At 46.6% G+C, this 133,105-nt stretch overlaps 3 protein-coding genes across 3 annotated transcripts; 1 reads left to right on the forward strand and 2 right to left on the reverse strand.

Annotated features, from left to right (window-relative positions):
* Positions 1 to 5,280: 5,280 nt before the first annotated feature.
* On the reverse strand, positions 5,281 to 35,788 carry LOC126517988 (midnolin-like). The gene is made up of 5 exons (XM_050167831.3): positions 35,433 to 35,788; positions 15,085 to 15,172; positions 13,829 to 13,885; positions 12,251 to 12,421; positions 5,281 to 9,448 (listed from the first exon to the last, which is right to left on the reverse strand). The coding sequence occupies exons 1-5, from the start codon at positions 35,603 to 35,605 to the stop codon at positions 8,909 to 8,911; spliced, it is 1,029 nt and encodes a 342-aa protein (XP_050023788.1). The 5' UTR covers positions 35,606 to 35,788; the 3' UTR covers positions 5,281 to 8,908.
* Positions 35,789 to 44,483: 8,695 nt separating this feature from the next.
* On the reverse strand, positions 44,484 to 81,609 carry Spt-I (serine palmitoyltransferase subunit I). The gene is made up of 12 exons (XM_050167828.3): positions 80,937 to 81,609; positions 80,411 to 80,521; positions 75,847 to 75,941; positions 68,996 to 69,162; positions 66,396 to 66,528; positions 65,685 to 65,825; positions 64,052 to 64,238; positions 59,788 to 59,883; positions 57,907 to 58,003; positions 57,127 to 57,181; positions 56,218 to 56,332; positions 44,484 to 52,398 (listed from the first exon to the last, which is right to left on the reverse strand). The coding sequence occupies exons 1-12, from the start codon at positions 80,991 to 80,993 to the stop codon at positions 52,231 to 52,233; spliced, it is 1,422 nt and encodes a 473-aa protein (XP_050023785.1). The 5' UTR covers positions 80,994 to 81,609; the 3' UTR covers positions 44,484 to 52,230.
* Positions 81,610 to 82,106: 497 nt separating this feature from the next.
* LOC126517987 (NSFL1 cofactor p47-like) lies at positions 82,107 to 107,943 on the forward strand. The gene is made up of 9 exons (XM_050167830.3): positions 82,107 to 82,244; positions 86,020 to 86,159; positions 92,343 to 92,429; positions 93,426 to 93,506; positions 98,241 to 98,507; positions 102,364 to 102,504; positions 103,486 to 103,623; positions 104,291 to 104,350; positions 107,576 to 107,943. The coding sequence occupies exons 1-9, from the start codon at positions 82,134 to 82,136 to the stop codon at positions 107,706 to 107,708; spliced, it is 1,158 nt and encodes a 385-aa protein (XP_050023787.2). The 5' UTR covers positions 82,107 to 82,133; the 3' UTR covers positions 107,709 to 107,943.
* The last annotated feature ends 25,162 nt before the right edge of the window (positions 107,944 to 133,105 follow it).

Consider the following 133,105-nt stretch of genomic DNA (forward strand, 5'->3'; position numbering starts at 1 on the left):
TAATGGAATTCAACAACGAGCTTCTGTGCTAGAGGTCCTATGTTCGAATCCTGCCGTGGGACAATTTTATGTTTATTTCAATATTTATATCGCAGTACGTACTTTCTTGAAAATGAACGGTTTGCGAAGTCACGAGGCTGTTTTAAAGCCGGAAGGACGAATTCGAGGCAAACCTATACACTAAACCATCATTCCCGCTGAACCTGTGCTGGCTGAACTCTGTGTTTCCAGAAGGCTTGACCGGAAGTCTTTTTCGGAACTGTTTGCAGTCATAAAAAGGGTCTATAGAAGCCACTTCTATAGGCAAGCGTGCTTGTATGTTTTGTGCTTTCTGTCAACCTACAGCCAAGGTGAATGTATGCGCAGTAACGAAGTCCTCGAAGAAGCCGATGCGTTCAGAAAATAGTGGTTCACCACACCGCTTTTTCGATCTTTTCGAATAATCTAAAAACGTTGGTTTCAGCAGCGATGATGATTTAATGATATCCCTTCGAAACGGCCGGGGCTTCGAAACGCATGGGCGGCTGCCCGGCTGCCATTATGGCTCTCTGATTGGCTGTCGAGAGGCCACGTGTTTTGAAACTTGTGCCGGGAAGCGGAAGTTTCGCAGTACGCGTTTTTATGAAGGAGACGAGACGTGACGTGGCGCTGCCGACTTTTTCAAGTGATACTTTTTTCTGGCCCTTGGCAGCTATATCGCGATGTTAACGCTTCAGAAAAAAAAAGTGAACGGTAGCTAAAAGTGAATTTCGATAATATGTGGTGTTCAGAGATACAGCCACCATGTCAGCTTGTTGATTCGCTGAAGGAATATCACGTGAGGAGCGTCACCGGAAGGGCGGTGTCGTAAACCTCAGTTTGACGTTGCCTAACGTTGCGCTGCGCCGCCATTGCAGAGATTTTCCGCCCGAATTGGTGATGCGACGAGCCGCGCGAATTATGCTAATGAACGACCGTATGCAATGGCAGGTGAGAGGCATGTGTATCGCCGCATTTCCTCCGTCGTTTGGGGCCATGAAAATATTTTGTTCATAATTCAAGCTCACATCGTTTGCATCGCTCTCGGGTGGAGTTGTCATCTGTGCGGCATTTCACTGGCATAACGGCTGCACGGCTTCCATTGTTAGTGATGGGCCGCGTATGGCCACGTAATGACGTGTTGCTCGAAAAAAATGTGCTAGCTTTATTTTCATGTTGTTCGTTTATAATCTTCTGCCCCAGCATGCTTCAAACAGTAGGAATGTTCTCGCAAATGTACTCTTGTCTGTAGGCATGGTAGCAGGAATGATAACTGCCTCGGAAAGTATGACGTTGGTCATGAAGCATGTTATGCCGCGAAACGACATATCGTTTTCATAACATGCTTTAGTCTAGCGGTACAAGCAGAGGATGCTGTTTTCTCATTCAACGCGGTGTGTTCTGAGTTTATTTGTTCGCGAGAAACTTAGAAGCAACTGAAAACAGCGCTCGTTCCAGCTTTGGAGCGTTCGACCTGCGCACGACGCCGCTAGTTTGTTTTCCAACAATGTTCACACACCTAAATTACATTAATCTGGTTCAGTTCGTCTCAAAGTCACGCATTTATACTTATACAACTGACTTTGCCAAAAGAAAACCCTCGGTAAATTTTGGAAACCGGCTAGAAAAAACTCAACCTGGTCCCATCGGTTGTCATTGACTTCTCGTAGGTTTCACCGGGGTTTGAGAATTCCTACGGGCAGCGGGTGTCTGCTGCGTTCCCAAGCCCAGGCCCTCGCTCGAAGACTGCGTACTGCGAGCGCGAACAAGCGCGTCATCGGACCTGGACGACCTTATCAAATCTACCGGCTAACTAGCAAACCAAAGGTGCACCCCGGCTCACAAACGGAACTCTCATTCGTTTTACTCTCAAGACACACTGACCAGGTAACATTACAGTTTTTAGCCTCGTACTATCAGTGCAGACCATCAGTATTTAGCTTCTGAAATCCAGCAGACGTTACTGCGCATATTGTGGGATGCTATTTGTGATATACTGCAACGCGAGTCACAATGCATGCGGAGTTGCCCATAAAGGGGTCGAAAACAGTCAAGTATCGTACCTGTACCAGGATGGCAACGCCGCCGCGAACAAGTGCTTGCACCTATACATAGTATGCACGTACGTCATTCAACGATACTCAGCGGCTTCCGGTTTACGGCAGCGCCATGTTGGGGAACCTATAGGCATATTCCAGCCTACGCGCGCGCCTGTTGATAAGGTACCCCAAGATGGCAGAATGTAGCGGATGTGACGTCACGTGCATACTATAGGAGTGGCTCTTCCCTTTTTCAAACTCCGGCTCGCTTGAAGGGCTCTTCGTGCAAACGTGCGGGCAAGCTGTACGTTTGCACACACACAGCGCTATTATTTCCGCGGTTTCGTCGCTGAAACCTTTGAGACCAACCTAAATAAGGTGATCGGCAGCAAGTACCATTTCGGCTTCGACGAAACACCTCGATTCGACGCCACGAACGAGAGACGTGAGCGCAGCACCACGCGAAATAACCGCCGTGAACCGGGACCTCGAAGCCATATTTGTTTATTTGGACAGTGTTGCCAGCACAAGCAACTGATTCTAGAGTTGCGAATAGTTGCCTATGCCTGTAAACGTTTCATTTCTATGCCTGCAACGGATCCGGTTTTATAAATTTCTTCCCTGCTTTTCTTTACCTCGACTGCTGACTAGTTAAAACATTTCCATCTGCACAGTGGTAAGTGGCCGGATGCTATGAGCGTTTTCCTTTGAAACGAGGCAGTGGGTTGCGCCACCGAGCTCTTGTTCTTATTTCGCCTGATGTCCTGTATACCTATCTATTATTTTTTGATTGAAACACAATTCCCAGCATCAAGCTTTCTGAACCACTATTGCTGATCTCGCTTCGAAAAGAGCTTCCCAAGCTTTTTGTTATCACAAATTGTTTCTTTCCTGATTTCGTTTTTTCCTCTTTGGTAGTCAGGCTTTCTGTTCCATTGTCGCCACCCACGAGATTGTCTCAGCCTCTCCGACTTCGTGTTTGACGTTCTTTGTTGGCATCGCTTACTCGCTGCTTAGCTTCCTAGTTCTTTTCCCCCACTGTGAGTCAGTGTTTTTCCTGTACGATTTTTTTTAAGCGGAACTGTTTAAGCTTTTAGTTCCGCCGTGGAGCGTTACCAGAAAACTCAACCCAGCTGTGCGCCGCCTCGCGTTGCCTAGCAACCACCTGCGAGAGCACCGATCCACGTAACCTCCTCGCACCCCACCAACACCTCCTAGACTCTAGAGGGTGTTGACCCCACGCGCGTAAGGCAAAGTTCTCTAGAGGGTGTTGGTAAGGCGCAGTCGTGACGTCACAGACGAGTAAAAGCTCGGAACAGCCGGCACGCCGACACACCCCTCACCTGCTCTTCTCCGTGCGTATGTGCTGTTGCCATGGGAAGACTGAAGAAGCGGCTTACAAGGAAGAACGCCGTTCTGCCAAGCGAGAAGCAATGCATCGCCGCCGAGCTGATCCGGAACACCGCGCCGAAGCTGCGGCTGAGAAGAGGCGACGGCGAGTCGAGGTTCCCGAGTTTGTTCAGGCAACGCGTCGGTGCCTGAACGGTCAACGTCGCCGAGAAAACTTAGTAAAACTTAGCATAACCCCGCAAAACCTAGAAACCACTTAGCTACGCATACCATAACCTCGCAAAACCTAGAAGCGACTTAGCGAAGCCTACCAACAACTTGGCAAAACCTAGCACAACCTCGCAAAACCTACAGACAACTTACGCAAGCCACATAAAAGCTAGGTGATCACAAGCTCCGCTGTTGACTCCAGCCTTGCCCCGCTAGTCCAAGCTGCACGCACTTCTTTTTTTAAATTTCAGTTTTCCACAAGAATGGAGGAATGCCAAAGCAAAAAGTGGAAATTTTTTCACTTGACCGAGATTCCGGCACCCTGTACGGGCATACAGCAAGTAGACAAATTTCAGAGTCAAACAGAATTGATGTTCTGAACACCCTCGCAATATTGAATTGAATGCCTGAACACTCTCGCAACCCATTCACTTTCTTATTATATGATGGTATATAGTGTTCCTGTATATACACTAACGTTATATGGGGCTTAGTGCTATCTATGCGAGGAGGGGGACACTTCCGGTGGGGAAAAAAAAACTAAAGTGTAACACGTGTTAGCGACGCACATTTTCCTTTATTTTTGCAGCCTCGCGATTAAGGCAGTATTTTTAAACATTCTGCAACCCGGCACTAGTCTGTTGTGGTCTAGGCATTCGAAATATATGCCACGCGACGAGTGCTTTAAATCGAAAGCCCTATCAAGTGTGGACTTGTGTCTAGTACTGGCAAGTCAATTAAGCATACCGACGCACCTCCTCGGTTTCGCTGTGCGAACTAGCACTCCACGTTTGTGACCTTGGCATAATAATCCAGTCGATATTGAGGGTGTGTCATTAAAAAAATTAACTGTTCAAATGAGCAGAGATGAAACGAGACTGATCTTGTTTTGGGAAACTATGCCACTTGGCCGCACATCGAAATGGCTATCCACTTGTTGGCCCTACTCAGTCTGGCTGCCCTGCTCAATGTCATATACCCACGAAGGAGGAGAAGACAAAGGAGAGGAAAGACAGGGAGGTTAGCCAGTGTAAGTACCGGCTGGCTACCCTGTGCTGGGGAAAGGGGTAAAGGGAATAAAAGGAGAAAGAAGAAGAGGAAAAAAAATGGAAGAAAATTCACACAGTAACGCGAAACTACGCGCTACAACATTCAAAGGCAGTCGCACAATATACCCACGAGACAGATGCAAGGTTAATGTTTATAGTAACTAAACGTATCTCAAGTTGCTGAAATGCAAGCACTATCAATGACATAAACATTGAATCATAAACATTACAGACAGTGAACGCAATTAGTTTGACAACCAAAATACCACCAAAAATTACTTGTAGGGCAGAAATCCGAGGCATGTTTTCTGTTCAAATATTTCACTTTACTTCGGAAATGTATCTTTTATATGCAGCCGTAACAACTAAAATCGGGAGCAAGAGTACACGTTCGACAGAATGAGTTTCAACACCCCATGCTGCATATGGCATTAACTTTGAGTACCATTATTATAGGTATGTTTGTGTGCTACCGTGCAAATGGCATTCAATTGCAAGTCATCGAGCAGTAAACGCTGTTGTTTGCGCTCGTGTGGCGTGCGTACAAGTGATGTGCAATTTACTGAAAGGATAACAGAATGTTCGCAGTGTAAAATAAGACGCAACAAATGATGCATGTTGTTGACCAGGCATACGTTCATTTATTTGCTATCGGAAAACTCCCAAAATATGACAGGAAATCTGTGGAGTGACGCTTGTGTGCTTGCAGACTGCAACGGGGTGAAACAAGGGAACACAAAACAGAATACTGGTCGACCACTGCCAAGAAAGAACAACACAGGCTGTACATTCGTGGGCCATTGTGGAGTTTGCATGTGATCGTTGTTGATATTGCCAACTGCTGCAACATTCCAGTATCACCGGCATCCTACATGTGCTTAAGTGCCACACACATCACCACACAGGCGAAGGCCAACCACCTGGCCACGCTACTGTTAACATAGCGTTTGGACAGTGTTTGCAAGACCATTTATAGAGTGGGCTCAACTAGCCCCAAAAAAATAGAAACTACCTTTGAAAATTTTCGTGACTGCAACAAGCAGTTATGAGCTGCCGAACCGTCGGCCAGTGACAGGCTACCCGAAATAATCGAATGAAAATCCTGAAAAATGGCATCACTAGTAAGTCGAACCTCAACATAATGAACACTGATACACCAATAAATATAACGAGGCTAACTTGAAATGTTCCTTGCCAATGTCGGCATGTAACGAATACATGCTTATAACGAAAATTGGATATATAAAAGGCATTTTTGTCTTGCATGCCCCTTTGCTATAACATGGAACACTTTACAAGTCGCTCGCAACCCACAACTTTGTAGCACACAGTTTACACATTGGCCATATGTGGTGACCACTTTCAGTCACAATTACAAATGAATTTTGACTAGTGGGTACATTCATTGAGGCTTTCGAAATACGATGTATTGTGGTCTGCAACAAGCGTTCGGTTGTGCAAACTTGACACAAAACCACACTTCCTTTTTTTGCCAATGTGTGGATTAGTGCATGGCACTGCAGCTAAGCTCATAAACCAAAAAATACTGAGGTAGCAAGGATGACAAATGAAAACGTTCATGACCTTTCCGACAAAATATACACATGGCTCTGGAAGGTGCCAGCAGAGGCCAGAAATGGGATATCAGTGCACAAATACAGCTTAATTCTTTTTTTTTTATCAAGTTTGTAATACTCAAGAAAGCAGTGTAGTCGAAAAGTGGCAAAAAAAAAAAATACTTGGTTGTAATTGAACCCCGTCATAACAGACACTTCACTGTGCTCATCGCATCAATAGCATTTGTGTGTTTTACATGTCGCACAGGAAATAACACTTGGCTTTTTAAGAGTTAAAAGCATTCTGCATGGAGCAGCAAGCTCAAAATATTAATCGGAACAAAAAAAAAAGCTTTTTATTGACAGAGTATACTCTTATCTCTTGCCATTAAAATACCGCAAGTGGACTTTTCTTTTTGTGAAAATACTGCGAGGTGTGACAGTTAAATTGTGCCACAATATTAAGACCAATATATTATATTGTTACCTGGGTCGGCAATTTTCAGCAACCTCAGAGTTCACAGCAACTGCCGAGAAAAGTACAGCCGAACCCTGATATAACGAACACAAATATGACAAACTACCGGATATAACACGCTAAATCTAAAATTTGCACATTTTCCCCCAAGATATATAAGTATGTACGCCTATAACAAATATCAGTTATAACAAAGGTATTTTGATGTCGAGTGTGACTTAGCAAGATTCGGCTGTGCGATCCCTTGCTGCTAAATTATGAACAGAAAAAGAGTAAAAACACCGGAGTAACATCCATTAAGTACCACTCAGCCTAGCACAAGCCTGGAAACCGTAACTAGGACCACTGAAAGCCCTGTCAAATACGCTTCCCATGCTCTCGCAGAGTGTTACAGGGGTAGTCTGTAGTCGCTGCACACTTTTGTTGCAGGAATAGCTTGTTCAGCTACACACTGCAATTTGAGTTCAGGACAGCAACTTCCTTTATGCTTCCCACTGGAGGCACTTACATAATGTATGTAGCACATGAAGTCAGACCCAAAGCCCACAGTTCACTGGAAGCGACAGCGCAATCACCGAGCTATGACGGAGTTCAAGTTTGAAGAGATAGTGAACTTGGTAAAGTACCATGCAAGCTAATACTCTACAAGACTCTGCATTGCTTCTAGACAATCTCGTCTTCCTTTGATGCTAACCACAACTGGAAACTGACTGGATTTGCGGGTAGGTACGGTGCGGTTCTCGTAAGTGTGAAGGCAAGAAAAAATGAACAATGAAGCCATAACAGTATACTCAAGTGTACAATTCAAGAAAAAACAAAAACGTGTAAAGGGAGACAAGATTCTAATACTGAGACAAAAATAGAGCTCTCAAAGGGTCGTGATGCTTGCAAGCAGGTATCAACAAAGCCATCTGTTCCCTTGGAGCAGTAGTTTGTTCGCACGACACCACCGCAGCCTTGCAAACTTTGGTTCAACGTGCTTGCATCTCTAACGTGCTGTCTGTTGCACAACCAAAGCAGGAGGTTGCTTGCAGTCTTCCAAGGCACTGCCCTATAAAGATACCTGCCATCTCAGGAGTGCATACGGATAACCTGTAAAGTCATACCTGCAATAATGCTAGCCTACTAGCCAGTGCTACTGCACCTAATACTGTGCAAGTAACTGAACAGCTAAAACCCAATGAAAACTAAACAATAAGATTGATTAGCTTTAAGATGTGTGCCTCGCTTTTTTTTTTTCTAAAACCTATATATTGATACCATCAAAAGCTGCTAGCTTCAAGGCTGCATGTAACAAAACATTACCTTAAGAACACATTATGTCCATAAAACTCGCTGTGTAAGTGCCCTACACGTGAAGAGAAGTGATTGCAGCGGCCAACATTTACATGAACTTTCAAGTATCTTAAACACACTAGAAGGTGCAGCTCCTACTAACTCACAAGGGCCAGTGCAAACATGCCTTCTGCAAGCCACCTATTGTTCCATCTGTAGTCACCATAATGCACTTCCTCCACTAAAAGTACCGGCTTGTCGCATTTTGTAAAAAGCAAGTGCAACGATTCGTTGACACATTTTCAGACAACCAGTCACCTTGAGGAAGAAAGCGCCAAAATGTTGGCCTGCTTTGGTTGCAGAACAGACCACGCAAGCGAATGGCTGGCTCTCCCCACCCACTCTCCTCCTCGCATTTTTCCTTGCCCTGCTGCCAAAACATCATGGTTATCCTGCTTGGCTGCCTTTCCGGTTGCCAGTAGTGAGCTTCAAATTTTGCTTGAATGGTACTCGAATGAATGCCATCCAAAATGCTGCACCGCATGATCAACATGCCAGTCCGCAGCAGAACCACCTGATGGTAAACTCCAACTTTCAAAGCACACACACTGACACATCCAAGAGGCAACCACACATTTTAAAAGCAGGCATGTCATGATGATATTGCAACAGCTGCAAGCAATCATGCATTACAATAATGAACAGTGTACACGTCTATTCCTGCTGACGGGACATTTCTGGGACTGCCAAGGACAAAATGTGCTTCCCATGCGATCAAAATCGCTGCACGTAAATCACTTCATCACTTGCTCCAAAATGCCCACATCATCACTGTCCACCAGGTGAGGGTATTGGTGGGAGAGAATTTCGGTCAGGCTGGGCCGGTGTGGGAAGGAAGTTTCATCAAATCCTCACTGCAGCGAGGACACATCCTCACACCAGGACTGGTTCATCCGACGATGCTGCCGGTGGTGAGCTGGCGGGTGTCGGATAGGGTGATGCCCTCCGCCTGGCCTTCCGCCTCTCGCGAAGCGTCGCTCTGATTTGGTCCAACTTTCCCCTCAGCACCCGATGCTCTTCCTGATGTAGGCTTGTTGCATCTCTGAAGTGCGGTGATGTCGGAGGTGTTGCATCCCCACCCATCACTTCACTGCCGCTGCCCGAGGCAGAAGACGAGGAAGGGTGCTGGGCACCGCCAACAACCGAAGTGGTGCCATTATCGCTGGTAGCTGCAGAAGGAGCCGTGGGTGATTGTGTCGACGCAGCCGAGGCGCTCGTTGGAGTGAGAGGACCACGCCAGCCCTGGCTGGCGCCAAGCAGGTCGCGAAGAATGTGCAGAATAGTGGCAACATGGCGACGAGGCCTGCCCTCACCATCTTGGAGCTCGGGACCCAGGGTGCCTGAAAAGCTGCCAGAGTAGACGCCCTGACCCAAGTGGCGCAGCTGGTCGATGACAGCTCCACCTCCAGATGCCTGTTCACACAAAGTAGAAAAACCTTCAGTTATGGCCATCACTATGCTAGAGGATATATCTGTCCTAACCACTCTACCTATATTGTTAAACTTGATTGCACTGCATATTGTACAAAGGTGCATATAAAAATAGGCATAGGCATACGAATATAGTATGTAGCTGCTGACCAATACCCCCAAAAGTCTGAATATTGAGAGTCCACGCCCACGAGCGTAGAGTGGCAAGGCTGTTATTCACTCGTTTCGCGACTCCTCTGGTTCTACCCATTCTGTCTCCTCTCCCTACCACTCTATCTACATCCTCTGTGGACTGCTGCATGTTAACACAAGAGCAAGCATTGCAGTTTATGCAATGCTTTAGTGAGGGGTTACAGATAATTACAGCAGCCGAAAGAGTATTGAGACAATTCCCAGGAAATTCCAGAGGGCATTGTGGCAAAGCGATGGAACGTTCAAAATGAGCTACTCGTGTCATTATTCCTTTTTGCCATGCCCCTGCAATATATATATCTACATGCTACGTATATATAGAAAGGCTGGGGTTGGCATCTATAGAGGCTGCCTGACAATTATGAGCCACAAAATCTAGTGACAGCAGGCAACGAAGTTGCTTGTGAGGGTGTTAATGCACAAAACAGATGCTGGACCAACATGGCAGCAACCCATAAGTGTACACACCTACACGCTGCCACCACATGCATCCAGTATCAATTATCCAGTGTGTTAAATAACAGCACGGACACAAAAATACTTGTTGCTTGATGTGAGCGAACTGTAGGCTTGCTAGCTTGGCTTGGCTTGTCCAGCAGTTACTACAGTGAATAGGCCAGAGTACATAGTAGTGTGCCTTCATTACATGTCAAACGTAAGTCAAAAGCAGTGTGCCCCAATGCACTTTCATCTCCCCATTGCTTGCTGGGTGACATCTTTTTGAAGGGTCATTTGCTGCTTCAACCAGCTTAAGCTGCTACCGTGCCCAGCTTGCATCATCAACGTCAATCAGCCACCCTTATATCGCAGCCTCCCCTTGCCACATGGCAAGGAGAAAATTTGGGTAGAACTCATCTACGACGACTATCCAAGTACACGGTTAGCCGAAACGCGTCATGTACAAGGCATGCTGGGCTCCTCTCAAGCATCCCTGTCGACATGCTGTGCCTTCTGGCAGCGCTGCCGCGAAGTCTGCGCATACCTAGCGGCACGCACACAGTGACCCAAGTCAGCGTCAAAGAGGTTCATCGAAGAGCGGCACACACACACTGTAGCACATAGTCACGCAGACTGCTTACGTCCTTAGGCTTCACTACTTTCGGGACCAGCTCGCGGTTTTGGTGGGATAGCTAGATAGCCGGACATTAAACTGGTCTGACAATGCCAGGTATGCTATTCGCACGAAGCCGAAATTTTGCTTGCGACTGCCACTGAAAATCAAACCCGTGCCCCACTGTTAGGTAACAAACAAGCTAACCGGTGCACTATCGGGCAGGTTTGCAGGCATGGCAACACATGCAGGTCTTTGCCCACCACCCCGACAGAGTGGTGGCACATATGCATGCATCTTGAAGGCCACATCAGGCAATACTGTAGCACACGAAGATAACAATGCGCGCACTGCAAAGAAAAAATTGCCACGAGAAGTCACCAGTGGTGACCGCGAGAGTCTACTGACGTTACAATAAACTAGTTCAGAGCCGAAGAAATTGCCTAAGCCTGCGGAGTTCTTGCGATTCTTCATTATCTTTTTCAGCAGAACCCCCCCAGAAAGAAGAAGAGCTCCACTGGATCGCAAAAACCGAGAGAAATGGTGCCAGTGTGACCACTTAAATACAAGCAAACAAACACCACCGCATTGCTTCTCCGAAAACAACTTCGAATAGTCGGGTAAGTACATCCTCAACGCAAGCGGAATACTTATTCTATGGAATGAAAGTCAGTTTTGTCTTCTCGACAAGGACTAACAAACGTGCACACACACGAGTGCCGTGTTTTGTCCCCACTGCACTGTCTTTCGTTGCCCATGTGTTGCTTTGAGACTTTCAAAGCATTGATGCCACAACTTTGTGTCCATTTAAAAAAAAAGTTAGGTAGCCCCCAACTGCATAATTACGGCAAACAACCTCAGTTTCTCGAGAGTAGCACAAATAATTTATGCACCTTTTACATGAGCAGCTCAAAACACGCGCCAAGTGCAAGACTGCTTCGGACCTGAAAGGGGAGACTATTTAAGTCGCCAAAAGCGGAGGTGGCAATCACACGTCGCTAAATAAACGAGTCAAGAGCATGCCAGTCCATCAAGTGTGGCAGTTGAGGGCATACAATGACTGTCAAAAAGGTATTGCATTCGCCCTTCCAGGTATGCACTTATCGGTGGACTGGTTCTCCCATCATGTCTTGCCGAGTGCTGCATAGAATCTGCTTTTGGCAGCATGGCCAAGCATGTGAGCATACAGCAGAGGTCCCTAGCATGACGAGACTGCCACAAGTCAGGTTTCCGCGACATGAATGGTCCTTTGCACGTCCGACACTGTGCGACACCTGGCACGCTTTATGAACTGGGCATATTTAAAGCTAATGTAAGGAACTATTTGTTGTGCTCTCGAGAAACTGAGTGCTCAACAGGGTAATTACTGGGCCGATAGAGAAATAGAAACGAGAAAAATCTTCTGCTGGCGCTCTTCAATTTCCAAATTTACTGTATGCAGTGTGAATGCAACGACGAAAGAGTAACTCAGGCGCAGCAATTCGACCAGTCTGCCGTTTGCTGGCCACCCTTCCCGAGTTTCAACGAAATGGGGCACCCACCGCCTCAGGAGGGGGCCCTGTGGCGGCTGGAGGAGCGGGGCAGTTGGGCGAGGTGGGTGTGGCCGGTGGCGTCTCAACTGGTGGGCACAGCTGCAGCTGGACAAACATGACGTGGTCGCCCAGGCGCATTGTCAGATGCAAAGGGGCACGTCCACACAGGAAGTTCTCCACCTGCACCATGCAAGCAGGGAAAGCATTAACAACCGAAATGCGGCACCACCGTGTCACTGCTCCAATATCGCATGAGTCCTTGCATGCAGTCCACCTACTTCGGAAAGCTCTGCTCATTTTAGTACAGCCGATCCTGAATCTAACAAACAAATGAAATTAACCTTCGGTTATAAGAAAGTAAATTTTCAATGTTTCTTGCCAATATGGGGCGTGTAACAAATATATGCTCCAAACAAATACTAGTTAAAACGAAGGCATCTTTCGGCTTTGGATGTGACTTCCTTATAGTGGGATCCGAGTGTATGTTGTTTTGCAAGCTCCATATTTACTTTCACTTGTTTATTTACTTCATTTAACTTCAGGAAGCCTCAGAGGGATTAAAGAGGGGAGCAGGTACCACTTGTGTAATTACATATCAAGTACCTACAGAACTCATAAATGCAAAATTAAGTAGTTTCATAACTTAAAGGTACATTTACAATGCTCCTGCAAATGCAATGTGGACTACCCCATTGAGAAAATGTTAATTGTTTATGGTTACAATAACGGTGGCACGGTGGACAAGGAAAGCACAGTGGAGGTGCAAAACGGCACGCGAACTTCGGAGAGGGTGCTACCTGTGTTCCACACTAAAAAGGGGCCAGTAACCAGTGCCAAGACAAACTAACTGCACAAATGCTTCTACGAATCAGGTACATTCTTTTAAGCTGGAAAGTGGATTGAAGCAATCCCCAGTACTTTCGAGTGAGCGAGTGAAAACTTTATTCGAAATGACGGGCGACTTGGGCGGGGTGGGGACATAAGCACCCAAGCCTATGTGACGGCCTCGAGTCCTTGGACACGGGCGGCTTCCTCGGCGTGCCGGACGGCCCACAGTTGATCGGCAAGGTCGTGGCCGAGAAGGGCCGCCTCCCAACGCGCACCACGGTTCGAGACTGCCATGTCTACCCCGTTCGTCGGGGACTCCTGCTTGCTACCGGTGCATGCCCACAGCATGTGCTGCAGCGTCGCTCTGACTTCACACGCTTTACACTCGTCGGATGAACGAAGTTCGGGGTAGTAGCTCAATAAAAATTTTCAGCAGGATTCTTAATCCACTATCGACTATGTTAATAAGACTATAAGATAAACTTGTTTTTCTGGTGTGCATAGCTAAATGACATGAGTAACAGATTCAAGAGAAATAGTGCACTGCTCCTTTTGCTGATGGCGCTCATTGATAAGCTCGCCAGTATGTCTTTAAAAGTAGCAACAAATGGAGGTGCTTCTATAAAATGAGGGCCAGGCCCTCATTCGAAGTTATCGATGCCGATAAGCAATGGTGCAGTGTGACACTTTCGAAGGCTTTCATTGTCAAACTGCAAAGTAACTGCAGTTGTGCAGGTTGTTTAACTCCATGCAACCCACCTGTGCATCGGTCAATGATTCCAGGGCTTGCATGACACTCTGTTCAGGCTTGATGGCCTGTTGGGATAAGAACACGTACAGAGGAATTTAGCAAATAGTGGTACAATGTTACTAAAAAAAACTATGAAAGACTAACACTTCGTTACATGCAAACAATCTTCTGCGGCAGCAAAGGAAAGGCTGTGGGGGCAGAGCTCCTGCACATGTGTTAGTTACTATGTTAACTAGTCGAACAAGTTGGTAGCACTTCCTGTTTCAATTCTTGAGAGCAGACACCGAATCAGCATAGTTTGCTATTCACAATGGTTTTGCACTTGCAAAGACGTGAAAAAGTAAAAAAAAAATTCAAATTTAACACTGGCCGGTATACTTTATGTCTTATATTAAAGTGCTTTAGTATATATAAAAAGATGCTTATGTTTTCTGTTCTCCAGGTTAAACAAATCTGAATGAAACTGTGGTACTATATTCAAAAATGCAGTCATGCATGCACTTTGCCTCCATAGCTTTTGCCTTTATTTACCACAGGAAGTTGTCCGTGCAGGTATGAACCGAAGCTGCAAAGTGTTAACATCTCTCAAAGCTACTTTTGCTGGGCAATTTTTTTTTACATTTGTTGCAATAAGATCCAACATGAAAATACTGTATCTGTGAAAGTCTCCTGATGAACATCATTCAACATACCTGTTTAGGAACCCTCACCACAGCCCAGCGTTATCCCCTTTAGGTGCCAGTTAATTTGGTTCATTGAAAAATCAGTTTCACAACATATCTTGCCTCTTTAGAACCGTGAAAAGCGTAGAGCGGTAGCATGAATTAAGAATTTCCATCTCTTCAGTGGGTTTTGTCAAATTTACGCAATACGGACTCCCCGTGAGAACTCTACAGATATGCGAACATCAACTATTTCATGCGTACCATAATGGGAAAGCACCCATCCAGCCAATTAAAAAATATGCCTGATGTATAATATTGAGCCAGACGAAGCAAACCTGCTACATGACAATATACTGACACAGCGAGCAAACACCAAGCTATCTACTTTCCAACTTGTACTAAAACAGTTGACATAAATTTCATCTACAGCAGGTGCCAAGCGATAATTTGATTAACAGTTAGGCTGCAGAAAAATTGTAGAAAAACTGCAGTTAGACTGCAGAAAAAGTAAAACAGTGTACAAACGACAATTCAAAGATATGCCATCAACGAAGGAACACTCCGTATAATATATGAATGCCTCGTTGTGAACGTCTCACCTGTAGACCAGTTTCCACACTAGGCAGCAGTGTAAGCCGCTCTCCGTCGCGCACATTGTTGGAGTCCAGTGTTCCCTCTTTTAGTTGCCTGCGTAGTAGACAAGACAAAAAACAGCATGGTCAACCAACCAAAGTTAACCATGATAGAGCAATGATGTTCAACGCAAGAAATATTCCCCATTTTGGGAAGTTGAAGTGATTCTTGCATGGTTGAATTGTCCAAGCGCAGCAATCACTAAAAAAATGAATTCATCCTCTGCTAGTTACAGTCACAGAGGCGAGATGCAAGAGCACTCTTGTGGCCGCCCTTTGGGCACGCATCTGAGTTCAAGCAGCCTTGACTAAACCGCACCCTGTACTGTTTCGGGCCATTAAATACCTCTATAGTTATTTTCCTAGCTCTCATTATTCATTGCACTGAACGTCGCAGGGCAACATAGGAGATCCAGATCCAACTTGACCACCCGGGGTTCTTGTACGAACACCTGATGCTCTGCACAAGAGCATTTTTGAATTCCATGACAGAGGGTCAAACCGGTGACCTGGCCCTTGGGTAGCCCGATGCCACAGCCCCTCGGCCAACACAGTGGGCTCACGACAACCTCGGGTTTGATCACTCGGGTTCTTTAACGTGCACTTAAATCTAAGTACGCAAGTGCCCTTGCACTGCACCCCCACTGGAATGTGGTACCCACATCTGGGGATCATGCTCAACAGTACAATGCCACTGCTCCACACAACGATGGGTGCAATTTAGGTGTATCAAATTACGATTCCAGCTGCTTCACAGTTGGCACTGGGGTGGCTGCTGTACATTGCCACTCCACCGACACCATTGTAGACAGCCCCACCGGGGATGGAATCTCCCAACCTGAAATGCTGCACTAGCAGATGACGCGGGTGCTCACACTGTTTTCCGTGCTCCTGCTTGCCTTTTGGTGCTTGACAAGCTACAATTAAGAGCTGCAGGAGGGCTATCTAGTGGAAGCTCCTGCCACATGACAAACAAGGCCATACAGAAAGACAAGAGAAAATAAACTGGCCTGCTAAATTTAATGGCTCTCTCTCTCCTTTTTGTTTGTTTTTGTTCTGACCAGGCCATTGTTTCCTGCACACAACAGGTTTGCTACCTCGAATATGAAGACATAAAAATGGCTGCCACCGAAGAAATCCGGGAAAAGGCGTCAGCAGGGACTAGAGGCGGTCGTGGGTAGGACATCGCCGGTCCTTCCACCCGTCCTCCCACACGCGCCCTTTGCAGAAGCCCGCCCGCGGCCCCGCCGTCGTCGGGGCGGTAGCCCGTAGGCGTCACTACTGGATGTTTGCTTTTGCCCGGACGCGCTTATTTCAGCCGACCCGAGTTAATTCCTCGTACCCCCCCCCCCCCCTCCCACAAGGCTGTTCTCTGGATCGAGTCAGAAGTGAGCCCCTGCTAAGCAGCGCAATCGCTCCCTCCCACTCACCCCCCCCCCCCCCAAACGTCAACGAGGAGAGCCCTAACTCCGACATCTCTCGATAAACGTGCAAGGAAAAAAAGTTTGCAAACACCCACATCGTGTCCGCGTCCAGGTGAAGTAAATGGGAGAAGGTAGGGGGGGGAGGGGAACGCAGAAGTGCCGTACAGGAGAACGAACGCTCGGCGGACGAGTAAAGGAGGAGGGGGGGGGGGGAGGACGCGATCGGCGGCTGGGGGAACCCGGGCACGGACCTTGGGCCATCGATCCACCCCGGCGTGACGTCAACGCTGACGTCAATGGTCGAAGCGCGCCACGGCTAGCAGCAGAGGGTAGACGGGTCAGGGCCTCAGCGCCACCGGCTCGCACGAGGCGCAAAAAAGCGCGCGCTTTTTCTTTTTGTCCACTTCTAGCGCGGCCACCCACTTTCTCTCCCGCGCGTTTTCTTTTCTCCTTCGCGTGTCGCCCGTTGGCACTCTTTCCCGTCATCAGAAAAAATAAAGAGGGGGGGAGGGCCTTTGTCGCCGAACTTTTCGGCACGCGCTAAGGTCAGGTCGGCGCAGTGTCGACCCGACAAGTTCAAGCAGCGTCCACGAGTGCGTCGGCTGACGTCATTCCAAAAGGGCTCTCGAGAATACGTTCTAGCGCCCGCGCAATTAAAAATCAAACCATCAACCAGCGCCCACGCGCACATGCTGAAGAGCAAGTGTAAAAGAAAGAAGAAAAAAGCTTTCATGCAATCGGTTTTCCGTGGCAGATTGCTCCTCCGTTAGCAGTGCGCTGCCTGCATGTCAGATGAAACGCTTTGTTCACATGTTAGTTTGTTACATAGAGTGCTTGGGTCTTCGGAAATCATTCGTTATGCCGGTCACTTCGCTGTAAAGGTCATGCACCGCATAGATCAAAATAGAAGAGGCGCAGACTTATTCCTTCGTTATACGGGTAATTTCGTTGTAGAGGTGATCGACTGTATGTGTGCGCGCGAAACACGCGAAGGTTGCAGCTAGCGGTCCATAGGGTATACAAATTGTGCGGCGAAAACAACCGTATAGGCGGGCCTACATTACCCTCTGTCGCACCAAACCCGTGCACTGCAGCGAACGCTGGTGCTCGTGAGAGCCAAATCAGCGACGGGAGCCGACTGCACGTCCCAGAAAACGCAGGATATCGAGGCACATGGCAAATCCTTCCACGACGCTTCCTCCTTTCAGTCGGGGTCCCGCGACCAGAGGAGGGCAATGGGGAATCCTTTCATCTGGTTCTAGGGGCGTGCTAGTAGTTAACTCTGAGGCCGAATTAAATAAGGAACGTTTTTCGAATAGCTTCCGAATAATGAACAGCCACTTTTGCAATTGATACGAAACGATGTCCACATATCCTACAGTATGCATAGCGCCAGCAAGTTTGTTATTGCGTGGTACGCTATTAAGTGTGTAATAAAAGCACAAATTGAGCGTTAGGAAGAACTAAGCAGTTTCTTTGCATGCAGTGTAGTCAGAGGGCTACGTACCTGGCCCTCTGAGCGACGTAGCCTGCTCCACTACATATAAAGTCCTCATGTTTTGCGCGTATACTATATAAGCCTTCGGGGATGAAATTTATCGTACTATTGCTCCACTTTCTAATTTATTTGCGCGCGGTCGACGTTATGAAATATTCAAAGAATTCGAAAAGTATTCGTATTTACAAATGTTTGAAAGTTTCGAGTAATTACAACACCTCTACTGGTTCCCTTTCCACGCGCTGACGATCTCGTCTGCAAAAAAAAAAAGGTATCACCGATGATTACGATACTCCCTAATGCTAAATTTGAGAGCAGCTCTACAGGTGTTTTCATTTCGCTATATATTGGCTGGAGCGGATAATTTGTCTCGTGCGGCAGGTTCCAAAGGGAGCGAAGTGACGCCCCAAAGGCCCCCGAGGGTAAATAAATAAATAAATAAAACTGTGGCGCGTATGCCTTGCTAATCGGGGGATCACGAGAGGCAGCACTTGGCTGACACGTAGGTGCGATTCATAGCAGCAGCCGCAGACGGACCTCCGCTCACGCAGCGCTTTGTTTCCATACAGACGACGCGCGCTACTCTGCTCTGGCGCCATACCGTAGACATCGTCGCCGCACAGCCCGTCTTGCGCGGCACTACGCTTTCCTTATTCCTTTCGTTCCACCAACAACGAGAGCGGCCCTTCGTCGCGGGGAAGTCGTGCCAACAGTAGAGAGTTTTAGAATAGGGGCCCCAATATTTTGGGGCCCCAAAGAGCTTTGTGGGTGTTAGCGTTGGGGCACGCAGGAGTGAAGAGTTTTAGAATAGGGCTTTGCGTTTGCAGATAGCGTCTTGCGCTGACAGCGCCACTACGGCGTCTAAGAAAAACGATTAAAAATAATAAAATCAAATATACCATCTTAAGTTATGAATAGTAATTTTGACTTGCGTGTATTCGCGTTTAATTGCAATTTAGAGGTTATTCTTCAAGCAGCAAACAATTGGTTGTGCTTAGTTTGGAGCAACAAAACCAACTTTACGTGCCTTCACCAGCCAAGCTCAGCCGTGTTAGGCCTACGAGCCATAAAATCCACACTCGAATTCGGCATCAGCGGCGTCTAATGAATCAATCTTCATAACACACGCTAGTTGAGAGAAAGCGATAACTGCAGTCACTTCTCCTAGCTTGCGAACTTCACGCATTATCGCGAATCGAACCCAGTTTGGTGCTAGGTTAGAGCCGTCGCTTCGATGGGTGCCGCCATGTTTGTTGACGCAAAGCTTTTGGGAACGCTATTTGAGCTCCCGCTAAATCGGTGAAATAGCATTCCCAACGCAAAACCCAAACGCAGTTTGCGTCTCGCGCATGCGCAGTGGCTTCGACGCTATTTCTTTGGGGCCCCTATTCTAAAACTCTCTAGTGTCAGCGGCGACAACACCCAAGGGAGCGTCACATGGAGCCTTACACGTATACCCCTCGCCATCGCCCCCTGCAGGAGCCGTGATCCCCGTCACACACACACACTGGTACCGCATTTGAGAATGACGTGCAGTTTCTCCAGATATGCGTCCCTAAAGTGTGCAACAAAAGGCATTGGTATTGCAGTTATTTGTTTTAGCTTCAATGCATAAAAAGGTACCTTTCTTAATTGAGTGGAACCAAAGCGCATTTTTGCCGCAAATTTGACAACGCTCATCTCTAAACTGGTGCAAGTTTCAAAATTCGTTCCAATGTGAATGCGCCTAGTGAAATCACTGGCCTCAATTCGTAAATTGCAATTTCTGCGCTATTAAGTAATTAGTTAAAATGTTGGTGAACAAAACATTGATTATTCACTTATATTTAGATTCCTTGAGTAATTAGTGTGCAGTGCTGTTGAGGTGTCCTCATGTGAGAGACAGTTGCGGCACTGCACTCATCTCTTCCGTTTCCTTTTCTAAAATCACTTCACACACAGTAATTAGTGCCTACCACCTGAAGTAATCCTGATCAATGCGTACATTTCTGCTATACACGCCATAGAAGTTTTTTTTTTTTTAAGTTCTTTCAACGTAAAAGCACTTGCCGGCGAACATTGTTCTCTCCTACATGTTGAATTCCTGCAATGCCGTTACCGGACTGCCATTTCGCACGAGCTCACAGAAATCACCAAAAGCCTAATTCTGCAATGAGCTTTCTCTGTATCCATTCATCTCGCTCTTTGTCAATGACCGCAGTCAAACACGACATATAGCACACAATCATACGTTACGTTTCAAAACAGCATTCGGCGCCCATATATATGCCGTCACCATGGCTCGGATCAAGGCTGAATTCTTATTCAAGGTACGGTTATTGTTGTTAGTGTCAGTATTGCTGTTCGGTAACAATCCATCTTCCATGCCGTTAGGAAATGTTACAGCGGCGGACATGTTTCCCGGGTCACAAAATCGTTTCGAAGTACAGGAGTTGGCTTCATCAACGCTATCGTTAAACGAAACAAATAGCATCGCTGTCAATTTTGAAGCCTAGTCATAAAAACAATACAAAAGTTCATGGGAAAATGCGCCCTCACCGCGTGATAGGCAAGCAGTAATTTCCTGCCGCCGGATCGCACGGTGATTTTGGCGGAGAGAACAGCGGAGAGCGGAATGGCGTCACTAAAAGGTACCACCAGCCAAATAATGCCCCGAAAGGTCTGACAACCGTTTGCAGGGCCTATTTCTCAAGAACCGACGCGCAGGTAGGCACAATAAAATAATAACAAAAAAAAATGAAAGAAAAGCAGGGACCGCGTCTGAGGAGGTTGCCTTGGCTAGTCTAGCTGCCTGTCCTCACACTACCTTCTGTAGCATGGAAAAAGGAGAAGAAACAAAGACTAGTAGGTAGCGTCACGTGACTATTTCGTGAAGTCTCGTCATAAAGATATAAAGGGCTCATGGGAAATGTGCCCTTCACCACGTGATACGCCAGCGGTAATTTCTGGAGATTATGGGATATTTGCTGAGCGGGTGGCGAGGGTCGATAATGGGGAGGGCGCGTCACCAAGAGTTACCGCGAACCAAACAATGCCTCGAAAGATCCGGCAACCATGGAGGGCCTACTTCCCAAGAGTCAACGCGCAGATACAGGTCCCGGATAGAAAGAGCGGGCAAGGTCAGACGAGGTTCGCTAGCCGATGAAAGGTAAAGCTACGGAGGGAAACAGCGCAAGTAAGAGTGGCCCCGAAAAAAAAGAAAGTCCCACATTCTCATCCACTTTACTTCAAATGTGGGAAGAGAAAACAAAAACATGCGACATACAGCCGCAAAACAAGGCAAAATATCATACAGAGCGCTAAATTTGGCTCATTTACCGGCCGTTCTCTTCCGTGTTTGGCCAAATGCTCCAAGAAACCAAAAAACAAACGCTGTCAAACGCTGCCGGAATAATTCAGAAGCTCCGCCCCAGCAGCTTTTTCCCTCCACTACCCACAGAAAGTCGCCGGCGAGCACTGTTTTTTCTCTCCTCCATGTTGAAATTCCGGCCGAAGTTCCGCGGGAGCGAGAAGAGCGTCTCCAACATGGCCACCCACCCTCGACGCACCGCACACTCGTGGGTAAGTAGGGACTCTCGATTCGCCTCCGCCGCCCCCTCTGGCGCCTCTGGCCGAGAGACGGGACCTTGCACCGTCGTGAGAGAGAGAGAGAAAGAGAGAAGGCGGAGGGGGGAGGAGGAAGGAATCGATGCCGGCTACGAGTGGGCGGCCACGGGGGTGAGCATTGACGTCATGCAGCAGACACACGAAACACCGCCGCCCGCCCACACGCTGCCTGGCCTACACAGCAGCGTGGAGATAGAGCGGCCCGAAAAACGTGCCGAACAGAGAGCGCGCAAACAATCGCAACGCTGGCAGGATTCAACGGCGGCAGCCGTGGCAGCGCAGCGAACTAATGACGAACTTTAACCTCTCACGCTGGAGTGTTTCGTGTAACGAGCTACCAATTCCAGCCAATCCTGATACTGGACATTAGCTAAGGCGGTTTGGTCGACGGCAAAGATCATTTAAGAAAGAAAAGCTTTGCGAATTGGGCCCTCGATGTCTTTCGCCTCATATCAGAGAACACTGGCCCCCGTCACGCTTCTTCATCACTGAACTTGCATCCTCCTGAGACCCTTGATACACTAGGTGTGGGCACATTGCCTTCAATCCTAAAAAATTAACTAGAACGCGAGTACGTAACATATTGAAACGGCGAATATGCGATGTCGATGCACGCAGATACTTATGATAGTGGTTTGATCATACACTGTACATATTTGTGCCGCCAGTATTCGAGAAAAACGGGCATTAAACTTGATACAGGCCGTTGTGTCGTTACCACACGCGGCTAAAATCGACCACCGCGAAAGGAAAAAAAAAAAAACACGATGCAGCGTTAACAACGATGTTGCACCTTCAGCTTTGTGTACTTATGCAAAAAAGCGGTTTTTTTTTTCTTTTCCAAGTCGAACATGAGACTTACCTTCTTGTTCACGTACGCGGAGATGCCGCTTCTGTCACCTAAGTGACACTTCGACAAAAAAACAAAATCGATCGGTGTGTTCCACGTTCATTACGTACGAGTCAGCAACGGGAAACGACTTGAAAAGCGATTATAATTCTTTGTTTTCTTCGGGTCTCGCGAAGATATAGAAAAAAAAATTTTTTTTTTTTTTATTTTAGATCACCTGTGGCATGTAGCTGGATTAGTCAACAGGCGGACATTACTGACACGCTAAATCAGAATGTCCGATCTCCGAATTATGACAATCTTGCTAATTAGCTTTTAAGCTAATTGCCGACAAATTTGTAGCCGGTGAGTTCAAAAGGCATATCCACTCAAATTCTGAACATGACACCAGTTTCATATATGCGTCCTCAAAGCGTGCGGCAATATTATATATATATATATATATATATATATATCGGTGTTCCAGTCCTCTTTCAGCTTAAGTGCATAACAACGCTTTTCTGTTCACAAGGTGAGAGTGGAGCAACAGTGCATGCATTTCTGTACCGCAAGTTCGACAGTGCTTACATCAAAACTGCTGCTACAGTTTCGAAATTCCATCCTAGCGGATGTTCTTTGAGAACTCGGCGGCTTCGATTCGTAAATTCCAATTTGTGTGCGCCTTAAAGCAACCAGTCAAAAAGGTTGATTATCAAAATTTCCACAACTGGCTTATGCATTTTGATTTCCTGCGTAATATATTCGCCTCTTCGAGTAAATTCGGCTCAAATGAGTAGATCTGCACTATATGCCACAGGAAATTTTTAAAATTTGTAGCTAAATAAAAAAATACTGATGCAGATCCAAACGAGCATTTCGGACTCTTATGAAGAGGAGCTTTCGTGAAACGGTTGATCGAATAACGTGCACTACTACTGACTGTTCCTCTTCTGCAAAATCGGTTTCCAGCGCAGTGACCACGTGCCTGCCTGGCCAATCGGCATGACACCGAAACCATACCACGTGACACACGCGATGACCACTCAACCGAGGATTATATGCGCGCTGTCTCCGGGATCGACCCATTTTTCTCCATCGCGCATGCATCTCCGGCATCAGCCCCAGTCCACCACTATTGCACTACATCCAGGGCCGGCCGGACACACCTTTACGCTCGCAAGAAACCGAACGATAAGACGCGCCATACATTGGGGAATATAAAAAAAGGGCATCGAAAGATTCGTTTTAATAAAGGCGAAGCGCTCGTCCTGTGTCCTTCGTTTCTTTCTTTTGTGTGTGTGTGTGTGTTTCTGTCTTGTCGACACCTACCGCGCTAATTCAAAGAATGCAGCTGGCCCAGCTTTCCACCTCATACTGTAATAAAGGAACTATGCAACACTTATTTCCTCTATTTCTCTTTCCCCACCCATAGTGTAGGGTTGCAAACCGGGTGCTCGTCTGGTCAACCTCCCTGCCTTTCCTGTCCTCTCTCGCTCTCACTCTCTCTCTCTCTGGAACACTTAGGTAGCAAGACAGCGGCCGCGGCAATGATCAGCAAAGTACGGGAGCTGTTCGCCTACAGCGAAGCTTCGCTTTAAAGGAACGCCTGCACGGTAATACATTGACGTGGCGCTCAGGAATAAGTGCCACGTCGACCGATGGATAGATGTTATCGAGCGTCACCTTTGGGACTGGATGGCGACGGATGCCACCAAGCGTTTAAATTTTTTTTTTTTTACCTTTCTCACGCGATCCTTTAGCACCACAGAGTTTTCTGCAAGTGATTCGCACTTCTTGTAACACTGCAGCACATCTAGTAAAGGTTACACGGCTTGCTTGGCGCAGTGCAAGTTTAGTTTCCCTGCATGGTCGGCGCGGCTAAGCGATATGTTGAGACGTGGCGTCGCTCTGGCTTCAACCCTTCGGAACGGGCCTGCCCAAGTGCTGCAGCCCATAGCCGTGATAACAAAAATTAAGATAACTCTCACAAAAGCCGGGGTGAAAAAAAAATAGAAAAGAATGTCACTGTCGACTGCACTGCGCCGAGTTCAGGGACGTCGGCTCGCTAAAACGACGCTGCGCTACGTCGAGGATATTTTTGTGCGGCACGCCAAGCTTCCTTATAAAAAATTTCGTTGTCAGACAACACACACACACACACACACACACACACACACACACACACACACACACACACACACATTGAACGACTGTGGTGCTACGGTTTAAATTAGCTGGCAGTTAGGGCGAGTTGGAGCTGCACTTCGATTGCACATCGGCGCAGAATGGAGAAACAAAAGAGGGGGAAAAAGAACGTTGCTGCGCGTTCGGTCCCTTTTGTCCGCTCAGCTGATAAACAATCAAACACGTCAGCACTCTTCTAAGCCCTAGGTTGTTGTAGTTCCATAAGCATTCCATAAGGGTGGGGGCGGGCGGGAGGGAGATAAAATACAACTTCGCATCAGTCGGGCCAAACGCTTACGAAAGGTATACACTCGCTCTAGCTGTCCCCGTGTGCAATATACAGCTACTCCCAGACCGCATAATACCCCGAGGGCGAGTTTGAAATGCCGAAGAGTGGCCGCGATAGAAAGGAAGAGCGGCCCGTCGACAAGCGAGCAAGCTCGCCTGCTGCTGTAACCAAACGCCCCTCTCTCTCATTCTCTCTCTCTCCCCCCCTCCCCCGAATACCGGTCACTCCATCAGGAAGGACGCCATTCCAGCGTCACGAAATAAACGTCATCGCGCCGACCTTTCACCAAAAAAATCGCGCGCGCCCTTTCCGTCCCGGCCTCGCCCTCTCCCCTGGCCGCTCGTCTCGGGTCGTGCTGTGCTTGAATGCCGTAAACAAGACGGCGGCGCGACGTAACACACCGACCGCGCCTGTGCACCATGTGACGCAACTTGCGGGCAACGCGACCGCGCCGTGACGTCAGCAGCATCCGACCCCGCGCCTCACAGACAACCGCCTTCGGCTCTTCTAATTATGAGCGACTGTCAGTAAATGCGTCGAACGTACGTAATCTTGCTCCAAGGTGCTGCGTATTCCGGTGGAGCAAAGTGGAGGTGGTTGAATGATCGTGCGGGCAAATAAAGTGTCGGCGTTAACGCGTTACATTTCCTTTAACTTAGAAACGAATTAATTGTACTAGCTTTCCTAAAGTACTAGAGGTTCCAAGAAAGTTCTCTCGCTGAATCTGTATTATGGGTAAATATTCGGTGCATGTAAAAAATGGACTTTATATAATTATTTCTGGGCTCCTGCAACGAAAACCCACTGCCTAAAATTTCTGATCACGGAATAGCAAGGTAGCTTGCTTTACATACCATTAGGTTCTTTGTTGTTTTTTTTTGCAACACTAACGCGTTACCTTAATTTGTGAGCGACGTGTGCGGGGCGTTATCAACGGTATTACAGCATAAATGAATGCAAAATTACAGCGTAATTGCACCATAATTAGTGCACGCTCACTCATAACGCACTTTTATTTCTTTACCCAGTACACACTCAGCTCGCCGACGAAAGCACGACGGAAGAACGACCACCGGCCGCTTATACCGCAAATTTAAACGTGAAAAAAAAAATTGGCTGAAGGCTTAGCTTGGTTAAGCCTGGAAGATTGCGAAAGCACTACCCTTGGCTGCGCGTTGGTTCGGCTGGTGGTGTGGACATGGTTGCCCTTTGTTAAACTCATGGCTATACATCATCCGACATAGCGCAAGGCAGCGCGCCGACCACTGCGAGGAGCCGAGCTGTAGCCCCATTTATCCTCCTAGCGTGACGCCACACCAGCGAGCGCCCTCTCTCGGTAGCGCCGCAGCAGAGGCGCGCAAGGCTTCGCCTCCACCATCGATGCCGCGAGCTGGGGCCCCGTCTCTCGGTCTGGCGTGACGTCACACCAGCGAGCGCCCTCTCTCGGTAGCGCAGCAGCAGCGGCGCGCAAGGCATGGCGTGACGTCACATGGTCACGTGACGAGCAGCTGCGTAAGGAGGCGCTACGACCACCGATGGGCCGAAAGTGCGAGCAGTATCGCTTTCGCGAAAAAGAAACTCTCAGACGTCGCGCGTGCACATATAGCCATCGCGCGACGCGAAGCGCGAACAACCCGAAACATTCCGCTCGCCCCGAGCGACTGCGTGACACGTGTGAACCGCGGTGTGAACCAAGCCTTTCGGTCGTACACATTTCGCGCTACGGAGCGAGCGCGCACACCAACTCGGAGATGCACGTTTTCGGCGCGAATTCGCGGTATTTTTTTCATAACGAGTGGCTCACAAGCTTATACCGCGGCGAACTGGGACCGTGACGGCGAAAAAGTTTCTTTAGAGATGGATTTCGCCCAAATCGCTGTCCGCCTGGAACACGTATGTATTTACCTCGTCATGCAAGTGAGTGATTCGAGAGAGGACTTCTTCGTGAAGTACGAGAATCCTTCGTGGTAAAAGGACTTCTTGGGCAAGTTGGTGCTTAGATTTCCTAGGTATACTTTGTGGCGCAAAATACATTTCTGGAAAAGGGACAGAAGAAAGGGAGACAGTGAAGCGCCAAACTACCAACTGTTTAATGACAGCCTGAACAAACGTACAGAAGAAAATACAACTTCCGCTCATGCGCAGGGAGCCAAGGTGTGACAGAACAACGTGGTCACGATAACATACTTTGTATGAAGCACATTTCTGCGGAATATAATACGATAGATGTATCGCTGACACAATCAGACCCTTTCTTTCTAATATAAAACGCTTCCAACAACTCCCTTGCAGTTTGGTCCCTACTTCTGCCAAGAATCAATACTCGTTCAAAGCATGGTCTACAACGACAGGCTTTACAGTGCGCAGGAAGATGCGCGTTCTCACTCTTGCCAATGCTATTAGCGTGCTCCCTCAGTCTGTCATGGCGCTTCACTGTCTCCCTTTCTTCTGTCCCTTTTCCAGAAATGTATTTTGCGCCACAAAGTATACCTAGGAAACCTTCGTGGTAAAGCGCTTTGCTTGTACGTACCCGTGTCCAACGTTTCTATGCGCGCGATACAGATTTACCATGAATATATAATCGCCCACTGGCCCAGCTTTCACGAAGCTATATTGCGCTAAATCCTTGCCTGCCTTCAAAGTAAAAGGTGTCCACCTTAGAGAGTTGCGTGGAAGCACGATCAGCCTCTATAGATGACGAAGCCCCTTGTGTGGGTACGTACGTGCGTGCGTGCGTCAGTGTGAACGCTTGCCGGGTGACGCAAGTTTTCTTTTTTCTTTTTTTTTTTGCCAGCAGGAAATGACATCGCATGTATATACGATTTTGTAACCTCTTTTGCGTCTGTGCAGCACCTGTACCGTGTGACATTTTAAGCTGAATCTCTATGGTGACATGTCGTGCTTTGAAAAACATGTCGCTATGCAATTTCATAACGTGTCAACTTTCTTTTACCTTTGCGACGGTATGCTATGTGCGATATATTTTTCTTGCTAGTCACGTAAAAAAAGGACTAAACGCGGAACCATATTTCACTGCCAGCATTGCCTCGTTTGTTCGTGCCATTAAAGAAGAAGAAAGATCTTATTTTTGCGTACGGCAATTACTTGCCGCGACAAACACATGCAAGAAGAAGAAAATAAAGCAGCCCCGTGACGTATACAGTGGTTAGGATACTGAGTGAAAAGCAAAAGATCGTTCTATTATAGGCGACAATTCACTTTCTTTTTTAGCTCGGGTGTTCCTATATGAATACATGTAAAATGAAAATTCCTTTTTCTCGGCAACCACTCCACCAAATTTGACGAGGTTTGTTGCATTTAAAGGAAAAACTTAAAATCGAGTGACTGTTCCTCTCGAATTTTTTATTTGGGTAATCAATTATTAAAAATTCACAGATTGCAAACTTTCAAAAAACGATACCATCAAGTTTACAACTCTAACTCAGCAACGAAAGATGATAATTCTGTCAATTGCAGTACCTCTAAAGTGGACAAAATTGATAGGTTACACATGAATCTCAAAAAAATTTAGTATATGGAAATACAGCTTTTACTTGTAAACAACGTAACAAATTCACGTAACATATAAAATGACACATCGAATTTGTCCGCTTTCAATGATCTAATGGAGACCGTTTACAGAACCGCGATATCTGTCCTAGATGCAGAGCTATGAATTTGTAAACTTCGTGCTTCTATTTCTTTTTTTCAAGCTTTAGAATTTTTCAAAACCTTTCTAACAAAATTCAGGACCTGAATCGAAATTCCGCTTCCAACAGTCACTAGAATTTAACTAACTTTCAAGTGCAACAAATTTCATTAAATTCGGCCCAGGGGTTCTCAGAAAGACGTTTCTGGGCTTTGCATGTATTTGCATAGGCCGCGTCGGAGTTGCGCCGGAGCTAAAGCATTTCTTTCCTGCCTAAAGCAGGATCGCAAAACGAGTGAACAACGGCAGCTCCCATTCCTGTGCCCACAACTGCCGAGTAAAAGAAGGCTTAGAAGCGTCGTCACCGTTGCTCAAAGTCGCTCGAAAGAAATTTCCACATAACGGCTACCGAACCCGACCGCCGCCGACGCGCGATACGCCCGCCTCTCGAAACAGAACGCGGCGAAAAAAAAAAAAAAAAAAAAACGGGAGCTCGACGCGACGCTGGGTTTTCGGAAGCCACTGATGCGCCGCGAGAACCGGTGAAGGAGTGCGAGGGGGAAAAGGGTCGCCTCGCAATGCACCGCCCTCTCGCGTGCGCCGAACACTGAACGCGCCGAGCGGGCAGAAAGGTCAGCGGACCAAATAAGCGCGCGATCGCAGCACAAGCGGAAGCGGGGCCCCTATGAAAGAAAAGAAAAGAAGAGGCGAACCACGAGGCACTGGGGCTTTTAGCATTCGTTTTTTGTTTCGTTTCCCCTATTATACGCGGCGGGACGCGCTATTCTCCGAAAGGCCAGAGTGCAACGACGACGTTTCCTCCGCGCCTTCTCTCGCGTCGAGCGTGCGGCCTTCGCAAAATGCGGGATATCGAAATAAGAATGCTGCGCGGGAAAGGGGGGGCATGAAAGCAAACGATAAGCACTGCAGGCGGCCTTGCGCGCTCTGTTGCGCGACCTTTTTTTTTTCGGCGAACTACCCCTCCTTCCCGAGGTCGCGACCTGTTTAACGGTCGCCAACTGGGGAGAGAAAGGGAAGAAGCAACGGGAAAAGGAGGCGCGCGGGGAAACAGAAAAGGAATGCTGGGGGCACGGCTCGGGCAAATCACAGAGCATGGCCTCAGAGATCGGGCCCCGACGCGCTGCCAGATCCCAGAGCCCATGCACGAACTTCCCTACAAAAACATTACTGGGAAGTTTTGGAAACAGCGCCACCCAAGCGTATTTGCGTACTCAAAGCCACAAGCCTTGCTCGCGTTCTTTTGTAGAGGAGAAAGGGGGAGGGGCTGGTCTTACTCGGCTGTTTCTTTCATAGTGACATATGCTCATAGCGACATACGACTTCTACTTGGCCGACTATCGACTTTCAGCTCCCCCTTTCCATCCGGCATATTTAGTAATGACGAGACGGGTGAATTTCTTGCTCCACAAAGCCCGGTCACTTCAGATCCCTAGAAGCCCGTGCTCTATGCTGCATGCTTATAGGGGCACTAAAAAGCGAGACTATAATACCGCAGTCACACGCTCGCTTTGAATTACCGTTGAAATTGGATATAGCCGAAACCCGCTAGGCCCACTGGCTCCTTTTTGCGAGCTCGCACAAAGAAGCCAAACCGGCACGCACATAGAAATGGCATTTGGTTTCGATGGTCATTGAAAGCGAGCTTGAGACTGCGGTATAAAGCAGTTTGGACTGCCAACGTAACCTTACTGTCATTAACTAAGCGTGAAAAAAAATTATTACCACCGGAGAAACGAAGTTCGAATTTGGCCCTGCATGAGCTTGGAGCGGATGCCTCAGCGCCGGGACGTCAGTGTGACGTCACAAATTTCAAGAGTACGTTGTCGCCCTTACACCGCGGGACGGACAGGAGCAGACACACACAGCGCACCGTATCTGCACCCGTTTTGGAGCAGGAAAAAGTTTTCGAAGCTTGCTTAAAACAAATGACTGCGGACGGTGTCAAAATCAATGACGTCACACAGAGCTGAGACGAGTACTTCGAAGGCGGTGTCTTCGCCTGCCTGGTTTCTACGAAGTCTTCAGTCGCAGTAAGCGCTAGCCGTTTGTCTACTGTGCGCAATTGACTAATGCAGCTGAACTTAATGGTTCTATCTTTACTGGCCCTTTTAACTGATCCGTTTCTCGCTTCGCGATTACCGAACGTGACGGATTGCTTATTCTTGCTAGGCATTTCGCGCGCATTTGCGAGTTTCTCACTAAATAGTGCCGGTGTACGAGGCCGGGCCTTAGTGTTAGTACAAGCGAACTCTTTTCTTTTTTTTTTAATTTCGCTGTAGAGAAGTGTAAATAGTTTCCTTAATTCCTGACACTGTATCCTCTCTCCCTGTCCTTTTCATCCCCTATCGCCGTTCCCTCAATGCTGACTGTTGACTACCGTTTAGGCGTCGACGGAAGCAAATATTCATCTCACAAGTTGTTGGCAGCATTGTGGAATCTGTGCGACTCCTCAGCCAATAGGACGGCGGAATGCCCCTCTGCATGTGTTCATCCGCGCCGAGTCGTCTGCTCAACACCAGTTATTCGCGGTATATATGTGAAGTGCATGCGCAAAGGTCCTAACAAGTCAAGTGTCGCCGTAACGCATAATGTACAAAGCAAAAAAAAGAAAAGAAACTTAATCCCACTGATACTCAGACAGTTACGTCCGGAACTATATTCCACTGCGGAAGGATATTACCCATGCAGGCCTCGTACCTTCGGCAGCGCTGCAAACTAGTGGGATAAGGTATAGCGTTACAGTGCGGTCAGCAGTAAGTACATATATACAACGACCACTTACTGCTACTACTGCTATATAGCTCCTTGCTAGAAAAAGAAAGAATAACGGGAAACTAGCAATGGTAGGTTCTACAAAAATAAATAAGGGAAGGGAGTATGACGCATGGCAGCGAGCGCGGTCAGATTGGAGTGCATCGGCGCGACCTCTCGTAGTTCAGAAGAAGCGACGAACCGATAAGGCAGAGCACTCGATAAGCAAGCGACTACCGACTTGCAGGGCTGAACAAACTTGTTTTCGCGGGCCTTTTCTCTACGTTTCGGCTGCCCGAGCTTATCGTCACCAGACGCCCTGTTTGCACTAGGGTAAACGAGGAACATACGAATAAGGTTGAAAAAACATTCTGACATTCGGATCTGGAATAAACAAGCTTCATAAGCCAGGTTACCAGGAAACGGAGCAACTCCCACAAACCGGAAAGTAGAAAAAGAAACGGAAGGCAAATTGAACGATAAACGTAAAAATAAAAAAGAAGACGGGGGGAGGGGGGAATTAAAAGAAATAAGTAAAAAAGAAATTGACGTTAAACAACATCGAGTCGCCGCCCTCCAGCATTGAAATGAGGCTTGAATGTCACAGGGAAGGACGAGTTTCCTGTGAAACGTAATAGTTCGAGCTTGCAAAACAGACGTGGTTAAAAAGTTTGCTGTTTAACGTCTCAAATGTTCCATAGTGGGATACGAGGCAGATCGTAATGGGGACCCCGAATTAATTTCGATCGCCTGGAGTTCTTTAACGTTTACCCAAAGCACGGTACATTAAGGTTTCTTTGTTTTCCGGCCCCACAGGATTGCGGCGGCTGAATGTCACAGCCACCGCGACGGGTGAAATCATGCGTGACTGAACCTAAGCCAGAACAGGCATCGCAGCCACGCATTCACTGAACTTTCCGAGCGGCAAACTTCCACGGCACGACAGATGGGACCATTGCCACGAGCGACAGTGCAAGACAATTTCGTCGTCTGCTACCGCCGGCGAAAAAACAGACGGCGGCCGCCCACGCAGTCGGCCAGACGACACCGACACCAGCGCCGCCGTTTCCCCGGCCGCTGCCTAGCGACGCGCGTGCGTCAGCCCCGGGGTCTGAGCCCCGCGAAGGACGCCGTGGCCTCGTGACCCGCCATCCCACGGTTCCGATCAGCGGCGCCCTGCATCCGATGAACGAGAAACACAAAGAAATGGCGAGACGCAACACAGCGGCGAGAGCGCGACCCGCATCTTGCGAGGAGCACGGTTGGCTAGCTTTCTTTTTTTTTTCTCTCACAGGGTCACAAGTACGCGAACAGTGGCAATCCACTGGAATAAGCACGGCAGAAATGGGGCGTTTCGGCACTTTCACCCAGGCAATGAAAGATATAGGAAATCAAGAACACGCGGGAAAGGGGCACATATTGGACTATATTCTACAATACGTTCCTTGGCGTTAGGTCGCTACACTGTTGCTCAATTTATTCAAAGTTAACTGTAAACTTCCTTTGATTCCGTATGCGTATCGAAGGACACCGTGCAGTAGACGGTCATCGAAAGATTTCGACAACTTTTTGCTTCCTGAATGCACACCAAAATTAGATCGTCGCACATGGTTGCTTTGTTTCTTCGCGCTAAACGGAAAGTACGCAGGATGTAAACATCACAAGCAAGACTAGGCGAACAACTGTAGTTAAAGGCTACCGTCTATTAAGTATTAACCCCATGCAAGTGATTGATCAATTGTACGCGACAGCGACAAGCGATGTGGTGGAGATGGCTGTCGCGTTCGCTCGTCGCCTACAAGTCGTACCCCACGCAAGCGACGATTTCGAGCGACGTCTCCCCGGTGTTGCCGATATGACGTCAGCAAATACGCGTCGCAACTAGCGTTACGCGTGCTTTATTAATTTAAGTTGATGTATTTTACTGTAAAAAGCAGCATAAAATATTTATGCCGGTCTTGCAGTAGATCCTTGTTCTTGCACGTATAAAAATTCAAACGTTCGCTCGTTCCGTGCGACAATTGGTAGTATTTCAGGGACGTACATCCAGTTCCGGCTTCGCACTATTGGCTAGTCGATCATAGCACTCCCGGGCGACGAGCGACAAATTCTAGATTTCCAGAACCGAGCGACAATACCGAGCTATCTGTTCAAGCGACGGCCTGTTTCGTCGCTCGTCGCGCACAAAATCACTCTCATGGGGTTTAGCCTAACATCGGCAATCAGTGTTTACACGGCCATGGAATGTTTTCTGCCGATGAACATTGCGCAGTGACGCTACGTCTAGAAGGCGCCGCAATTTTGAAGCCGCCGTGCAGAGCCTCCGACAATATCGCTTGATGCGTTCACCGAGTTTGCCGGCTACAATAGGAGCAGAATGAAGTGCTTAAAGCAATGACGTCCGAAAATGCGGAACCAATCGAAAGCTCCTGGCGCGAACGTAAGAAAAAAAAAAGTCAAACAAGTAGATACACACAAAGTGCTAGCAGACGACACGGAAAGCCAAGCGATGTCGGCTTTGCGAAATCCATATTGCGAGCGCAGAAGCCACGGCACATTTACTTCACCTGGCCCGTATTCAAAGATCGCAAGGAGACATGTTCAAAGCACGTTCACTTCGAGCGAGTATTGCGTAAAAAGTGCAACTGGAGGGAACGAAAAGTGTGCACCGACAAGGCCAAGTTGCCGCAGGAGGGGAATGCGCACTTTGGCTTCGGCAGACCAACGCGAGCATATTTTTTTCTTTCTTTCCTGCAAGCGTGGGTGTCCCCGCGCTCTAGCACGAACCGCCACGGCCGGCAGGCAAGGAGCCGTGCACGCCGCTAAAACCGTGCAGCGCTGTGGAGCCTGGCGTCGCGCAACAGCTCACAGGCCGGCGAGAGCAACTTTGGCGGCCGTAGTTTGTGACGCTGCGCTGCACGCATGCACGTGCGTAAGCGGGGGAGGAGGACCCGTTCGAGGGGAGGCTGCCGCGAGCCACCCACCCACCCACCCACCCACAGAGCGGCGGCGCGTGAGATTTCTGGGAAGGCAAACCTCTGCCGAGGCCGTCGTGGGCGTTCGTTCGCACGAAGCCAGCGAACCAACCCCCGGCGGCGATACGCACGCTTCCGTTCTGTGCACCGACGTTGGCTCGATGAAAAGAGGCTCGCGCTGTGCTCACGCTGCAGCGCTTTCAAGAAGTTCACGAACGCCCACTCGGTGAAGCACTGCGGTGCAGCACGGAACTGAAAACCGGGGGAGTTGCGAACACGGGGCACGAGTCGGCGCGTCGGTGCGCCTGCGACGTGCTTGAGAAATGACACCGTCCACACCGTATTCGCGTGTGCGGGGAGCCTGTAGGATGCATTAGGAAAGGCGTACGCTACCAAAATACCTCGGCGGCTCGGTTCCCGATCGACGTCGCTCGCGCACGGCACTAAGCATTCCGTGCAGCGTTGCCTAGTCGAGGACCAAAGCTGATGAATTGGTCGAGAAAGCAAAAAAAAAAACCGCACCCGAGATTAGTTTCGGGACTCCCACTCCAACACGCACAGCAGAAGTCGGTGACGTTAGACAGGAAGCAATGATCGTCAAGGGCCACTGATACACCTCAATATCAGCTCGGCGCCGAAGTAGCGCAAACAAACGCCACAACGGTAGCACGCACCGAAGGCGAGCGCTAGGGAGAGCTCGCATGCCAGCGGACGCGCGTGCGTGGGCTCCCGTGCTATTCGGTGTCGCCGAGCTAGCTATTCGTTCACGCGTGGGCGCGAGCAACGGGGCGCCCTTTGTTGCAAGCGGCGCGGTTACGTGCGTCGTAGCAGTGCGTTCGAGCGAATATACAGCCTGGCTCCGTCACGAGGACCCCGTCAAATCGCGTTGCCCTTCGTCGAAAACGGCACGGTGGACCGGGGGACGAGTACACGTTCCCAACTCCACTTCCACACTTCAGGCTCTCAGCGACAGATCAACCCGAGCTCCCAAGCGCGACGCTACGCGCGTCGACGAACAATAAAAAGGGGGAATACGAGGGCGACCAGCACGAAACCACCGCGATCGCCGCGTTATCAGCAGCGACTGACCTGTTGCGGTGCAGCAGCACCATCCGGTCCTTGGCGAGCCGCAGTCGTGCCGAGAGCGTCTTCTTGAGCGCGGCGACGGTGCAGTGCGGCTGCAGCTGGAGCTGCATGCGACCCCCGGTCGTGGTGTGTACGCTGATCGTGATGCGGGGCTCGCCGCTCTCGGTCGACATCATGGCCGTCGTCGTGCTCACCGCCCGCTTGCTCGAAGAAGTGCCGGCGACGACGGGCTCCAGCGCGGCACCTGCTCTTCGGCCGCGCCTGCGTTGGCCCGATGCTGCCCACGCTCGAGTGTATTTTTTATCTGCTCATCGCTTCCGCCGAGCGCTTCCTCTGCCGCGTGGGTGCGCGCGCCTCAGAAAGGCGACCGTTGCGCGCCCTGGCGCCACTAGTCTCGAGAAGAGGCGTCCGGCGGAGGCGTTTCTCGGAGCCACAATCGCGCAACTAAAAGGCAAGCTCGCTTCCAAAGTTTGCACGCAAAATGCGCCACACACTGCAAATTTGCAGATCGTTGCGACACCTATGTTCAAGGTTAATAACTATTTATTGTTTAAATTGCACGTTTTAATGGTGAATATAAATTTATTTTTCATTGATAGATGACGCTTGCAGTATACACACCATAGTTTGTGCGCTCGTTTTGTGCCACAGTTCTGGGGTTTTTAGCGAAGTGAGTGATTCGCTACTTGCGCCTTTCCTTCATACCTTCCCGATGATGCCTGGCCAGCTTGGCACCGCTGACGACGACGCTGACGAAGTGCGCGGTTTGTGGACGCAATCCGGCCGGTCATTGATCTCGCGTTCAGTTATGTGCAGCTGGTGAGTCAGCTGCCAGCGTTTCGCGTGTCAAATCGCTCGCGACTGCGGGAAGCCCTGCTCAACGGAGAGGCTTTTGCGCCAAAGATCATGCGGGCTTTTCCAAACGGCCGGCATTCGCCCTTCAGTATCGGCCCACGGACGAAGTTTTCTCTTGTTCCCAGCTAATCGAGTGACCATATATGTAGTACACCGTAGCCTAACAAGGGATTACGCTGTAAGAAGAAATATTGCCATTCGAAGTGCGCCGTTGCAGTACGCCAAAGCCAACGCAACGCACAGCGAACATGCGTACAAGTTCTCTCAACTCTAACCCACCCAGCTTTAAAAAAAAAACGCTAAATGAAATGAAAAGAAGAAAGCCAAGCACACTTCATTTAAACTTGATTTATGATGTACCAATAACGTCTTGTTCACGAAATTTAACCGTTATTTAAGATGAGTTATGTAGCGTCGCGGAAGCAGCGCCTGGCGCCACGCGATGGTACAAATGATCACATAATAGGTTGCAATTTCCGATAAAGCTGATTAATGAGCTGGCTCATTGCGATTACAAGGCATGCTCTCTCTGTACTTGTGAATGAAGTTTGCATCTCAATTTGTCAGTAACATTTATATATTTAAAAATTCATCGTGGGCATGGTGCTGTGGACGTCCTCAGTACGTTCCAGAATAAAGTCTGGACGTTAGGATCTTTCCGGGACATCCACGGGATGTTTTGTGTTGTCTGAGTACCGAAAGACAGCAATTACAGCTATCACGCGCTGTTGCCTCCTCGGAAGCATGAACCTTGAAGTATCACAATGCAGTAAATTCCTTGGTGTGCGCGAATATCCGAATATGAATCGAATTTGCTATTCGATCTGAATTCACTATTCTAAATTTACGACTAGCGGACAACTTTCTGGGGCAATGAAGGGAAAGAAAAGGGGGCGGAGCTTCTGCACATGTGTTACTGCGCCAAATAGTCCGGCTGGTCCGGCAGCATTTGACAGCGCTTTTCTTTCCTCGGAAGAGACGCTCAATCGAATCTGCTTTCACGTGCGTTACTTTCGCGTTTGCCCATACGCGGAAGGCAAAAGCCACAAAATAAGTCAAGTCAGACGCTGTAGTATATTTTGTCGTATTTAGGTGTTGCAATTAAGCTGTTTTAGAGCGCAGCTCCTAGGTGCCCGTTGCTACAGCGAGTGTCGGCGTAACCGAGCAAACGATCATAGCGAAGGATGAAAGAGCGAACGCGGAGCGCAGCGGCGGATGAAAGACGGCGATAGCGAAGAGAGCGCGAGGAGGAGGCTGCAGCGGAACCATGAGGCGGAAAGCGGAGGAGGAGGGTATGGCGAAAGCGTGAGACGAAAAGCGTAGTGTCGCGCAAGACGCACTGTGGCGACGATGGCTACGAGATGGCGCCAGAGTCGTCTGCGAGGTCTGTCGGCGGCGGCTGCCGTACATCGCGGCCAAGCGTCACCCGCGCGCTGCCTCTCGCGATCTCTCGATAAGCGAGGCAGTCACGCCACACTTCGCTCCGTTGGCAGCGTGCCGCACGACACAGATTGTCCGGACCAGCCGATATATCGAGAAATAAAAACAATTAGAGCTGCGCTCAAATTTCGCATTAGGGAGTATCGTAATTGTCGGTGAATTTTTCGTTAACGCGGATCAAATTGTGGTACTTTTTTTTCGTAAGCGCTCTCACTTGCGCGCACTTTAGCGCCGTAGCTTTCCCTTAGTTGCCACAGAAAGCTGTGCGCGGGTTCATATGTAAAAAAATGTTTACACAATTTGGGGCGTATCTTGTCCCCAAACAATAATCGTGCCATCTGTCTCGTTTCGTTTCCTTTCTTGAACACTGTGCGCTCGCAACAGCTTTCACTGAAGAATGCCATATCACGCTGATAACGGGCGTGTCGTTCGCGGCCTGGAAGATACCGGGCGCGCAGTGTTAAAAGGCCCCTCACCAGGCCACATAGCACATTTTGGTTATACGCTGGAAGTTGTTGCGTGCCCTCTATAGGGAGTGTTCCACCTCGGGAATTTTCCAAATTGGTTCATTAATAGCCGAAATCGAAATATTTCAGTGCCGCGTACTCATGATTTCAGGAGGCGAGCGCCACCGCCAAGAGAGACACTCTCTCCACTTGCCCCGTCTAGCCTCTGCAAGCGAAATTCCTTCCCTGCGTTCTCCCATACCGAAGCTCAAGGATCACGTGACGCATACGTCACGGGCCTCTCCGTTTTTTTCCTCACTTTTTTGCTGCGAGGCGCACTTCCGCTGACGGTGTCGCACGCGAGCTGTTGCGTTTGTCTCGTTTCGCGCAGCGCGCGATTTTGTGCGATGTGCACGAGAACACCTGACCAGCGGTATAAGTCAGTGCTACACGAACACTGAGGCAGACGCAAGCGGATCACAGAGCATGATCGCACGCTGGTACGCGTTAGCAAATGACATGGTTTCGTTGTCTGTGAGCGCGACTGCACGACGTGAGAACAAGCAGACGAAAGAAGCACATGTATCTTGCTACGTACGAAGTAAAACAAGAAAAACACGCAGGTGTGTTTTTTATTATTTCTCTAAACTTCAATTCGTCTATTGAAGCAACAGATTACACAAATAACAGATGTTGCCTTGAACAATTCTCGAAATCACGTGCCACTATGAGCGACGTCACAGCACTGCCATGTAGCATGTAGGCGCACTTGTGCGATATGCGTCGACTACCGGGCTATGAACGCAGCGCAGAGGCCGCGATAAGGGCAAACGGCGTTCGGTTTGAAATTTCAGCTCTTTCTGCGGCGTGTAGCGATGTAATACTTAGCAGACACGATCGTTAGCGCGCAGTGTATGTATGGCGCTTTTCAGCTCAAAATGGCCAGAGCTGGTGAGGGGCCCTTTAAACAAAGGAACGGCACGTAACATGACTGATTATTGTGAAGGGACAAAGCAGGCCCCAGATGGTGCAAACCCTCCTATAGAGTGTAAAAGACAACAACACCTATTGTTTGGATCGGATCAACGGCAAACTGCATAGCAACGCCATCTGCAGGCAGCATCTGGGATCATGCCTGCCGATAATAAAGGGCACCCATTGGCTGTCTCGATCCCAGATGCCGCCTGTAGATGGGGTTGCGATGCAGTTTGCTGTTGCTCCGGCTCCCGCTGCGTGGACTGCGTGGAGTATACCACTTTTGTCGGCGCCTGTACATATCTCGGAGCCGATACCTGCAGATGGAGAAGTCAGCTAGCAACAGATTGCTGTTGGATTATACAAGTGGGCACTGTTCCGAGCGAATATGGTGCAGAAGAGCCGCGCAGTTGTTGCGCGGAGGCACCTGTACTTGAGCGAAGGCACGGGGCTCATAACGTCTGCTCGATAATCTCCAGCCATTCGACAAGAATGCCTCTTTCCCACGAATTTCTTGTCTCGATTTCGGCTAAGGGTTCATATACAGTTGAAACTCGATTTAACGAAGACCACGCTCGAATTATTTCGTTAAATCGGGAAATTCGGAAAATCGAGTGAGGGACTTTTCGGTCCTTCGAAATCTAGAATTGTAACGTCGCGACACGCAAAAGGTACCGCGGTATTGTATTTGCCGCTAAAACCCACGCCTGCGCACCGCGAGGGTGGCCCAACTACCGCCGCGCCTAGCGCCATCTGGTACGCAAAGAACGCTAGCGACTGCTGAGTACGTTGTTCCGTGCATTTGCGCGGCTTGCAGCCTCGTCAAAATAAAGCTAGGGCCGTGACTAGGGTGGCTAGATGTCTTAACGCGATAGCGTTAGAGCGCACGGTCGAAGAAAGACCCGTCTGCGTCAAAAACGGAAAGAAATCGCAGCCGTTTTTACTCATTTATTTCTGGAAAAGCTTCCTTAAAGCGGGTTTAATATAAGCTAGTTTCGTTAATTCGGGTTGATGACAGCATTAAATCTTATGGGCACTTGTCGGGAAATGAGAATTTCTTCGTTAGATCGGGAACTTCGTAAAATTTAGTTTCGTTAGATCGAGTTTTAATTGTATTTGGCCATGACCACCATGTTTGTCTCCATTTAAAGCAATATGTGCTGCGCTGCAGCTGCTAGCATTAGTTATATCCTTCAATGAACACACCCACATCTAGTTTCCTTGTTTCGTGACTGTTTCATTTTATTGCGATGTCAATTACATGGACACTCCAGGCGAATTGCCGCCGCCGACGTCGGCGCGAGATCGCAGCCACGCGCCATATGCTGTAGGGGAGAGCGAAAGCGGGCTAGAGGAGCCGAGAAGGTTGGTGGCTTGATGCGGCGGTGTCTTCTCGCGTGAGCAGGAAGAGGGGAGGGGGGAGAGAGGTCAGGTAAAATCCCTTAAACTTCGTAAAGTAGCGACACTCCTCCTCCACCTTCCCTCCTCGACCGTGGCGCCGCCTACACTGCTCGAGCGTAGCAACTGCGCCAACATGCGCTCCTCGCCACTTCGTAGACGCTTCTCGAGCAAAAATGGCGCTGGTGCACGGCACGAGGGCCCACGTGATGCTATTAGGCCAATAGCCACGCGGCGTCGGCCTCGACCAGAGCGCGCGAGGAGGAGGCGGCATTCTTCAAAGCGTGGCACTACTTTACGAAGCTTGAGGGGCTTTAAGGTTAGACCTTTTCTCTACCGGCCGCGACAGCACATGGCGTAACATATGGCGCGGCCGCGGCTACCCTCTCTTGGAGGTAAGGTACGGTGGGTGCAAACGTTATGCGAGACCCGAGAAGCCTCGGGCGTCGTATGCGCTGTGTTCTTGCGCCCCTAGTTCGCGTTTTTTCCTTATCTCGTTCATCATCACGCCAGCGTTCTGACAGCGAGTGTCCGCGGTCATCGAGTGAGATGTGTTCATGGTTGCCAGCGCGTGCGTGCACAAAAACGAATAACGGCGCAAGACACGGGACATAAGGAGACGGACGCTTCGTCAGCGCTTTGTCCGTCTTCTTGTGGCCTAGCTGTGCCTTGCGCCGTTACTCGTTTTTATGCAACAGGCATCAAACGGCCCAAGTTCGCAGTTTACACCATCGTTCATTCAGTTAGTAAGCGAATGTTTACAGCAGTTTATACGGCCGATAAACTTATACTAAGAAGAAACGGGTCGGGCAAGGAGACTCAATCTGTCAAATACTATTCACTGCATGCTTAGAAGTAGCATTCAAGCTATTAGATTGGGAAGGCTTAGGAGTGAGGATCAACGGCGAATCTCTCAGCAAATTTCGGTTAGCAGATGACATTGTCATGTAAGCAAAGCACTGGGGATGAATAACAACAAATGACTGAAGAACTTAACAGAGAAAGTGTAAGAGCAGGATTCAAGATTAATACGCAAAAGGCAAAGGTAATGATCAATAGCCTGACAAGGGAACAAGAATTTACGATAGCCAGCCAGCCGGCCTTACCCACAAGGGAGCCCGACCATGAGAAGGAAATATACAGAAGAATAAAGATGGATTGGAGTACATACAGCAGGCATTACCGAAACCTGACTGGGAGCTTACCCCTAGCTGTCATTGAAGTGTACAAAACAGTGCATTCTACCGCTGCTAACATGTGGGCGGAAACTTTGCAGTTAACAAAAAAGCTTGAGAATAAGGACCGTGCAGAGAGCGAAGAAATATTAGGCGTAATGTTAACAAACGGGAAGAGAGCGGTGTGAATTGGGGAGCAAATGCGAATAGCCAATATTATAGTTGATATTAGGGGAAACTGGAGCTGGGCATGCCACGAAATGCGTAGGATAGATAACTGGTGGATCATTAGTCACAGAATTGTTGCCAAGGGAAGTACAGTCAACAACAAAAGATGAAATTGGGATGATGAAATTAGAAAATTTGCAGGCGCAAGATGCAATCAGCTAGCACATGACAGGAGATCACAAGGAGTGCTTCGTCCTGCAGTGGACATCAAAATAGGCCGACGATTATGATGATGGTACAACTCTGTGCAATGTCTAGGGCAGCGGAGTCACCGCCTGGCGGGGGCTTCGGAAACCTGCTTAGTCTGGATTACTCTTTAGTCATCTGGGTATCTTGTGAAGACCTGGTTCCGTGGTTATTGCGATTTCATAATAGCTTGTCTACCCTTTTTAATGTGTCAGCATTAGAACGGTCATGCGAACGAAAACCTGTCTGTCGGCTTGTGTACGGCAAAAGAGGGGAGAGGAAGCCAACGCAATTGGAAGGGGGGAGCCTCACCTGAGAGGCGGCGCACCCAGTGCACTGTAATGGCCTCGCATAGTTGGGGCTCGGCCATCAGCAGATGCACTTCGCTCCTGGGCAAGTCCGGACACGTGTCTTGTCGTGTGTTCCATTAATCGCATTCTTCTAGGGGGCAAAACTAATGCTGACACATTAGTGTTGCATGGATCATATCGACTGCCCTCATTTTTGAAGATGAACGGTAGCATCGGGCCTGGCACCGCTGTCTCGGCACTAAATTCAGTGTTTTCCTGTGTATAGTATGCTCTGCGTAGTTGGTAGCATGATTCATTGACCAAAAACATTTCAATTTTGTTGCCTACTAGAACTTTAAGCACATCGCAAAAGGTGTTCTCAAGAAATTAAATGGTCGCTGTGGTGCGTTACAGAGGTCCTCCGCAACGGCATTGCGGCAAGATTCGGCAATCTAGCATTAATGGTAAAGGTATTAGATACAAGCAGCATTAAATGATAGGGCACGAGTTAAGCCAGACGCTCTCACAAAACACAAAGAACACGTGAACCGAAGTGCCAGGTTGCAGGCACATATGAAATGTCGTGCTTCTTTCGCTTACACTATAACATATCCTTTCACTACAACAAGAGGCTTTGCACTCCAGAATATTGGCAAAACTCACAGTCAAATGCCGCCGTCTACATTCCAACGCATACGGCCAACCACCCATGTGCAGGTATTCGGCAGCTATAAAATGTCTGGAACATCTATCATAAGCGCAGACAAGAATAGTCGTCAATGCAAGCGAAGGTACAAGGCCATGTGCTGCAGTGCTGGCCTGCACAGGGAGATTTAACTAGATTATTTCCATCATACACATCATGAAGGACTCAACTTGGTCCCTGTACGTTAGTTCTGCGTCTACCCTTCAGAAACAATCAGTGCAAGTTAGTGATCCATCTATGAACACTCCTTTTTTTTTTTTTTTTTTTTTTTACAGCAAAGCTGTATATCTCTGCCCCCAATGCATTTGTTGTGTCGGTGGGGGACAAAAATAACCTCTTTCTTGGGCCAATTCCGGAGGTAGTGCTATCGTAGGCTAAAATTGAAGCGAAAACTGTGAATATCCTTTCGAATCACACGTACAGCGCATACCACATAGGTCGCTTCGATAAAGAGAGGCATAAAACACGTCCCATGTCAACATGATGGATTATAAGGCGGTCGTTAACAATGGGAAGCACAGAATGATTGATAACGACATCCGCTTGTAACAGGGGGCATGGCATCAATGCCCATATAAAATATACATTAAAGTGAAGGTTTGTGACAGCGCAGTTTGTAAGACAGGATGCGACTTCACTACATTACATATACATAAAGAGGGCCCGCCTAGCAACGCATTGCATTTGTGTTGTGACAATGCTATGGGAAGGCCACGTACAGTCAGGACTCCTGAAGAGCAGCGTGCATACAAAGAGTGGCGAAGAGAACAGAGACAACAATGTGAACAACGGCATTGTGCTTGTGCCACGGATGAACATCTTGCCCAGGACGCTGAGCGCAAGTGCCAAGCACGGCGGGATAATGATGAATGTTGTGAAGCCAAAAATGTGGCCAAGCAACGAAGGTACAATGCAATCATTTGTTTCAAGGGGCAAATTTTAAATTTGAGAAATTTCTCGACACAGGATTTGAATTTAGTTGCTCCGCGTGTTGTCAACTGTTAAGTGCATTTCGCTCGTCTCTGGTCCACTCTTTGTAGGTGCACGAAGTAGCAGAGCAAGCCAACCTGCAGGCCGTTTAAATGTCTTTGGCTAATAATTAAGTAAAGTGCATTTGAATGTCACCATGTGAACAATTTCAAGCCATGGAGCAATGAGTAATCGTTTTAGGTGTCGTTCACAGCTTCGCTGTCCAACCACTTTACAGCATGGATTGGAACCCAAGTTCTTTCCTGCTATGGCCTTGGGTAGCGTGCACAGTTTACGAGCGAGCTTTGTTCAATGATGTGAAGTGATAAATATGATATGATAAATGATGATGTGATAAATATTGTAACCAAAAAATGGGTGACAACTTCAACCAAATGTTTAATGCATTGCCTTAAATGCAATATATTTTAAAGTTACAGGCACTTTTTCATACCTATGTAGTGTTGCTACTTGTGTGGAGAAGTTGAGGACACACATCAAATAATTGCTGGACATTTTCATTCAAAGTGGGCTGCCTTAAAACTGGCTATACTGTATTTTTCTTTGCTGTTCATTTCAAATACATGAATTGAAAAGCATGTTTATTAAGTCTTCACCTAGTCTAATATTTATGTAGCTTTAGCTGCTTAGACTCTCCAAGAACTTTTGTTACATACATTGCTCTGTTTTCATTTCTAGTGATTGCAGCGCAGTGCTCGGCATCAAGTCCACCCCATTGTAACCTCAACAAAGATCCAAATGCACTGTGCTACTATGAAACAATGGTGCCTGCCATGGTTCCCATGAATGTGCAGACCGTTGGTGTTGACATGACCTCGAGATCGGGTGCAAGGGCTCTCCGAGGCTATAGTGTTGCCCCTCCAGTCCTGTATTGCGCCACTAGAGAATCCCACACTATCTGCTACGAGCTATGTGTTTGGTTCTCTTGGCTTTCTCACTAATGCGATTAGCATTTGGGGGAGAATTCACCCACTTTGCTGTGTGTGTGTGTATGTATGTACGTATGTCCATATCTAACCGCTGTGTGTGCGAAAGCACACAGACCGGCGCACCACTGATCTCGGAGGCCACGCGCGGACTTCGTAGTGGCGGCACTAGAGGCACACCATGTCCAGAGGGAACCGCGAGGGGCGTCTGGCTGCAGCACATACCTCATAAATCTCATTATTTTAGTACTAATCACATCAACGTTCATCGTGAGGTAGGTTCCGGCAGAATTTTTTTTTTTGCTCACTGCAGTTCCGGCAAAGGCACTGCTAAGCCTTTTCACGTTTGAAAAAAATCCCACGCATCTTGAACAAAACCGTCGGTCTTGTGCTTGCCAATTATTTCATTTCACTCTAATTTCTCAGCAAGACAGCTTTTCATGGTCCGCCTTATACTTGGCCGCGTTTCTTGTCTGGTATATGTCAGAAAAAGATGCGAAGTTGCATTCATCTGAACTCCCCACCATTAGTAGTGTTCAAAATATGTAGAAGCCACTTGGTCGCTTCCGGCGTCTTCTCTTATGACAAAGCATGGCCTTCAGGATCTGTTTCTCTTAAGCGCAAAGTTGGGGGAGGGGCTGTGATGTGGAATATTGAGGAGCAGATGAAGGCAAATTCACTTTTCTTTCCCCTTTAAAAATGAGGCAAGTAACAGTGCCAAGTGTTACACAGAACGAGTGGCATTATAACATCCGATGTTGCCACAAGATTTGAGCAAAACGAAGCAACTGTAAGCGCGAGGTCTTTTTTTTAAATGTAAATCTTTTTTTTTTCAAATGTTTCAATAAAACCAGGCCTTTGCACACATGAGAACAAACTATAACTCCTTGTTGCGGTGCATACAGAATTAATATTTGGCTCAGATATTTATGACAGCACAGTCCAGGAAATAAACAGCTTCGTCACCATGCTAAAATAGTGTTGCAGGGCCCCTGTGCTGGCACAAATACAAATAGGCTTGATCTGGGAGCAAGAATGACATTTCGCATTCCTAGTCAAACCGACTAACTCAAGAATAAAACATGCACGCACACAATGAATCATATTGCACATATACATATATACCTCTTACTGTGCTTTACTCTAAAAAGAAGATAGTAGAAAGCTCCAGCATTAACACAAGTAGTGAAGCTTTCAACACTGTAGGCAAACAACCCTGGTTGCAAAGGCAATCTTAATGTCACATGACCAATGTCGCAGAAGAGAACATCTTGTCCAGTGGTCTTGTATAATGAACAATTCGGTGTTATTTATACATAGAAAAAAATAAAGGAATATGGCATTACTGTACACACAGCGGAGCATTCTTACACGTCGACTTTTGGAAGCAAACAACTTTGCACACAATCATGAAGGAAAGTTTCATCAAAGACAGAAAAGTAAAGTGTGGTCCCTTGACGATATGCACTTGAGACCATAATAAGAAAGTCCAAGCATTTTCGGACAAATGTGATCCCACATACGAGCAACTCAAACTTGCAAAAGGCCTTGTTACAATGTTGCACAAACGGCACAATTCTTCGGTTACTGCAGCTAAAAGAAAATGTTTCAGTCAAACATGTGCAGCCCATGCGAATACAAGTCAGCATAAGACTGTTGCAGAGCAGACTCCCATTCACCAACTTTCGTGCAGAAAATTCCCCCACAAAAGTTCATGTAATGAAGTGAAGTCCAGTAAGTAAATCGATCAACCTGCTGAGAATGTGACCGACAACAAATATAAACAACTCCCAAATACCTTCAATAAGGACAAGCAAGTTTTGTCTAGTAGCTGTAAAACTTTCACGTGTTCAATCTGAACTCTTCGTCCCCAAGACAACCAGTTAACATTTCCAGAAGGAAAAAAAGCAAGAAAAAGGACACAAAAACCAAACAGAGCCTGCATCACGTCTCGTAACAGGACAACTGCTTCTTTGTTACAACTTATTCCAGTCTGACAACTTTTGTTTGTTTGCTTTTTGTACAATGAAATGTGACCACCATGAATTAGAACAGCATAAAAACATAAGAAGGCAGAACCATACTAGAATTCTTCCCGCTTACACCAGAATTAACGCTGCTAGTCCACAAAGAAACCTTTCACTGTGAGAAATTAAACAGCACTGAAATTCTTTTAAAAGGTGCTTCATGCTTCTCTTTAAATGTGCCTAACACTACTTTGCTTGCTTGTCGCAAATGTACAATAAAGTCAACATAACCCTAACAGTGTACACCTCTTGCGGGCGTCGTGCGAGATGCAAGTGCGAAGTTCACGACCATTCTGCTTACGTGCACCAAGGAGACATCTAAACCCAAGCTAGATTGGTATTGTCCACTTTTAGGATTGTAAATATGTTAGCCTTACTGCAAACAAAAAGAAAGTATGTGGAAATGGCCACCTTGAAATTCTCGCACATTGTCTGGCTGAGTACGGTTGCTAGTTAACAAAAGCAAAACAGATTGCACCTAATTTGGTAAGTAAAACCCAACCCTTTGTGGGCTTTTACCTGCATAAAGAATTTGTGCACACACACATACAAAAAGGTGAAATTAATTGAGTAACCCTGGCGTCAAGGCGCTGAAGTTTAGGCCTGAAATTTAAAAAGTGGCAAGTTTCGGTTTTTCTGCAGAAAAAAAAGCAAAAAGAAAGGGGGGGGGGGGGGCAGCTTCTCTGTTGCAGTGGCACAGTTTGCCATGAAATATTCGACAGTACAGAAAAAAATTAATTCATAACCCACATTTGGAAAATTTCTGCAGCACAAAAGCATTCTTTTCCGACTGGCCGACATTCAGGCAACCACCACTCACGATAACGATCGGCGTGACAGCCAGATGATCCCTGCCGAAACGCCCAATAGTGGATGGGCCTTACAAAAAAAAAAAAAAAACATGCTTCGACAATGCAGGACCACGCCTTTTAAAAGCAGTGATATTTTCCACTACATTTCACGTAAGAGCACTTTGTAGCCAACAACACTAGACTGTGACGTTGACAAGCTTAAAGTACCGCTATAAAGAAACACTAAATCCCTTGACCGATAAAGTATTGTTTCAAAACTCTATTTTCATTGGTTTAGCTGCAATAGATTCAGTACTAAGAGATAAAAAGAAAGTCCAAGTTAAAATGTGTTTTACTTTCGTGCCAAAACCCTTGTGCCAGTACATAGGTGCGACGTCGTGCATATTAATGTAATTTTTTCGTATCTGGGTGGCTGGGGCTCGGAAGAAGTTCTCAAAACTTGCCAAGTATTTCACTCTTTTAGGTAGGATTCTAGTTTATCGTTACTGACAAAAAAATTAACCAGGCCCTAGCAGACTGTGTCAAAATACGTGACCTAATGGCGAATGGGTGCGGGAACTTCAAGGTGGTCATGCCACCAGTTGTATTTTCCGAGTTGCAAAGCATCTTTCCAAGGCAAGTGTGTTTCTCATTTATTTTTTGGCTTGTAGAAGGCTAATTTACTAGGATACCTCAAAGAACTTTTCCCTACAATGTCTCTTCACAGAGCAATGCCAGTCAGTCAGTGGACCCATCCTAGCCTTATTGGGGACCCGTAAATAATTTTTGGTCGTAGCAGAAGTTGTTGCTGCTGCTAATGAGACAAGCTCAAGCCAAGCCAAGCCAAGCCTGCGTCTAACAGAGGCTGTCGTTGAGCACACACAAATCAACATGCTTGGGAGTGATGCTTAAAAACAAGTGAAACAAATACATGTTAGGCACTGCAGGACGTCCTCGCTATGTAGCTGTGAATGCTTACCATGTTTAGCCAGATAAAATAGCTATACATATAATGCGAGGGAAAACAGGACAAACCAGAGATTATAATGGGCATTTTTTCTTTTCTTTTTTAACTGAACATAATTTGTAAATGTTGCATATGGCAGACAGCACAATTATATTCCTTAAGCTGGATTACTCCAAGAGCTGAAAATTACTTGCATGAGAAATTGAAATGCATAACTGAATAATCAACAAAACTGCAGAAACCTTTTAACCACCTTGTGGCATAATTGCAATTTAAAAATTGTAGCCAGTGAATAACTTACCGGCTGCAATGCATAATTTGCAACACATGCTGTAAAGCGATTTGTAAAATGTTGTTCATCAGTTAACTGTGCATTTCGATTTACATATTGCGCACGTAATGTATGCAAGCAATCCAGTTGAAGGATTAGAAATGTCTGCCTGTGAATTTCGTTCGGTCAAAAAAGAAAAAAAAAAAAAGGAAGAATTTGGTATATAATACTGTATGTTACAATTCCAATGAAATCAAATGTCAACCATAAGCTGTCATACATTTCGACAGAGCACAAACCACTACAGTGATGCATCGATCCATTCGTTGCTCACAATGTGTTGAGCGAAGAGTCTATCCCACTTTCCTAGCAGGCGCATTTCCCTCTATGCACTCCTGTCCACTTTTAGCACACAAGGTCGGCTTTCCTGCACAGCTCGGTCGTGCGGCAGTCGAACTCACCATTTTATGAGGGGTGAAAAACAGAAAATGAAATATTGCATTATATTCGGAGCATTGTTCCTACTCACTCATAGACACATACACACATGCATGCACACGTGGAAAAGCACAACACCATCCTGGCCCACGATTTTCCAAACACAGTATATCATGCTTTTACAGTAAACAACGGCTGACACGGGCTTCCTTCCAGCCAGATGACGCTTCATTACACAGCAGTCACTCAGTCCCCATACTGATTTAAATCAAAACATGGTTGAGAACCGCATGCAAAATCTAGCCAAGTAAAGCACCACCCACCCTGCAACTCCTTGTATGAAATGAAAGAACTTCTCCCCCCCGCCCCCCAAAAAAAAGAAAGGAAAGATAGAGCGCAGTAAGAAATGCTAGAAAACAAGTACACATGGACCAAAGTGCCTGAATACTCAAGCAGGCCACCAAAATAAACAAAAAGAATTAGGCATTAAATTGCACAAGCCAGCACAGAGACTCCCATTTGGTCTATCGTGAGAAAAAGGTGAAATCGAAGAAGAGCTGGCCACCTCTGAACAAACTGAAATTGAGGACCTCCAAGAACGAACGGCATTCTGAATTGGCAGAAAATTCAATGGGAGGCGAAATGAAACAGACCGACAGTGAAAAAAACGCATATAAAGGAGAAAGCCGGGTATTGGACCCCGAAGTTTTTTTTTTAAAATCTTTATTCTACAACGTACGGTGCTGAAAACCTGCAAATACGATCGCACCTCATTATAACAAAGTCGCGTTCAATGCAAAGATACCTTCGTTATATCAAATATTCATAATGCCGATATCGACGAGAATCAAGGTTGCAACCAGCGACATTTCTTTCTTAGCCTAAACCTAAATATCCCGACTATGTGATGTCTACTTCTCTTTACCCAAAAGGATCTATCATAACATGATGATAACGCATGGAACCACAACAATTTTTACATGGTTACTGAACAGATAATCATCTCTCTAGCTTGCTGCATTTAACCTCTGGAAAGCCAGCAGCAATGCCAAGTTCCCCCATCCCTGGCTGACAGCTACTATCATGCTGCGTGGAACATAGGAAACTCATACAATCACCTCTAGAGGTTGCCCCAGGAGTGGGGAGAGCAACAGCAAGTCTGGTAAGACAAACACAAATCTTGAGTGAGCTGGCTGACAAAGCATCATGTTACTCATTCTGTGTGGCTCTTAAGTTATGAGTGTCACACATGAGTTGGCAAATGTCGCTATGATTTACGCAGTTACGATCACAATGGCCATGCCAAGTATTCCCAAACATTGGTGTTCTTGAGGCTCTGCGGCCCGTCAGAGGCAAAAATGAACTAATTACTTCCAGACACAGAATTTCTGACGATGGCTAACTCACAGGAGGGTTAAAAGTCTGAGGTCACATTTACATTAGAGGCCAGCTCCAACAAGAGCCCTTGTCCATCTAAACATTTCAATGCTGACTCAACTATGGATCCGGCATTGACACTCGTGAATTGGCAATCGTCCGTAACAGCTACGAAAGAAATGATAACTGTCCATTAAAAGTGGATGTTAGCATCGGGCATGACGCAGCCGTGCGTTTCAGAGATGCAAAAACTATAATGCCCCATCAGAACACACTTAGGCTGACAGGCGGCGAAATCTCTCGGACAGAAAGCAAAGAGAAAAAGAGAACACACGGGCTGGCCATTGTAGGATCCATTCCTTCTTGTGTAGAAAGGGATAACAAGAAACGTCCTATGTTAAATATATTGCGGTGCAATAGCAGAACAACAACCGACATAGACAAGCTTTTCCTCAAGGCACTGCCGGAGCTAAAGGCCCAGCAACCGGTGCAACTGAGGAATGGCAGCACCATCCCACGCGCCAGGCACATGTTTTTGCTGAAGAAGCAATGTCAGCCATCTTGTTTGTACCAACTGGGACTCAAATCGAAGGCCACCTGCCAAATGATGGTCATGCGCAGTAGATCAAAGGCGCTGAAACTTAGTTTCTAGAGGCCATGCTTCTGAACAAGATATCAAATGGAAACAAAAAGAACACACTCCATCTGCTGCAACAATAGAACACTCCAATAATGATATTATAAAATGTCTAATCTGGCACTTTCTTGCTACTTTATGCAAGCTTAAGTTTCCTAGTGGCAATGGTATAGTATGAGAGGTTTGTGAATGTTTCGCGAACATTACTATTCGCCGTTACAGTTTGTTGATTTCACAAAACAACAGCACAGCAGTTACAAGGCAAGCATGCTCCTATGCTTCACCTTGCGAGATGGCAGCCTTACACCAAAGCTCTGCTGACATAACGCAGGACTACCACAAGCACCCCCACGAGGTCCTGCAATGTGAGAACCATGTGGCTGGCCGCCTGACTAAACAAAAATGAGCAGTCATGCAACTGCTCTTGAAACAGCAGAATCTTGCGCAACGTCCCTGTGCCAGACGGCAGCCATTAAGCCTTCTGCATGTAAATGTCGTTGCCAGATGTGCTTGGGTTTCACCGCTACTGTACCTACATACTGGGTCGAGCAGCGTGGACAATGAGGCATGGCAGTAACAGGAAGTCGATCAGTCTGGTGCGCAACTGTGACACAAAACATATGAAAAAAAAAAAGGGAACAGAACAAACAAACAAAAAGCTTCTGCCCATTTTCGCCATCAGACCAGCACAGCTTCGGCTACTTGTCGGATGACGCTGTAGGCACGCTCTATGTCCTCTTCAGTCAGAGAGGCCGAAACAGCTATGCGAATGCTCGCTTCTTTGGGTCGGTGCTCCCGGTCTTCGAGGTACCGGGCACGGGTCAGCGCTACGCCTGCCTCCCACGCCTGCAGATAGGTTGAGAGAACAGAAGTCGCCGAACGATTTAAAAGAGGGACTGCAACAAAGCATCACTTGAGCTAAATTGGTTAGAAATGAGTAGCATATAACACAGAAGCAATCTTGGCAAATCTGTAGAGCTTGTAAATTGTCTAATTTCCGTCATTAGCAGCCTTTAAATAGCACCTAAGCAGATGATGCATGCACTTAGTGGCAAGTGGATATGATGTGAAGTCCCAGCAAGTTGGCCCCGAGATTTTGCAGCACACCACAGGTAGCTGTGGGTGCATAATCTCGGAGGTTGTGCCAGGGAACCACGAGTTCTGGATCGTGCGTCACTTCGAACATGTGATACTGGAGCTGCCTTTGTCAATTTCAGCGTTAACCCTTTCGCTGTCACGGACGTACCGGTACGTCATGGCGCTTCCCCCCCCTCAGTGTCACTGACGTACCGGTACGTTCTCTATCGTGCGTTCAAAATTTCGCGCCTGAGCGCAAAGCTGGCGTTCCTGGATTGGCCCTGCTATCTGTAGAGTATTTCTACAAGTTCGTATTTTCACCCAGCACTGTGTTGATACATGTATTGAAGTGTACGGTGCAACTGCTACTCCCCCCTCTCTCCTTGCTCAGTGGTGCGGTCGCTCCGCGTTCGCTGGATCATGCGTCGCGCGCGGGTGGTTATGGGTTCAAGGGTTGTTCTGCCATCTCCGCTGGTTTGAAGGTTTTTATTCTTTTTTTTTTCTGTTGGTGCGTCTGCTACGGCGCGTCAAGTTAGGGGCACGCGCCGTTGCCTCTCCGAACAGAGATCGACACATGATTGCTTCTCTCGCCACACTTTCGTTTCCGGCTTGCTGCAGTAAATGTAAAGCCCCCCAAACTTTGTTTTATCCTTTTTCCATCTCACTCTATCTTCTTGATCACACAACGTCATGTATCTCTCCGTTGTCTGGACGATTGAAAGCGCATCCTCCCTGCGCGCGTTTAGTTTCGGATGGCTGCGCACGCGGGACCTTCGTCTGCTCATTGGAGCAGTGGCTCTTCCGACTCGGAATACGAGCCGAGCTCGGATGGAGTCGGACAGCGTCTCTTCTGAGGAAGAAGTGAGTTCTGAATCATCAGATTCGGATGTTGAAACCGCAGGACCATCATCCCGGAAGCGTGCGCGGCAAACGGAAGCTATGTGGAAGAAAGGAGATTTCTCACCGACGTTGTTTCCTTTCGACGGGTCACGTTCAGGACCGTCCGCGAGCGCAACCCTACAACCGGATGCGCAAGAAGGTGATTATTTCAAGCTGTTTTTTGATGAGCCAATCGTTTCACACATTGTGAGTGAAACGAATCGGTTCGCGCTAGTGAAGACAAGCGCACAAGGAGTTGCGCGCACGTCGCGGCTGAGAGCTTGGGTGGAGACCGATGCAGAAGAAATGTACTGTTTCCTTGCGGTCGTTCTGCTGATGGGCCTGATAAAAAAAGAATGCCTTGCAGGACTACTGGAGCACGAACCCTATGTTGCACACACCATATTTTGCAACCATTTTTTCGTTGAACCGCTTCTTGCTCCTCCTGCGGCTTCTCCATCTGAGCGACTCCACAGATATCGCAGATCGGCTGAGAACAGTGCGGCCATTTATGCAAGCAATTCAGAACAAGCTGAGCAGCCTACTGATTCCGCACCAAGACCTGTGCATAGACGAGTCTATGATGCCATGGAAAGGGCGGCTGTCATTTCGGCAGTACATTCCTTCAAAGAGGCACCGCTTTGGTGTCAAGTTATTTGTTCTCTGCGATGTCAAAACCGGCTACATTCTGAAATTTGTTGTATACACTGGAGCGACGACAAACATGACCATGGTCAAGGATTTGGGATTTTCTGGCTCCGTCGTTCTAGAGCTACTTGAAGACTACCTCGGAAAAGGACATTCGCTATTTGTAGATAATTGGTACAGTAGTCCAGCACTGTTCAACTGCCTTCAAGATAAAAAAACCAACACATGTGAAAGTGTTCGGACCAACAGGAAGGGGCTTCCAAATTTCTCAAAAAAGATGAAAAAAGGGGAAGTGGAGTCATATCACACCAAGGCGCTTCTTGCACTCAAATGGCATGATAAGAGAGATGTACATGTCCTAACGTCGATGCATGATGCACGTCTGGAAGACACAGGGAAGGTGGATAAGGTAACAGGCGAGAACAAGCAAAAGCCCGCACGTGTTCTCGAATACAATATGAAGATGGGATTAGTGGACAAGACGGACATGATGATGAGTTTCGCTGAAAGCATTAGGAAAAGCCTCAAGTGGTACAAAAAGTTTTTTTTCATATTATGGACATGTGCCTTCTAAATGCCTTCATCTTGTGGCGTGAAAATGGTGGACGCAAAACATTGGGCGAATTTCGCTTGAATGTCGTGTACCAACTGATCCAAGAGTTCCACACTGCTAGAAGGAGAGGTGGAAGATGGAGTGGTGATGACCCGACGAGGCTCACAGCCCGACACTTTCCCCAGATGGTTCCTCCAAGCGAAGCCAAAGGGAGCCGCGCCCAACGGAGGTGTCACATGTGTGCGAACACTGTTCGACGGCAAAAGAAAAGGAAAGACACCCGTGTGATGTGCGCCGAGTGTGACAAAGGCTTGTGCCTGGACCCATGCTTCAAGATCTACCACACTCTCAAGAAGTATTGCGCAGTTTTTTTTTCATGTTACCCTCATTTATAGTCAAGCAGCTGATGATGATGATGATGATCACTAACAGCTGCAGAACACTGAAATGTGCATATTTCATTGACAATGTTATTTGTAGACCAATAATAATCAAAAATAAATTGCTATGTTCATTCTCTGGTATGCTCGTTCCCTGAAACCAAGCCGTCACTGGGGGTGCGTCACGGCCAGAAATGTCCGACAGCGAAAGGGTTAAAGACGTCTATTTTTACAAGCTGCTTGTGATCCATCCACTCATATTTCAAACGTAGAATTTTGCACGGAAGCTGCTCTGCATCTATGGCTTCAGCTTCCGCTGGCAGCAAGCTGCCTTTTCATCTACTTTCACTTCTATTTTTCGTTATTATTTCTGCATTTCATCTAAAGCAAGAAGCAATTTCCCCAGGCTTGCTTTGGCGTCATTTTCTGTTGCATTCGCGTGGTTGCCACACCCGTTTGTTGTGGGGTAGGCCACACTGAAATTTTTGGGTGACCAACATTTCAGTCAGAATTTCAACCACTCCATTAGATTTATTACACTTTACTCTCCCTGGCACTCTATTTGCTTCCTAGTTTTGCTCTTGTTTGCTAGCTTTTAAAAATTAAATTTAAACGAAATTAAATTTTAAAAACGAAGGCTCGCCAGAAGACCATAGTATTTTACTACACATGTTCTGTCAGGCCTGTGTAGCTGTCCATTCAGGGACATTCTACAGTACTATTGCGTGTTCAATGTTGCACTGATAATTGATATATGTTTGCTGAATGAATCTCGTGACTGCTAGTAATGAATTACAGGAAAGCTTCAAAGTATAATTAATTATTTACAAGGATGTAAAGATGTAAACTGCTACATGTAAGAAACTACTTGTCATTTGTTACATCTAAGTATTCGAGTAAGGAGTCAGAGACTTGGTCTGGTGTAACTTATAACTACTCCGATCTGTTTTTACTCTGATTCCACCATTAGCCCTCTACGATAGGTCAAAATGGCTCGGGCCCAGCTTGTATGGGCTGGGCCGGAGCCATTTTGATTTATCACGGACGGCTAACACAGATTTGGAATAAAACAGATTGGAACAATTTTACGTTATACCGGCCTTGGACAGAAAAGGCCTCGGCATTCACCTTGTGGACAATATCGTCGAGAAGTTCCGCACACTTGTCTTTCGGGTGGCTGCCAGCGACATACAGGTGCTTGACAGGTGATTCAGCATTGCCACCTAGACGCAACTGTGCAATCCTGTTCATAAAAACAACAGACAAAACAGACTAAGTCAAAATGCAAAGGCAAGGGTTCTGGAACTCAATACCATGGATGACTGCCACCACCACAGATTGGTCTCGATTGCACAGTATGGGCAACAGGATTGTGTTGAACGGTAATGCAGATTTATGCTAATGTAATAAACTGCAGTGTAAACGTCTAAACTAAAGTCTAAACTAAACGTAGCCTTAACTATTTACAACAACAACAAAAACACAATCTGATTTCAGGACTTAACATTTAACTTTGTATCACAGTTTGTGCCACCGACATTATCCTGGCACTGCGCTTGTATGAGTGTGTAAAACTCACTAAGCATGTTTCTCCACTTAAAGAATTCACAGCATGTAAACTCAGAAAACCCAGTTAAGTTTGCAGCTCTTATAAATTTTAAAGCTTTAACAAGTACAGTCTCATCAGCGAATATTCAAAACACACTGATACAGGCAAGAAACAATTTATATATATTTTGTCATAGCCGATAATGCGTTATAATTGTGTTCATCATATCGAGGTTTGACTGGTCTATTAAATAAAGTTTGCTCCAGTTATGCAGCTTGATCCAACACTGCCTCAACATGCCACCGCCGACATGACACGAAGGCGCCGCCACAAGAAAGAGCAAGGCCCTCGTGAAAACTCCTTTGCGCAGTAAACGTGGCGCACACACAATTGGCCAGAGAATTCTCTACGTATGAAATCCGAGTGGAACACGGTATCACTGCGAATGACGCATGACCTAATGCGAGCACTCACAAACACTCACTCACCCGGCCAACTTCTCGTGAACTCGCAGGCAGTTCTGCTTCAGCTGGCTCAGTAACTCTGCAGAGCGTCAAATAAAAAAAAAAAAAAAAAAAAGGCACAGTGCTCAATGAGTGGACAAGTTTAGCAGCCATGTTAAAACTGTTAAAGGGCCCGTCATCAGGCCCCAGTGGAAATAATGGTAATATGCCAAAAGTTGTAAGGGCGTTTTACTGCAAGAATTTTTCCAAATTGGTTCGTTATTAGACATTAATAGAAGAGGCAGGAGAGAAACTGAAATGTCCCGTTTCTATGCTGCCAGGAGGCAAGCTTCACTGCCAACACAGGCACTCTTTCCCTTTGCCTCAACTAGCGTCCGCAAGCGTTATTTCCTCCCTTCCTCTATAGCATAGCTGAGGGACCGACTTTGGCCATTGTGGGGCAGTAGAAGTTCTTGAAACTTGCTAAGCTCAGTCTTTGGCTTTTTTAGAGTACAAGGTAGTCCACCTTTACTGATAACAAATTAATCGAGCTCCTTCAGACGGTGTCAAGATCCGCGATGTCAAAGCAAGCTGGCGGGGGAAACTCAAGGTTACATCACCACCTGTCGTTAATTTTTGTGTCTTTACTGCCATACCTCACATCACCTCATTATAGAAGTATATTTATGCTATTGTACGAGTATCACTTACCAATACAGCTCAAGTTATTTTTACTTGAGTGCCCCTTTGTTGCTATAAATTGCACTGCAGAATATGCTGCATAAATAAAGAATTAAAAAAAAAGCCCCTCTAAAAGGCTCTCACCTGGATGAGATGCCAGGTGATTGATGGCCTGTAGGGAGACGGACGCCTGCAGCGGTGGCAGGGACGCCGAGAAACAGTACCCAAGGCCAGACAGACGCTATGGCACGGACAGGGAGAGAAGAAATAATATGAACAGGTAACTTAAGAACAGATCCTTCAGCACTCTGTCACAAAAGTTTATTGCACAGCAACACATGATGAAAACTGGGAAAAAAATGAAAAAAGAGAGAGGGAGGGAAGTCTGGGAAACTGTTTGACACTGGTTGAGTTCGAATCACAGTGCCGTACGGTAAGGATGGGGAGGCGGCCAGGCGACAATGACACGACGATGACGACTTGACAACAAATTTGTCACAGACGTGATAGAAAGGAGAAACGCAGCAAGACTGATTCTGAATCTTCAACTGGCATCACAGAAAAGAAAAAAAGATGCCACGTAAGACTGGTTTAACTAAGCGCATGTCAGCTTACACAGCTGGAAACCTTGACTTGCCGTACGAGTAACCCACAGAAACCAGCCACTCACAGAAACAGAAACAACAGAAACCAGCTCTGGACTCACTGAATGCAATAGGTAACTGCCAATGCCCTCAACTTTGTGCAACACTCCTGCTATCCTACAATGAGGACAACACGATAACAAAAACAGCATGACAACTCGTCAATGCCAAATGCCCCTGGGCTGGTTTTGATAACAAAAAGCAAAAAAAAGAACATGAAGAACAAGACACATAATAGTTCCTTTGCATAGCCTAAGTACTTTTACTGAACATTCATCCCCCCTGTACTAGCCTATGTGTTACCATCACAAATAATAATAATAAATACTTAAAATTGTTGTAAATAATAGGCAAGAAAGGACAACATCATCATGATCATTGCCAGCACCACCATGCAAAAAATTAATGTTAAGAACGAGAGAAATAAGAGAACATTTATATTTTTAACAGAAAATTCAAAGAGAGAGAGAGAGAAGTGGCAGTAACAACATGTCACTATGCATTGGTCTGCCGCCGCTAAAGTGGCATCTACCTAACCCTTTGGCAGGAACCAGGAACCCCATGGAAGGGGGGGTGAGCGAGTAGGGGCAGGTTGGCAAGCATCTCTTTTTCTAGCCTGGTCAAGGCTGCCCATGGCCGTCAGTGTGGGTGAGCGCATGTGCAGGACGCGTGCCCTGTTGTAGAGGTAATCTGCCGCGTGTGCAAACAATGGGTGGGCGAGATGAGCTGTGTGCGTTGTCTACCCACGTGTGCCTACCCACGTTGTCTATCATGTACATTGTCTACCTACATGTTTAGTGCTGGCGGTTGCGTGATCTCGAGTTTCGAAGACGCGTTGAAGCGAGGGGCAGATGAAGCATTCGCTCCCCGCTGCTGGCACGTTTAATGATGAGGGTGACACTATCAGCCGTGGGGGCAGAGTGAATGCGAGAGCGTGGCTGGCTTCGTTTCGTACCGCCGATGTGAAGGCATTGCCGACACGGCATGGAACAATGTTTTTCGCAGCCAACTCCATAATGCAACAAAATTACTTTTTTTTTCTTATCTACATCCGTGTTTATCCAATTGGCCGGTACTTCGGAAACTCTTGCGGCCCCTTCCTTGCAAAAAAAATCCATCGGCAACTGTCTCATTTGCATAAAAGATTGGATTTCAATACAACAAAATTTCGACATAAAGAAGCAAAGTGCCGATTTCACCAACTGCATTATATCGAGGTTTAAGAGTATGTACCAATGGCACCTTTTGCACATGGGAATTGCGATGTCCGATTTCTGAACCCAACTCTAAAACCACACGAAACAGTCAAGGTCCATACATTGTAGGCTAGTTTGGGAGATTCTGCAGCTATGCTGACAGCACATCTTGGCAAACAGCTCACCTGGTGGTCGACAACAAAGCTAGTGCCACAGCAGAAGCCACCGTAGGAGCCCACGGCATGTTCCAGGGTGGCGCACATCAGGTCAATCTCGTTGCTCTGCAACCAGCCAAACAAGATGGCACGTCAACATCAACCAAAGACAGTGTTGTCTTCATCCCTAAGGGGGCTTTATTTTTCCCAGAAAATAACTACCATAATGGCTAATTCTTTATTTATTTATTTAATTAATCAACCTATATAAATACTGCAAGCCACAAGCAGAAGAGGTAATAGAAAGCATGTTAACAATAAACAGCAATAATGGAAATAGTAATAATGATAACAGAAGTCAGAATGACAAGCTGCAACGAGGACAAAAAAATCAATGCAACAGGAAAATAATAAATTTCATTGGAATTACCTGTGAGTGGAGTTACACAAACAATGTACGTGACAAAATATTATGCAATATTGAATACAAAAGAGAGCTAATTAGGCAACAAAAACAGGGTAGAAAGCAATTTCAAATGTCCCTGAAACAGTTCGGTCAAATTTTGTAGACTCGTAGGGTAATCAGGTAGGGTAGTTAATCATTTGCACCACAATTTGTGCGAAGCGTCTCATATTAAGAGAGCTACGGACGATTACAAGTTACCCTCCTCCATAGTCATACTTCTCTCCTCCACTCGTTCGCCGAGTGACCGGGGCTAAGCTCCGCCTTCACTGGCTCTGCGTCATGATGGAACGTCGTGTTGACTACTTCCGGTTCTATTGGAGCCAGTACGCTAAGCCTCACCAACCTCTCCGTCGATCCCAAGCGAGAGCTATTGAAGCAGCGTGCGTTGGAAAGCATTCTGTCGCAGTGCCGAGCGCGTCTCGTATTCCGGTAACCACAGGCGAGCTGGGCGTTTCGATGGATGGGTGGAGGCGTATAAACTAAAGCTCCTCCATACTATAGTGCCTATATTAATAAAGGGAAAATCAGATATCCACCTGTTCGTAGCAAGTGCTACAAAGGAAACCCATATGGGTTCCTCGAAAGAAAAGCCTCAGAGCTGAAGAAAAATTTGAGGAAAAAGGAGTTGAAGAAAACGGGACGGACCAGGACGAATTTTTCAACTCCGAGGCTTTTCTTTTGAGGAACCCGTATGGGTTTCCTTTGTAGCAATTGCTACGAACGGGTGGATGTCTGACTTTCCCTTTATTAATTACTTCTCTCCCCCTTGCAGGTTTCCGCAGAACTACTACATCAAATAGTACCTATATCCATACTACTACTGCTGTGATGAAGAAGCTTTAGCGTAGACATACGTGAGCGGCCTGATCAGTGTGCACGGTCCAGCCACCTGGTGGCACAGAGCTTAACCAGCCAAACAAAGAGCCAATATTGCTCTAACCAAGTGTAAAACGTTTTAAACATTCAGAAAAGCAACACATTCAAGGTTATGCTCCTGCCAAAAATTTACGCCAGCAGCAACGTAGAATACACTTCGTTACTGATACATTTGTTCAGTGTTTGGTTGAGCTCTGTGCCACCAGGTGGCTGTGCCATGCAGACCATCCACATTCGTGCCTCCGCTCATGCCGGCGAAGCACTATTGTGGTAGTAATCCCCCGGCGCAAAGTGACGGCCGCAAACAAGCAAATCCTGGCGCTGATCAGCTACGGACAGTCCGATGCGCTGCAGCAGCCACTCCACTCGTCTGCTGCCTTGCAGAAGGCCACAATGTCGCAGCTTGACATACGTCACTGACTGATAAATCGGGCACAAATAATCTGGGCATGCTCGGTAATTCGGACAGCTTCACGGCACTGCCAATGAACCCATAGACTTAATGTGTAAGGATGACCGATATTTTGGACAGCCGCCAGTTCTAATTTCGATTATCTGGACTCCGTCTGTGGCTGTAGCATATGCCGACTCTGCCGCCATTATCGCCTCTGGCAACCTCGAAGAGACATCAAGTATGGCCTCAGAGATTACACGCTAGATGGCAATCCCTGAGGCCTTGCCTTGGTCATAGCACTGCACCTCAGATTTAACTGCAAATGCCAATCTTGGAGGCTTTGTCTGAATTAAGAGGTCGCATAAACATTGCGATCATCACATCCCTACCGGCACCATCGCGCATGGCCCGCTCTTGTTTGCTGAATTTGCCTTCCGGACAGTGTTCTGCCATTCTGTGCTTGTTTGTTTGTTTAGTATGCATTCCAGACAGCGCCCTGCTGGCTCCAAGAAGTCTTCCTCGTGAAGTTATCGACAGTCCGAATGAGCCCGGCTCTGTGACTGAAGCGCCTGAACTACCGCCTACTGCAACGAGCTCAAATGTGGACATCATTGATGCCCTGCTAGGCTGCGGTGCGCCGATTCCAGCTGCCGTTACATCTGAAGACTTCGAAGACGTCAACAGCACGGTATTCTTGTGTGCTGAACTGAACGAGGACAAAACAATTGAGCAAGTACTCCCACCATCAAACTGCGACCCTGACTTGGATGATGATGATGTGCCGTGTGCTCCGGAGCCTTCACATGCGAATCTGACTCAAGCCTTCGCAGTCCTTGCATTGGCGTACAGAGACTACACAAAACTGGCAGAAATACAAGTGGACTTGGTTGCACGCAAGTGAAAGTGCATGCAGCAATGAATCGACCACTTATTCCTTGCACAGGGGCCTTAAAACGTAAATAAAGTAATCGTTCGATAGTTTGGATTCATTTATGTTCCCTGTGGAGTACGAATTATTGGTCAACACCTGTATTGCCAGTCTCTAGGTTTGCAGACCACGGTGCCCTCAAAAAGAAAGATCAAGACCAACACTGAGCGCAGAGCTCACGTCAACGAGGAGCACGTTGTAACACAAGCAGACGACACCTGCTGTGTGCCAGAAGTCTTGAGTGTAGGGTTAAACTGTCTTTGTACTTTTTATTTATGTTACTTTCTTTTTGTAGGAACAAATGAGCTACCATTCCAACTATTGCGAACAACATCTGTTCACCATAAAGTTGCAAAAAATTATCGATGACGCGCCCTGGGCATCCAATCGGATAGCTCGCCCTACTAGCATTACATGGTGACCTTACGTCACCTGGTCAGGGGCAGCTGAAGACTCAGCCGAGTGGCCTGCTGTGATCGGTAGCAGTGTACAGTGCTCACGGAATGAAATAGGACACGGAGCATTTAGTAGAACCCTACATATGTGCAAATTATGCGAGAGCACCATGTCATGTCGCTAGGAATTTGGTCACCAAAGGTGAAGAGGACTCCGATGTAAGTGTACGCGCCACAATTACATCGATGCGACACGAACTGCAGCCGGTTGAAACGAAAGTATGCGCATTACTTAGCCCTAAATTGACGCGTTTCATTCCGTGAGCACTGTACATCTTTAAAGCTTCAAAATTACACACTTCACGCGGAACACTTAGATGCGTAAATTAATGATCAGAAAGGCCTACCCTTACAACTCAGTATGTTTGTAAAAATAGTTTCAAGGTCCCTTTAAGCAGTAGCATTCAAGTGTCCAATGGGCAAAAGGCATTCAGGTGACGGATTATTCCAGTCACTAATTGTTTACGGGAAGAATGAAAATTTAAATATTCATTCATGCAAAAAAAGGAGTTAGAGAAAGCACGTAAGCATGACAAGTGTGGTGCGATGCAAGTAGAAATAACTGTGATGCAGAGATGAGCCCAAGCTTACAGTTTTAAAAAATGAAGAGTGGAATGCTCAACTCTGAGCCGGGTGTGTGTATTGAAGTAACCTGGTTAGATTTCATCACTGAGAAAACAGAAACCAAGTGCATGTTGTTTAGAGTGTTGTTGAGAAACCGCCAGTAATTTTTTGCATCTATCGTTGAAATTAGGTTGCGTAAGGTGTGTCCTTTCCTGCCCACTGCATTCCTTTTAACGCTTCGAATTGTCACATCGTAGTGACAGCTACAAAACCAAGCACTGTCAAACGTTAAGTGACAAATCAATATGAGTGACAACCAGGCGAAAAATGGTCACCATGAAAAAGCAAAAGAGCGTACGAGTGATAATATGTATAATTATTTTTGCCCACCAGCTTGGTCTTTAGATACAATGCAAAATTTGTAAATAAGGTTTCTAAGTTCCTTCTGTATACCCCAGTTTTAGTCACATATGTGTTAGCATTGGCAGAATGCACTGGTTACATACTTTCCTTTTCAAAGTTAGCGGCAATCTGCCGTTCATGTCTCGAGAGTGCCCGTCACCTCCAAACTATCAGTGACAGCAAAATACTACGCAGCGTCGTATACCCACTGGAACGTCGAAGTATTCGCGCACGCCACGCCCAGTGCGGCCCAGCACGGCAAACGAGCAGGTCTCGTCAAGGAAAAGCCGCAGTGTGAAGCGACGGCGCAGCTTCACCAGCTCCGGCAGAGGGCAGATGTCGCCCGTGCTGGCGTAGATGCCTTCGGCGACGAGGAAGCGGCGTGTCACGTTTGCCCTGGCCAAAAACAAGCATGCCTCAGATCAGGGGTTCACTTTTTCACATCTGCACGACTCTCTGTGCAAGAAAAAAGGGGAACTAACCTAAGACATGCAGTGACATGGGCACAAAGTTAAGTTACATTATCACCAGAGTTCAGTACTTTGGGTTTTTCCCTAAAATGCAACAAAATTGTTTTGGTTTTCATTTACACCCAAAAATTTGCCTTTTCTTGGGGGAAATATATTCAAGCAAATAGCTTTCTTTGCCTATTTTGCATGTTTTCGGGGTTGGCCCAGTTGGGGGTCGGACTTCGTGGATACACAGACGCTGATGCAAAGGATGCACGTTGCCTCCAACCGAGTTTCGAAGCGAGCATGTCACCAAACATCAGCTAGCGCTTTGAGACACGTGCTGTCGCTTGTGAACTATGTAGTGTCTGATGGCTTAGATGTATCGATGGAGTACTCGCGAAGGGCAGCTCTCCTTCTCTCACACCACCCTCCAACCCTGAGGCAGCAGAAGGAAAAGGCTCCGGCAAGAGAGGAGGATGGCAGCTGTGCATATGACAAATTGGCTTACATGTGTTGCCACCTATGCTACTGTACCAGATGTCGCGCGCTGGTCAGTGACTCCATTCCCTATATAAATACATTGGGTATCACCTAAACAACAAGTGCATCAATCCTTTAATAAGAAGGATAGCTTTCTAGAGGCATTCAGCTATTCGCTTGCATTGATAGTCATCGTAAATGCTATTTTATTAATTTACTTTTTCTAGATGAACTTTCACTGGACTTTTCTTCAAAAGAAGGTTCTACATACATATGTATACACACTGTGTGCAATTATACCCAATCAAATACCCTCTGTGCATGCGTGACTGAATAGACGATGGCATAAAGTGTGTGTGTGTGTGTATTTATCTATGCAGCACCCTTTCTGTTGGAAGTACAGCGCTGTGTTGTCCAGCTCCTTCTCTCTTTCCACAGTTCCCCATTCTCTCCCATGTCTGCTGAAAAGCAGAAGCTCGCCAAGGCCTCTTTTTGTAAACAACAAATAGGTGTATAGCCACAGGCCACATGCTTGATTTCGCTACTGCACATATATCCCAGGAGCAGACGTTCCGCAATTTCTGAAAGCCAGGAAAAAGCTTTGAGAGCTGCTGCGTTAACTGCCAGTGGCTGTGCAAAGCCTGCTCTCTGGGCAGGGCAGGCCAAGAGCTTTTAGTTGTTGAACCTCTTGTGTTTTGAACGCTAATCTGACATGCTGCTAACCTCATGTATAAAGGTGTCTCCTACCTGTATCTTTATGCATGTATTATCGATACTATTTCTGCATGTATATATATTAGCACGATGCCAAGGATCTAGATGCTTCTCAACATGTCTTTTACATGACCTTACTTTGTCTAGTAAAAATTCAAATTCAAAATTCTCAGCAAGCATGCCAAGCCTCACTCACTTCTTGGGGTCGGCCACGTCCCGCTCCTGCTGCTCCAGAAGCAGGCGTTCGAGGTCTTCCACATCATTGTGACGGAAGTAGTAGATCGTGCTACGCGACGCCAGCAGGCCCATCTGGATGGCGTAGTTCACCTCTTCGTCCCTGCGGCAGGCACCACCGATGTTCATGCACCCATAGTGCTTCACACAATTAATGTGCAAGGAAAAGTGGCCCTGCAGCACGCCTCAGTACGCTTGGCAATGTTAGAGAGCGCCGGTGTAGGGGTCTTTGAATTGACATCTTCAAAAAGCCGGGTCACCTTGAAAACCCGTCCGGCTACGGATGTTCTGTCTGTTACCAAGCCTTGACGTGACAGTGAGTGGACGCCTTGACGGTGAGTGGATTTGGATAATGCTCAAAGAACTACATCTACGCATGGCATTAAACGGCTGCCCGTTTAATGTTTAGTCGGCGAGCTGCGTACATCGACAAGGAAAGCAACTTGACATGCCGGCAGATATGATGGGACACGCATGCACACTGCCGTCCGAGCACTAGTCTCAACAGCAGGAAGTGCAGTGGAAGATGGCGCGTCAATGCGGTTTGGCACGCGCTCCCGTCGTCCATTTACTTTTTGCTCACGGGTGTACATCATGCGATGGGCGTGCACTGACGTTCAAGCGGTAACATGAAAAAGTGCAAGCAATGCTACTTCAACCAACCAAGACTCACGCAAATATGACGTCTCCCTGCTTGGCGTAGGACGGGATGGCGCTCGAGATGGTCGAAAAGCCGTAAGAGTAGAGGCACGCTTCCTCAACACCCATGAATTCGGCCAGGCGGCTCTCAAGTTCCAGGTGGATGTCTGTGCAACGGAGACAAAGCCTCGGTCAAGCACAGCCCTCAACGGGTCCCTCCAAGCAGGTTCCCCATTTACCCAATTTGAACAGGCACCCAACTTTTAGAGGGACACTAAAAACAATCGGGTGCACTGTATCAGTATATTACCCTTTAGCAATACCAATAGAGCCTCCTCTCAATGTGACGGGAGGAATGGGAAGCCTGAAAAGGTGCACAAATGAAAGACTGGAGCTGGCTTGGAATTCCTGCATCAGAACGCCGTGACATCATTCAGCGTTTCCCTTTGGTGTAACTGCAAGGAAAGGGTGTTAGTGTCAGCTACGCCTTGTTACCGTGCAATAAATTATGCCTTCCATGGAAAGGGAGCAGGCACATGGCAGGAGGTGACTGGGCTACCACATGGCTCGTATGAAAACGCTGAACAACTACAACTCTCTTGACCATGTGGGCACAAATCTGGTGCCAGCCCAATCCATCAGGGGAAAAAAAAAAAGAAAGAAGTGACTTGCCTTCAATTTGGACTATGACAAATATAATTTATATGTGCAGAATTTACCACCACAAAATTGAAGTTTTTCAAACTTGAAGGGGCCACTATAAAGCAACATTAAATCAAGTTCTACTTGTAAGGCATCCTTTAAAACTCCCTTTTCATTTATTTTTTAAGGGCCCCTCACCAGGCCCCATAGCAAATTTTGGTTATACGCTGGAACTTGTTACGTGCCCTCTAAGGAGCGTTCAGCCACAAGAATTTTTCAAATTGGTTCATTAATAGCAGGGACAGAAATATTTCAGTGCCACGAACCTATAATTTCAGGAGGCGAGCGCCACTGCCAAGAGAGACACTTGCTCCATTTGCCCGTCTAGCCTCCGCAAGTGAAATTCCTTCCCTGCGTTCTCCCATACCGAACCTCGAGCATCGCGTAATGCATACGTCACTGGCACCGCCTTCATTTTTTCTTTTCTCCCCCTAGCTTTTTTGCTGTGCGGTGCGCTTCTGCTGACAGTGTCGCGCATGAGCTGTTGTGATTGTCTCGTTTCACGCAGCACATGATTTTGCGCGCTGTGCACAAGGGCACTTGACTAGCGGTTTAAGTCAGTGCTACACGAACACTGAGGCAGACATGAGCAGATCACAGAGCGTGATCCTGTGCTGGAACGCGGTAGAAAATTACACACTTTTGGCATCTGCACGTGCGACTGCGCGACATGGAAACAAGCACACGAAACGGAAGTACATCTCTCTTGGTGTGGGGCGAAGTAAAACAAAAACATGCAGACATTCGGTTTGTGTGTTTTATTATTTCTCTAAACTTTTACTTCATCTATTCAAGCAACACATTACACACATAACAGATGTTGCCTCGAATAATTCTCGAAGTTACGTGTTCGAAGTCACGTGTCACCACGAGCGACATCACAGCAAAGATGCATGTACGTAGGAGCACTAGCATGTATATGTCGTCCCTCCAGCTTGGAGCGCAGCGCCCACGAGGAGAAGGGCAAATGGTGTTCAGTTTGAAATTTCAGCTCTTTCCACGGCACATGGCGATGTAATACTTAACACGATTGATTACTAGCGTACATTGTATGCTTTGCACTTGTCAGCTCAATATGAACGGACCCTTTGAAAGGGGAAAGAAGAGTTGATTATTATTGGGGAAGAAACTGAAGGCCAATAAGTCTTTTTCCCAAATTTCACACTGACATCTCAGAGCTGGTATGTCAGTTACTTTTTTAAGTAACTGCTGTTTTATGCACTGAAGCACAAAAGTAACTGGAACACCAATGAATTTCTATGGACACGTTGAAAATTAATATCTCGGAACTGGTGCTGTCCAGAGAATTTGTTCAAAGTGGATACACTGTGCGAACTCAGCAGCTATAATTCGTAGAATGAAATACATGGCGTAAAGTAATTAATGAAAATTTGATTAGTTTAATTACATTAATTATTAAATTGAATAGTTTGATTTCCCATAGAAGTAACGGCCACCTCATCGAGTAATTTAGATCAAGGGTTAGAATTGTGCAGTCTGCTATAGGCAATATTAAAAAAGTTGGTGCAGCTAAAAAAGACACCCCGTATTACTAGGAGGCTGCCAATCAGGTGAGATGCACTATCAGATTTGAGCGAATCATGTGCTTCATGATATTCCAACCACCTGGCCAAAAGCATGCACTTTCAAAACCAGCAAGACACCATTATTTGCGGATTGCATAGTCTTGGTTAAAAATTGTTTTTATCTTTTTGCACACCAGTAGGCTTGCCACGACCACTCTAAGTACCAATTTCTCATATTCAATGCACCCGAGGTGGAAATTCCCTGTTTTATCCCTGAATTTCCCAGAACTGACGAATTCCCTGAAAATACCAGGTTTTCCCTCCCGATGGTAAATGCCCTGACACATTATGGTCCACAACTTGGTCGTGGGGACATTGATTCGTAATAAAACACCCGTCTTCTCACCAACAGTGCCAAAGAACCCTCGGGGCCCGCACGAGCCAACGCCGTACCGCCGCAGGCCACCAATGGCAGCCTCCTGGGTGCCCTCCAGCTCGGTCAGGCCCAGGTAGTTGTGACTGGCCAGGTTGAGGCACGGCCGACCGTCCACCACCACCGTCCGGCCAACTTTGCTGCAACATGCAGGGCCAAAATGGTGAAACGCTCCCTAGGCTGCGTTTAACTTCCAGTGCATAAAAAAAACATTTCCAATGAGGCCTGATGGGAGGCCCTTTAAAAAATTTGACGTTTTAGAACCTCTGTGTATAAAACCTATTAATTGTATCAAGCACAGTCGAACCTGGATATAGCGAATTATCGTGTATAATGAACAGTTTTAATATCCCCTTGAAAATTTTAGAGCACAGCTCTTAGGCACCCGCTTCTCCTGCGAAAGACAGCGTCGGTGCCATACTTCATAACCGAGCGAACACGGAGCGCAGCAGGAGATGAAATATGGCGATAGCAAAGAGAGTGAAAGGAGGAAAGCGGAGGAGGAGGGTATGGCAAAAGTGTGATAAGAAAAGCGTAATGCATTGCAAGACGGACTTTATGGCGATGACCTCTACAAGATGGCGGCAGAGTAGTGTGCGTCATCTGTTCAAAAAAAGCACTGCATAAGCGGAGGTCTGTCAGCAGCGGCTGCTGTGAATCGCACCCACGTGTCACCTACGCGCAGCCTCTCAGGATCTCCCGATTAGCGAGGCAGTCATGTCACACTTTGCTCCATTTGGAATGTGCCGTCCAAGGCTAATTGTCTGCGCCAGCCAATATATTGCGAAATGAAAACATGTATAGAGCTGCACTCAAATTTCGCATTAGAGAGTATCATAATCGTAGGTGAATTTCTTGTCTAAAATTTTTATTTTATATATTGCTAGGGAACAGTATTTGCGATGACAACGAGGTGAGCAGGGTGAAGACGACGACAATTGGAGGCTAGCGCGGGCTGTTGCCTCTTGGCCAAGTGCGGCGTATTGCCTTGTAAATACACTTCTATATAGCTTGTTGTCCGTGTCGCCGATGGCGGAACAGCCCCTGTAATTGGTATGTGTGCGCGCGACGCCATCGCCCTCGCGGACCATGCACGCCAGCTTGCCTGTACTCGACTGACGACCTCGCATACCACTCAGCAGTGTCAGTACAACGCCCGCCACCGTGACGTACAGTTTTCGCCTGGTGCGCTCGTGCTCCTGTGGTTGCCCTCTTGTCACGTCGGACTTTCAGAGAAGCTCCTTCCGCGATACACATGGCCCTACCTACCGCGTGCTGCGCCAGGTGACGCCTGTGACGTACGAAATTGCTCCTGTGTGTTCAACCTCGTCCTCTACTCTGGCATGTAGTGATGTGCACATCAGTAGGCTCAAGGCCTACTAGACTGCTTTCGAGTCTGGCGTTAAGTCGCTCTGGGACGGTGCTTTTGCCACCGGGAGTAGTGCTACGGAACAGTATTTGCGATGACAAAGAGGCGAGCAGGGTGAAGACGACGACGATTAGAGGCTAGTGCGGGCTATTGCCTCTTGGCCAAGTGCAGCGTATTTCCTTGCAAATATACTTGTATATAGCTTTTCGTCTGCGTCTTCCTATGTAACAATATTATATATTGTGAGCAATATTCATACGCTTCATATTCTCACCTGTACATACTCATCATCACCGTTTTGGGGCCTTGTGGTGGGGCTCTCACTCGAGAGAATAAAGAAGAGACTGGCTGCCTAAACCTCGTCTCACAAGTGGTGGAGTGTGCTGTCCGGTTCCTTCGCCCTCTCGCTCCCGGTCTCTCTCCAGCTTCACCTACGCTACATCCCTGGAGCTCCGCTCGGGTCGCCGCCTCTACCAACTGCACTCAACCATGTCGCAAGACCAGCAGACCAGTACCACGACATCCACCTTGCCTACTCCTGCGGGAACCCCTTCTTGGACAGTCACCACCCCTCAGAAGGATCCACCGGTATTTGCTGGGCTTCCAGGTGACGACGTTGACGACTGGTTGGAGCTATACGAGAGCGTGAGTGACTTTAACCACTGGAACGAATCAGCAAAACTTGCTCACGTCGCCTTCTACCTAACCGGAGTTGCGAAAACTTGGTTTTACAATCATGAGCTTGATTTGGTCAACTGGAGCATCTTTAAACACCATCTACGCCAGATTTTCGCGAACTCGTCCGTCCGCTCCGATATCGCTAAGAGGAAGCTTGCTGAGCGTGTTCAGCACTCCGGCGAGTCCTACACTTCGTACATAGAGGACGTTCTCGCCCTCTGCCGCCGTGTGAACACCTCGATGGCAGAGAGTGACCGTGTACACCACCTGCTCAAGGGTATTGGGACTGCGGCATTCAATGCTCTTGTAGTGCTGAATCCCACTACCGTCGCCGACATCATCAGTACGTGTCAGCGTCGCGATGAGCTTCATACGCTCCGCTTACACCCTGACACATCTGATTTCAAAGCGTCCAACGACAGCGACCTACGTGCCTTGATTCGCTCCATCGTCCGTGAGGAACTGCATGCCCAAGCTTCCGTCAAACCCTCCTGAGGTCCATCTGACGCCTTCTGGTGGCGGCCTACGCCATATCGTGAGGGAAGAGTTAGCTGCCGCGACCTGCCCGCAAATCACGAGCCCGCACCCTATCCATACGCCAACGTATGCTCAGGTTGCCTCTATAGTGCCACCCTCCCAGCAGCCACCACAACAGGCACCTGCACCGCACATGTCCCTGAATCCTATCACTGCAAGACCATCGCCTGTTCCGTCTTATAACGCATGGAGCCCACCTCGACCGGTTTGTTATTACTGCGGCATCCGTGGCCACATTTCCAGGTTTTGCCGACGCCGCCACCAAGATGAAAGACGTGGCTATGACGGCTTTGAAAGGGATCAGTTTTCTACCCCTGTACCACGACGTCGGCGTTCTGACTACGATTATTATCCACGACGTTCCCCATCTCCACAGGACTTCAACACTGCCGGTTCATTGCGTTTCCCGCGTCGTCGCTCTCCATCACCGATGCGGCGCTCTTCTTCCCCTCTACGACCGGCTACTTCGTCCTCCGATCACCGCCCGGAAAACTAGATGGTGCAGCTTCAGGAGGGAAAGCTGCATCTTTTGGACAACGTGAAACTCCTCCGGAGCGCCCGTCAAATGTACTTTTGGTGTGTGTTGAAGGTGTCCGAATCGAAGCCTTGGTTGACACAGGTGCATCGCTTTCCGTTATTAGTGCTGACTTGTGTTCTCGATTGCGAAAAGTGAAGACACCGTATAATGGCCCTCCCCTTCGCTGTGCTAATGCAGTTCTTGTTCAGCCCTCCGGTGTTTGCACTGCGCGCGTTTTCATTGATGGCATCCTCCACCACATTCAGTTCGTCGTGCTGTCTTCGTGCACTTACGCGATGATTGACATTGACATATTGACATTGACAAATTATTGACATATCGAACTATTTTGCGATCCCTTTTGAGTTTCGTACTTCCCGGTTTGACTGTATTAACTTTTATGACGTTTAAAACACTACTTTTTCCTCGATTTGGTAAAATCTCGCAGTTCAATTTGCTTTTTTCTTTTAGTGAAGAATTAATACAGTAAAAACTCGTTAATTCGAATTCCGCGGGGATGCTACAAAAATTCGTATCATTCAAAATTCAAATTAACGAAAACCCGAAAAATATCACTCGATTAAGGCGTGTATATAGTCCTAAGAGATGTGAGCATGCACGCACAGAAGCTACGTCACTTTGGCGTGAACAATGTCTATACTTTGAAGCACTGGTGCAGCCAGCGTAACCAGACGTGGCCAATGCGGTCCGACGTGCCCGACGTCGAGATGGCTGTTGCTCCATCCCCGCATTCGTCGCATCAACTGGTGCGGAGAAAAAAAAATTCGCAGTTTCGCCCGAAGCGAAGCATCGACTGCGATAGCAAATTTGTAGATAGCTATACGAAGCAAGGATAGTAGTTTTATCAGCTTTATAAGCTTGTAAATATTCGCTTACTAACTAAATTAACAAGTACGGTGTCACGCACACACAGGTAAACACGAACACATCTCACTCAATGACTGCGGAAACTCACTGAAAGACGCTGGAGTGAGGAATCGTGGCAGTAGCAGCGAGCGAATAGACCTTCGTACAGCTCTCGCTTAATGCGAATGAAACGTAGAAAGCACATCCCATATGAAGCTACCAGCACTAAGCACACTCTACAAACATCGCAAATCACTTTGAAGAAGAAGCCCACGTGGGTGCGTACTTTGGCCATGTCGCAGATTGCTTTCAAGATGCGGTGCTCGCATGGCCGCACTGTAAGCTGGATAAAAACATCCCCCCTCCTTTCGCCTCACCCCCGTGCCTCGCGCGCACCGCAGGAGAGGGCGCGTATCTGCCCCGCCTTCCTCGCTCGAGCACGCAAGATTGAGCCGCATTCGCCTGCCCACCCTTGCACGCTTTCTCTTGCACATACAGCATACGGCGCACGGTGACGATTTTATCAACCTTGAGCTTTATACGAAACATCCTGGGAGAGAAGCGACCTGCAACAGAGGTGTTGGCCATGCGTGGCCAGGCGCAAACGTGTCTCTCTCCGGTCAAGCCTAAACAAAGGGCTGCAGATGGAAAAAGCACCGCTGCATGGCCCGCGCGGTGACGCCAGCGTCGCCAACATGCTACCGTGCACTAGCACTCTCCCCATCCCCAATGACACAGAGTTCGAATTATCTGTGGTGGTGTGGATTTCAGTGTGAATTAGTGGGATGTGCTACATATTGCTTTCAATACAATGCTGGACGGACTGCAGCGGCTACTTCAAATTATCCGAAATTTCGAATTAACGAGTTGTGAATTAACAAGCTTTTACTGTACTACCCATATGCATAGCATTCACATTGTGCACAACTACGAAACTGATGCAGCAAAAAAAAATAATTCTGGCTCCCCATATTCTAATGTCCACATCACTTCATGGCACAAACATTCACTGATTTGTAGAAATTTGGTCATGCACCCATTAAGCAAGTCAAGCCCTGCATTTGAAAATTGCTGGAAATCATAAAAGTGGTGCAACTCAAAGGCACGCATATCATCCAGTCGAAACTCGGGTTTGTGGGTCACTTTATTTCTTTTCACTCCAATCTTATTTCGAGGCACGCGTGGTGCCCAGTCCACGAGATACTCATCCTGGTAGGTAGATGTTTACCGTTTCGTTTTGATTCACGGCAAGAGGAACATACGCTGTGGAAGCCATTAAACAGGCTAAGTGAAAGGCACTTCAATTTCTGCTCTAGCATCAAACTTGCCGACTGTCACATTGTGCAGCTACGATGTCGGCCACAGCTGTGCTCAATTGAGAAAACTGACCTTGATTGTTTGCACAGCATGTGTCGTGCGGCTGCCGCACTCTCGCAGCCTTCTCCGTTTATACGATGAGCCTTTTCACGCGAGTTCAACCAACATGGCGGTTAGTGTTCCAAATTTGCATGCATTGAACAAAACTGCATTTTTCAGACGGGTTTCGTGTAAAATACAAACGAATTCCTCTAAGAAGTAAGTGCATGTTGATACAGTACCTTGCCTTTGGTCTTAGGCTTACAGAGTAGGCACGACGGTCACTGTGATCCAATGACACAATCAACTTAATGATGATTACACGTCAGTGTCACACGTCACACGTCAGTACGCTAAGTTTTCATGGAAAGCTTGCACATTTTTGTGCGCGCTAGCAGTGTGTACCAGCAGCGCTCTTGCTCCACAAGCCAAGTCGCAATGCCATTCGCGGCAGGGCATGCATCTTGATGTTGGCGTCACGGTTTGCGAGACGTGGTGACAAGTGACGCGTCTTTGTTGCCAAGCTATCAGTACCATTTTATGGCCACATCAGGCAACGGAGTCTTTCAACTGCAGCACGAATAGTAATTAGACTTACGACTGTAGATCCACCAAGTGAGTCATGAATACTGCAATTTGCTTGCTCATCGCGGTGCAGCACGTTTTCGCGAGCAGTGAAGACTGCGTTTGATCTGCTTGTCGTCATCATTAGACCAATCCAGTATTGTCCTCTGTTCAGGGCATAGTTACCGGCATCTTCTTCGGCAAATCTTAAAAACGGCATCGTGGCACATGCTCAAAGCAAATTATGCAATTTTTGCCCGAGTGTAGCAGCATGTAGCAGCTTTCACCTCTTGGCACAGTATAGCGCAAGTGACGACTTAACAATACCATTGAGTTGCCACTGACTGCAGTTAGCTGTAGCACTTGCAACTCTGAGGTGTAAACATAAACATAACATCTGATTATGACAGTAATAACTTGAGTTACCCTTTCCAATGGGTCAGTGGCACATGCCCCCATCCGTGGGCATTATCTAAGTTCATATCCGACTTCAATGACATTAAATACATATTAATTTCCATTCCTTTCTGTTTGCTATAATAATTGCATCATTAAACCCGCCTGCAGCAATCTAACAATGTTCATTTGCCAATACTCCGGTTGTCTCTGTCCCCTGGAACACTAGCATGCAAACATCCAAATGTCCTTGCTTATCTCTCCTATGTCTGTTTACCTTCCCGTTATTGCTGTCTTTAATCCCAAGGGCTTCACGGAGACTTGAATACATTTTTACCTCATTGGGGATGTACATTCAGGCATCTTAACAAAATGTTCATGATTATTGTCGCAGCATTTTTGCAAGCTATGCACAGGTCATATTCTTGGGCAAACCTTCTCTTATAACTCTGGATTTCTAAAAAGCCTGGAATTACGAAAGTGGCCCTTATTAAAAAGAGTGCATTATCATCATTTCTTAGCAGGTATTGCTGGGCTTACCTAGTGATTATCCTTGGGTTAAGCACATAATCATCAGGTGGGGTGCTTGGTACCAGGGGCTCCGGGCGCCATTCAGCAATGAGCTCTTCCTTTTCCTGTTAGGACAATGCAGAAAAAAAAAAGAAAGCTTCAATTCCTGCTTGAACAGATACGCCCTAAATTCATCATCTGTTCAGAAAAACAAGTGCCAACTCCCGTTTAACATATACTAGCATGACACTTGAGACTTTTTGTCTTTTCTTTTAAGTGGATGTTTTCAACTTCCGAGACTCTAGAAAAAATACTCACAAACCTCGGAGCCTCCTAAATAATTTACTGTAACAACTTTTCTATGGGCAGTTGGGGCTTTATTTCCCATAATGGGTAGGTGTCAAGATGTCACGACGCGTGTGCTTGACGAGACATCGCACTTGTCCTGGCTCAGTTCTTTCAGTCTCCCATTCTGATACTTGTTGTGCGGTCCAATGTAGCAACATAAGATGAACAGGCAAGCTGGGGCTGACGCCAAAATGTCACAGTGTTATGCTCTCATAAGACCACCTTCTGCGTCATGGCAACACGACACACCATGGAAAACGAAACTAAAATCTACAGTAGAAAAACTGTTCTAGTAAATTATTTGGGACACTTTGAGAGTTGCCAGCACTTTTTCCAGAGTTTCAGGGTCAATGACCTTCACGTAAGGCACAAAAATAAAAAGTTGAATATTTCATGCCAGAACTTTTTCCAGAGTTTCAGGGTCAATGACCTTCACGTAAGGCACAAAAATAAAAAGTTGAATATTTCATGCCAGTACTCCTTTAAAGGACAACTGCAATAAAATTTGGGATACATAAAAGGCTTAGTGTGAGAGAGGGCAAATATGTAACATCCACCATGCAACATTTTACGTTTGTAATACGAAAAGACGTGTCATGAAAGGCCATGAAAATGAATGTTTTTGATATAAACTGAAAAAAAAAAAAGGCACTACTACCGTATTTTTGCGATTCTAAGCACCCCCCCTCTATTTTCGCAACAAAATTGTGAAAAAGTTTGCATGCGAATCTAAGCACCCCCATATTTGTTAGTAAGAGGGTTAGGGGGGTCATTCTAGAGATGCCAAGGCCACCAAGCACGCGTGCTCACTCTGTCATCGAGCCGGAGCCGTCGGAGTCCCGAGGTGGAACGGCGTCCACAGCGCAATCTCGCCGTACAGCGGGACTGCAGAGGCGCGCGGGCTCGTGACGCCCGCGTGCCTCTGCGTTTCAGTCAACAAGCCCTTCAAAGCCAATCTCCTACAGTAGTACGAAGAGTGGGTGCGAAACCCTGACCGGAAGAAGACGCTGACGGGAAAGCTGCAGAAAGCGTCCCCATCAACCATCGCAAAGTGGATTTCGGATGCGTGGAAGCAGGTGTAAGTCGCCATCGTGATCAAATCATTTAAGAAGTGCTCGATCACAAACTACTTCGACGGAAGGGAAGACGACCTGCTGTGGGATACCGAGAGCGGCGGTTCAAGAGGTGCGACGAACTCGAGTGGCAGTGTTAGTGGCTGAGCATCCGAGACAAGCGGTGGTTTCAGTCTGCACCAATTTTTCTTTTGAATATTTGCAAAATAATATGTTATTTCTCGCACCCGTCTCGTCATGATGCCACAGCGAAAAGAGGGAGGGAGGGTCATTCTACTTTTTTTTTTAAATCTAAGCACCCCCCCTCACTTTGGGCATTGCAATCGCGAAAAAAATGGGGTGGTTAGAATCGAGTAAATACGGTAGTACTCACTCGAACTGACGCACAACCAAAAACATCAAAAAGCAGCACGGCTCCTCAGCACAATTACTGAGATTTTTCTGCCGCTTATGGTGTGCTTAAAATCTCAGAGGTGAAATGCCAAGATTCATGCCCCATCTGCTAACTATCACCTGCTTAGGCTATTAATAAAACGTTAAGACACCTGTTCAGCAGCTTTGCAAAGATTTATTTGATAATATTTCAATAATTGAGATTTGATAATCAAGGTTGAGTTGATAAACACACTGGAGCGAGTGCAATGTCTTTCAATGAATGTGTTGAAAATTGAAGTTTTTTAAAAGGACCTAATGATAACAAAGATATAAATTGTGCAGTGCTTAGTTTCCCCTTTCCTGCTGAACACATTTCCCTTTAGTTGGGGTAGTGTCGACAGTAGCGCCTGTTATGGCAAGGCTTAAAAGTTGGCATCTGACAAAGGCGTCCAAGAGTGAAAAAGAAGTGAGGACAGAACAGGCGAAGCATGTTAACCACCCCTTCCCCGTTTGCTATAAGATTGGAAGGGTGTGCACGCATGCGCAACCTTTCGCTCAGGACTAGCTCGTGGTCACGGAAAACCGCCACATGGTTGGTGTCTTATGGGCTGTAGCACTAGCTACGGTGTCTTTGGCAGTGGCAAAAGCAGAGGTGGCCATGAAAACTGCAGGAGAAAGTGAGCAACCGTGAAGCAATACACTATCGCTACTGCTGCCGCATAGTTTTGCCGACGCACTCACCGTTTTGTACGGTGAGGCACCACTTCCACGCCTGCGCACGACACTGGCCTCGATAACAGTGACCAATAAAGGGCTTTCCCAGTGCTTCTTTACCAGCGTGGGATGCAAATATAAGCGGGCTGTGTGCCCCCGTGAAGCATTGCTTGCCACATGAACCACTGGGTCTAAGATCGCAATTGTACCCAGTTTCCTAATGTAATTGCAAGGCGAGATTCAATGTTGGGATCCAGTACCCTGTCAAGCCGGAACCCTAGAATCTTTGATGTGAGACTGCGGCATTCTGCATGCAGTGGAATAAACATCTGTCTCGCATATGCATGACAGCATTGCCAGCAGATCACGAATGTTTTGGCACTATGCTCAAAAAGCGTTGCACTACACCTCTAAAACGGACATGCTCTTACTGGGCGGAGGCTCACGGGCTTCCCGTCCCAACGTGGGTGTGGCCCGCGACCCCTGCCGACCACTAAACCAAGAGTGGGTGGGAAGGGGTTCCTCAGGACCCAATAAAGTTCTTTCCTTCTTCTCTTACTGAATGTTTGTCCCTCAGAGAAAGAAGCAGTGGGTATGTACCACTCTTCAACGAGCCTCCTTGGTGCCAACTTGGGTCACTGGATATGTGGCACTGGGTGTGATGCTCTTCATCATAACATGTAAAACACATCATCACCAATTATGCACCCATCATAAGATAGACTGCTAATCTCATTAATGTCACCAATCATCTTGAAAGGATGGATGCGCCTCCAATCTGTTTTCTTCGAAGGTCTAGAGAGTTGTCTAGAGAGAAGGTCTAGAGAGTCTAATGCAAGAAAACAACCCCTTCGTGCACAGATTAATCCTGCCCATTGAAAATATAGTTTCAGCAGATCACATTCAGAATCATGAATAGTGCATAGATGCAGTATGGATTACAAATCTTCAATCTACAGCGAAGTTTTGTCAAGGTTACAGAATGTGTAGGCTCCGTGCAATGACTGTCAACAGGAATGTCAGATATGAGAACGCCAATTATATAATGCGTAGCGTATTAGGAGAGCATTTATCCAGATACTTGACAAATGTGCCTGATGTAAAACATTGTGAAACACAACAAAAGATGCAAACCCACTACATGATGATGCATTAAACAAACACTTCGTCATTTACCTTCCGACTCGTTTCACTAAAACACTTTACATACATTAATCAAATTTGCTGCACAGATCCAATGGAAAGTGCTTTTTCAAGAACTGTCTTGGTGTGTACAATTATTGCCCACAGTGTCCGAAGCACATAACACGTCCAAAATGAGAGGTCATTACATTTTTAAGAAAATAAGTTGTGCAGTAATCCGCAAGGAGACGGCAGGAAAGCTTGGTATCCATCTGAATGTAGCACGACCCTACAAAGGAAACCCACGTAAGTTCCTCAGAAATTGTTGCAGTTAAAAAAAAAAAAGTCGTGTAAATGCGCAGGTTACCAAGCTACACAGGCTACCAAGTTCGATGTACCCTCCATGTGTATGCTAGCTTTGCCTTGCTAGAGATTGTTAACCAACTACTTCCTGTGTTTTCAGCTTGCTAGAGTGTTACAAATCACAGTTTCAACGTTTCAGTGCACACCCACAACAAGGGCGAAAGAAGCCTCGACATCCCATTGCAAAACGTGCTCTCCACAAACCTAACTTGCTCGGTCACTTTTGTCAGTGACAAGTGGCAGATCTGGGCCGCCAACACACTTTACAATCTGGAGCGACCGTCGCGCACATTTGAAAGCAGTGACCTTTCACTTGTCGCCTTACGGCACGAAACAAAACAAACGAAATCGGGTCACACACGAACTGAGTTGGCGTGCCGGCCATGGCTATACGTCCAATCGACGAAGGTACAGGAACGTTTGTTGCGTGTGTCGCTTCTGTAGTTGATGTGAACCCAGCACAAAGGACAGCCGACGGGGTAACATAAAGGATGTTATCAGACGATCTACGTTCAAGGAGACGACACGAAAAACCGCGTTTTTTTTTTTTTTTTTTTTTTTCTCGTTTCGCGTGAGTCGTTTTGGCATGCCGCACTTACCTTCTCAGTGAGTCTCGACTTCCCGGCGTCGGCGGGAGTGCTTTTACGTAGTAGCAACCAGAGGACCCATACGAACAGGAGAGCCTCCAGCGCCAGATGATATGCGGGGGCCTGCGACAAAAAAACAACAACGGCGCAAGGTTTCAATCACACACAGTGTCTACTTTCATGCACAGCGTTTCACTGATGAGATCAACGGGAAAAAGATAGATGCCGTGTCATAACTGAGCGACAATGTCAACTTCCGATCCGCTGAAGCCACAAGACCCAGCTCTGGTTTCCACGGACCACGCACCGTCTACACTCGATCGGCATGTGAATGCGTGACGCACGCGCTTTTAAAAACGAGCGCCGATTCATTTCTTTTCAATTTTTCCCTCACCACCGACGACACCGCGATTGCACAAACGTCAGAGATCGCGAATCAGCGGTGGTACGAGACGAAGCACGTTTTGCCGACGCGAGCAAGTCGACAACTGACAAAGCGCACGAACGGCTGGCGCAGAGCCGGCGACGTTCCACTTACCCGGAGGAACGCTTCAAACATTTCGTAAAGTTCCCAAGATACTGTTGCCACGGCCATGCTTTCTTCTCTTTCTAACACCTGCTCCTTGGCCGAGTGGGACGGTTCTCCTTTGACGATAGGTTGACGGCCGGTCGAGAGCTACAACGGGTTGATCGTAGAGCCGCCTCGCCCAGGCGGAACCGTCACAATTGTTGGGGCAGTGAGCGTCGCAAATGCGCGGCGTAGTAACGGCAGTAGCGGCAAGCGATTTCAGTTACACGACCTTCCGTACCAAATCGTGTGCTCTAAGGACCGCGTGCCGTACAGCGCGACGCCCGCCACACCGACGACGTCGTCGGCCGGCGAATGAGTGACGAGTGAGCGAGGAGGAAACGGCGTGGTGGAAAGGGCGAGCGATGAAGGGAGTCCGCATGGGTAGGTCACTCTGTAGCATGGGGGGTGTACGATACGAACGCGATTGGAGCGAGTTTCATTTGATCCGAGGTTATCGTATGGCAGATTCTTTCGCTGGGAAACGAGCGAAAATACTCGAGCACTGCGAAAGCTTCTGCGCCCGAAAGGAGCGCGCCTAAAATGTGTTATTTCGATCGGCACGAGTTCCTTGCGGGTCAGTACTGGATGTAGCGATTCGATCGTTATGGAATGAAGTCATTTCGTAAAATTTGGCCAGCCCCCTCGAGGCATATAATTATTGTATGAAACTCTACGCCACGAGGAAATAGTGGCTAACTCGGGCAATGACTCCTTTAGAAAAAGAGGTATTGGCTTGGGATAGTCTAAACTTTACTGTCGTGGTGGTGCCGTTATGCATGCCATTCGATTTGAGACGCCCCATAGACGGCCGACCCGAGTGCGACAGACAGCAATACAATACATAGGTGCCACTACCACAGAACACGATCTACTACCCTACTCTAACCTACTACTACGTTTATTAGATTATCAGACCCAAAAGTGCCACTCTCTGTGACATTCGTTGCAATTTTTTTATCACTAAGCTAAATAAATTCTGTGCACGTTGCGAAAAAAAATGAAGGCACCTCTCTAAATGTTTATTTTTGCTTCCATACTACCATGGCCATTTACAATAGCATCTCTAGCGATGCGAGCGCTTAATTTGCACACAGCGTGAGATTTTCGTACATGAACTTCCGTTTCGTTGCAGTTCCGCTGTAGTCCTATAGTTGATCGGGCAGCATGGCGGACAGCAATGAGCATTCGGATTTGATCGCTCAATTTTGCGGTGTCACCGGCGCTGACAGCTCCCGGGCCAAGCTATGTCTCGAGTCCGCGTCGTGGAATCTCCAGGTGAGAACACTGTTCCCCGGAAAGTGAAGTCGAGAGGGAGCGATTTTGTCGCCCGCGAAGTCCGTTTTGTCGCCCGCACTCCTAGGTTTCGAGTCGCGCTGGTACCAACGCCGGTGCGCTTAGCCAGTTTCCTTGCAGTTTTGAATAACAACCTGAATTAATCGCGCACTGGCCGCAGCTAGGGATTAAAGTATGGCCTAAACGTCTTATAGTTTCGAGGAACGTGTTGGTTGTTGCCATTGGCGCGCTACGTTTAGGAAGAAAAACATTGCATTGTTGACATGACGGGGGCATTTTGATTCCAGGTAGACCGCTGTGTGTCGGTTAGTAGACCGCTGTGTGTCGGTTAGTCGTTTGCGTTGCTTATGGAAGGACAAACACGGCATTGCGTTTTCTATTACACGAAGCCGCCGTTCTGTCTGCTGTTCGGTTTGTAGTTTTATTGCACACGCTACGCGTTCGGCTGGGACATGGTGGAAAGCGGCGATACTTTGGGGCAGCTGACACGTCTAGATGCCAGCCACCGCTTGAAATCAGGGAGCTCATTTGCATCACTTGCGAATGCCTACAATCTGCACACACCGCGTCAGTGGTGAGTCGGTCGTAGCCGTCAGATTGTCGGCGGATTGCTGCATTCCACGCGTGCGCAATCCCTTGATATTTACTTTAACAACTTCAGAAGAAGATTTTGCGGTTACCACTGTTTGTTCACGTTGGCGTTTCGCTAAAAGATAGAATTTGTTTGTTTTGGCCCGCACTTATGAAAAGTCGTAGTATCGTTGCTTGCCTAGCTCGCCCGCAAAAAAAATTAATGAAAAGCCGCTGTCGTATGAGCCTGAGCGAGTTGCTGTATGGACGTGGTTTCGCCGCCTGCTAGTAACTAAAACAAACACCTTTGATCACGGGTGCCGCAGGGCTACTTCGCTGTTTATGTGAACATTTCCTTTCTCCTTCTCGCCTTGACTGAGTTCACAAAATGGTCTTGCATCCACAAAAACGGGGAACAGGAAAGTTGTAATCCATTGTTGCGATACGTTGAACATTGAATGTATTGAACTTATGCTGGGATTCACTGAAACGGGAAAGCAACCCAGCCCTATAAGTTGGCGCTTCCCTGTCATTGAATGACAGGGAGGCACCTTGCTGTCATCATAATTGCTGAAATATGGCATGGCAACTCCAAGTTCTTTTTTAAATTTTTTCTCAAGTCAGATCAAACAGTGTACGAAGCGCAGACAGTGTACACCTCCGAGCAAAATTTTACGCACTGCAGGCTTGCCGAACGACTGGAGTTTATTCATTCAGGCACACAAACTTAAATGACGAGTACACTGGAATGTTCACAGCGTCACGTTCGGACTGCACTTCTCAACTTCAGGTGTCGTTCATAGGCAGAGAAGACAGTTATATGTCACAAGGACGAAGACAGTTTGATGATGCCAAGGGGAGAATAGTGAAGAGAGGTATATGGCACAGACAAGTACAATCTACTTCTAAATGCATTTAAAGGGACACTGAAGTGATAAATGAAGTGTGCTGAATTAGTGTATTGCTCATCTACAATATTACAAAGGCCGCTTTTACCATGATGAGTGGCTTGGTGAACCAGAAAAGGCGCAAAAGAAAGACGCACAGCAATGCCGCTTTGAAGTTCCCGTACCAGCCAGCCATAACGTCATAGATTTTGATGGCATTCGCTCAGGCCTAATTATAGGGGCTCTAAGGGGAAATATTAATCTGAGTTGTATCAGTAGGTTATTCATCTACATGTCTATCATCGTTTTCTGTGTGCCAGCATATGACTTTTGTTGTGCAGAAAATTGACGCTGAAGGTCCTGCTGCTGCTCCTCAATTAGAATCACCCGTGCCATAACAGACTTTGTTGACATATTCTCGACATACCCTCACCCTCTGCCACTCTCTGTGCCAGTGCTGACATCAGACGAGAAGTATTATTATAGTGTACTAGATTACTCTAGTACACTAAAGTATTATAGTACAAAATAGGTGGTGCCACTTCTTTTTCTTTTCTTTCTTTTCAGCTTCTCGCTTACAAAAGCTCTGTTCTTGGTACAAATTCTCAATAGTTTATTACAGAAGCCTAATCATTCAGTCTTGCTGAACGTAACATACTTCTTTTGTCCCAATAATTTTTTATCAGTGATCACTACAGCATATTCCAAAGGAGCCATCGACTTGACAAGTTACCAGCCACGGCAGCCAATGCATGAAAAAAAAGAAAAACTTTAAAATGTATGGCATGAATACTGAAGTACCGGTACTTTGCTTTCAGTGTGAAATTCAGAAAGTGCAATCTTTAGTTTCATTTCCTGTTATTATTTGCACCTATTACCGTGAAGTTAATATAAATAATGTTTCAGATGAATAATTTATAAGTTTAATATGCTTTGGCGTTTCTCTTCAGTATTCCTTTAAGTCAGTACCTCTTGTGTCACATTGGCACATATGCGTGCGGGGGATTGGCCAAAAATGAGCCCACGTGGCATAAGATTAAGGTAGCCCAAATATAAGCAATTTGTGGAAATCAACGAAGCCATTGAATATAGTGCGATGTATTCCATTAATCCTTTCCGGTCCAAATTCCTTGCATAAAGTGAAAATATTGTATCGCATGAATCTGAACAACCTAAGTTGAGGGAAAAATAAAGAAAAAAGATTCCCACTAGTGCTCCTGAAATTTAATCTTCAAACTTCCCAATGCACAACCATAATGATGTGAAATGTGGCCACAGATTATTTGAAAACCCTGTTTGTGCCACCCGAGGCAGGATATACCATATTTACTCGATTCTAGGCACCCCCTTTTTTTTCACTATCGCGATGCCCAAAGTGAGGGGGGGTGCTTAGATTCGAAAAATCTAGAATGACCCCCCCCTCCCTCTTTTCGCTGCAACATCACGACAAGACGGGTGCGAGAAATAACATTTTATTTTGCAAACATTCAAAAGAAAAATCAGTGCACTCAGTGAACCCACCGCTTGTGTCGGATGCTCAATTACTATCGCTGCCACTCGAGTTCGTCGCACCGCTTGAACCGCCGCTCTCGGTATCCCACAGCAGGTCGTCTTCCGTTCCGTCAAAGTGGTTTGTGATCGAGCAGTTCTTAAATGATTTGACCACAACGTCCACTTGGACCCGCTTCCAAGCGTCCGAAATCCACTTTGCGATGGTTGGTGGGGATGCTTTCTGTAGCTTTCGCCATACATCCGTACAGTCCGGCTGTACGGCATACTCGCGCCGCGAACACCGTGCCACCTCGGGACTCCGACGGCTCCGGCTCGATGACAGAGTGAGCAAGCGCGCTTGGAGGCCTTGGCTACGCGCGCTTCCTAACAAATAGGGGGGTGCTTAGATTCGCATGCAACCTTTTTTCCAAATTTTTCGCGAAAATAGAGGGGGGGGGTGCTTAGAATCACGAAAATACGGTATGCGTTGGGCATCAGACTCAGAAAGTAGAGCGCAGAGGCCTAACCTGAGCGTAATGCTAGGCATTCGCATTTGTGAAATTTCAGGGAGAGCCATATTTATCTGCGGCACAAAGTTGACATGTAATTAGCATTGCTGACCCCGTAATTTCTGAAAAGAGTATTGTTGTCTGTTTTTCTCGATGTCGGATATTTCATGCAAATCAGTACAATCCCTACAGGAACCATCGGACCAGAAAGGGTTAGGGGGTCTGTGCATTTTAGAGATACCTTGCTCGTTCACTTTAAAATTTTGCTTTAAATGTTGTTACAACACGCTGGTGTTGCAGCTGGCGCTCGCCTCGTTCTACGAGGATCCCGAAGAGAGCATGGACCAGCAGAGCTCCCCAGAGTTGCCACCCGAGCAGAACAAAAGTCCGAAGCACGTCTCCATAGCGGCCAACAAGCCAACAGCCAGGTCATCCGCCAGGTGAGCGTCTCGCTAACTCAAACACAGTGTGACCTGTTCCACTTAGTAAAGCAGCCTGCCTTTTTACGCTAACAACTTTGAAGGAGCAGTGACATGAAAAATTTGTCCAACCTTTTGCTACTTTTTGAGGTTTGAGTTTATTCAACTACATGGCCGGTACATAAGAGTACACATAGACGTGATTAGGTGGGATGGGAAAAAAGCTGCACTTCACAGCTTGACTGGCCCCCATCACCCAGAAAACAAAATTACAGGCAGCAGAGAGCGACAATACAAAAGGGACACGCATGTGGCCTGTCGCAGCAAAGTGTAACATAAAACTCTGAAATACATAAAAAACATTAAATAACAAAGCAATAGATAACTGCATGACACTAATTAATCATCACAAAAATTACCTAAGATTGCATGAATAGCACATTCAGGACATTCTATGTTGTATATCAGTTTTGGACAAGGTACGTAAACTTTCAACTGTTAATTTTGATTTGTTTAGTAAACTCGGAAGACAGAAATATAATATTTGCACTCCATAATTAGTACAAGGACATGATACACACGAATTCTCTGTATGTCGAGTAGGGCGACTGGCCAGAATAGGTCGCAAATCGGCCATTGTACGTAAGAGCGTACTTCCTCTGCGTATTTATTATATAAAAGTTGACAAAAGCTGGTATTCATAATAACTGTTTACTCTTAAAACTCTATACTTATAAATAATGAAGCTGTGTGTGTGTTATGTGATACACCTTCGATACACCGCAGGACATTTTTTTGTAGCACGACCAGATTATTTAATGATGCTTTAGAGCCTGTGGACCAAACCAGATGACAATAGTATAAATGTGAAGAAAAAAGAGTGTTATATAATAATAGTGTACTGAAGGCATTGGGCATGGTGCTGGTGAAAAAGAAAACGACAATGAGAAGCGCTTGCTTGCCCGTTTCTCTAGCACCGGGATGTTTCAGTGCTGCTAGGCAAACGCCCCCATTGTAATAGTTTTTGTTTTACAGGTAATATATTCTGACACTGGCGCCGCAGCACACCTAAAACTCTGCAAAGTTTATGGCTTATGCATTCAGTATGGTAATTCCATGCCATATGTTCATGAAGGAGAACACACACAGTTTTGATAGGTTGGGAAAACTCAATTTCATTATTATTAAGGGTTAGCTTGAGAGACGTTTTGTATAGCTTGGATTTCGCACGGAACAGTATAGCCTTAGTTTTGGAGCAATTAATGTGTAGTGAATTTTCTATAGTCCATGTGTATATTTTATTTAGGACTTCATTTGCAGACACCATGTGGTCATCAGCTATTTCACCAGAAAATATTGAATATACTGGTGTCATCTGCATAGATTACATAATCTACAGAGCTGTCAATTTGTACAATATCCTTAATAAATATATTAAACAGGGGTCCCAATATGGTGCCTTGGGGTACCTCATTCTTAACTTTCATGGATGATAACTCTCAATTGAGTGATACGCACTGTTGCCAATCTGATAAATAGCTTTTTATTAAAGGGACACTAAAGCGAAACAATAAATCAGTTTAGACTAATGAAGCATTGTTTGAGAACCCTGCAGGCAGTCATTTAAAGAAAATAGTTTGATGATTAGATGAGAAAATGAAGGTCCAAGTATCAGTATTTGAATTTCGTGCCGAAACCCCAGCGCCTGTACGTCAGCGTGACGTCAGGGATTCCACAGTATGTTTTCACATTTGGGCCGCGTTGGCTGAATAAAGGTTCCCGAAACTTGCCATGTTTAATATATGGTTCCTTTAGAACACAGTGTAGTCAATCTGTGCCGCTATATATTATTAGTAGGCCCTAGAAGATGCTATCAAAATCCAAGACGTCGCAGCCCTCAGGTGTGGAAACTTAAGTAGGCGTCGTCACCTGTATTTCGTTCTTGCGCTTTATTTGACTTTATTTGATCGTTGTAAGAGTGGTGATTTCGGTGTTGTAGAGCGGTAATTTACCGATGCAGAAGAAATCATTATTCACTTTAGTGTCCCTTTAAAGTTAAAATGACACCACGAACGCCATAACATTGGAGTTTTTCTAACGTCGTAGCATGATTTATGCTGTCAAATGCCTTGGAGAAATCTAGGAATATTCCTAGGGTAAGTTTTCTTGCTTCCGTATTCCTTAGAATCAATTCCTTTTGGTTAAGTAAGACACTTTCGGTAGATAGGCCTGACTGAAAGCCGAACAGGGACAACGTAATAACTTTATCCCTATTAAAAAACTTAGAGTCGAATGAAAATAAGTTTTTCGCACCCCCTAGAAAAAAAAACGGCAAAATTGAAATCGGTCTATATTTACCTAAAATGCTCTTGTCTCCGCCCTTATATATAACTGTTACTTTAGCGGTTTTCATTCTCTGGGGAAACACTCCTGTGGTAAACGCGATATTGCAAATTTGAACCAAGCAGCCACATATGAGGTCTAAGATAAATATTATAGATTCTAATTTTAAGCTGTCTATGTCCTCGCTTTTACTAATTTTGAAATTTTGAAAAACACTGTGGCCTCCTGTGCGTCTGCGGGATTTGCAAACAGAATCAGTCAGAAGGGGAGGCCAATAAGCTAATTAATCACACTTATGAGTACTGTCAACCAATGAGGTAAAATACTAATTGAATTTGTTTGCAAGCACTGCACCCTTACATAATTCATTGTTGATAGACAGCTCACAAATATTGTTAGTCACTTGTTTAGTAGATGTAATAGAATTTAGTTTATTCCACATTTGTTTTGAATCAATGACACCATCAAACATCATGAAGTAATAATTGCGTTTAGCTTGTTTTTGTATTTTAGTGAGTTTGTTTCTGTATGCCTTACAAGCTTTAAATTTATCCGTGCCTCGCTTTATCAGAAACTCTCTATAAAGCCTATTTCTTTCTTTTATCATATTAAGTATTGCTGGAGAAATCCAAGGTTTGCACGCCTGCCTTAGTCTCTTAAAAGCTTTGTAAATGAAATATTTCTTATACACAGAACGTAGGGTATCAATAAAACCATCATAAGCGAAATCAGAGGAGGAGCAAGATAGAATGTTACTCCAGTTTATTGTGCTAATTTCATCTCTGAAAGAAGATAGTGTTCGTGAATGTATTTGTTGAAAGTAAATGGCAGGAAGGATTTGACTCCTTTTATTAGTTATGTTGTCAAGGGCTAAATATATGGGTAAATGATCACTTATTGGGGCATCAAGGATGCCTGCCTATATTGTACTATTTGTAATGAACAAGTCTAGTAGAGTAGAACTGGTATCAGTAATACACATTGGGATAGTGATTACGTTCCTTAAGAGAAAGGAAGCAAGAAAGTCTGAAAGTCGCGTCTGTTTAGGTGTATTGCTCAACATATCTATGTTAATGTCTCCTCCCAGCACTAATGTATAGTTACGCTCATTGACAACAGAAAATAGATTTTATAAATATTGAATAATTGAATCAATATTGCCATCAGGTGGCTTGTACATTACTACAAACATACAGCTCTGATGCTTTAAGGTTAAAGCTTCGATGTCCTCTGTACACAGAGACAAATCTTCAACATATTCATTCACAAATCCAGCCTTTACACGTATGCATACACCACCGCCAATTCTTGATTTTCTATTTTGGTATACAACATTATATCCGTCAATACGAAACACGTCTGTGTCACTGCGGTACCAAGTTTCAGTGATCATAACAACAGAGAATCAGAAGTTGGAACTCGTCAAGAAATAAGAGAAAGTTTTCTTCTTTCAAACGAGCTGATTGCATATTAACATGAAAAAACGTCAGCAGCTGGATATGATGGTCGCTTACATACGAGTTCAATTCAGATGCACTGGAATGCATCGCCTTTTTTCTCTACAAAAAATATAGTTAGGTTGTCACTAGGCTTGATTACTTTAGCCAGATTGGCATCAGAAGTTACATGTAAAAGTGTTGTCCTGTCTGCCTCCCTCATGAAAACTCTGCCCTGCGATACCCGCACATTTTCGTTCCCTTTCACGCCTTGCTTGCCGTGCTTTACTGAGCAGAACCTTCAATTCCATGCAGAGGTGCTCGTTTATATAAACAGGGTTATTCTTGCCAAAACCAAGACAACCACTGCCTAGTTTAGCCTTTTTTGCAGCAGACAACAGCTTGTCTCGCGCAGTTCTAGTGAGGAATCAGGCGATCACATTAGATTACTTTTTATCTTTCGACAATACATGGTGCGCGATGTCAATGTCTTTTTCTGCGACATCAGTTCCGAAGCATTTAGCAATGTTCGCGACAGTTTTCTTCAAGTCTTCATTCTCGATTTACGGAAGACCTTCGATTTCGTTACTCATAGTTCTGCTGTATTGCTTCAGCTCAACAATCTTCTGCCAAGCGATTGACCCAGGTAGCCATTGACCCCATAATTACAATACAAAGCCTGAATTCTTTGAGAAGCGCCACAAATAATGAATTGCGGCACCTTTCATACAAGCCTTCAAAACTCGCTCCAAAGTGCAGCGCGATTCCGGACGTGAAAAAGGAAAGGCTATTCACATCACCGAAAATGGAGGTGGGGGTCTCATGGTACCACAAACAACCTGAGAGCGTGACACGCAGTTTCGTGCGGCAGCTGATGAGGGCTATACACGGGGCCTGTTTGATTATCAATCCTTCACAGTCCCGGACTGCTTGGGACTGCTGTCCCACATTCGACTTTCTCGAACAGCTTCGGAAGCTGCTGATGCCACGAGATTGATGCGTGTAGTTTCGCTGATGTCAGTAGTCTCCTTTTTCACTCCTCTAACTCCGTTGCACTTGGCACACGTTTTGAAGTGGTTGCATGAGAAGGATTATACATATAATTAGTTGGAGTGCTCTCAGTTGATCCTCCCTAGTGTAATTATATTATCAACAGCTATCCAATAAAGAAATAAAACCAAACAAAAATTCTGTCGGTACTATACTACCTTGTAATGCTCAAAGCTCCATCTCAAGGGAAGTTAGAACTGTTTCTCCTTTAATTCTGGCCTTAGAAAAGAAAAATAGTGAAATTTCATTGTAGTGAAAACTTAAATAGTAGAGCAGTTAATAATTTGTTTGTCAGGCTATCCTGCTGGTGCGAATGTGAGTATTCCAATAAATAAATAACATAACTGAGGGCTCGTTCCATTGTATCAAGTGCTGCTGTAGGCTATGCATCATGCTGTGCTAAAAATCAGAATTTTGAGGTTTAACACTGAATGTAGCATGTTGACTAAAATTGTTGCATGAAGTATACAATAGAAAAACTGGTATTAATGAAGGTATTAATTTAAAATCTTGATATCGTTTTCTTACCTCAGTATGGTTCAATTAGAAAATGCCATGCTAAAAAGTTATGGCTGTGCCAAAGCCACATTAACATTATTACTCTTTTAATTTTTCTAGTGCAATTAAAGGCTGTAATAAGCCTCCATGTGATCTTGTTCATTTGGAAGATTATCTAACTGTCATTCAAAATGTATTCCTTAATTAACCCCTTATTTTACGGTGTAGCATATAAGATACACATAGAACAACTTCTAGCATAACAGAATCAAAAAGAATAAAGGCTCCAAAGTGATGTCATAAGAAGGAAGGAAAGTTATGATGCTTGTGGGAGGAGGGGTTCTGAGGAGAGAGAGATCCGAGCTTCCATAGCCAAGGTATCCACCAACGGGAAAAACCCGAATATTTTGTGGAATTTTTCAGTTTTTCAAAATTTCAGGAAAGAACAGGGAATTTTCACCCGAGCTGTTTTTAATCTGGAAAATCGGTACCCACAGTGGTTGTGGTGAAGCTAGTGGTATTGCAGAAGGGAGCAAAGTTTTCAGCTGAACCTAAGCAATCTCCAAATAATGATCTCTTTTGCTGGTTTTGTGAGTGAGAGCCTGGCTGAGTAATTTGAATATCTTGAAACGCGGGATTCAGCCAAACCTGGCCGTGCACGTTGTGTGACTTAAACAGCTTACTAGTGTGGTGGAACATCATGGGCTTCTCTATGTCAGCCCATGATATTCCACATAAACTGCCAAGGAATTTTTCCTGCAGACAAAGTCGGGGGAAAACCGGGGAAAAATCAGGGAGTTTGAAAGTGCCGTTGCGGTAAGCACCTGTGGTAGCTGATCATGCTTCGTCATCGCCTTTTTTACACCATCTTTTTCAGGATTCGGGGATTTTCGGATCTCACCAACGATGACAGCGCCAATGAGGAAGAAGGGCAGGCGTTTTACGCTGGCGGCTCGGAGCGCAGGTGGGCAATCCGGCTCTTTAAACTCTCGGCGGTGCAGGAGAAAAGCCGCATGTGGCTCTTGGTGGGAGTCAGAAAGTTGCAACCTCTGCGCGTCGTCGTGTGATGAACACTTCAGTCATGGGAAAGGGAAATTTGGTATTCCAAGCTACAATGTAAATTCTTGTGTAGCCCATTTACAAACAACCCGTGGTAAGCTTTCAGCCTTGCCACAGAAATATCACCTTGGGGGAGAAAGGCATTGGCAAGCCGCCATGGATTGCCAGAACAGAAGCAAGGAGATTTTCGACACTTTTCATCTAATAACATATAACCCATCTGGCCATCAACCATCAGACATCATCAAACTGTGATTTTAGTATCATCGCTGTTTATCAATGTATTGAACATTAGTGTCAAAAGATTGTGTTTTCCAGGAACATATCTGCCAACAAGGAAGAAGTGTAACTGTATTGGGTCATTTTCTGTGTTCTTGGTAACGAGCGTTGGCACTGGGAAATTCTATGAAATAAGATTTGATTATTGATAGTCTACTGTACTATTATTGAATTGCATGACAAATACTTTTGTTGATGTGAAATTTAGAGATGCATTTCATACGCTGGGTAGCATTTCTGGTGAGCATTTTGGAATGGTAAAAAAGAAAATAGTGGCAGTTTGACTAACCATCGTGCCCAAACTTATTACTACACGTTTGTAAATCTTTCTCCGTGTCATGACGTCACAACAACATTGATGATGATCAGGCATTTCAAGACAAGCTTGAGCATCTATATAAAATATATTTTAACTGTTTTGCAATCTTCATACTCGGTAAGTGTCAACCTCTAATGTGCAAGAAGCATGCAGCAGAGTTTAAAATATGTGTCGGTACTTAATATTTTGGGCAAGAAATGGCGATATGCAGGCAAACACACATTTCCTTTGCTGAAAGCTTATGCTGCCGCAATCAGAATTGCCATGATTTGAAATTCACTTGGTGTCTCTTCTCGTTTGCAGTGGCCAACAGGTCCTCGGACCAGGCAAGAAACCTGACAGCAAGGAGAACTTCGTGGTCGAGATGTTCAAGGCAGCAAAGAGGTTAGCGCAGCGCAGGGGCCTCAGTGTGTGCCTCCCTGTGTCGCATGCAGTTCACTAAGGACTTGCCCGGCTGCCATGCTACAACTTCACGAACTTGTTTAGGAGGCGCTGTCATCTCTCTCGAACTGCTTTATTTATTTTTACTTCAAATAGTTGTTGATCCCATTAAGCCGTCGGGCTGTTTTCCATTCAGAGCAAGACCTAATGATCGTCACATTGACGTGACAATATAATTCAATGTAAAACTATGAAGAGAAGTGAGAATGGTTCTGAATTCGGGATCGTTCCTTTTGAAAATTGACTCTCCAGCAAACTGCTGTGCTACAGCGTTGCTGAAGCGGGAGTGCTGGAAACTGCAGTGGCTTCTGGGGTACCCTTGGCACTTAACACCACACTGCTCACAACTGCAAACTGCTAATGAGATGATCAAGAGAAACTGAAAGAAAAAATGGTAGCATTTCTGCAGTTCACCTGTACTTGACAAGGCATTTGCCTTCTTTACTGAATAGCAAGTACAGCTATTGCTCTTGTATTTTGGGTATGTAACCCCTTGAACGAATGTCAAACTAAAATTGTCTGCTTTGCAGTGTCCCAAAGAGAGGGGGCACAAGGAAGGAAAGGCGGGGAGGGTAACTATGTCCAATTTTCTACCTTAGAAGTGGGGAGTGGGATGGGGGAAGGAAAGGTAGAGAGAGCCAGATCATTCCCACACTATGCGAGGCACTGTGTATCTACAGTCGGGCACTGAAGCCTATCGCCTTCAGATACTTCAGAAGACTTCGTTTGGCTTCCTGGGCTGAAGAGCTGCGAGGCCAGGCTCCCAGGAGCTTTGTTTCAGTAAAATGTCGATCGTCCAGTCTACTCAAGGTGGCCCACTTTGTTGCGTCAGCCAGGGGCTCCTTCCCCATCATTCATTTTCCAGCTCTGTGCTGAGCACTGCTAACATTGGTCGGCTCCGGGCCTACACAGCTGCCAACCATGGGGAAGTTTCTCTAGATTTCTCTCGCCTAGGGAAGTTTCAAGATTTTAGGCTGAGATTTACTACTACACGCGTACCTTATCACACAGTGGGAATTAATGCTGCCATTGAGATCTCTGATTTTCGATTTGGATATGTTTATGCAATACCGCATTTCTGGGCCGATATTGTGAAAGCCTTTACAAAAAAAAGAGGAAAGATTCCATACTATGTGCAGGAGAGCCTCGCTTAAAATTCAAGCTTTCATTTCACCGCAGGGCATTTCTTGAACTTGGTGCTTATTAATGCTGTTGGAAGAATGACAACATTTAGGCAACATACTTGCCCTAGTGCGGTTCATGCGACATCTAAAAGTTAGAAAACTAAAACAAGATAATACTTCACACAACTCTTAACACTTTGCAGTCATTCATTATGAACACATCACTATTTGGTAGCTGATATACTAACCGGTTGCCTTGATTTAGGCAAAGCAATTGATCATTTAGCCATTTCTACCACGTTTGCATCTCTTTAAAACAACCTGCGATGCCATAGTATCACACTCTTCTCCGTGAACATACTTGACACTCTTCGTGCATGTAACGACATTCCGCTCCCCTTTTTTTTTCATTGATTTTCGATGCTGCCATTGTCCTTGTACACCAGAGAACTGGAAGCCATATGTTTTTCCTTTACCAGCTCCTTATTCGTCCCAACATACCTTTGCAAATGGCATTACATGCATTATATATGGCTGTATTTGAGCTATTTAAATAATGCCAGCAAGCCTTATTTTTTCGTCCTCAAGCAGACCATGAGAACTATATTTCACTGTGTTTAGAGATATAATATTCTATATTCCGAGGTCATTTTTCTCATATATGTACTCAGTTTGATTAAATATCAAAAATTTTTACTATTCAAAATGCATTAATTAAGGTATATAGTTATCTTAGACAATGGTAAACATAAGTTTATGATTATGAGGCACAGTGACACATGAAAAAAACATGTTGCTGGGGAAATTGAGAAAATCTGGGAAAAAAACCTGGGGAAATCTAGAAAACCATTCAAGTTCTGAGAAATTGGTGACTGCGCATTTAAAATTATTAGGGGGAATGATGCCACACAGGTGTTTTTCAAGAGTCCTCCTTCCCGCACTGTCGTGGTGGGTAATGAGCTGCTAAGGGCATTGAAAAGTGCGAATCAGAAGTGATCTGGTCATTGATGTTGATTGTCGAACTGTTGTTTCCGTTCAACTTACCGTATTTACCCGCGTATAACCCGCCCCTGCGTATAACCCGCACCCCTAACTTTGAACTCGGCGGAAAAAAAAAAAAAAACTCTCGTATAACCCGCACGTTTACCTGAAAAAAAAAAATGAGCGCTAGAAAGATGCAACTCACACTCAGTGATCATTTCGTTTTCAGAACATTTATTCAAACGACCGCCACCACGTCACTGGTTATCCGATTCTTAATCGTCGCCGCTCTCACTACTGCCATCCGAGGCTTCATCGCCACTCTCAAAGACGTAGTCGTCCTCGGAACCATCCAAACTATTACTGATCGCACATTTTTTAAAGCTTTTCCGCACCAAATCGGCCGGTATCGCTTTCCACGCATCCACGATCCACTGGCACAGCAATGGAATATCAGGCCTTCGCACGCGTCCCGTCGGTGTGAGGGCGTAAATGCCGTCGGCCATCCACTGGGCATACAGCCGCTTCACGTGTGCCTTGAACGGCTTGTTCAGGCACACGTCGAGTGGCTGTAGCATGGACGTCATGCCGCCAGGTATTATGACGAGGTCGGTGCTGGTCTCGGCAAGGCGAGCCTTCACCGCATCAGTGCAGTGGCCTCTGAAGGAATCTAGTACGAGCATCGACCGGCGTGCCAGCAAGGCACCTGGTCTTCGCTCCCAGATTACTCGAAGCCAGTCACCGACTAGGCCACTGTTCATCCACGAATTTTCTTCCGCACGCACAACGATTCCTGGGGGCAGTGGAATGCTAGGTAGCGTCTTGCGTTTGAAAATGACATACGGGCGCAGTTTCGTGCCGTCAGCCAAAGCGCATAGCATGACTGTGCAGCGCAGCTTGGCATTTCCGCCGGTCAGCACGCTGACTGATTTGGAGCCCTTTTTTTCCATGGTCGTGTCCATCGGCATCTCAAAGTACACAGGTGTTTGATCAGCATTTCCCACCTGAGACAGCAAATAGCTGTGCTCCTTCCGAAGTGCGATCACATATCGTTGAAAGTTCAACAACTTTTCCTCGTAGGCTTCAGGAAGCCGCTGGCACATGGTTGTTCGCCGCCGCATAGAAAATCCATGTCTTCGCATGAAGCGCTGAAGCCATCCACGGCTTGCACGAAACTCACGTGGAATGTTCAATTCCCGGGCCAACTTCAGGGCTTCCATTTGCGCCATCTCAGTCGAAACAGCGTGGCCACGACTTCTCTGCTCCTCAATGAACTTCGCAAGCTGCGTCTCGAGGTGGGGGTACGCGCCAGTCTTCGGACCCCGAAACGCTCGCCTGTCCCGGTTCGTTGCTTCGAGACTCTCTTTTTTCTTCCTCCAGTCGCGAATGCACGACTCGTCGACGTCATGCTGTCTTGCAGCAGCTCTGTTGCCGATTTCTTCGGCAGCGGCTATAATCTTTAGCTTCTCTTTCGCTGTGAAACACTGCCGTCGAGTCGCACTCATGATGCCAAAACAAAGCAGGCAAACAGTGCAAACTGGGGTAAGTACACTAAACAGCGCCTAACGCGAGGCTCAACAATGCTGGCCTTTCGTTGGCCCTTCATCGGCTTGACAAGCGTCGATGACGATGGGGATGGCGGACTACACGGGGAGGCCGCCGCACATTGCGGTGAAGCCGACCCCCCCCCCCCCCCCTCCCAAGGAAAAAATTCGCAGATAACCCGCACCCCCACTTTTTAAACGCGTTTTTTCACATTTTGGTGCGGGTTATACGCGAATAAATACGGTATCCAGCTTTATTCTTCTACGTTTATTCTGCCTCTATCACAATTTGTATTTTGCCCATTTGTGCATGCGCTTGGTTTATTGTGAAATACTCTTTTTTTGTACCCCCTGCAATGATTCATTTTATTGAACGCTACAGGTTATGTGTGCGAAATTAAAAAATAACAATAAAAAATATTTTACGTCATATACTTCATTTCGTACATATCGGGCAACACTACGAAGGCTAGGGAAACATCTCTTGCAGCTTGCATTCATGGCCAAAAAATGGCGCGCTAATTATGTAAGAAAGATACAGGTATTCGTCACATGCTTCGATGTAACGTTTTAAGTCTGGTACTTTTATGCTGCGAAATGTACTGTGCCTATTACATGGAAGGCGTTGTGGATCGAAACCTCTTTTACTAGAGAATTAACTGAGTGATACATTTCAGCTACTGGCAGTGGCCATGGCGCACTCCTTGTGGTTGCGACCAAAACATTGTATACATCGCGTACCAGACGCACACAAGTGCACAAGTAATATGCGATTCGACGTAACCTTACGCCCGCGAGATGTAGTTGTAATGTATAATTACACGTGTGGGTATTCTGCATATACGTGTATGATTGTTCCGTAGCAAGCATTACAGAGTGAAAGGCAACTACGCTACTTCCTCGGCACCTGCAGAGTGGTCTGCCTGGTTGTATAACACGAAGTACAGCGGTGAAAAAAATTGTCTCTGGCGCTTGGCGGTACCAGATGCTTGTGTGTCAACGTGGCGCTCCTGTTCGGTGCACCGCAGGCATGGTGCCCAGGTGCTGGAGCCGGGAATGGATGATGGAGCCCGCCAGGACCGGGGCGGCGGTGCCAGCTGGTTCCAGGGAATGGGTCACCGGCTGGGCGACACCGCGTCGGGCAGCGAGGCTGTGTCCCCGACATCCATGCCGCGCCGGTCATCCATCTCACGGGTGCTCAAGATGTGGCAGGACGGCTTCAGCATCGACGACGGGCCGCTGCACGCCTACGACGACCCGGGCAGCCAGGCATTTCTCCAGGCCATCCGCCAGGGGTGAGCGCTCGCAGGTGTAGCTATGGGAATCGCTGCTAGAGGAAGATTTAGTCCTAGCGATCTACAAGAGCTGCAGATGTGTGCCCAACAATGTGTACTGCTGGACTTGCCAAGCCACGAAAAATTGTAGCAAATGAACCGTCTGTCTGAGAGAAAGGCTATAAGACGTAGTCATTGTGACTGCCTTCGAAGGGGCACAAGAATGACGAGCGGTACCGTACTTACTCAATTCTAAAAGGCAAATTTATGTCCAAAGAGAATTTACTAAAATGTAACATGCACATTAGGTTCAAGTACGAAACTAAATCTACACTAGTGACAAGCTATCATTACTGGCATTAAACATTCTTGTAATCCAGTCCAATCCACACTTTATTGCATGTTTGAGCTGCGGTATATTTTGTGTGCTCTCCATAAGTTTATTAGGCTATATTATATACTGCAAACTAGTTAGGCTCTTACAGTCCGAAGAGGTGTTTAAGAAATGCACTACAGTCGACCTAGTCGTCTAAATGCGTTTTCGTGATGAGACTGGAAGTAACACATCATTCTCGTCATGCTATGCGAAAATTCGTACTGTCAACATCCATGGTCCCCTTTGGCGCTGATGGGAGGCTGTTACAAACATAGTTTTGGTTTTGGTCTTATACAATATTGCACTGCCCAAGGAATTTTTAGTGTTCTTGGAGAACATGGCGCGCATTAGAATCGAGCAAATACTTTGATGATTCACTGCGACCTATCGTTTTCACTCTAAAGTCTTCCTAGAGCAGGCCAAAAATTTCACTTTTCGATGGGAGATGAAGCGTGTTCCACACATTTGAATGAAGGGAAGCTTGTTGAACCACTTGGATGCAATCGGTATTATATAGCGATTCCAGAATTTTTTGTGTCCCAGATTTGCGAGGAATTTTAGTTGAGGCTTGTTCTGGCAGAAAAGAGGGGATGGAATGTTTTGATGGTAAGAGTTTCTGAATCGCTATTGAACCAGTCATGGCTGTATGAGGAGAGAGCAAGAGATGCCAACGTGCCATCCATCCAGCTGTGAGCAATGTGTGATTGAAAAGTAGGTTGGGATCGAGAGCTATTGAGTACTATGAGATCACTAGCAGATGCGAATTGTGATGGCCACGTATCACGCGCATCTCCGTCAACTGGGTCTTAAAGGTAATGTTTCGCATTAAAATCACCCGGCAACGTCTACAAATGTGTACATGATGTTAGTGATGCAAACTTTAATTTCGTCAAGGAATGGTTCAAGTGGAGCTTAAAGCGGTGCATACAATGCATCGATGACAAATGTAAAACCAGGAGTGCTGCTACTACCAATTCTGAGGTGTGGGATATAAATTAATTTATTCAAATACCCTAAAGGCTCGGCAGGTGTTACATAGGGGGGGAACAACAGTAAGTACAAAGCAACGCAGTACTATGATGTGTACAGAAGTCGCTGACCGTTAACAGCATGTTGAAAAGAAAAACTTAAAATATGGACACATAGCAACAATAATCAACAATAATCAACAAACATTCAATTGTTAGAGAGAGTAGTGTTATATATACACACATGTATAAAATATGTTGTATCCATTAACTGGATGCTAATAAGTCTGGACAGTTTGTTACCGACAGTGCGAACAGCTGAGCCAGCCAATGAGATCTCAGTGGCGGGCAGCATGGTTGGTACATGGGTGACACGCTGTGCGCTGTGACAAATTGACAAAAGAGACCTCGTCTAGTCTCGTTGGTACAGCAGCCTGCAGAATTTCATCAAAAATGACCCTGGGCTGAACCTGTGGGTGAGCCGGTTCGGAAAAGTTTCTCCAAAAAGTGCCCATTTGGGTATGGTTTCAAGATGGTGGAAAACATATTGGTTCAGTTTGGTCCCCAGTTTGGCTGAAAATAGCGGTTCAACTCCAGTTTGGTTCAACACCCTGACTGCAACCCTCATTCATTGGGGTTGATAGGTGAAATGGACATTATGTCAAACAATGCTGAGTGACAAAAAATTTGTGGCAGCAGAAAAATATTCGAAAGTTGCTGAACACCTTGATCACCATTTAAAGGAGTACTGACACATTTTTTTTTTCATAAATTTAGATACTCTACCACATGCTTAGTAACTTGCAATTCGCTGATGATATTGCCTTGCTTAGTAACTCAGGGGACCAACTGCAATGCATGCTGACTGACCTGGAGAGGCAAAGCCAAAGGGTGGGTCTAAAAATTAATCTGCAGAAAACTAAAGTAATGTTTAACAGTCTCGGAAGGGAACAGCAGTTTACAATAGGTAGTGAGGCACTAGAAGTGGTAAGGGAATGCATCTACTTAGGACAGGTAGTGACTGCGGATCCGGATCATGAGACTGAAATAATCAGAAGAATAAGAATGGGCTGGGGTGCGTTTGGCAGGCATTCTCAGATCATGAACAGCAGGTTGCCATTATCCCTCAAGAGAAAAGTGTATAACAGCTGTGTCTTACCAGTACTCACGTACGGGGCAGAAACCTGGAGGCTTACGAAAAGGGTTCTACTTAAATTGAGGACGACACAACGAGCTATGGAAAGAAGGATGATAGGTGTAACGTTAAGGGATAAGAAAAGAGCAGATTGGGTGAGGGAACAAACGCGAGTTAATGATATCTTAGTTGAAATCAAGAAAAAGAAATGGGCATGGGCACGACACGTAATGAGGAGGGAAGATAACCGATGGTCATTAAGAGTGACGGAATGGATTCCAAGGGAAGGAAAGCGTAGCAGAGTGCGGCAGAAAGTTAGGTGGGCGGATGAGATTAAGAAGTTTGCAGGGACAACATGGCCACAATTAGTACATGACCGGGGTAGTCGGAGAAGTGTGGGAGAGGCCTTTGCCCTGCAGTGGGCATAACCAGGCTGATGATGATGCTTTTCACACATGAAAGGCTGAAGGTTGGAAAACACTTGTAAGTTACTATCTGAATTTAATACTAAAACCAGTCTTAAAATGCCACAGCTGGAATTATTAACATTATCAAGATGTTCTGTGCCAAATCTAATGTGCACCTGATTTTATAACAAGCATAAATGTAGCATGTCTTGGGGTTTTCTCAGTCAGAAAAAGATCTGTTTAATTTCACGGAATGGTAACTTATTCACTTAAAGGCCAACTGCTTCAAAATTTCACTTTGGCTAAATTGGTAACATACGAGTAGCGTAGACTACTGAAGCAATGTTGGCAAATTTGCAGAGCTGTTAATGATCTAATTTTCTTATTGGCAGCCTTTGAGCAGAGTTTAAGCAGACAATGTGTGCACCTGGTGATTAGCGGATGTGATGAAAGTTGCAGCACCTCACCTAAGATTTCTTTCAGCATGCTGCGGGCAGCTGCATGCGGCTCCTGATCTCGAGCATCATGTCGAGTAGTTGTCTGCTCAGAATCGAGGGTCCTGTAACAGCAGCATTTCTTTTCCTGTTTCGGTATCAAAAACATCAACTTGTGCAATCCTTTTGGGAAGCATCCACTCGTATTGCACACATAAAATTTTGCACGGTGGCTGCTCTAGATGTCTACTATTGGATTTTTAGGCAGCCCAAAATTTCATTGCAGTTCTCTTTTATTGTCTGTTATTGTTATTTTCTGGTGACTCATCAAACAAAAGCGCTTAAAACAAGGGATGTGATAGACGCATATTCTACATTCCTGATGGATCAATGTTTCAGTGAGAAGTTTAGAAAAAGTGGGTGACTGAGCATCGTTGGTAGAGGTCATGAATCAGCCGATGACGATATCACATTAAGCAGTAAAGAGAAGCTACGGTACAAGCAGTTTACCGTGGTCTGCTTTATATTTGTCGATGCTTTCCTGCCTCCACATGCAGGGAGATCCCGAGGGAGTTGCTGCAGGATGCAGATGGCGCCGAGGTGAACTTGAACATGGAGGACCACCGGCACGAGCAGTTCGTGGCGCCTCCGCGTGCCAGGGTGATGGCCTTTGAGGGCACAGGACACCGGCTTGGCTCGTGAGTCTTGCGAGAATGAAATCTTGCATGTAGACTAGTTGGTGTGCTGAATAGCTCTAACAAAACACAAATGAAGAAACAGGATAATGCACACATGATGGTGCACAAACTGACAACTGTCTTGTTCGAAGTAATGAATGAATTAATAATAAAGCGCCAGTGACTACTGGATTGCCTAAGCCAGAGGCTTAACAACTTTTGGCCACTTTTGATGTAAAAAAGTTAGTGGAAAAGTTGCTGGAAAAAGTTTTTTGCTACATCTCAGTGTTTTGCCTAGGCAGCCCAGGTGCAGTCAGAGTATCGTAGAGCACTCACATACGATATGCTGCTGCCTCTGCTGTGGCCGTCTTTTTTTTTTCTCCCCCGTTTCTTGTTCCTCGCTTCGCATCTCCTCCTCCTCAGTACTGCCCCTCCTCGCTCTTGCCTGGGCCGGCACCTCATTGAGAAGCACGCAATTTGAAATAAGCTCAAATTTTTCATTTAAATTGCGACAGTCATTACTGGAATCTGCTCAGTTGTTGCCACAGAAAACAATTTCTCCACCCCCAAGTGTTCATATTGGAGCTACTGGTGGGAGAGGCTAGAGTGCTCTAAATGAGTTACTGTGAACATTTGTTTCTACAAACCAGTTTCCTTCTTGGCACTCTGTGGGTGAATGCATTATGACATCACAACACACTCGCTCCATTCATGTGATTGCTGCAGCTGCCACATGCAAGCCCAGCCAGAAGAAAGACGTGCAGTGCTCTCATTAATGTTCTTTTTTTATTAATGAGTAACCGTCGTCACACCTAGATCTATTGCTGTGCGATGTCGGCAAATTTTGCTCTGTCATGACGTCATGATAATGTCATTGATGGACGACACTTCCCAAGTGTCACCCTCTCACGTGCATGAAACGTGGTAACGTTACTGCAGCTTTCAAAATTAGTGTCCGCACTCCTAGAAGCATTGTGCTGCCCACTTGACTTGCCCCCACAGTGTGACCCCAACGTTGACCCGACCAGTGGTTCCAGAGCTACCGCTGGAACGTACGGAAGCAGATGCCAAGGCAGCAATCAACCTGGACGAATCCCAGCCCATGACCAACATCCAGATTCGTCTCTCGGATGGCACGAGGTACAGTGCACGGGAATTTCAACGTTTCATTTTACTGTGGAGTATGCTGTGCTCAGTGCAGAGGCTTATTTCGTTGAGGCCCATTGAGAAGCAGTGCAGGCATGTTTTTGTACATTCACCCTCATGTATGGCAGGTGGACAGAGTGGCAAGCTGTAAATTGAGTGTTTGAATATGCTGCAGTTGCATAGTGTGTGCAACTTGCCATGTGTACTAGCAACATGCTGGTGTCATTTACTGATAGTGCTGCCAGAGGCAGTAGCGCCCCTTTAGTTGATAAGCATGCTGGCATTAGCACTTCAACGAGCCTTTCATAATTAGCTTTAGTGAGACTCAAGCAGGCGAGTGGGAGTGCAGCCAATTTTCAGCTGAGTTGTTTATGACAAGCTCAGCTTGTCGTCATTCGTGACTTCTCCTGTGCTTCACAATGGGGTCTGTTTTTTCACATACTTCCTAATGTTGTCATTGCAATGATCACACTGTACTTGCTTTTGAGGAGATAAAATGCAGTTTGGAACAGGAAGTGCTCAAGCTATTTTGCCACTCTCGTTGACAGCTTAATGATTTACGTTTTTATACATTGCTTTCTGTCTCCTTCCTTGCTTTCATTTTCTACGCAAGAAAAAGCACTTATTTTTTTTTCTTTCTTTCATGTTGTCACCCCTGCAGGCTGGTGGCCCACATGAACCACACCCACACGGTAGGGGACATCCGCAAATACATCGTGGTGTATCCTTTCTTGGTGGCTAGCCTGTGCAGACCAGAAGCACTTGGCGATCAGTGTGTGGCTTGAATAGGTGATATGTGAAACCTCCTCATGCATTGAGGAGGTTTCACATTTCCACACACCTAGTTTGACCTTAACCAAGATGGCGGACCTCCAGCTGGAATCGTAATGAAGATGTCAACATGCGGACTGGTGGCATCAGTGCTGCCACCTTTCATCTCGGGTTTAGCAGCGCTGCTAGCAGGGACACAGCCATCTTGGTTGAAGCAAGCTAGATATGTTGGACAGCCTGCTTGCGGAATTTTTCATATCATGGAAACTGTTTTTTTGGATGATGCAAAGATGTTTCGGGCGCAGTGTGCAAGCAGTCATTCACAGTAATTCACAAATGGTTGTTTCTGAATATCCACAGGAAATGTAGAGATGCTTTAAAGGTACAACAAAGGAGGAATATTTAAGCACCTTTATTAAAGGGGCGCTGCAACACTTTTTTGAATACAAGGAAATTGGTCACAATCCATACATAATGCTGCTGGGAAGAAGTGAGTCAGATACAGTCAAAACCACTTATAACAATCCCAGATATTACGACCTTTGTCAATGCAACGAAAAATCTCATTCCTCGTGATTGCAGGTGAGAGTGGGAAGCTGTGGATTGGGAGATTGCATATTTTGCGTTGCATAGCACGTGTTACCTGCATGGCGTTGCAGCAATGTTTCTGGTGTTATGTGCAATGCCACCAGGGGCAGGCACTCTGTTTGTTAACCAAGATGTTGGCTTTAGTATCCTCAATGAGGCCTTCTCAATTAACTATACCTCATTTCATTGCATTTTTTTAATTTTCTGACCCTACATACTGAAACCACATCCTGATGTAACACATATATTTGTTAAATGTGCTGTACTGTTGCGACAGTCGCTTTCAAACCCAGTCGTGGTAAAAAAACGAGGGTGCACATGTAGTTCTGAAGCGCAACATGGCAACTGAACAAAGCGCACAACAGTGCACTCCTCAGTCCAATCCAACGGCGACGAAGACATGACCTCCAAGACAAGCAAGCGAGCACTGTAACAAGTTTAGAGACCCAAGAGGCAGGTCGCTCACTTTTCAGGCACCTCTCCCGAGGTAGTACGGTGCAAAGGGTGGATGGGTGGTCTATGCTTCGTTAACGTCTCGTGTCTTATTTCTGACAACAGCGCAAGATAATGTTCCAGTTTTTGGGTGAACTGCGCGAAGACTGGACAAGGAAGGAAAGAAACACGCTGCACTCACGTTTGTTTCCTTTCTTGTCCCATCTCCACACAGTTCACGCAAAAGTTAATATGCACCAGCAAGCTCAGCTAAAAACCCTTCGTGATGTTCCAACTTTCGAACTGTGTATGCTGTGACAGCCTGTGTGACATGCCCTTCCTTTAGGGGCACGCCACATATCAAAGAGGTGCGCGAAAGACCAAAGTCTCCACTTCTCTCTCATTGTAACTCACTACGTAGGCTGGAGCAGCTAGGCGTGGTTGCCTGCAACATCACAAGATTGCAGCAATGCGATCTCTGAGGCCACAAGTCGGCCAAACCAAGCCGGCACACTCACACAGAGGAGCTGTGTGATAGTGATGGATCAGCTGTGTGCCGTGTTGCATGCTACGTGCTGCTCGAATGCAACTGACTTCGTATGGTGGCTTGTTAGCTGTTCTCTATGACTGCGTTACTTTTTTACTAGTTTCACAACAGTGTGAATGAGCCAAGCGGAAAGTGGAAGCAAAAGTCCATCACATTGGCACAGAAGGAAGCTAGCGTACGTGTTGCACCCATTGGAGATTCTTTTGATATTGTTTTAGAACTTCATTACATGTGTGACCACGTAGTGGTTCAGGGGACAGCGGAGCTGTCTTTGGCTTTGCATATTTAAAGTTGTGCATGCCATTGGGCATGTACAGCAGTAAAGGGCAATACGTAATCGATATAACATAGATATAATTACAAACGAATTTCGCCTCCTTCTTAAACTTTGTGGTAGTAAGATTCCAGTGTAGTCCACTACATGCAGAGGGCGCCCACAGCTTGTCGTTAAAGGTCCCTCTCCCCTGCAACTATCGACGCCCTCCTTTTATTATTCCCCTCCGAGGATGACGCCAGCAGTTCATAGGTACCAGTCGTGAGGCAGTTGTTCATGAACATAAGTACTCTCGTAGCACATACTGCCAATTTTCTAGCAAAAGGGGGAAGCAGCAGCTGTGAAGATGTCTTGCCCATCCTGTTGTCCCTTTGTTGTTCTGCGGCACCTTTGTCAGATGCCAACCTTGAAAGTTTGCCATAATTGGACTGGGGGAAAGAAGGAAATGAAAAGGAGCAATAGGCAGGGCATTGCTACCAGTGCTGCCTCAGCTGAGAATAAACGTGTTGAGGACAAACAGGGACAACATGCACTGCTTTCTTTATATCTTCATTGTTATGAGGTCCTTTTCAGGAGTTTCTGTGGGAATACATTCATTGGAAGGCATCGCATCTGCTCTAGTGTGTTCTTGGTTTTGAAGGAAACTTCTTACAGGGCCCCTAGGGCCGCAAACTACCTCCGGCATTTTTTTAAAGAACGTTTCAAGTAAATGTGCAATGTGTACGGATTGCTCTGAGGATCATTTTTTGCAAAAACGCACTACGAGCCCTGAGGAAGACACAAATTGCGTGCCCCTCTCCACAATTTTCAGGATTTCCCAGTTCCTTCATGGGTCCTAACGCCAACGCGGTTATCCTCATGACATCACCAGGGTAGAAGCTGTCAGATGGCTCATTTATAAGCGATGTCGGTACCAATTCGTCTGTTTACAAGCCTTTGCCATCCGGTTGCATGCCTGGTCTTTCTCGTCTGTCTCGCTTGCCTGTTGTCCGCAATCAATTAATTTCACCTTGTGTAGCGCGTTTTGCACTGCATGTGTGGCGGCAACTGTGTGTAGCTGGAAAGCATGGTGTCCTGGTGACATTTCGATGGCATTTTGAAACAAGAGCGCCAACATGATGCTTGGCCTTCATTTTCTGTTCTAGTAAACATTCTGTTACCGTGGAATTGAGTGACCTGTAATTTCAGATGAGTCATTCTAAACTGATTTCACATTTGTCTTGAATGTCCCTTTGAGACCGAAATGTTGCTTCAGTGCTCTTTGATGCATGTCTATGTGTATGGTATTTCTTGCTTCACAAGCTGTTTCTCCTTGACAAGCACTTGCAACCCAGTGCGCGGCCTGAGTATGCAGCATCGACCTTCATCCTGTTGACAACGTTCCCACACCAGGAACTAATGGATGAGAAGGCGACGCTGAAGGATGCGAACCTGCTAAACGCCGTCATCGTACAGCGCCTGAAGTGACCACGGACTCTGGTGCTTCAGGTGGAAGCAGGTGTACAGCCCCATCTGCTCACTCATGGGGGCCACAAGGAAACAACCAAAAAGACAACAGAGATACAAACTGTGGCCCACGCAGCCACTGCCTTTAGGTTGCTTTAATAAAGGTGTCGCGTTTCCACACGTTTCTAAACCCGGTTGCTACTTGCAAGCACATGTTGACTTCTTTCTGTAATGTACAATAAAAATAAGGATTTCATTTGTGCTCTCTTGGAAGACTTGTCAAAGAGGATAGCAGTGACAAAAAAGAAGTTACTGCTACCGCAAGAAATGCCAATAGTACCAACCCTTCTTGGACTGGCCGTAACCATGGTCTTAAGGAGGTAGAGTAAAACACAGATTTAATGAACTTTGACATAAAGGGGTCCTAGGCCACCCCTTGGGCTTCGTGAAAAAACAGTCCGTGGATAGCATATGCTGCTGTGACCATCTTGGCCAAGTTTTGCAATCGTGCATGGTGTGTGGAGCTGAAGCGCAAATTCGTTTTCCTCTCAAACGCTCCCTTTTCAACAGAAGCCTGCTCCTCACGCTTTTCGGGATGCTTTATTTTGTAACATACCAGATTCCCATATGCGGCTGCTATTGGCTAATAGCTGACATCAATCAAGAAGGTGTTTAGATCAGTGTGCTTCTTCCTACTGTTAATGTGTGTATTTATTGACTCAGTTTAACGAAGAGGCTAAACTAAGTGAAAATCTGATTTCAAATTTTGATAATTATGCACTTCTGGGAAACGACTATAGTCTGCTCACGCTTAGCTGTGGCCACCCGCGTAAGAATTAAACTTTGGCCACCCTGCTCATCGCTGTCGTAGACATCGGGTCTCGCTAACTTCAACTAGTTTTGTACACTTGACTAGCCTATAACCATGCGAAACTTGCACGCTCATTCCTGGCCGCACCTGGTTACACGCCTTGGCAGACTTCGCTACGTATTGAGCTATTGACAGCACTTCAAAATGTGGAAGTTTGATGTCGCCAATATCCGTTGGTCAAGCTGGTGAAGGACAGAGCCAGTCCACACCAAGTAGCATGGCCAGACTGGAACACATGAGCGCGAGCGCGCACTTGAGCCCTGTTGTGCACAAAGCAAACGCTGCACTTGCACACTGCAGTTGCATGTAGCTGCGGTCTGCTACGTAGCATGGATGCCGCGATGCATCTGCTGGCTGAGCTCATTGCGTCTCCTCCTCGCATATGGGCGACGCGCCCTATCTTGGAGATAATCTGCGACAAGTGCAAGAGGCCAGCCGAGATGATCGGTGCTTCGATGCTCATTGTGTTTCTGCACGACTCGTGTTGGTGGTCGTGTAATCTCAAGTTTGAGAGGCAGTGCGAAGTGTTCGCTGGCGTTGTGACGAGTCCACGATCATCAAGTGAGATCTGTTCATGTTGGCCTGAGAGCGCACGAAACTGATATATCTATGGACTTTACTTCTAGTAGTGGTCTCTGTTATGGCCATCAGTGCTCCGCCTTTCTGGCGAAACTGCTACATTTTTTGAGCGCAGCTTTCAGGCACCCGTTCCTGCATTCAGCGTCGGTGTCTTCGGCGTAAACGAGTGTAGGTGTGGATGAAAGATGCGAGGAGGAAAGCGGAGTGGATGGTACAGGGTAACCATGAGGCCGAAAGGGAGGAGGGTATAGTGAAAGCGTGAGAAGGAAAGCGGAGTGGATGGTACAGGGTAACCATGAGGCGGAAAGGGAGGAGGGTATAGTGAAAGCGTGAGAAGGAAAGTGTAGCGCAGCAACAATTGGTACAAGATTGCTCCAGAGTAGCGCGCGTCGTCTGGGATGTCTGTCAGCGGCTGTGAGTAGCGCCCACGCGTTTACCCATGTGCTGGCTCTCGCGGCGCACTTTACTCAGTCGTGGCGCACTTTACTCCATTTGCCACGTGCTGCGCGAGACAGATTGTCCGCAACAGCCAATATATCGCGAAATGAAAACACGTATAGAGCTGCACTCTAATTTCGCGTTGGGGAGTATCGTAATCGTTGGTAAATTCTTTTTATCGAATAAAGATTAATCATTCATCATTTAGCCTTTAATCGATTGCTTTAGATGCAGCGTCTTTTAGCAATTGATTGATTAATCGAAATTTCAGCCGGGCATATTAAAAAGGTGGTAATCGTTAGCTACTTCTGTAGGACCCTATTTTAATGGAACCAATCGTTATAAAATAGAGTTTATAAAGTTTGATAAAGAATAATCTTCAACCTGTTAAAGCCTTAGAGTTGGAAATTGGCAATAGTCGCCTTTGAAAATATAAACAACATATGTTATATGATGGCACTTAGACCAGAATTAAACAAGATACATGGCACTAGTAAATCCTTGTACGGAACAGTTAAGCAAGACATTTAAAAAATAGTGGCGTTTCACTTGGTGCATGCGGGCTACGCGCAAGAATAGCAATGATGCGGACACTCCAGGCGCATTTCTGCCGTAGTCGCCGCGATATTCTGTATAAAAGTCCAAGGGCGATAACATCGTCCCCGCGCGCCGTATGCTGTACGTGCGAGTGAGAGCGTGCAACGGTGAGCCACAAGGGTGGAAAGCAGTCCTTTAAGGAAAGCGGGAAAGGCAGCGTGGGAAGGGGCGTGGGCCACTTGTACTCTGGTCGCAACTGCGTCGTTTGCGCAGCTTAGCGCGCGCCCTATCTTGAAATCGATCTGCAGATGGCTCATTGCGCGTGCTGTGTTCTAGCCGCTCAATTTGCGTTGACGTGAGAGACAACACGAAAGTCGCTTCGCTCGCTGCTGCTGCCACGCTTCCTCACGTCAGCACTTGTTCAGCCCGGCGCTTGGCGACGACTTGGGGGTCGGTCGACTCGCGGTCGGCCTGCCGCCGTTCACGTTGCTGCTCCATCTTTCTCGCACAACGTTGGGCAACTCGATCACGAAACGAACCAGGTACCTTCGTAGCGTACGCGCAACCCGTAGCGACAGCCACAGGAGGTCAACGCAGCGCGCTTCGCTTAAAACTCCTAAATAAAAATAAAAAGTGAACTATCCTTTGAAGATTGCCGCCGTCTTTCTCCCCTGCGCTTTCCCTCGACGCTCACCTTCCCATTGGCCGAAAGCCGTCGCGTGCTCTTTCGCGCATTTTTTTTTTTTTTTTTGGCTCTCGCCGCCATCACGGTGCCAAACACAACGAGCAGCGAACGCTGGTTCGCGCCTCCTTTGTGTTTTCGTAGCGTAGTTCCGTATTCGCGATGCTGTGCCTTCGGGTGCAGCACACGTGAAAGGGACGGCAAGTGACTCTTCCGGATTCCATCTGCCAAGCGAGACGCGGCACGGAGAAAGGTCTGGCGTCAAAGAATCAGCCGAGCCGGGCGCAATGGTCTTGGCTCTGTGGCGTAAGCGAGCGGTTTTTCGCTGATGCTGCCGCTTGCTGTATGCGGCTTCGTTAGTTTGTCGCTCTCGTAAGTGCCGCATGTTTGCAATGCGTTTATTTGAAACTTTCGTGTCCGGCTTCGATCAAGTCGTCTTCAAACGCACGTGCTTTTTGTCGACTCAGTAATACATTCCATGGCGTTGTCGTTGTTTGGTCTCAGCGTATGCGAACGGCACCTTTTGAGTGTATCGCCGCACGTTACGAAGTGGTGACTGTACGTATAGACAAAAGGGGGCGCTTACCTGCGGAAAGACGAACTAATTGGGGCAACTTTGCTCCTAATTAAAGGACACTGAACTTGGTGGTCGGCGAAGATCGAAGTTCCTGTCGCTATCGCACGCGCTGAAAGACGTCCGAGGGACCGATAACTATCTCGAAAATGGTAGAAAGTGTTCCGCGTGGAAATTGTGCAGAGCATTCTAGGTGCGTATATCGTGCAGTCACGATGTGGGGTACCATTGAAGAGTGCAGTGCCAAATGCCCCTCGGAGAAAGCTGTTCGACCAATGATGTCGACCAACTGTCGTGACGTCGCGGGCAATCCGGTTAATTCGTTTGCCGCTGTCATCTCCCTGCGTTGTCGCGCTAGCAGGTGCAGTGGGATTAACCAAACGCTCCGCGTACGAACGAACATAGTAGCATCTAGCAGGGTGTGCTGCCGCTTAAAAGGCGACAGGGCCGTGACGCAGGCGTTGGCTGTGCGATTTACGCCATCGATTTGCTTCCCTCGCGGCGACTCATAGCGATAAGCAGGCGCAGCTGCAGCACACCATTGCTTAATTCTGTTCCGTTTGTACGCGGAACGTTTGGGAGCGCTGAAATCACGGCACGCAAGCCAACATGTCACGCTGTATTTCTTTTTATTTTTATTTCGCGGGCATCCGTAGTAAGCTGGAAAACACTAATGCCTAATAGAGAGAAAGTTAGAACTGACGTCTAATCGGACGTTTTTCAAAGCGCTCTACAACTTTCTCATTCGAATTTTTTTGCTTAGCTTCATTGCTTCCGAAATTGGTTAATTAATCTTGTCTAATTATGCAATTAAGCAGAGTAAAAAAATAGTGTGACTCATATACAATAGTCAGCAACATGTATTTAATCGCGTCGTCTTGCAGTGCATCGGCATATTCTTTAAACTCTGGGTAAACTTAACTGGGACACCCTGTATAATAGTGAACTTTTAGCGAAAATTAACACGTGGAAACAAAGGAACAAAGTAGAAAGTGACGGACGCTACTAGAAACTGCATTTATTGACGCGCCACCCACCGATATTTGTAGAATTTATTGCGCATGCGCGGAGTGGCATCATCGAATCGCGAGGGAAGACACCGCTACGCAAGGCGCGTATCAAAGAGCGGGCTTGCATGAATTCGTAGTCTGACGAATGCAAGGTTATCGAAGCTTCGCTAACACAAGTAGATGCATTCTTTTTTTTTTTTGATAAAGGAACGCCTCCAAAGCCAACTGAGACGTTAAACTTTTGCTGCTGCCTAAGGTCTCTGACTCTAGATGTCGTGGTGCCACATGCAGAAAGGTGCTCGACCAAACGTGCGTGCTTGTCCTCCTTCTTTGGTTATTTTTTGAACATGCTCCCTAAATAGTCCGTTTCAGCTAGACATCAGGTGCGACGCTGTGGAAGCTACGCAAGAAGTTCGGTGACGATAATAGAGACTTTTAGCGTGTCCGGTATTCGGGCAAGCGCGGGCGGTTTTCCGGTTTAGCGGGGGCGTGAACGTGAGGGGCCAGATTGGTGGCGCCAGCTGGTGGCGCAAAGCTCAACCACACAAACACAGAGCTAATTACGATATTCTGCTTAGCTGCTGGCGTAAATTTTCGACAGTGGCGTAATCGTGTTCACAATTACGCCGCTGCCAAAAATTTGCACGAGTGGCGAAGCAGGATATGGTGAGTTACTGCAGTTTTAGCTATGCGTTTGTCTGGTTGAGCTCTACAACACCAGGCGGCTTCACCGCTCACGTTTACGCCCCGACCATCCGGTAATCCGCCCAAACCGCTCCCGTTTACCGGAATAGCGTACAAGCTAAAGGTCTCTAATGTATCACTCCGCGCGTTCCGTCCATGCCTGGCTGCACGCCAAAGACGTACGCTCGCGCGAGCGTGCACGTGAGGCTGCCGCAATGGGCTGCCAACAAAAAAGAACCTGAAAAGAAACGCAATGATACACAAATTGATCGATAACAACGCATTTAGATAACCGTATACCAGAGGGCTTTTTTTTTCTAAGGACTAAAACCTTTTTCATTCAATACTGAGCCTCCATAAAGAACAGTTTCGCACAATGACGATCAAGAACACCGAACTATTTCGAAGTGCGGACGCAGCCACTGCAAAAAAGTCTCTCTAGCCTCCACAGCGTTGCACCTGATGTCTGAAACGGAGTATAGAATTTCCCCAAATGACATTGGGATGGAGCAGCTAAATGCTGTGGTAGATCTATATGCGATGTTGGAAAATCTACATCGGCCTCACGGAAAGGTGTATCCGCCTGTTTCAGTTATCCATCCCTGTTCTTTTGGCTCCGCCACAGAGGTGGATAACGTTTTATTTAGGAGTGTGCGAATATTCGAAACTTTCAAATAATGAGTCGAATAGCGTCCTATTAGATTCGGTCTTTGAATCGAAAAGTCACTATTCGTAAATGCAATATTTTTCGAATGCTTTTCGAATATTTCCAAACGTCAACTGTGCCCAAATAAACTTCTGTATATCACTACTGTATATCTAGACGGTAGCTGCACAAAATAATGTAACATTTCTATCAAAAATGGGTCCGTAATACTCCGAAAGAAGAACCGACGAGAGACAAGTTGCCTAATGGAGTGGTGGACCAGCCCATGACCCATTCTTTACAGGTGAGGGCCGCATCGTATCAGTGCGTGAGCTCGAGGCAAAAGTGGCAAATATAGTACGCGACGGAAATAATCACGGTGTCAACGTGCACAGGCAAACATGAAAACTTCACACTCGATGACCGCGGACACTCACTGGCAATACGCCGGCGCGAGGAATCGCGGCAGCAGCAGCGAGCGAAGTGATCACGCTTCAACGCAAACTGAGGGGTGAGAACATTGCGCACGCAAAGCTACGAGCCGCCGTCGGCCCACCTATACTGTGCCCCCAAAGCAGACTGCTTTCCAGATAATGCCCGCGCGACCGCTTGCGAGCCGAAGTACAGCGCCCCGCCTCCCTCCCCCGACGCCATGCGCGCGACGTAATACGGCGCGCTTGCTCCCCTTGCGCACGCGAGGTTGAGCTGCCGTCGTCGACTCACCGACGCACCCTTTCGCTCACGCACGCAGCGTACGGCGCGCGAGGACGATGTCATCCCAGTACCTCTGTATCGGAAAACAATAGAGAGCTTTAGATCAGGGTACGCAAGCCGCTTGCGTCTCCTAATCTACTCTCTAATACCTGTAGCAACTGCCAGAGGAGGTCAACCCGGCGCGCCTCTGCCTACCTTCGCCCTCCGCGATGCTTTGCCTCGTTTGTCCTTCCCGCCTTCATTCAACGTTACTTACTTTTTCCTCTGGGTGGCGTTACTTTGACGCGCGCTTTGGGTTTTAAAGACAGTGAAAGTAAGATAGACTTTGAACAGGTAGAAATAACTAAACAGAGGCTATCTGATTGGTGGATAATATCAACGCAAAAGTAAAGGAGTAAATACATAGGTATGTATGCATATAGTACCATTCAAGGCTAGGTGGCATTGCGCCGCCGCCGCCCGATTCAGAGGGTTGAGCCTCATTCATCCATCCATCCATCCTGGCGTCAAAGTAACTTGTTGCTTGCAAAAGCGTGCTCTCTGCGGTAAAGCTGGAGAAACTATGGAGCATGTTTTATTAGAACGTGAATACGTCTACCCAGCGGTCGATTTAGGCACCACTGGCCTCCTTGAAGCCCTTAATTGGGTTCACCGAGAGCAGTGGAAAAGGAGACATCTCGGCAATAAGGATTATAGTAAGATGCGATTGGAGGATTGGTGGAAGAAAAGTAGGGAAACGACAAAAACGGAGACGTACGAAAGCACAGTTCGCAATGGGGGATCAGAAAACTTGCTTGTGGGAGTTCATAGTGTACTTTTTTTCTTTTTTTATTGTTTAACCTAGGTAGGACATTAAGCAGTATAATAGCAAGAGCTTGGTGGCGCAACCCACCGCCCCGTTCCAAAGGAGACGCTCATAACATCCATCCACCCATCCTGGCGCTCCTTCGTACTTTCCCTGGCGCGCGATTTCCTTCACCTCCAGGCGCCTTCCTTCGTAGCTCCAGACTGCAGACAGCGCCGATTTGAAGAGATGGACAGTTACGCTTGTACGTAAAGAAAGGAAAATGAACACGAAGCGTTACATGCTACGGCCCGCTGTTGTCTTACGTTCTCTTTGTCGTGGCAAACGTGCAAGAAACTTTAAAGAGCTTCGATGTCCCCGGGATGAATGACACACGGTGGTCGAGGGGACCGAGGCAACAGCGACTCTACCAGCATGCAATCGAATCGCGCGTTTGTCTCATCGTAGCCGCCAACAACAACCACGCTGGCGTTTCCGAACGGCTCCCTTTCGAACGCACAAACACCGAAAATGTAAATGTAGTGAAAAGTGTTGTGGGCAGCAGCGGTGGAAGCGCTGCGGCAAAGCGCGTGCTCGGGGACACTTTTTCTCTTGCACGGGGCGAGACCGCAGTGAGGAGTGCCGACGAACCTTCGAGCCGGTCACGCCATGGTCTCCCTCGTTTTTTTCTCATTATTATTATTACTTTCTTAATTTTTTTTTTTCTGTAGGCGTCTCCGCACAACGGTGCTTCGGCCACTGTCCCTTGCAAGCGTGGTCATCACGCGACGACCACGCGATCGGTGAGCGGGAGTCACGCCAAGGCTGCCCATTGTTCCAGCTGGGGGCCTGAACCGCGGTCGTATCGCGTTTAAGAGGAAGCTTGAGCTCGGGGCCAATAACTCGTATTTTCCTATTCGAATGCACGCAAAAAGTGCTGACGCGTTCCCGTGAGGCTACCGCTGGACTGATTTGAATGAAATCATCAATGAATGCATTTGAGAGAGAAGGTAAATTCCAGCAATTGTGAGGGGGGGGGGGGAAGTAGAATTTTGATTTGGGACCTCGCATTTTAAGAAGAAAAATTGCCGATAATCGGCGAGTCTAAACAAAAAAATGAAACACGATGCTTACATATCCGTAACTCTGCACCAAAAACAGATTTATTTATTTATTTATTTATTGTACCTTCAAGGCCCGAAGGCGTTACAGAAGGGAGTGGAACGAAATACAGAGCATGTGCAGATAACAGGGTATAATAATTAAAAAAAAGTTAGAAAGTGCGGATTAACGAGAGTATTCTTCAATAGTAGTTCTAAAAGCAGATGCATCGGTTATGTTAACAATTGAGGCCGGCAGATGATTCCATTCATCGGTAGTTTTACAAATAAATGAATAAAAAAATAGGTTCGTGCGACAGCGTGGGACGCTCAATTTATGCCGATGGTCAGTAGGAGATGATATATATGCAGGTTCGGACAAAAGTCCACTTTTTAATTCCGGATTGTAATAACAAATTTTGTGCAGCAGTGATAAGCGTGCTAACTTCCTACGGGATGAGAGGACAGGGAGGTTTAAAGTAGCCTTCACAGACGTTACGCTTGATGTCCGAGAATAGTTAGTAAGAATGAAACGCGCGCTACAACTTTGTATAGATTCTATCGCATTTGTTAAGTAATCCAAGCCAGGGTCCCATACAGAAGAGGCATATTCAAGCTTAGGACGTGTTAGTGTTTTGTATAGAAGTAGCTTTAAGTTAGCGGGAGCCATAGAGAAATTGCGACGGAGGTAACCAAGCGTACGGTTAGCATTGTTAGTGATGTGGTTTATGTGTGTTGGCCAGGAAAAATTAGATGTTAAGTGGACGCTTAAGTATTTATAGGAACTGACTTCTTCGAGTACAGAGTTCTCCAAGTGATAGTTGGATATGTTAGACGAAGCAGTAATGCGGGAAATCCTCATTAGTTTGCACTTTTGGCTGGTAAGTCGCATTTTCCAAGTGTCGCACCAGTTAGTTACCTTGCCTAGATGAGATTGTAGTTTTAGATTGTCAGAATTTGATGATATTACTCTGTAAATGACACAATCGTCTGCAAATCACCTTATGGAGGACGCTACACAGTTAGGCAAATCATTAATATGAATGAGAAAAAGCAAGGGTCCGAGAACAGAACCTTGCGGCACCCCGGAACTGACAGGACAACGCGAAGAGTCAAAATTGTTAGCTGAGACAAATTGTGTTCTGTTGGATAAGAAATGTTCAATCCATGAGATAATATCACGGTCGATGTTAAGTGCATTTAATTTTAGACAAAGTAATTGGTTTCACAGTTTCAATATCATAGTTTTGTAAACTGCGTCTGACAGATCCTTGCCGCGCGAATGGCGGCTCGAGGCACTTTGCGTGTATTCGCGGGCTTCTTTCACGCTCGGAAAAAACACTTTTATGTAGCACGCATCGCACAACAGAAAGCTGTAGCGGGAGCTTGTCATGTCGCTCTACAATTTTCTCATTGATACCTTTGATTTAATTTTAATATTTGAGAAGTTGATTAATTAATTAAGACTCGTTATCTACTTAGGCGGAACGAAAAAAGAAAATGATCTGAGTATCTCCAAGCGACGGCAAGCAGCATTACCTTGGTTCTCTCCAGCTACGTGGCATTTGCATATTTTTAATTTTTGGCTCAAGGTATACGTGTGACACCCTGCATACAGTGCTGTTTCCCAGAAACTGTACGACGCAGAATACTTTTTTTTTTCGGGACAGGAACACAAAGAAAGGCGAGCGTCTGCTGTGGCTGTCATTTTAAAGAGAGAGAGAGCGAGCGAGCGAGAGAGAGAGAGAGAGAGAGAGAGAGAGAGAGAGAGCTTTAATGACACGAAATGCAGATAAGTCGTCCTGAGGTACGTTCCTCTAGCCAGCTGCTCTGCGTTGTGGGAAGGGGAAGAGGGAAAGAAAGAGGGAAGAAAAACGCACATGATGGGTGACGATGATGAGAGGCGGAAGATGCAAAACATATAGTAAGCAGTACTAGAACAGAAACTTGGGCGAGTTGGTGGTGATTCATGCTTCGAAAATTAACAGCGCAAAAGAGACAAGGACGAAAGGAACAGAAGAACACGACACTGGCGCTAGCATGGGTTGTTGTTGTTGTCCCGAGTGGCCGTGGCACATACCCACAGTGGGGGATTGACCAAGAATCGGATGGTTCAATTAGGTGCATAAAAAGAATAATGATAACAAGGGAGTTGACAATTTGAGCGTTGGAGTTTAAAAGTAAACTTTTCGTGTTTGGAGAAAAAAGGAAATAATCGGATGAAAACCGGGTGTAAAATAATAATAATAATAATAATTAATAATATAAGAAATAAAAGAAAGCTATTGTTGGGAGGGAGAACGATCAGTCTAACATGGAAATCGATTGGTTTCAATGAGGTAATTTTGGATTGCCAAGCAAACATTTCTGTGGTTGAACCCAATAATGGAGGCTCCAAAAGATAGGATCACAGGCACTGATAAAGTTAGACCAATAGAGCGAAGCGGGATTTCGAGTAGTCGTTTTCTCATAATAGAAAAACCTCTGCAAGACAACAAGAAATGGTCGATTGTCTCCGCTTCGCCACAGAATGAGCATAATGGTGAGGGGACCAGACCAGACCAGTGGAGGTAGAAGTTCAATGCATGTATACGGCAGCGCAGCCTCGTGATCGACACTTCAACTTTCCGTGTTCGGCAAAAATCTCTGTGCCAAGGGTGTAGGAGATGTCCGTAATCCACAGAGTTGGTAATTGCGGAGCCCGATACTGCCTGTATAATGACACTCCTGCGAAATCTAGCATCAGTAACATAAGCAGTCAAAGGGCAGCAAGAGAGAGTCGGGCCACTTATCGATGCCTTGGTTAGAGAGTCTGCAATTTCATTTATGATTAGTCCTTTATGGCCAGGCACCCAAATCAAACGCACGCTTCTCAAGTGCCCAGGTACCAATGAATGAAATGTCCTCATCACGCGAGAATCACTAGAAGCAGTAAGAGATGAGCACAATGACAACGAATCAGTGACTATCACGGCTGAAGTAATCGATGGTCCTAATTTGCGTAATGCCAGCGCCACGGCCATGAATTCTGCTAAGAAGATCGGTATGAAATCTGGCAACCGTAGAGAAAATGTCCAATCGAGAATGAGGGAAAATATTCCTACACCTGACTTTTCATCACATTGTGAAGCATCTGTCGCAATTACAATGTTTGTTTGAAGGTTTTTCAGATAATATTGTAATATGCCGTCTAGAATACGGTGTGGAAGTAATTTTGCATTATTAGGAAAAATTTCATCGAATTGAATATCCGTTGGAACAGCTCTGTCGAGAATAGGAAGTACATCGCATATGCGCACGCCCAAAGTGTCAAGTACATGACATGGTGAGCGCCAGTGTCGTGTTCTTCTTTTCCTTCGTCCTTGTCTGTTTTGCGCTGTTAATTTTCGAAACATATAGTGAGCGATTTGGGCTACTCAGAGCCTACGGTCCAGGGCCGTAGTTAAGAAAGAAAGATCAAGTAAGGCCTGGATGGCCTTAAAACTCGATTTAAAGTCTAGCCGAGGGCTTAAAATAACGTCCTCCGAGAGCGTCGGGCTGCCGAGACGCGTAAGGTCATTGTTCAACTTCTCACGCTCCTCCACGTACTGAGGGCAGGCACGTAGCACGTGACCTATAGTCTCGTTCACACTGCACACCTCACAGTCTGCAGTCTCGCTGCGTCGCATGAGGTACACGTATGCTTGCGCGCAAACGTCACCTCCCCCCCCCCCCCCCCCCCCCCACAGCCTAGGTCTGTGCATGAGGCTGGCACAGCTGCGTTGAATTATGGGTGGTAGCCTAAATTTCGTGGTAGGGTCCAATCTTTGGAGTCGTCTGAGGCGTTTATCCGCATTGTCCCAGTGCTTTTCTGTCGCTTTTCGGATCACACTAGAGAGAGAAGGCAGTTGGCGTCTGCTCTTGAAGCAGGAATCGCAAGCTGTGGCTCTGGTTCTTCGAGCGCCTTCTTCGCTTCGGCATCGGCCAGTTCGTTACCGTGTGCACCACATGTGACCGGGAGCACACTGAAATGTAATGTGGTGGCCGTTCTTTTCCACTGGAGTGTATTGCTCAGCAGTTTGAAGAGGCAACACTCTGTGAGAGCTTTCTTTCGTTACGACTCTAAGCAGCTGCAGAGCCGATTTCGCGTCACGGAAGACTGTCCATACTTGAGGAGGCTATTGCGAAATATAGTGAACTGTCTCTCTGATTGCCTGTCGATTGTTCTGTGATTTCCCGTGGATTGTTCCGTGGTTGTTGGTGTCTTGTTTTTCAGAATAAACCATCGAATGACGATGCGCAGGCAAGACGAAAGCCGCGCCTGACGCATACGAAGAGACCAGTCGCTCTGCATATAACGTTCACCGATCAGTCACATTATGTTCACATATATTCAAGTGTTAGATGTCTGAGGCCCACGGTAGCTATGCGCGATTTTTCGTTTTAGAAATTTGGGGAATTGAGTGACGTACCCGTGTTTTGGACATTAACCATGGGGGCATACGTGGAAGGTCAGCAAGGGCAAAGTATGATGGTATGGCGGATTCAAGGCATTTAATGGCTCTCGAAAAAGTGGGTTACGGCCATATGTCGGGAATTGTCGATATGGGGTGGCTTCGGCGACACCAGAGCAACCGCAGGAATAGTCGAAGAGGTTCGCATGGTAGAAAGACAGCTACAGGGTTGACGCGAGCTTCCTCAATTGCACCATAAGTTGAGGCGCAACGTCGAAATCCTAGACATCTTATCAGCGCCTGTGCCCGAGCACTTTCCAGCGTATACGCCAACATGACCGGCTCGTACTTGATAAAACTGGCAGGCTATACCGAATGTAGCCGAAGTAGAGAGCCTGGTACAACCGAAGTAGCAAATGCTCAGATGGGCCCCACTTCATACCGGCCAGCAAGCGAGAACCTTGAGCAAGCCCAGTTAATTTCTTGCGTAACATTGCCACATGCTTCGACCACGAAACACCGCGGTCGGTGACAACGCCCAGTTATCTATGGTGGGTCACATACGGAATGACACTGCCGTTGATAATAATCGGATACTGACACATAAGCGTTCGTGTGAACGGCATCGCAGCGCACTTACCTGTGGCCAGTTGCAATCCTGGACACTGCAGGTACCAAGAAGGAAACAGCTCGCTGCAATCTTGCGCGAAGTTTCGGTCGCGTGACTTCGGACGCCCATATGCATACGTCGGCGTACGTACTGATGCGTACTGTATCAGGAATTACTTCCGCAAGGCCAATAAGGGCGACATTGGAAAGGGTCGGGCTGAGCACTCCTCCTGGAGGCACTCCGCGGACAACAACGTGCCTTCTCGTTTCGCCATCATTCGTGGACATGAAGGCGGTGCGACCATCTAGGTACATTACAATCCACATGTAGAGACGGCCGCCGATGCCTGTAATTTTAAGGCGTCAAACAAAATGTGGACGTTAGGGGCAATTACCATAGAGTTTCATATTAGTATATATATATATACTATTTCATCTTTCATATATATTTCATATTTCAAATATATTCATTCAATAATTAATTCAATTAATTCAAATATATTTCATATATTTATTTATAAACTCTATGGTAATTACAAAGGCCAAGTATGTTTCGCACACAATCGGCAAAATCTTCTGCAACATCAAATTTGAGGTACACGTGAATTAAATGCAACAGAAGCTTAGAATGTTTAAGCATTTGCTGTGACGTGGGCCAGGTGTTTTTCGCTGCCAATCTTGAGCTCGCCGAATCGCTTGGTGGTCTGAAGGTCCCGCTTCTTCTGTGACATTTCAGCGTAAGCGACGTTTTATAGCAACCTCGTCTAAACTACTGTGCTCCACTGTGATACTCGAGCACTCGCCGGCTTTCTAAGCATGCACTGGCGCAGCCGAAGGTGCTATGACGACAATAGGATCACGATTCTGAAGTTATGAAGATAGTAGAAAGACGGCAGCGCGCGGACGACGGCATAAAGACAAGGGGATGACGGCGGTTCTGTGACGTAGAGTGACGAGGACTGCATGGTAGCATCGGTATGACGTCGATGACGTCACGACGTTGGTAAAGACGAGAGTCAGTCACATGACGAAGCCGAAACGATGACGATGGAACAACCACGGTGGCATCACGACGAAGCTATGGCAACGAATGCGTGACGCGACGACTGTATATGTACGACGACTGTGGCACGACAACGGCGTCATAATCACAATTGAATGGCGACAGCATGACGTACGATGAAATGACGAATGAGGCATGACGTCGATGGAACGATGAAGGTGGCGTGACGGTAGCGGCACGACGACGGCGTGAACGACGGCTGTATTACGACGATGGCACGAAGAAGACGGCTTGACGACGTCTGTATATGACGTGAATCGGATGACGGTGATGGCACATACCTAATGGTACAACGACAAGCACAGTATGGCACATGCCCAGCGGCATGGATGTATGGACAAAAAAAAACTTTATTGATTAATCAAGGGAGGGGAAAGGGGGAATGAAGGAAGGGGTAGTGGGGGTATAGTAGCGGGTGAATGTGTTCTTATTCCAGGACACCAGTGGTCCTGGCTACCCTCTCCGCCTGGTCCAAGAGGCCCCTTTTGGGCCTCCCAGCCCCGGATGGTCGAGGATGATCTCCCACGGCTCCCTTCTGTAGGTAAGTATCTCAGGCGAGTTTGCTTCCTGTGCTCTTTTCGTGCATTCCCACATTACAACTACAGTTCCCTGGTATATGCCGCTGGGTAGGGCGTACAAAGCGGCGCCCAGCGATACATAACCGGGAACTGTATAGTCTCCGGTATCGGTCCACCACTGCGGACGGCGCCAACGGTGCAAAACTGTGCAACGAGCTAAGAAAAGCTTACGGTAAAGAAAAAAAAAAAAAAAAAAAAAAAACGAGCACTAAGAAAGAACATGTGAATGACAGAAGAAGTCTCGACAGGTGTTAAAAAGTACCAACAAGTTCGCAGAATGTCGTATGGGCGTACAGTGATGTAAAGTACCTTTTATTTATTATCTACTTTCAAATACTGTTGGCCGCCTTGGCCGTAACAGGGCAGGCACAGCGTTTGCACGCAACGGGGAAAAAATATAAACACCTCACAAAACGTAAATAGGACGTGAAGCAATTAATATTGGAAATGCAATACAACAATTACAAAAAAAAATATAACTTACTTAACAAATAATACTTTGGCTAAGAAATACGTGTTTGTAGCATTGTGACAGTGATATCGAAAGCAGTATGGAAGAAAGACTACAGGATGTATTCTAGCACAGTCTGACAATGGTTGCACGACACACTAATATGTAATTTCATAAAAGGTTTTTAACGCGTTCCCCGATGCCTTCAATCCTAGTGGATTGCAAGATAGACACCGGCAAACTGTTGCATTCTTTAATCGCTCGCGGAAAAAATAAGTAAGCGTACATGTCCAGATATGTATCTGGAATTGAGAAGATGCAATGCTTGCTTGACCTGTCGTTTCTAGCCTGCCTAGCAGCAAGATAGAGTGTGGTTTCAATATTGAAGTGGCATTTTGATAACAAGAAAATAAATTTAAGTGTTGCCAATTTCCGGCGCTCAGCCAGCGTAGGCAAATCAAGCGACCGAAGCATTTCAGAAACAAAGTCAGTACGATAATACCGGGAAAGAATTAGCTTTGCGGATTTTCTCTGTATTTTCCCAATGCGGTTTATTAATCCTGATTGAAACGGATCCCGTATGACACTAGCACACTCTAACGTCGGTCTAATGTAACTTAAATACGTAAGTAGCTTAACGGATGGTTGCTAGCTTTAATTTGCGGCGAAGGAACCATAGCTTTATTTCTGCAGCTCCACAAATTCTATCCACGTGTGGTTTCCAATTTAAGCCTTTCAAAATTGTTAAACCTAGGTATTTTATCGTTTCAGCTTCAGCTTGAATTGTTGAATTCATCTCATGATTACACTCAATAACATGCTTTGTTCTGTTCGTAACTCTGAGCATGATTGATTTAGATTCGTTAATTTTCATTTTCCATGTTGCGGCCCATACTTCTACATATTTAAGGGCTTGGCTAAGCAACGCCTGATCGTTTTGGTTATAGATTTCACGATCGATATGCTAAACAGTCGTCTGCAAATAACCGGCCGATTATGTCGGTACTTATGTGATGAGCAAAATCATTGGTGTAAACTAGAAAACGAAGTGGTCCTGAAACGGAGCCCTGTGAAACTCCTGAGGTTAATTTTAATTGGTTAAATTTGTTACCATTTAATTCAACGTATTGTGGCCGACCTGTAAGGTATGAGCATGCAGATCCACATGACAACTTCATAATGTACATTAATTTCTATCATTTTGCTAATTACTTCGTCATGTACGACTCGGTCGAAAGCCGCAAAAAAAATGAAATTATGGGATTTTACGTGCCAGAACTACGATCTGATTATGCCTTAGAGGGGGGGGGGGGGGACTCTGGAAATTTGGAACGCCTGGGTTGTTTAAGGTGCACCTAAATCTAAGTACACGGGTGTTTTCACATTTCGGCCCCATCGAAATGAGGTCACCGTGGCCTCATTTCGGCCCCATCGAAATGAGGTCACCGTGGCCTCGAAAGCCTTCGACAAATAAAGACGAATGTAGCGTCGGCCTCTTTTCTGTTGTTCAAGGAAGCTGAAAAATCGTTAATCGTTTCTATCAACTGTGTGACAGTCTAAAGGTGCAGTCGAAATCCGCGCTGGTCGGGGGAAAAAAAAAAACCTTGTCTTCAAGGTAGGTGTAAATTGACTTCGAAACTATGTGTTCAAGTAGTCTGCAGGATACGCACGTCAGTGAAGTTGGCCGATTGTTTCCAAGATTTTTCGCGAGAGTAAAGAAAGGGCAGAAGAGAAGGAACGCGAGAAGGAAGAGAAGGAGTGGCAGGAAGAGATGAAACAAAGGCAGGCAGGCATCGAGCTCGCGAAAGTAAGACTGGGGCAGGCGAGATTAACGCGCGGGGCGGATGCGGCGCCGGCACAAACGGAAAGCGTGAAGACGACGAGTTTGCTCCAGCCGTACGAAACAGGCGATGACACCGGTCTCTATACCCGATTAATTTTGAACGGATATGTGACAAGCAGTCATTTCGCCAAGACACGTGGCCGGAGCGGTTGCCGGCGTTGTTGCCGGGAGAAGCCTCGCGAGTCGTTGCTCGACTGAGCGCAGCCGAGGCAAGTGTATACAGTGCAGTGAAGTCGAGTTTTCACGCAAAGTACGAGCTTTCCACGGGGGAATTTCGGAGCAGATTACACCAGGAAAGAAAAAAGGCCTAACGAAAGCTTTGTTGAGTTTGCGTATAGCCCGAAGGATACATTTTTTCTGAGTGGGGGGAAAGGCGCAGGGGCGGATGACGTCAGTAAGCTGTCAGATTTAATCCGCTTAGGGCAGTTTTACGAGAACCTGACGGCTAACGTGCGCCTTTGGGTTAAGGACAAGTAGGAAGGTGTGTCTGTAAAGAGTGATGTAAAGAGTGTCTGTAAGAGCCGATGAGTATGTGGTAAGTCGTGGCTTCAGGCCACGGAACCGTAGCGCGCAGTGCTATCAAAAGCCGTCCCCACGGCCAAAATCTCGCCCTCGAGGGCAGCAGAACACCACGTAAGAGCGAGACAAGGTTAGTCGAAGTTTAGTGCGCACCGAAGGCATAGCGAAATCGCCTGAAAGGGGTAGAAAGGAACCCATACGAATCATTCGGAAGAGCTCGAATCGAGAGTTCAGTTGGCATGTCATCACTGTAGGGAAACGGGCCACTTCGCCCGAAACTGCCCAAATAAATGCACTTGCGTAAGCAATCATCCGACTAACCTCGATCTTCTAAAGCCATACATGACGGATCTAATGGTAAGTGGCAAAGAGTGTATACGGTGCTCAGAAACTCTGCGGGCACTGTGCACGTAGTCCATCCGAATGTGATAGGTGATAGGTGTATGTGATATGTGATACGTGAAGACTATACGTGCCCGAATGCGCGTGTATGAGGCAGGCCGTTAGCGAAGACTCAGCGTGCCAACCGGTAGCAAAGGTGCAGATTGAGAGACCTTTCGGATATATACAGTCACTAGCAGCAGTCTCCAATGGGCAACCGGAAGGATGCCCTTACCTTTTTTCGAACAGCTCAGAGTCGCTACTGAACAGAAGTGGGCGCACATTTGCTGAAGCCCAAGTCATGGCTTTGACGAGGTCCAAAGCACGCGAACTATAGCAAGTCACGACGATGGACAAAGTGCAAAGAAAGACAATGAAACACCTAGCTCCGAAGACGTATAGTTGAGCCGGAGGAGGAAATCTTGCCGATTTCCTCGATGGGAATTCGGGAAGAGGGTCAGGCTGAGGAGTCGCCAACGGGAAGAAAAGAAAGGCACTCGGAAATGAGCACCAGAAACAGTGCTAAGAGAAAGAGGCGTCGCAAATTCAGGAATGCGGCAGAGAATTAGCAACGCGGCCGAATGAAGCGAAAGCCTCTAAACCCCGTGGGGAGTGCAGGATAGACGCACGTTTGTCGTTTGGAATGTTTCGAGTCGGAGAGCGTGCGAGCCAAAGAGAAAGAGACGTTTCTCGTGTTCCTAAAAAAAAGTATGGGTCGACCTATATTCGAAGTATATATATATATATATATATATATATATATATATATATATATATATATATATATATATATATATATATATATATATCCTAACTAGCTAATATCGTCAGACCAACAGTGGTCTGACGAAGAATTTAGTTGCGGACGCAGCGCTCTTGTCTATTGCGTATATATATATATATATATATATATATATATTATTTGTCAGCGAGTTCAATATATGCATGGTTATAGAGGCGCGTTTTGAGGATAGAACACAGAAAGAATGCACACAGGACTCCTTCCGTGTTCTGTCCTCAAAACGAGCCGTTATAACCATGTTCCGTCAAGCCAGCAACCAACTAGTCCATCTAAGTCTCTTCATCAATATATGCAGTGGTCGACCTATATTCCTGCTCGACTTCTTTTCGTGTAAATACGGTACATGTTTTCGTTACATTTCGTTACACGCATCCAACGTTTACACCCATGGGGTTTTATCAAGCGACCCCCTACGCTGACCTACATGAGAGACATTTCACGCCAGAAAGGAAACTCACCAGGTCATCGAAAGTGTGTGTGTGGGGGGGTGGGGGGGGGGTGAAGTAGTGATCACGAGCTGTCACAAACAACTCTGTAGAGCGTGTCAGTCAGCTGCAGTGCGGTGTTGGAGGACCATTCGGTGTCTCTGTGTCCCCGAAAGCAGCTCTCTCTCCCCTCTTATCTCTTCGAGTGCCGAAGGGACTCGGCTATCGGTTGCGCGGTCGCAGCATGTGTGTGTGTGTAGGCGTCAGTGGTGTCTGGTGACGTGAGACCAACACGTCAGCTTTCGGTGACAGTCTCCCGCTTCGCGCCTGAATTAAGCCGCGTTGCACTTGGCGTGCGCTCAGAGCTGGTCTCGTTCGTTCGTTCGTTCGTTCGTTCGTTCGTTCGTTCGTTCGTTCGTTTGTTTGTTTGTTTGTTTTTGGTATACCGTGCCCATGAAGAACCAGAGGCCTTGGGGAAGGTGCGCATCAAAAATGTCGAGAGAATGTCGCAGCCTTCTCTCTTGCTTTATTATTATCAATTTCCCCCCTCTGTTATGAGTGCCGGTATACTTTTGCTGCGCTGCATTTCGTCGTGCTTGTTGGCGGGCCTCGAATGCTTTGCAGGCATATTTCGTAGCTTTTCTTTCTCAGATCCCTTTCCCTAGCTGTACACAGAGAAACACCGAATTAAAAGGTGGCGTAATTAAAGATTACTTGCGTTCTCGAGGCGCCGAGGCTCCATAGCGTAATTACACTGGGACGACCGCTATCAGATAAACAAATAAAAACGACGCAAATTTTTTTTTCCCGTCAGTACACTCATTTGCCACGCACGAGTCAATGGCGTCAGTGGCTGTTGTGCGCCGTCGGGCGGACTGGTGAGTTTGGCGGCAGCCTCCGCTGAGGCGCACGCCACTGTCATCAAGGTGCAATGGCCTCGGCGGCCGGATCTCTCTCTCTCTCTCTCTCTCTCTCTGGGCCCGAAACGCCGACAAGCGTCGTGCGCCGATGTTCTCTCTTCATTCATGATTCAGCGCTCATCGCTGGCGACCACGCCCCTCGGGCCACGCGGCGCGTATACCGCATGAATGGGGGTTGCGCTCGCTGGGTCTTCGCCCGACTTTGCTCCACGCGAAACTTCGTTCTGTCTTTCTGACACGGCACACATGCAGACAGTTCTTTTATAAAGTGCACGAAAGCAGCGCGAATCTTCGGACGAATAAGTTGTACACGACGTGTGTCCGGGTCTTCGATGGGTTCCGGCGCCTGGAGCCCGCAAAAACGTAGCCTTCGAGATCCGTTTCCATTACTCGGAGGAAAGCGTCGGTGGGTCGCGGAATTGAACAGCGCCTATTGGTTGAACTTGATGCACTGCAAGGGCAGCGCGAAGACGGAACAGGAAAGGCAGCGACAGGCATAAGGGGATCCGATAGGCTCGATTTTTTTTAGAACCTTATGAAGAAAACAGACTACCAAGTCGCAGAATGTCAAGCTAAAAGATCAGCGGAAACCTACAGAGAAACGCGTCAGAACACAGTACCGAAGAGTGGGCAGCTCCCCGTGCGAGCATAAATTATGGGAAGCAAAGCCCCTTCCTTGGCCTTCTCAACTCCCCCCTCCGCCCCAATTGAATAACCACATTAAAAACAAAAATTCCATTAAAAATATCAAAAACAACTTTACTTTCGTCACAGTGTAGTATAAGTTGTGCGAGCGCAGTTTTGCGTACTAGTATTTGGTACTATTGACTTGGTAGTATAGTTTCATTTTCGCTGTCTGTCACAACTAATCACTAACAATTAATTACGTCTAAATAATTAGGCGCCTTCTTTCCATTTTAAAATGTCCGGGTTGTAATGTTTGGAGTCGGGCATGAAATAGATGGTAGCTGGTCCATGCCGTCGTGCAACTTATCCACGCTGAGGACGTTGTTGAAGGGAGAGACTGGTTCTCATCGAGAACGAAGAATGTGGGATTTATTTACAGTATCTACATGAGAACGTTACAGTTCATCAGTCTAGCATGACTGCAAGAGAAAGCACACTCAGCAGCCGCACAACAGCTGCTTATAAACACTCTGTCCTCCCTAGGTCCCCAGATGAGGGAAAAACGGCAGTTCACCGCCAATTCGTAGCGTCCAACGTCATCGTAGTCGACCGGCCTTTTAGGGGAACGTTTGCACACACTTCCACACAAGTTTTACTGACCACGCCGAGGTGAGTGGGTTCTTGGAGACACGGGGAAGGCGCCTCTTCATCCCAGTGTTGATCCTGCAGACAATGGTCACCGCGTCCGTCCATGGAGTCTAAGCCCCGTGAGACGGCCGCGCAAAATATCTTCCAGGGGCTGCCCTGCTTCAAACAGCGGACACAGCTAATCCACGAACAATGCTTGGTCCGCTGACTGCGTTTAGTCATAGGGGCGCCGAGGGGGTGTTGACGCGGCACATCGTCGTCCCTAGGAAACGAGTCACCGCGGCAGGTGGCGAAGGCTTCCATGGTCGCTTCGGGGAAGCTCGCCACGCTCGCAGCTGCAGCTGGCTGAGAAAACCTTGCATGTCGGCACCTCTGCAGGCCGTTCCTAACAGGGTATGTATTTTTGTCTGCATTCAGGCGCAGATTTGCGACCTAATTTCTGAGATGTGTCCAGAGGTGAATCTCTCTCATGCTTTATTATTAATTATTTTCTCCCTCTATTATGAGTGCTTGTACACTTTTGCTGTGCTGCATTTGGTCGTGCCTGTTGGTAGGCCTCGAATGGTTTAAAGGCACATTTCGTAGCTTTTCTTTCTGAGCTCCCTTTCCCTGTGTTGGGAATAAATAAACTTCGAACTTGAAGGTATGTGGGAAATTAAATGTTGTATTTAGTTGAAATGTAGATGTAATAAGGAAAAGAAGGAAGTGCAGGAAAAGCTTTGCCGCAGGTGGGTGTCGAACCCGCATCCTGCGCATTATATGTGCGGTGCTTTACCAACTGACCACTTGCGCGGCAGTAGTACGAGGCTAGATCGACAGAATATATGATAGTTTAGTTCGTGGCAGTATATGCAGTTCTAGTGAAGTCAAGCATGCCTCTTTTAGTGGCCATAGCCTAGTGATGATCACACTTGGGAGTAAGCAAAGTAAAACGCGATTTAACTGGGATCTTTGGGATTTCATTGTAAAACTCTTGAGAGACAACATATTTGCCGACGAAATTAGAAAAGAAATGCCAAAATGGCCGCCAATAATTCGCCAAGTAGCAGAAATAAGTGGGAAAGTGGAAAAGCACGCGTTAAAGATGATCGCGATAGAAAAGAGAGCGGTGCTCATTTACACAGAAAAGGTAACTGAACTGCAGTGTCAACTTAATTTTTTTTATGTGCATGGAAGCTGCGAAGCCTGGGTCGAGTGCAAACGACATCATCATCATCTGCCTGGATACGCCCACTGCAGGGCAAAGGCATCTCCCATACTCTCCAACTACGCCGGTCATGTGCTAATTGGGGCCATGTTGTCTCTGCAAACTCCTTAATCTCATCCGCCCGTGCACCTAACTTTCTGCCGCCCCCTGCTATGCTTCCCTTCTCTTGGAATCCAGTTCGTAACCCTTAATAACCATCGGTTATCTTCCCTCCTCATTACATGCCCTGCCCGTGCCCATTTCTTTTTCTTGAATTCAGCTATGCCATTAACTCGCGTTTGTTCCCTCACCCAATCTGCTCTCTTCTTATCCCTTAAAGGGACACTAAAGCGAAAATATAAATCAGTTTAGACTAATGAAGCGTTGTTGGAGAACCCTGCAGGCAGTCATTAAAACAGAATAGTTTGATTATTAGATGAGAAAATGAAGGTCAAAGTATCACTATTTGAATTTCGCGCCGAAACCCCAGCGCCTGTACGTCAGCGTGACGTCAGGGATTCCAAAGTACGTTTCGCATTTGGGCCGCGTTGAGCGATAAGGGCTATAATGGTCGGAGCGATTCTGATAAGCTTAACGAGTCCCGATAAGGGCTGGTAATGGCCGGTCGTCCTGTCCACTCCTTCGTCACGTCACGTCTGAAGTCGCGGTTCTTTTCCTCTTTAAATAGACCGGATCAAGTCCGATAACGTTGATAAGGACCGATACGAGTTGATAGTGAACGCATTATGTCCGATAAGGCTAATCAGCACAGATAAAGGTTGATAAGGGTCGGATCGATTGCGACAAAGTTGATACCGGCATATAAGGAGGCTAACAAACGATAAGGTTTGATTAGGGTCGGATCTCGTCCGATAAAGTTGATAACTGCCGATAACGGTTGACAAGGGTTTTTACTGGCCGGATCAAGTTCCACGACATTGATAATGACACCGGGCTGCGTGGAAACGAGCAAGTGGCACAATGCTTACGCATACTTAGACAGCAACCAGAGGAGTTCCTGCGCGAATTATTTTTACTGGTTTAGGACAAAAGGCGCATATACTGGGAATTACACGTTTTATGACTGTTTATTGGCTCTCTGCAATTTACAAAACTCTGAGGAATAAGTCAGTCAGGCCCGTAAAACCTGGTCAGAGCAGGCTTGGCGTTTCAATAATATAGCACCTATTTAGCATATAGGATAAACCGTATAAACCACTACCCGTCGCGGTGGCTGGCCGCTCGAGGCACTTTGCGTGTATTCGCGGGCTTCTTTCGCGCTCGGGAAAACACTATTATGTAGCACGTACTGAGCTACAGAGAGCTGCATCGGGAGTTTGTCGCGTTGCTCTACAATTTTCTCATAGGCATTTTTCATCTAATTATAGTATTCGAGAAGTCGAATAATTATATACGACTAATTATCTAATTAGGCGCAATGAAAAAACATAAATAATCCGAGTACCTCCGAGCGTAGGCAAACAACATTACCTTGGTTCTGTCCAGCTACGTAGCAGTTTCAAATTTTTAATTGTGGTTCATGATAGTTGATTATATATATATATATATATATATATATATATATATATATATATATATATATATATATATATATATATATATATATATATATATATATATATATATATATATATATGTGTGTGTGTGTGTGTGTGTGTGTGTGTGTGTGTGTGTGACACCACACACACATACAACACCCGCCCTATGCCCCCTCCCCCACCTCTACTGACGGGAGACTCAGCAGCCAAGGAGTCCCGATCCCTTGACGCCATGCCTCAATTCAGAAGAACGGGGTTGGGCGGACAGTCGTCTATAGAAAACACACCAGCAATGGCAGTCCGAGGTAGTAGACTGACTTCCGAGCTTGTCGTGCACCGATGTCTGGTTGACGCAACAGCCCGGGGGTCTCGCTCGCTTCGGAAGGTCGGCTCCCTCGCAAGTCCCGGTCGCGAGTGCGGCGATAGTAGTAGTACAGTAGTACTCGCGTACTACTATACTCGCACACACACACATGTATATCTATCTCACTGCGGTCGCCACCGCATCGACGTTTCGGAGGGTGCGCACCTGGCATCCATTTCCCCATTCCCTTTCCCCGTCGACGTCGAAGAGGCGGAATGACACGGCACGTATTTGGAACACTTTTCTTTTCTTGCTTCCTTTCTTTCTTTCTTTCTTCCTTTCTTTTCTTTCTTCTCTTCCTTCCCCTTTCTTTCTTTCTTTTCTTCCTTCCCTTCTTTCTTTTCTTCCTTTCTTTTCCTTTTCTTCCTTCCTTCATTTATTCCTTTCTTTC

Source organism: Dermacentor andersoni, chromosome 11 (assembly GCF_023375885.2).
Source record: "Dermacentor andersoni chromosome 11, qqDerAnde1_hic_scaffold, whole genome shotgun sequence".
Classification (NCBI taxonomy): domain Eukaryota; kingdom Metazoa; phylum Arthropoda; class Arachnida; order Ixodida; family Ixodidae; genus Dermacentor; species Dermacentor andersoni.

Coding starts and splice junctions, on each gene's coding strand:
- LOC126517988 (XM_050167831.3), bottom strand. CDS start 35,605: ATGATGTCGACCGAGAGCGGCGAGCCCCGCATCACGATCAGCGTACAC. Junction 15,173..35,432: donor GTGCTGCTGCACCGCAACAG/GTCAGTCGCTGC, acceptor TCTACTACGCAG/GCAACTAAAAGAGGGAACAC. Junction 9,449..12,250: donor CAGGGCCCCCTCCTGAGGCG/GTGGGTGCCCCA, acceptor TTGTGTGAACAG/GCATCTGGAGGTGGAGCTGT.
- LOC126517987 (XM_050167830.3), top strand. CDS start 82,134: ATGGCGGACAGCAATGAGCATTCGGATTTGATCGCTCAATTTTGCGGT. Junction 82,245..86,019: donor CCGCGTCGTGGAATCTCCAG/GTGAGAACACTG, acceptor CTGGTGTTGCAG/CTGGCGCTCGCCTCGTTCTA. Junction 104,351..107,575: donor ATCCGCAAATACATCGTGGT/GTATCCTTTCTT, acceptor CTTGCAACCCAG/TGCGCGGCCTGAGTATGCAG.
- Spt-I (XM_050167828.3), bottom strand. CDS start 80,993: ATGGCCGTGGCAACAGTATCTTGGGAACTTTACGAAATGTTTGAAGCG. Junction 59,884..64,051: donor GCGAATACTTCGACGTTCCA/GTGGGTATACGA, acceptor GGCTGGTTGCAG/AGCAACGAGATTGACCTGAT. Junction 52,399..56,217: donor TCGACGATATTGTCCACAAG/GTGAATGCCGAG, acceptor ACCTATCTGCAG/GCGTGGGAGGCAGGCGTAGC.